The sequence below is a fragment of the Telopea speciosissima genome, chromosome 1 (genome assembly GCF_018873765.1).
Source record: "Telopea speciosissima isolate NSW1024214 ecotype Mountain lineage chromosome 1, Tspe_v1, whole genome shotgun sequence".
Lineage (NCBI taxonomy): Eukaryota > Viridiplantae > Streptophyta > Magnoliopsida > Proteales > Proteaceae > Telopea > Telopea speciosissima.
Genome location: NC_057916.1, coordinates 27226103 through 27333839, shown reverse-complemented (window position 1 = coordinate 27333839; position 107737 = coordinate 27226103). Strand labels below are relative to the sequence as shown.

Here is a 107737-nt window from a genome sequence, read left to right as displayed (position 1 = left end):
CTCCCTAGGTGTGATGGGCTTCCTGGAGAGGAACTCAATCTGGTTGGGGGTGGAACTCTTTACAATGTGTGCAATAGATTGTTCAACGAGGTCTTCCAAGACACACCACTCTCTTCACGGCCCAAAAGTGGTGGATTATCAAGAGAGCCTTCTCATGTCACGGTTGAAAAGTGGATATAAGATTTTTTTTTAAAAATGTCCTTGTATGTTGTATGTGGGGAGAGGGAGAGAGGGAGAGAGAGAGAGAGAGAGAGAGAGGAACTTTTAGGCGTTAAATGAGTATTAACCTTGGGACTTGGGATTAGGGGTGCAGGTTTAGTGTGGAGAGTCCGAGCCCACCCTAAGCCCAACAAGGATTGGGTTGTGCTTTTCAGCCCATAAATAGGGCCAGAACCCAGAGGTTGATTCAGGTCTGGGTCGGGGTGGGCTGGGCTGAGGCCTTGATCTGAACCCAGCCTGGCCTGTATGTATAAATATGGGTGTATCTTGTTTTTCGTCAAAATGGCGAAGTGAGAAATTGTAACTTTTTTCTTTATTTCTCATTCTTTTATATTTACTAGTAAAAATGCACATGCAAATGCACGTGTGACCATACGTGGATTATAAGTAAAGATATTAGAGAGTGGAACTAACAGAATCAGAATTTACTCGATAATATATGCACTTGTATACCTTTGTTACGTTGTAAACAGTGATAGAGAGATAGATAGAGATATATACAGATAGATATAGTTTTAGATATATTTTTTCTCCCATTTTTTTTTTCAATTTTGAAACCATGAATTTTAATTTTCTATATACAGTACAATGAATAATGTATAATCAAAATTAAATTGTTAACCTAAAAAAAACACAATTAAACAAGTTATATAGGGATCATGATATACTTGTCTTTACACTACCGTTGAAGTTTAAATTAAAATATAGTTGAGTTCTTGATGTATTGGTTGTTTTATCCTCTTTTGTTTTGTAGTAATTTCTATAATGCCATGTTTTTTTATAGTTGAGTTAATTAAGACCCATATTTAAATTCTAAATGTTGGTCTGAACCCAGCTTGGCCTGTATGTATAAATATGAGTGTATCTTGTTTTTCGTCAAAATGGCAAAGTAAGAAAATGTAACTTTTTTCTTTATTTCTCCTTCTTTTATACTTACAATCCTGAAAGTCGTTATTAAAAACTGCATTTTTTTTTTAATATTGCAATATAGGATTTACTTTATTTGGGAAAAAAATAAATAAATGTTAAACTAAAGGGCAAAAAAGTAAAATTAAGAATTTTTTTACCAACCTTGGTTACAACTAGATTTTCCCTTATAATAAATATATATAACACACCATCATTCATAATTACATCATAAGTAGAAGTTGTCAGTGCCAAGGCAGCCCAACCTGGCCCAACCAGGTCAATCAAGGCCAGGCTGGACTGGACTGAGATCGACAAGGCTGGGCTTGGGCTGTGATATCCCATCTCGCCTCTAGCCGTGGCTCATTGAATTAGATTTTGGGCAAACACGTTGAGATTTGATAATACAAAATGCAATTTGAGAAAAACTTCAGCAAAATTGTTTCCAAACTCAAACCCATGACTTCTTGGTCACAATGGAACAACCTTACCATTGCACCAAGGCTCACCCTCTTAATGAAACAAATCAGTTTATTCTCCTCAAATCTTGAATGGGATGAGAGAAAATGATGAAATAGAGAAGTTTGTGAAAGGAGTGGACAAAACATTTGCATGGTTGTTTCTTTTTCAAATAGGAAAGCAGTTAAGGAAACAACATAACATGCTTCATAAGTTCATGTTCTCTGATTCTCTCCCTCTTCCAAACCTTATATTATAAAGGGCTTTAAAAGTAGCTGGTGGGTCTTCTAATACATATAATATATAATAAACAGAATTCCACATTTTTTTTATTATGTTCTCTTTATTCATTAATGCTGCTTCTCGATCAATATATATTAAAAGTAAAGTGGAGTTTCCATCTGGAAAGTATACAACTGCAGCTTTATGAAATGGTAGTTGCATCCATAAGGTATTAATTACTTATTAGATAATGAAAATATATAATCTCTCACAACTTATGTTTATGGACGTCTCTGCTTCTTATTGGTTTTACAATGTTAATTATTCCAGAATCCAAAGAGAAGGAGCTGACCTTAAGTTTTTCAATCTATCTGATTCTTTATTTAAATCCAAACCTGAAATTATTGTCTGTGATTACGTACCCTCTGGACTTGGCATAACCGAGTCACCAATAACCTTATATCTTCATGCATTCATGAACATGTGGGTGTAGATCCATCAAAATTAAATCATTGTGAATGGAGGTTGGCTAGCTATCATATTAATATAACATTCGTTCAAAGGAGATGTGGAGACTTAAAATGTTTGTGCAGACATGAAATTAAGCCTTGGAGTGAAAACTTCTTCATTATATGGATGATTTAATGATTATATCCCAGTCGTACATTTCATTACAAGCATTTGATATTTTTAGCTATTGCACCATTCAATCTTCATTTGTTAGAATACTATTAAGTCTTGCAGATGCATGTGGAGATAAAATGTTAGGTTCTCCAACTGAAGAGAAATTGAAATTAAAACTAAAAAATAAAAACAGAAATCTATAGTCTATTATTAGACTAGAGAGTTTCTCATTAAAAGCACTAAGTTTTATCATGTGGAAGGGTGAAAGGGAAATTTTAACCATATAGATATCTAAGGAAGGGATTTTCTTATTGTCTTTTTTGTTTTAATGATTAAAAACTTCTATTAATTATATATAATAGGTACAGTAACAGAAAGTACATATGATGACAAACTTCTAAATCTAGCATAATAAGAGAGATTATGAGCTGGCCGGATATATAGCCTTGAATTTTTATGAATCACCACATAAGAAAAAAAAGACTGAAATTATATTCTACATCAAAAAGTAATTGAAAAAGAGTCCATGGCCAAGGGTGATCATCTGGATCTGATAACCACTGAGATATCTCTCCAATGAATCAATTCAAATTTCTAATTTCCTGCATCCCAAAAGATGTGCTTCTTTGATTCCTTGTAAAACTCCCTAGAGTTATGTTTCCTATGTTGTTCCTGCAGAGCCAAAGTTCATTGAGGCTGCAATAAATTATTATTAGAAATTAAAACTGAACCCCAACCTCCACTCTTAGTTCCTGGATCACAGCTAGGGATGTAAACGGATCGGATTTGGCTCGAATAGTGTTATATCCGCATCCGCATCCGATTAGTTTTTGGATGGATTTGGATAGTGGTAAATGGATACGGATCAGATATTTTATCCGTTTACATGTAAATATAGCTTTTTGGATAGCTATAGTCTATCCATATCTGCATCCGTTTAGCTTTCGGATGGATTCGGATAGTGCTGAACGGATACGAAAACGGATTTCGGCTATTCATTTACACCCCCAATCACAACTACAATAAAAATTAAGTATTGTAACTTCTTTTGTTTCCAAATTTAAGAAAAAAGAAGGGCGTAAGCGTTGGTGTTGTGAAGAGTAAAGGGGAGAAGATGAGGTAGAAATTGGATTCAAAACATGGATTTGAAGACCCCTTTCCCAATGAAGGATTAGTTGCAGAATTGCAAATGGATTCAAACTGTCTTTTTGGAAAACAACTTTATTCCTGTTTAGCTAGATTAAGAACATGGTTATAGCCATAGAGCAAAGGATTCTATTCCCATCAGTTTTAGAGAGGTTAGGATAAAAAATGAGTATGACAATAGCATCAACCAAGCCATCCCCATGAAGGAATTCAGTTTGCAGACCAAGAGAACCCGCAACCCAAATCCTTTAGAGAATGGACACAAAAAGAAAAGATGCCAAAGAGTTTCCAAGTAATCCTTACAAAAAGACAAAACCGAGAGAATGATTAAATCTTTGCAATTATCAGAAACACCATTGTTGAAAACTTTTCAAATGAAAATCTTAAATTTAGGATGAAGTTTCAACTTCCAGATTTTGTTCCAGATGTTGAGACTGGGAAGAGAATAATAATTTATAACCTTACTCTTTTGCTCTTATGATATGATATGATGCATAATTTTTTTTCAATGAGGGCAGTATTATTATTTCACATGTATATTCAAAAAATGTGCGTAAAAATGACACAATTTGATAATGATATAATTATATGTCATTCTCAAATTATTTTTAAAAACCTGCACCCATATCTTAAAGTATTTTTGGAATAAGTCAAAAGGGCAATTAAAAGAAGGTGTCAAATTATAAATACACCTATAGAGGTATCATTCAACACTCTAAGAAATGGTATAGATTAACTATAATTTATCTGCCTAATCCAAACCCAACAACAATACATCCTCCCATGTATTGACATATTCATTTGTATTTATAACTGTCAAATCCATTTCTTTTTAGAAAAGTTTATATCTTTATTGGATGTTCAGAGTTTTATTTTGCCACTTAACCAGTTCTGTTTTAACTGAAACTTGACACGTGGCAAGAGCCATTGAAATCTACTTGTTCACAAATTTTGAATTTTATTCAATTTGCCACTTGACAAGTATTGGTCCTCGACTAGAAAGCTTTTAGTCTTGCCAAACTAGACAAATGTTTGGATCCTAATGAATTTCTTATGTGGAGTTTCCATTCCCCAAGATTTCTAGCCAATGGAATGTAGCTTTTGTGCACTGAACAAAGTGAAAAGCGGGTTTGTTCTCATGTTTGTAGTACAAAAATTTTTTATGGACTTTGTTTAACTCCACCCACATGCCACAACTTCTTCACCCACTCTTATAGGGTTCACAAACCCATAGGATTTTAATAATTTTTCAGAACATTCTCACAATGCCCTCTCCCACTCATTTGACACTCTTGGCGAATGGATTCCCATTCACCAAACTCGGTCTATTTTTTATTGTTATATTATTAATGGGTTATGTGGGGAATGGAGTGCAACTTGGGTAGAATGGGCTCAGCTATAAACCATGACAGGGTAGGCACGCAAGTACAGTCCTGAGCTAAATTTCATTCAAACTTTATTAGTTCTCTGAAGAATTCAAGTTATTTGCTTTTTGTTTGGTTACTAAAATTTCATTCAAATAAAATGCATGAGATACACAAAGTTTGGGTACGATGTATCCAAAACCAATGAGTGAAAAATGACCAATCTATCGTACATGCAATTGACAGGGTCTCCACGCTATTTGCTTGATTGTCTTTAGAGAAAAGGTTGTACACGATATTGGTATCTATGGCCCTCTCACACTCTCTCCTCCCTGACATGTGGGCCCTTATGTATATAAATTGTGCAACACTTCTCCCATTTCCTGTAATTGGTTGATGTGGGAGATTCCATCCTAGACTACGATGTGTATATCGCCTGTTATTATCCTTAATTTAGGGTTCTCAATTGGTCGGTTCGATACGAGTTTGGTCTCATTGAACAAGTTAGAGATTGGCAATAAGCCAAACCTAAACCAAACCACGAAATTGGAAGTAGCTTTTGAATTAATTTATATTGGTTTTACTTAATAGGCTTTTATTGAGCCATTATCAGGCTACTATTAGTTCGGTTTTGATTTTTCATGTATATGTATTAAAAATACTACAAATAATGATTTTTTTTTTAATTTTGAATTTTGGTCCCATCTTTATATCAGTCTAGATCGATTCGTTTAGTCAGTTTGATTCGGTGTCTACCGATTGAAACTCAAAATGAAATCAAACCAATAAGAATTTGGTTCGGTTTGGGTTGATCCGATTTATTTATTTATTTATTTATTTATTTTTGGAAGTGCAATCCGATTGGTTTAGATCAGTGCCAGAAATTAACACTCCAAATTATCTTGCCTTAAAACACTCCTAGCAACTTGTATGATAGGAAAACGCTAATTATATGGCCTAACAACACTAACCTCACATTAAATAGCTTTCACAACACTGGTTTTTTGTATCTTTATTTTCATATCCAATTAAATTGGGTTAATTAGGTTGATGGTCAACATTTTGGGGGGAGGGAGTGTTAGTGAATTACCGAGTCCTACTTGACCTAGACGTACCTGGATCAAGCCGCTAATTGTAAGCAATAGCATGCCTAAATTGACCAGTAAGGATTAGAATTCAAAGAGGGCCAGCCATACAAGATGGAATAGTTTGTCCAGTCCTTCATCAGATTAGTATCAAATAGAAATCTCCTCATTGACGAGCACAACCATACAATTCTGATATCAAGTCAAATAAAGAAGGGGAAATGTTTTCTATCCCAATTTCCGACATATGGGGGGTGGCAAAATGATCGACCTGCCCCCCTGAATGATAAAAAATGACATGTCCGTTCCGTTCCATGTGTATGGGCACAGCCTATGACCCCTTGTGCTTCTGGGCAGAGAACATCACCCCAATAAGTAATTAATCTGATTTTGATATCATGTTAATTAAAGTAAGAAAACCCACAAAATATCACTTGAGAGTTTGAAATCTAACCCAAAAACTTTATTCAATTATACCTCTATAAATTCCAGCATCTCTATATTCTCTCATAGAATGAGTAATAGGATCCGCATGCCCTCTTGTTAGACAAAATGTAAATCCTTTGCAAAACTAATATGCCTCCTACTTTATCATTGGTGTGATTCTCATTTTCGTTTTATGGAAACCTCCATTTCCAAGTTTGGGGTGTCAAAACCTTGTCCAAACCAATGAAACCAACTCATATGAACGTAATATAGAAATCATGTTTTGGACTAAAGTTTTGTGACGTCGAAATCAAATTTGATCGCACCAAAACTGATAAAACACCAAACTAAATAAAAAAATTGGACAAAACTAAAACCAAACTGATATAAACCGATAAGAAACCAATACCAACTAGAAATTCATAGAAAAAACATTCATATTTTGAATATATTTACATGATAATAAATCAAAACCAAACCGGTAAGAGAAATTGATAATAAACTGAAACTAGTGCATTTTTACTAGATCAAATTTTTAAAAGGGAGAATGTTCTCTGTGCCGCAGCGCAAGTTGTGCCTAGGCACATGGGCCTGTCACTCAGGGGGCAGGATGGTTATTATGCCCACCCCCATATGCCTGGGCATAGCCTGCGCTGCGGCACCAAGAACAGCATCCCATTTTAGAATTACTCATTTTCATATCGGAACCGGTCCAAACTGACCGATTGACTCCTCTACCTTAGAATCTCATAACAATTTGTTTTGGGTAAGGAAATCTCAGATCAGTCCCGGACATATAACGCAGCAATTAATTTATTTTTTCCACTTAAAGCAATGTAAAGTTTAAACGGTTGGAGCGCTGGCACACCGGTATCTCGTGATGTTAGGTGGGGTACAGCTGGCTGAATCAACGGGTTGCTCGTGCTTCAGATTTGGAGAGAGAGAGTGTGTGTGTGAACCGTAGGATGTTAGGCACCGCTGTCTTGGCCCTCAAGTCATCGTGCCCGCTGACCAGAGTCCATTAATTGATTCGAATTTCCAACCAATCTTTAGTTCTTTACTTGGTCCTCAAGTCTCGACTGCCACCTATAGTTATATTACCATTATATCCTCGGAATTGCCTGAAAATCCAAACCACCCTGATATTAATATCCTTTATCAGATCAAATTAAAATCCTGTCCAATTCCTGACATGTGCAGGGTGGGATGTTGCAACCTGAAAGGCGCAACATCCAACAGTCCGAGCTCAATGCAGTTATTTTTTTTTTCTTCTCAAGGTCGGACCGTTGGATGTCGCACCTATTAGGTGGTGACATCCCAACCCTAAACTGCACTACATTGCATTGCACATTTAGGGAATTGGAGAGGATTTTTTTTTCTTGTCATATTTAAGGACAATGCTAATTAGTTGTGTAGCGACTAGCGCCTGCACTAGTGTGGGACCAATAAGAGTGAGTGTAGGGGCATTGAAATGAATGAGATTTTTTAATTCACTGCGGGTTGAGTAATAATTTTGTGCGATCCTATATCTAGGCACAAAAACCACACGACTGGTTGGCATTCTTTTTCCCCATATTTTATCAAGGTTCTTTATATGTTAATAGTCTTCTGATCTTCTTTTAATTTCAGTATTTTGAAGTTTGAACTGTACAAATTAAGAGAACTGTTCTTATAAGAATAAAAAAGGCAAGGGTCACTGACAGACTGTGTGGTCCTTGCACCAATGTGGTGGCCAATGGGAGTGCTTGCAAGGGCATCAATTAGGTGGATTTTTTCCATTTTGTAGGGGATGGAAAATTGTATCTGGGCACAAGCTGCACGTGATTAGTCAACATTCTTTCTCCCATAATAAAAGGGAAATTTTTTTCCAAGTGTGCAACTTAGAAAATAAATTCGAAATTAATTTTATTTTGTTATGTCAGTGAATGATATGATAATTCAAATTGGATATATAGAAAGTAGTTTCAATTAATCATTTGGCAAATTTCAAAATCTAATTCAATCAAATAATCTTTTATGCATTAACATGCATCGTTACCTTGAATAATCACATGATAAATTTTTAGTTGCCGTTTTCTTTACAATTTATTAGTTTAGAGAACCTTCGCATAAAATAAAATAAATTGAATTTTTTTTAATGGTAAAGTTCGAATTTCAAGTAAGTATATTTTCTAGGTTCATTTTTTGTATTAGTTTAATTGAATGATAAATTTAATAGATATTCACCTAAATTTATAAAATTGGGGTTTCTTATATACTTTTTCAAAACGTCTGGGATTATTCTAAAAAAAAATAATAGACAAGGTTTTTCAGATGGTCCAGTCCCTAGAGTATCTTCTTTTTTTTTTTTCTTCTGGGCAACTCTATAGAGTATCGATGTGTGATCCATTTAGTTGTGTCATTTGTATTGATGATGTGACAATTCTCACCATTAAATAAATAGTTAATAATTTGTTTTTTTTTTTTTTTGACATAGATAATAATTTATATTTATCATTTTCCAAATTTCATATTCAGAATCATATATCTCTTATTTTATTATCATGTGCCTTTTTTAGGTAATCCAAGAGAGCAGCATTGTTATGCACTCTCTTGAATCTAGATATTCTTAATTTTTAAAAAATTATATAAAAAAAAAAACTCTAAATGACAATGTGATTTATACATCGAAACACAGTTCAGGAAAAAATAACTGTCTTGTCCCCATAAAAGATAGAAATCTCATCCATATTGATGCTTTCAGACATACGGCCATTGGCCCTCATATTATCCTAGGGGCCACGCTGCCTTCTGAACCCTCTCCCATTTTATATACTGACAAGCTCTTATTAAGTGGAAATTTGACATGTGAATACAAGACCTTTGGGTCAACGGCTCTACAAATTTCAACTTCGTCACACATTCACACCAACTATGTGGTACAAACTACAAATAGGCCTTTTTGGGTTCATAAAACCTGAGCTCAAAATTATATACCAATCCTTTAGATTTAAGGGTACTAATGTAATTACACATCCATTTCTCGTCTATATAAATCCGACTTCCGTTGCTTCGCCTGTTTCATCCTTTGGGTTGCAGGCTTGTAGCATGCTCTATTTTCTTTCGTCTCGCACCCTCTGGATCATTGGGAAATCCCACCGACGACAATAAAAACGATTCAGCTAGGCGGTGAGAAAACAAGGGCTAAGAGTTCTGATTGCCCGTTGTGCTCCTGCTTGCAGAAATCCAATAGTTTTTTAGGATTTTTTTCCTTCGTGCTCGCAAGAGTGGATGGACCACGAAGAAATTCTCGATTTTTGGCTTGCTTCGCGAATTGTATCATCGTGTGTCCTTAGTTTTTTGTAATTAGGGTTTTTGAAATCCAGTGCAATCGTTCCTTTCAATCCTTTTGTCCATTTTGACATCCGCGGTAAATTCTTCATCTGAAAAAATCATTGTATTTTTAGCAAAACGATTTCTTGCCGCAAATTTTGAATTTCCATGCCTGATTCGAGGTAAATTAGGGTTTTAATCGAGGATTATTATCTTTGCCGTGACCTTCCGGTTCTTTTAAGCTGGGAACTTGGGGGGTTAATAATCAGGGTCCCACCGCCCCCGCCGGAGGAGATGCCCGTGATAGTGGTGGGATGGATTGCAGCATCTGTGCTGCGGCTGGAGATCTTTGGGTTAAACTGGCGGGTGTTGGTGTCGGACAGATCGGTGGTTTCAGTCATGAAAGTGAGCATGATTTGGCTGTAATGGTCAGCGATTTTTTGGAGAATGGAAGTGGTGGAACTGATTCGAGGTACAGCAGCGATAGCGACTCCAGCTTCTCCGATCTCGCTCATCTTGCTGAGAAGATTTCGGTTAGTCGTTTTACTTACATTTTCCAAGAAAAATTATTAGAAATAGTTTACCCCTCTAATTTCTAAACTATGGTGAGTTTGCATATGTGTAGGCATATTTTGTTACAATCCGTATGCTCTATGATGTTTCTTTGAGTTTTCTCTATATGATCCCCCCCCCCCCTCTCCTTGAAATGTGGCTTTTGTTTTAGGCTTTTATCCAATTCAGTTACTTTTAAGCTAATGTTTTTCAATTTCAAATTTGTGCACTGCAGCTAATCTACATTAATTGCCTGTGGTGATTTTTCAAATCTTCATCCTTTATGTGAAATTGCTACCTCTTCACCAGAATTTTTCTTCTGAATTTTGTGGTATTATTTTTTCTAATTTTGTTAAAGGCTAAAGCTTCTCGCCAATCATTACTCGTTCTAATCTATTTAAAGCTTTTGCCAGTTTCTCCCAAATTAGTTCTTCACTTATGTTCATACATATAACTCAATATATACAGGCTTCATCCAATCCGTTTGGATTGGCTAAACAATTATTGTTATAAATCTCTCTCTCTGCAAAATAGGGGGTCCCAGATTAAGGTTTGTCATGAATCCACAAGGTCAAAATAGTCTGCAAAATCTCAATCCCAAAAAGAAACCGATTAAGCTGAATTCTTTTGGTCCCAATCAAAACATAGGTTGGAGAAATGGAATTTTCTAAACCTGCCAAGACTAGGACTAATAGAAGAGAAGACTAGAAACTCTATATTAATAGATTTGTTGAGTGTGGACTCTAGAGTACTTGTTGTCAACAATCCCGAGTTTCTGATCCCTCCTGTTATTCTTCAAAATCGCTAAGGACAACAAGTTCCATAATGCCTCCCCCTTTCTACGCTTAACTAGACAAGAATCCAAGGTTGAAAGGATCAACCCAAGAGCTGCCAAGTATCAAGGTTTTAGATCTCGGTTTCGCCAGGCCACGAAACCGAGATCTCGGCCAGATCATGTATTTTTTTCCTGAACTCGATGGTAGGTTTTGGTGGCCATATGGCCAAGATAGGGGCTGAAACTTGACATTCCCCCTATTTTAGGCCTCCTAAACACAGTGGAACCCTTAGTTTTTACAAATTCAATCCCAAAATGTTACTTTGACTACGGACCCTAAGTTGGTAGTCTACAAGTTTAGATCATGTTTATATGAAAAATATAATTTTTGAGATGAATAGTTACCTTAGGTTCTTGAGATGCAGCTGGGAGGAGATTAGCAGCTTAGATCTTTAATGAATCAAGTTTTGTTGAGGTGTTGGAGGTGTGATTTGCCAATAGAAATGAAAAAAATGACCCAAAGATGAAGTTTCCCCTTCACAGAGGCGAGACAGGAGAGAGCGAGTTGGGATCTCATCGAGTTATGGTGTATTATGAGCTTTCTGGTTCTATCGAGTTGAACCGAAACGAGAAATAGCTCGAGATCTTGGCGAGATACTGAGATCTCGAGCGAGATAATGACATATTTGTGTATCACCTGGCGTTTGGTCTCGAGATCCTACGAGATCGAGTTAAAAGCGAGATCTTGAACTATGCCGAGTATCAGTATAAAGAATCCCTTACACCTGGATGGTGCAATTCATTTAAAGATGGCTGGTTATCTTAATGTGATTCTTTATAAGAAACCGGAATTTTGGCCTGAAACCCAAATTAGCATTTGAGATGAGCTTGTTTATTTTTCAGAGTTCTATTACTGACGCCCTTCTGAACAGCCTATTTTGAATGAAATGAGGAAGGATAGGGTATCTTGATTCAATCAATGTATGGAATAAGGAATGCATTGACTATGCATTATGTTTCGTACATCTCAAAATTATCATCTTAGCTCAGCTTGTTTGATGGGCGTGTTCCATACGTGCTCAAAATGTAGAAGTATGTTTTAGTAGAAGTCTCTTTTTGGTGAGTATGGATATTCCATACTGAGGAGGTTTGATAAACCCGGTTGTTGGAACGACGTGAGCCGGGCTGGGCCTCAATTCAGAAAGATGAAGGGACAGAGGTTACAAATTCCCCATGAGTAATTCCTCCCTGCAAAAGAAGTTTCTGCAGTTTGATGGTGGCAACCTTGTATGTTTAACGTATTAGTTTGGATGCTGAAAAGTTATTTCCTAGTTTCAAACATAACTTTGTCATGTAAGTGATAGAAAATGACCTGATAATGCTGAGGGTAGGGTTCTGGTGATGTCTATATTTGCATGGTGCATGTCCCATCCAGTGGTGGGACCTGAGTCACCCGACAGCTTTTTCAGGACATATTCAGATACGAAAAATATGCATAGTACATATTTGCAGGATGCTTCAATGAGGATAAAGTGTCATGGGACCTATGTTACTGTCATGATTGCTTTCCCAATGTTGTTTTTAGTCTTAACATGTCCAGATTACAATGTGTAATCCAGTATTCTACTTGCCAAGAAATTTCTTATGTGTAATGCAAATTAGTGTCAACACTATCAGGGTTTGTGATGATGCCACCATCTTTGAAGTGATCGCATCATCTTCACTACTGATGTGAAAGTGGGAAGAGCCCGATGTGCAGATTGATCCACTACCGGCCCATGACGGACAATTCAAATCCGTCAATATACTTGAAGAAGACCTTTGATCCTGTATGTCTTTCAGGGTAGTTAATGATTCCCAAAAGGGTGTATGTGTCTAAAACTGGTTGAAAATTTATTTACATGGTACGTTATAGTAACTTGGAGCATGTCTAATGTTTGATGGACTCAATTTTTTCTGCTCATTATGGATATGAGTAACAATTTCCATTTCGGCAAGTTCCAATTTGTCTTATTCCCTTTTGGTTTGGCCTTGCAATTGAATCTGATAATCTTTTTTACTGCTTAGTTGTCAATTTTCTCTTTCATGACCAAACTTTATGAACTATCTTAAATCTGCAGTTCCATAAGCATAAAGTGGATCAGTTTGAAAGTGACTTGTTGTCAAAAGTACAATCCCTTCTACTTTCCATCAACGAGATCGACCTTCGTTTTGTTAAGTCAGGCCAGTGCAATGCTAGCTGCATCAGATTTTCTCTGGTAAAGCTTCTCAGATTTTCGGGTTATGATGCTGCTGTTTGTGCATCCAAGTGGCAAGGTTGTGGGAAGGTCCCCGGAGGTAAGTTATTGCACATGTGATTCTGAACTGTTCCACTGTATTATTTTGGTTTCTATTTAGTACTACATTACCATATGCCATCTGTAAGAATCTGAATTGAAGGAATAAGAATCAGGTAAATTAATGTCTAAGAGTCTCTGAAACTTTAAGATCTGTAGGGTTGCTCTAACTACGTGATAGAATCCTGTATATATTTGGTAGGTAGTACACCCTACCCCTGTCCCGACCTGAGAATCCCTTATTGTAATCAATGAAGAGAAATTTGCTGTGATATATTCCATTTGTTTACCCTTTTTCCCCTCTTTAATTTTGAGGTTGCTGGATATTGTCACAGGTGATCATGAGTATATTGATGTTGTCATACATCATGATACAGGGCTCTCTGAACGCTTAATAATCGATGTTGATTTTCGGAGCCACTTTGAAATTGCAAGAGCAGTTGAATCTTATGATGTGGTATTGAATTCTCTTCCAGTAGTTTATGTGGGCTCTCTGTCCAGGCTGAAACAATTCCTTCAAGTTATGGTAGAAGCTGCAAGGTCTTCCCTCAATCAAAACTCGATGCCTTTTCCACCCTGGAGGTCATTTGCTTATTTGCAAGCCAAGTGGCATTCGGCCTACCAGAGAATGTTCAACCCGGATGAACAAAGTATCCAAGAGACTGGTTCTTCTGATCATAAGCAGTGCATGGGGCATTTGAGAAGGCTAAAATCTTCTCTCCAGTTGGAAGTTGAAGCAGAACGATTGTTGAAGCCCATGAACAATGATAATATCCGGAGGCTGAAGCTAGACAGGTTGCGGCCTTCCCCTTTCAGAACCATATGAAGATGTATAAATTTTGGCAGGAGAAAACCCAAAACCAGAAAAAAAAGAAAAAGGTTTTGTCAGAAAATGAGATAATACGCCTGAAGATCTTCAGGGGATAAAGAGGATATCAAATAAGTCGGAACCAGATAGAATGCTGGTCTATAGCGAACACCAATAACTGAAACGTCAATATGTAGCTGAGGACGTTTCATCTCATACTTGGGGAGTTACACATTTTCTTTTTGATTGGGTCATTTTTGTGCACCAGCATACAGCAAGGAAACTGTCTGTGGGAGGTCACTACTTCAGGAATTATTAGGACCAGTCGCTAATTCTGGTGCATTATTCTATAGAAAATTGTGTTTGTGCTTTGTTCTTTTATGTTTTTTAATTTTTGTAGACTGAATCCCTCGCCTCTTATTTTTCTGGCACAGGGAATTTTGATTTTACATCTATTTGGTTTTTATTCCCCTATAAATTTCAATTAGAATTTCTTTTTCCCAGTTGAAGTATTTTGTGTGTGTGTGTGTGTGCGTTCAGTGTTTTGGGGGGGGGGGGGGGTTGGTTGGGATTTTTATTTTGCAACTATTTGGTTTTTATTCCACTGCGTATTCTCTCTCTGTTGCATGCTGCTAGTTCGCGAAAAGCAAGTGGCATGCCCAACCCTTGCTCATATGTATTTCAAGTAGGATTTTTTTTCCCAGCCGAAGTCTTAAGGCCTGTGTGTGTGTGTGTGTGTGTGTGTGTGTTGGCAGGAGAAGATGGAGGAGATAGAATCAAAGGTGAGGGCCCTTAGGGAAGAGCAGAAAGCAACTCTGGATAGGATTGAAGTGGAATATAAGGAACAGTTAGCGGGTCTGAGGAGGGACGCTGAGGCCAAAGAGCAGAAGTTGGCTGAGCAGTGGGGTGCAAAGCACCTGCGGCTTATGAACTTCCTTGACAGATTGGATGCAGGTCCAGGCATGCTGACCCTAATGGCGGGTGAGGACTGATGATTCATTGGTTGTGGAGGTAGCAACAATCTGTATCTTGTACGGACACGGTGCTTATGAACCTTAATGATTCACATGTTTCTAGTGATGCTTGCTTGGTCTTGTGTGAATTCTTTCTGCCTAAGGCCTATGTTGCTCAAATGGGTCTCTTCCTTATTTTCATGCCCGCATTGAACAAAGGTACGAATTGATGGGACCGGAAAAATTCCTTGTCCATTGTAAAGTGGCATCATATTATGATATTACTCTTGACAATGTTTGTGTGTTTTTATTCATCTTAGGTAACAACTGTGCCAGGACATGTTTGTTTGCAACCTCTAGGTTGCAGAACACCCTTCCCTAGTTCCCTCATAGCAGTTACTACTCATGCATGATGATATGTCTACAAAGAGGCGATAGTGTGGGGAGCGGTGCTCTTATATATATGATAGAAAGTAAATAGAAACAAACATAAAGAGTGCCATGGAAGATATTACCAACAGTTAGATGTAAGCTAAATGAGAGAGAGAGAGAGAGAGAGAGAGAGAGAGACAACAATTTACAGTGGTTCCCTCGTGGACCAATTGTCCTATGTCCACTACCTTGATCACCGACTAAGGATTTCTCCATTATCAAGCCATTACACAACTCAATCACTACTGTAGGATTGAGCATCCGAACCACTCTTGGTTAGAGATTTTCACCCAAGCCACACATGCCAATGATTTCCTTCACAAAACCACACAGACTTTCTTTCAAGTATGAAATTGTAAACCTTTTAAGGACACTTTATCAACATAAGATGTTTTATTTTGATCTTGAACACGTTGTCGCACTTGTTTGCAGCCCTTTCTCATAATGATGTATGCACTGTAACTTGATTACAACAGTAGCAACAACTTCTCAGGTTGATGTAGACAATGAAGCTCAAACACAACTTTTCTCAATATGATGAAAATAAACTAAGATTGTATTTCTGTTGTTATATATTGTATTGATACATGACATCAAGTGACCCCACCTAATTATGGGCAAACGAACTAGTTGTTGGAGTCAAACTCAGTTTCTCCTTTGAACATTTGAATTATTTTTTCATTTCAAAGAGAAAACTAGTTTTTGGAGGTCCACTTGTAATTCAAAATGGTTGGAAATATTAATTCATTGTGGTCTCCAAATATTCAACTTATATTTTCCTAAAAAAACTAGTTGTTGGATTTCCTTAACATCAGTGAAGATGTTTAAAAGTTATACATAAGTGATTAGAGTCCAAATGGCTAACTAATGATGAGTCAAAACCATTCAATTTCATAACTACGCAGTAATAAATGTTATTGCACGAAATACTGCACAATAGTCACAGATGACTGTGGCTACAGAGACTTAAGATTGTCACTCTCGGACATGCATAGAAGTAAGTCACGCAAGACCTTGAAATCGTTTGTCCTGTTGTGACTTAGTCTCATAACTCTAGGACATGCACAAAAGATCGCATGGATGATCATGAGGATTGTTCGCAGACTTAGAACATTTAAGTTCGGTTGTACGTGAGTTTTGTGCAACAATAAGATTGCTCAATTATAATCAAGTGGTCATGGGTTTGAGTATGGAAACAATTCCTCTGCGAAAGCAGGGGTAAGGTTACTTACATGATGACATTCCCCAGACCCCGCAGTGGCGGGAGCCTCGTGCACTAGGTATGCCTTTTTTTGTCTTTGAGTTTGACTTAAAATATATATATTTTTTATTTTTCATTTAAGGTCGATCGTCCGTCTCTATTCACGGAATACCGTTGATAACAGACTTGGACATTTTTCTGAGTCAAACCACCTAGTTTCTTGGATGTCCATTTAATTAGGTCATTTCGACATCATATTTTTTGTGCTTTTTACATCTTGTTGATATTAGTATATTATGATTATAAATATATGCTAATGAATATAAAATCATAATTTTGTTATTGAAAGATTCCTTCAACATGATGCTGCTTTAAGCTTTTTGATCTTTCAATTCACGAAAGACCGTATCCCCATACGTAGAAATCCAGTTGTAACAATTTTTCATTCAATCAATATGCCTTCTTCTTTCTTCAAATATTCCTCATCAGTAGCTTAGTTAATCATCAAACTCATAGAACATTAGCGCACATGTTAGTATATCCAAACACACATTACACACTGATTCTCAATTTCTTATATCCAAAACACATAATATATAAATAAAAACTTTTATGTGCAACAATTCTCATGTGATCAAACTAAGTGTACACACAATATATACACTCACATTTGCGTCCCACAATTGACATTCATGAACACACACAATATGATGACTCTATAAACAAAATGCCCAATTCTATCCTTAGTCATGAAAAAATTTTTAAGGTAAAAACCTATGAACAATCTCATGCTGTTAATGTCATTCAATCATAATCATAAATTAATAAATTGCTAGACTTCCAACAAGAGGCTTGAGAGGGTTTGGTGGGAATAGAAGCGAGTTAGGGTTTTTTATTTAGTTATTTATTATTATTTTAAGAATTGCAGACCTTGTTGTAACTCAGAAGTTGCAAATCAATAGGCACTCGCTCATGACAATGGGGGCAATATTGGTAATTCAAACAAGCCCTAGTTAGTGTTAAGGGTTGGTGCAAGTAATTTCCTTTATATCCTTTAACCCAAGAGATCTTTAGTTGTGTTTAAAGTATAGTTGGAAAACTAGGTTTACTGACTTGACTCGTCTTTTAGTAAAACCTAGTGATTCGGCCTTATCAAACTCGATCAAAATGAGTCACCTTTTTTTTAAAAAAAGTTTAATGCAATAAATATGTATTAATTAGTAAAAAATCAGAAAAACATGGAAAACCAAGAAAAAAAAAAGAAGGAATCGCACATCAATGCATTTTGAGTTCATACCATTGAACAAGACAAGGGAGTTGAGGGTTTCTTATTTTTTAGAATATAGATTTACTATTTTATTCGACTCAATTTCTAAGTGAATTAGCATTATGGTTTTAAAAAAAACGACTATACTCATAGAGTTTGTCATGACTCGAGTAAAAATATTATGACCCCATCTCACCATTTTTTTACCTTGACCTAGTTTACACGATTCTTAACTAGATTTTCCAAATTTTTGACTTGACTCGCCGACCCGCCCCAATCAAAACCCAATTTTCAAACCGACTTTAAACCACTTGACACTATTGTATTGTGAACTTCCATCGTTTACCTATACGTTGATAATGAAAACCAGTTATATATACATATTGGATAATTAATGAACCAATTATACTAAGGAGCATATGAAGTCCAACTACAAATTCTTTTTGAAATCTTATTGGACCGTAATCACCCACACATGAAACTTTTTTATTTTTTTAATATTTTTATACGGCGATAAGTTCCAGAAGCTGGTTTGTAAAAGCGGTCCCAGAAGGATTCTTATCACCTCCAGTTTCCATCCCCCAGTTTTTTCCCCAGTTTCAGTCTCAAAAGATGACACGTGTCATATAAAAATCCAACCGTCCATTTTGAATTTTGGAAGTTAACCTTGGTTAACCCTAACCAAGGTCAAACCGAGAATGAGATTATGATGTTTCCCGCCCTTGTTTCGCAAAACTCATCCTCTGCCACTGATACCTCTCACGAATATTCACGGTGACCAGCGTCGGCGATAAAGAAGACAGGTTCTGTTCTCACGGCGTCGGCGTCGACAACGGCAACTGTTAGGGTTATCTTCTCCCTACCGCTCTCACAGACCATGCGATGGTGAGAGAAGGGACTGGGGATAAAAATCTTCTCGCTTCCCCTGCTCTGAATCCTTAGGCGACAAAGGAAGACAGACTCCTCCTCTGAGATCCCCTTGCACATCTGTGTCTCTGTTCCAGCCGACGGCGGAAGGAAATACTGTCGGTTCATGCTCTGCATCCTTAGGCGACGGCGACAAAGGAGAAACCACAGGAAATGACTCCCTTGAAGGTACTCCATCTGTATATTGTGTTTGAACTATGCCTAATATTGAAGGATAGTGGTAGTCCTTGGTCCTTTGATCAAAAACTGCAAAAGATTCTTTGTGCGGAAGTATTAAACTTTTGACACCATCTGTTCGTATAAAGTTGTGGTTGAATGAATCCAAACAAAAGTTCCAAACTACATAATTCATATAGAGTAGTAGTCCTCGATCCCCAACCCAATGACCTTTAATGGTCTTCCCACGGTTCCACCACCACCATTGTCATCTTCAATCATCTTCTACATATTGTGAGTTTGAGATGTATTTGGGCTAAGCTAATGGCTATAGCTTCTCCAAAATAGTCCCATGTACATAATATCATCATCCATTAATAGTGAGCATGGGCAGTACTGAGTAGTTTTGGTTATCCATCTGTGTCCTTGTGACCGAATCTGGCTAGATCTAATATACCTTAACTACAGATTAATGAGCATCAGATGAAAAAAAATTAAAAAAAAATTAAAACCAACTTAACTCATCAACTGATCTGATCATCAAATGCAGAGAGACCCCACAGCACATTTCAAGAATCAACACCTCTTTCTCCTCAACCTACCCCCAAAGTATACAAAAAAAGTCAGATGGGTTTATTGTTTATGGTCTATCTCAAATTTTCAATCATCATAGCGGGATTCTTGCTAATTGCCACTGCAATTTTAATGGGTCATGGCCTCTCATAGATGGGTGTCTGTCCTTGCCTTTGTTTAAAGGTTTTTAATTTACTGTCCTACAATGTCATTCCTCCTTAGGATCAGCAATCCAGCTCTCATCATCCATTGCTTAAGATTGAGTACTATGTCTCAATTGCTTTATAATTTGCTCTGTGAATGAATTCTCTGTAGCTAATAGCAAAGGCTAAAGGGGGAGGAGTGGATGGTTTTTTCAACTCTAAGTCCCTCAACTCTTACAACAAACTACTTGATTGCTTCAGTAGTGATGCATCTTTTGAATTAAAGATAACCCACTTCAAGACTCCATCCATCTGTCCATTGCTTTTAATTTCTTCCCAACTCTTCAGTCTTCACTTTAGTCTTCCCCACAACCTTTCTTTTCTCAGTGCTCAGTTATCATCACTCCCTTTTTCAGTTTCTCTATTAATCTTTGAGTTCATTAAAGGTTCTGATCTTTTGAAAGTAATTAAAATCCTTTAATTTTTTTGTTTGTTTTTCTTGCTTCTCAATGCTGAATCCTCTTGATTCTTCTTTCACAGGATTTCTTCAAAAATGTAACTTTGAAGATGGGCCAAAGCCAACGAACCTGAATATGGTGTTCATGCAGTAAGGCTTGGCAATGAGGACTTAGTGTTTTCTATTTGAAAGGCTTAGAATGGCCGAGAGCCAAATGGGGGAGAGGGGGTGGCGGTCATTTTTAGTGTTGCAAGGGCCCCGAGGACTTACTGTTTTATATTTGGGAGGCTTAGAATGCCTCTTCCAATTTAGCCATTGTATGATGCAACTGTTTTTTTACATTACAGTAAGGCTACGAAAGGAACTTTGAATGATACAGTTGTTATTTTTTAATTGATTTTTTTGGGTAGTGAAATCTTTGTCTTTTGGATAGAAATCAAAAGCATCAAATAGGAGATGAACCTGCAAGTTGCCAAAATACATTGAATGTTAGGAGCTCCAAATTTGAGCAGATATGTATAAGGTTATTATAAATCAAATTCTAGATCATACCCAGCTGAGTCATGAAAATCTAAGGTGTACCCAATCTTGTTCCATGACATGTAACAGTTTCTCACTTTCTCACTCTAAACAGAGTGCATTCAAGATGTTTACTTCTTAGAGTCCAAAATAAATATGATTATCAACTTTTTTGGAACGATTTAGAAGTTTCTCTTCACATGCAAAATACCATTTTTTATGACCAGGAAATTGTTGAAAGTGAAGCTTTGCTAATACCTCACCCAATTTAATCCCCCTTTTTAATCCTATTTTTTCATTTGCTTTTCATAGTGTCTATTGTTTATCCAGAGCAAATGACATATATGTGTACTTTTCTTATTGGAAAAAATGATCCATGAAACCTTGAGCTTGATACTTAAAACGAAAATCATTAAACCCTTTGATGCCTCTTCATCTTTAGAGTTTATATACTTTATACCCCAATAAAGGCAACCCCCCCCCCCCCTACAAACAAAAATCTCTTGGCTGACACATAATGGAATTTGCCCAATGAGATAAAAAAACATTTTAAAAATTCATGGAACACATGAGAGAGATTATAATAAATTTGACACATGATCAATCTAGGTCATTTCAAATATATTCATACATCTGAATTACCACATCATCCTTCAATGGGGGCACAACTAGGTGTAAAATTCAAGTATAATTATATTGTCTAAACAGATCAAAAAACCTTTTTACCAAAAAGGAAACTTGGGACCTAAACCCCTCCCCCCAAAGTGAATTTGGAATGTACCCACTTTTAATGTGGTAGAAATTATGTACAGTAAACAGATAAAAAAAAACCTTTTACCAAAAAGGAAACCTAGGACCTAAACCCCTCCTCCCAAAATGAACTGGGACCTCAACAAGGCCATTGATTTCCCATGATGGGTACTGAGTGTTTCTCCTTGATGACTGTTTTGTTCATGAGCCTGCTCATGAAGCAATTAAACACGAGATAAGAATGTCTCAAAATTAATACCCTATCTCAAGACATCATTAAACTAATAAAGCAATACCGAGTGTGGAGGTGCAGGAAGAACATATAGTATGCATAGACTGCTCAAGTGACCCCTGTGGATCGTAACATAGCAGACAAGAGATTAATCTTAAAAATGATTCAGAGATGCAAAAAATACAAGAACCAACATGAGTTGAAATTACCATAATGGGATCCATGTAACTGTGGTTGATTTCACTTTCTCGAGTTCCATCCAATTGATTCAAATGTACTACATTGCATGGTGTAAGGGCTGGTAGAGAGGTACTAGTTGTGTTTGGCTCATTTTTCTTTTTCTTATTCTTATTGCCTTTTGTTTCCAAACATGATTTTTTTCGTTTACTTGATCCACAACCCTTCTTCTTCTCTTTCTTTTTAAGCCCTTTTGCAATGTTCAGATTAGGCTCTTCAGTTGACTCATCTTGATGTGCCCTTGTGTCATGATTTTCAAGACTGTGTAATTGTTTACACAAATCACTAGCAACATTGTTCACCAATGCAAATCCCTCTTTTGAATTGGATGCTTGTGATGCAATCTTTACCAGTTTATGACAAAGAATTCTATATCTTTGTGCAGAGTTCAAATTTACATCTTCTTCAACTTGTGTTCCCTTGCTATCTTCCACTACAATGCTTCTTGCTGCACGTGTCCATCTACTCAAAATATATGCTTCAGGAATAGACTTCATATCCAACCTATCCATTATCTTCAAAGCATGACAACATAGGATGCCAAATGTCTCAAATTTCTTACAGCTACATTCAATAATGGACTTGGATGGATCACACTCAACCTTAAATGTCATATCTGAATCAAGAATACCAATAGCATATTTATGCAAGCTATTACTTTCATCCTTCTGTATTATGTAGCAAGAACCAACCCGTACATTCTCATTATGAAATAATCCAAAGATTAACGGAGTGTAGACTTCTGATGCATGTATCATAATGGGTGTTTGGGGAAAAGAGTTCCTTGGGAGCTTATTTCTTGCATCAAATTCAGCCTTCAATTCATTAGCACGCTTATCATTGACTACTCTTTCAAAATGCTTAAAAAACTGTATAATGTCTAAAGTAGACTTTGTATAATCCTTCAAGTCAGCATTTACACTTTCACTTAGCTGAGTACTCCGCATACCTCCTGTAAATGTATTCTTCATATAGCATTTGGCCCACTTGTGTTTAAGTACATAAATACGATCTAACCATGATCCATTTTCAACCCGATACTGACTCCTCAATTGTTCCCATGCAGTCTCAAATTGTACTTCTTCATCATAATGATATATACATCTCTTAAGATCTGATAGAAAGCTTGATCCGTCCTTCATTAAGTGACCTAGATGCTTAATCCCATTTTGCATTAAATGCCAAGTACACAAACCATGCCATGTTCCAGGAAAAACCTCCAAAATTGCCTTTGCCATGGCAAGATCTTGGTCCGTAAATAATGTTACCGGATGCTTTTGCCCATGACTTTCCAAGAAAGCATCAAACAACCATTTAAAGGATTCAGCCGTCTCATCATATAAAAGGGCTGCCCCAAATATAACAACTCCTCTATGATGGTTAAATCCAGAAAACATACCAAAAGGCCTATGCTCCTTGTTTGTACAAAATGTTGTATCAAAAGTCATAACATCACCAAAAAGTGCATAATCTATTAGCATTCTCGCATCAGCCCAAAAATATTTGCTATCTTCTCATCTATATCCAACAGCTGCTTTGTAGGTAAAAGAGGGATTCAGACGCTTTGTTTTTCAAAGATCTGTAACAAACTCCCGCTTCACCGGGACGTAGGTCACGCGACGTTTACTTCGGAGATAATTGTAATGATCCACTGGTGTATAACCAAGGTTCTGTCTACCACCTGCCTGTTTACTCATGTACTCAAACATAGCCTTAGTTTTAATTCCAGAATCATCTCCCAAGTCAATTTCAATGGCATGTATGTCTGAAACTTTCCGTTGTGACCGCATCATGTGAGTAGTAGATGATATATGAAGCTCATGATTATGATTTTCAATGAGATCATGGCATTGATACTTCCCATTTTCCAACATCTTTTTTCCCATACGAGCAGGACAATCGGATCTTGTTTCAGCTCGAAGAATATTTATTCTTACATGAGCACGATTGTCTACTTTCCGATTCCCTTGTTTATTACATACAAATCTCCTTGAAGTAATGATTGACCTATCTTTTTTACTCCTATTTGCATACTCTCTCCTGACACTAAAACCCAATACTCCTCCATAACTATTATAGAATTCAAATGCCTCATTCTCAGAATTAAACTGCATACCAATCTTAGGCTTATTCTCATCATCTAGACCTATGTCGTTATCCGGTGTATCTATTGGAATATCCATAGCCCACCTGAACAATATTTGGCCCAACAATAAAGTCAAAACTAAAGTATTATTGAACAACTATACAACTAAAAACAAAAAAACATACATTAAATAACTAACAACTTTGAAGCAGATAAAAAAAAAAATACAGTGGTTAATGAACTTCAATATATTTCTGCATGATTTTGATCTATAAACACATGCAAATATCTGTCCTAATTCAAAATACATGAAAAATAGATAGGTAGGAAGATGGCTGGTCCAATTTCAGGTTAATAATGAATCACTGTGATATGAACATAATAAATATTGCTCCAGTCCTGTGAACTGAGAGGATATAAAATCATTATCACTTTCCGAACTCTCCAATTAAGTTACACTACTCATAATTCCTTAAATTAGAGCTTGATGCTTTATTACTTCTGGTTTAAAGTTTTTTGCTTTAGTTAGAGAATAGAAAAGGCTTATACAAGAAGAAAAAAGAAAGAAAGTGAAAAGAAACTCAAAAGAAAAACACTAAGAAGAAGAAAGTCCATGAATTTTTCTCATTGCAGTAAAAATGTACTCATCACATTTGGCCAATAGTATAAGTAAAATCTCAAACTGAAAACCCCTGAATTTGTTCCAATAAAGCTCATAAAATGAAGGGACAAAGCATAATAACAAAATTGCTTACAGATTATAGTTCTATTGGGAACTATAACAATAACAATATGTACCAAACCAAAGTCTATCTTGGGTTAAGGTCTGAGATCAAACTTCACTAATAACAATATGTACCAAACCAAAGTTGGGAAAATACGGCCTTCTAACATTCATGATCAAGGTTAATGAAGACTTAAATTTCAAGAGTGGCATGTGTGTTGAGAGCTTGATCTCTTTTCACATGGACTCATCCATGTGCTGTTACATGGTAACATTCACTACCCTTCAGGAATCTTAGGTTTACCCTGTGGAATTATATCAAATCATAATTTCTGACCCCAACACCAACACCAACACAACTAGTGGCAGGGTTTCTTCTCCTGTAGGGTCAAGTTGATTGAAAAAATTAACAACATTATTCAAGACACGTATTTGGGTTTCTCCCAGAATTCGGTTTGTGTAATAGTAATAGCAAAAGAGAAAAGTTGAAGCTGTTTGGTTGAAGAAAATGATATCTTATCAAACAATGAGATGTAAAACCCACACGCTCTACAAGAAAAACTCATCCACTTTTTTCTACAGGCCCAGAGGAGATGGTATTTTTAATGAACAGAAGCAATCGATGATGGAAGAAAAACAAAACGAACCTCAGCTATTGGAGAAAACAATTAGAACAGGGCCACGACGGTGTTTCCTTTCCCAATCGATTAGAACAGAATTACAGAGGTGTGAAAGAGGCATCAGAAGTCTCTCTTCACTTCATTTGTTGTCGTCGTTCTGTGGGTATCTCCGATTTCACCGTCGCAGGGTCTCACAGAGTAGGAGTGGGTAGAAATAGCCTCCTTTGCAGTCGTCGCCGTGAACAGACCCTATCTTCTTCATCTCCCGACGCCGATCACCGTGGAGATTCGTGAGAGGGGATCACAAGTAAACCGAGACAGAGGCGGGAAACACTTATTTTTTGGGTAGAACAGGGAGTCCCTTCTCTCACCATCGCATGGTCTGTGAGAGCGGTAGGGAGAAGATAACCCTAACAGTTGCCGTTGTCGACGCCGACGCCGTGAGAACAGAACCTGTCTTCTTTATCGCCGACGCTGGTCACCGTGAATATTCGTGAGAGGTATCAGTGGCAGAGGATGAGTTTTGCGAAACAAGGGCGGGAAACATCATAATCTCATTCTCGGTTTGACCTTGGTTAGGGTTAACCAAGGTTAACTTCCAAAATTCAAAATGGACGGTTGGATTTTTATATGACACGTGTCATCTTTTGAGACTGAAACTGGGAAAAAACTGGGGGATGGAAACTGGAGGTGATAAGAATCCTAAAAACGGTCAAGTATGATTTGATTTCAAAAGAATATTTTTAGAGGGGTATGAATATGAATCGGGTTCAGTGCCCGGTCCGGTTTTATAAAACATGACAGCAATACAACAGCATAGGCGCATAGCAAATGTAGACCTTGACTTGACAATATGTTCACAATCTAGACTCTAAATTCTGACACGTGGCAGAGCCGTAAAGTAACGCTATAAGCTTTATCGTAACGGGTTCTTGGAAAAAAAAGAAAAAAAAAAAAGGGGGTTCTGGAAGCAGCAGGCCAAAACTATTTAAATACGAGCAGATTATTACGAGGAAGTAAGGAACCTCGGAGGTTAAATGGGTGATGGTTGTTTATGTTTTCGAGAGGAAAGGAGGGGTGAACCGTCAACTCTTTACACACTAAATGCTAGCAGAAAGAATCGGTGATCGGTGTTCTTGTAGGAGTCGACACTCGACGGTCCAGGCGGACACACAGACTGAATCCCACCGTGACATGGAGGGTTCAGAGCTGAGAAACCCTACAATCAGCTTGGGGTTCTAAGAATTGTTTCGGTTTTCTGATTTATATCATTCCTTTTTCATTATCTGCAACACTGGGGCGTGGAAGTTCAAGATCCAGATACTGGAGTTGCGCCGATTGGCTGCCTTTCTTGTCTGGAATGGAGGTCGATTCCCCGATCGAGCGGACTTCACTCTCGCCCCAAGATCAAATTGTGCAGGTGGAATGTTTTATCAGTTTTGTTTTTGAACATGTGTTTGGTTCTTTTCAAATTGTTGTTTACTCTCATTTTTCTTTTAAATCCGTCTGCAGCTAATTATTGCAAAACCTTTTAAATTGTATAGGTGGAGTGTTTTATCAGTTTTGTTTTTGATTTTTGAGTTGGAGTTTCTTACTTCTCTCGTATCTTGCCTTTTTATTGTATAGGTTTCGGCTTTAATTTGAAGTGTTTCGTTTCTCAATTTACAATTTTTTTGCTTTAAACTTTGCATTGGATACAGTTCTTGGTTTTCAAATATAATTTGAATATAAAAAGCGATCTTACGTTTATTTTCACTGAAAAAAAAAAGAAAAGAAACGCGTACGTTATGGTTAGATTTTCTCTTTTGAAGTGTTATCCATTATATTTTAGTTCAAGAACTATTACATTCTTTTTGAACTCCCCCTCCACCCTAGAGAAACTTAACTGCATAAAGTGCATCTTCATTGTAATATTTACGAGGAGTGAGAGTTTCACATTTTGCCTATTTGCGAAACTTAATTCCAGAGGCTTCTTCTATGCGGAGTTCCTGTTGAGATACTTGGTCGACTCCAGCCAGGGTTGGTTGCTTTTGTGAAGGAGAACAAGTCACAATTGCCTGAGTTTGTATCCGCAATCTTGCCTATAGATGAAGAGGTCCTGTATAAAACAGAGTCTGGAGGAGTCTCACAAGGATCAAGCTTAAGTGAAAGCCTTTTATGGCTAAAATGGTTAATGTTCGAGGATGAACCAACTGCTTTCCTGAAGAATCTAGCAAACGCAAGTGTTGGCCTGCGTGGAGTGTGTGGGGCTGTTTGGGGGCTTAATGACATAGCATATCGCTGCCGAACCTGTGAGCTTGATCAAACATGTGCAATATGTGTTCCCTGCTTCCAGAATGGGAACCACAAGGACCATGATTATTCTATAATGTATACAGGTGGTGGGTGCTGTGACTGTGGTGATGTGACTGCATGGAAGCGTGAGGGCTTCTGTTCAAAGCATAAAGGCACAGAGCAGATCCAACCTCTGCCGGAGAAGATTGCGAAATCTGTGGGGCTTGTTCTTGATGTCCTTTTCATTCACTGGAAGGATTCGTTATTCTTTGCAGAAACTAATAGTCGGAGAAATCCTAGAGAGGGTGATCATGTCAGTGGATATGGAAAGTTTGCAAATGAGTTGACATTAGCAGTTGTTGAAATGCTTCTTGAATTCTGCAAGCATAGTGAAAGCCTCCTCAGTTTTATTTCCAGAGGGGTATTCTTAGCGGTTGGTTTACTGGACATTTTGGTGAGGGCTGAGAGGTTTTTGGACACAATGGTTGTCAAGAAGCTCCATGAATTGCTCTTGAAATTGCTTGTTGATCCTATTTTCAAGTATGAGTTTGCCAAAGTAATTGTAAATTATTATCCAATTGTCATAAAAGAAGCCATTAAAGAGTGTAGTGATTCCATCATTGAGAATTATCCTCTGTTGAATATGTTCTCTGTGCAAATTTTTACAGTAGCAACTCTAACACCACGCCTTGTGAAAGAAATGAATCTACTGGGTGTACTGTTGGGATGCTTGGGAGACATATTTCTTTCTTGTGCTGGAGAAGGTGGCAATTTACAGGTACAGAATTAGCATTTCCTTTTTTCTCATGCTGCTTAATCATGAATTGTTTTGTTTTTGTCACAAGGAATCTTCAGTTGCTGAAATTTGGCTGTGCAAGGCACAGTCATTCACATTCATGACTCTGACATATGCTAAACACTTCTAGCCAAAAAGCTTAACCCCACAAATTTTCACATGCATCAGCTTATTTTGAATACATCCCATCTGAATTCTACGCCTATGTCTTGTGATATAGGAAACAACCATGTTGTTTTGGATTTTTGAACTCTTCAACTCGGGACTGAGAAATATTTCAGTTTCTTACCTCAATTATCCTTTTCCTTTCTACCATTCCCTTGAAGCAGTATCATGGTGGACCCTTAAAGGTTGCAAGGTATGATTGTGTAATTAAGTAAATAGGGGAAACTCTTAATGCTTGCTGCTGTAACGTTGTACTGTTGAACTTTAGGTGCACATCTTCTTCTAGGACCTAAAATATTGGTATATGATGAATAATCCAATAAAATAAACAAGCACAATCCCTATAACACGAGACCAGGCTTCACTCTTCACTCCCAGTCATTTATGCTATTTCTTATCTTGCTACGTATTTTTGATACAAGAATTCATGCTTTTTGAATCATCATGAGTGTGTAATTGCATCAGTATGCATATCTGGGAAGCAAGGTGTAATGGTGCATACAGATTTGGGTTGTTGCCTGTTGGTGATATGATGAGACAAGCTTGTTTCTTTCTATAATGTATTGTTGTCCTAGTAATGGTAGAAAAGCACACTGTGAGGTAATGCTTATTGTGCATCACAGGGTAGGCCGTGGGGACCTAATTTGGATGCTGAATTATTGCCTTAATGGTTGTCAAGGAAGACAAATAGAGTCTGACTAATTTTTGTTTAATGGCTACTGTTTAAGGTCAATGTATTGTACCTTCAGGTGAGGTGAGATAAGTAAAGATGTCCCCCCCTTTTATAAAATTTTTTCATGAAGTTTCCTACGAATGACATACATTGAACAAATAAAACTCCTTCACAAGTTGAACATAATCGACTCTTTAAGACCAGAAGATTCTAACCACTATAATCGTTTCAATAGTTCAATGTACTTCAATAACTAACTTCTGCAGGCATTCCTGCAAATGTAGGATTTTACACCCAAATTAGATCAATCTTGTCAACCTTAATCAATAAACATTGTGATTGTATGCCAATTTCTTAAACACTCCTTGATTTGGCAAGGTTAGAAAGTTTCCCTCTGCAGGCATTCCTGTGAATTTAGGATTTTTACAGCCATCCAATGTCAGTGTGACCTCAATTGCTGGATGCAATTTCTGATGATGAAAAACATATTTAATCTATGAACGAATAAAATTATATTCATTGTGACTTATCAAATTTAACCACTAGTTACCAGATTCCCATCTAACTTGCTTTATGGAGCAATCCCATGACTTGGGGTTGGCTCCGCAAAGCATGTGTGCATGGAGATACACTGTTCCATGAGTTGGCAATTACTGTGAAAAGTGGTTGAAAAACCAATTATTTTCTACCACCAGAATTACTGACAAACTTGGAGAGGAAAATATACTCTAATGTTACATGAGGAAGTCTTTGTGTTCGTAGGTTGGGTTAAGCTACTATTGTAATTCGTTGTGCCCTCAAACAGTTAGCTAGGATGTTGAATACAGTAGCCAACATGTAGCTGGGAAATTCAATTATAGATGTAATTAAGCCGTTATTATGATATCTACCTATTTGGCAAGATATAACCTTGTATAATGCATGGGAAATGACAAATCATTGATATATATAAAGTATAAGAACTGCCTAGGTTGATGTGAAGAAGAGAACTAAAAAGGTTTTGAAATCTAATTGTAAAATTTTCGCATGTTTAATTAATGTTAGCATCCGTAGGTTTGTGCTAGAATAGACCTAGGATCCACAGCCAAGACCTTTCAGGAGCCACTACTTGGGAACTTATTTTTGAAGATAAGGATTATGTAACCCGTCTAGATTCATTGTGTGTAGGCTAAGGACTTTTACTGTGTTATGACTCGGCCTTAGCTTGCATACCTTATTTGTAAGTCTTATCATCTCACTATAAATAATAAAGGCCTCTGTCATCTTTGACAAGCCAATACATTCTGAAATTCTTCTTCTCAATTCTTGTCCTTGTTCTTATTGAATCGTTTAATTAATGTTAGCAGATGTGCCGAAAATTTTTAAAATACATACCAAGTGGCTTATGTATTTTGCGAAGGTACAGAAATATTCACCTGTTTTATGACCAAGATGTATTATCCATGAAGTTTTGTTGCATTTACTCATTTTATATCTTTTGATATTTTGTATGTAAGTTATTATTTTATTCAATTAATATAAAGTATGTGACAAATGTATGCTGGTTTTTCACTTTATTTCCCTTGGCAACCGAATTATACCCAGATGTATCCTGAATCGAATTTTTCCCATCCCTGAATCTACTACTATGGTCTTGGGTTATTCATTTTAATTAGAGTGGAGATGCTGCTGTTTTAGGTCTAAGGAATTAAGTTATGACAGATTTTATGTAGTCTTCCTCGGTTCGTTTGAGTTTGTTCTCCACATTACATTTTAAGGTTCTCTTTCTCTTTTTTTATTTTTTTCACACTTCATTTTTTATTTGAGAGGGCAAAGCAACTGGTTGTAATCCTTCTGCAGGTCAGTAGATGGGCAAGTTTATATGACACAACAGTTCGTGTCATTGAAGATACACACTTTGTTATGAGCAATGTTGAAGTTCCGAAGTATATTACTCATGAGCAACCAGATATAGCAAGAACATGGATGAGGCTTTGGGCGTTTGTGCAAGGGATGAACCCCCTGAAGAGGGTTACAGGCCTTATTACAGAAGAAGAGAATGAAAATATGCATATGCCTTTTGTGTTGGGGCACTTTATTGGATTAATCCATTCTGTATTAGTAGCAGGAGTATTCCCTGTCAATTTTGCTGAAGAAATGGAAGATAATGCTCTTGTGGTTGTAGATAAACAAGATTCTGATTACACTGATGGTCTGGGGCACATGAAAGTAGGAAGGCTTTCCCAGGAGAGCTCTGTGTGTAGCACAACGGGAAGAAGTAGTACAGTGGATTGTACTTCTAAGGAGGTTGAAGGGAAGGTTGGTCGACTTCGTTCAGTTGCTCCTTCTGTGTGTTGGTTAACATTTGAGTGCCTGAGGGCCATTGATAATTGGTTGGCACTGAATCTTACATTTGGAGCTCCCTTTAATTTTTTATCTCCAGATACTAGTAGTGGCATTGGTAGTAGTTTCTCATTACTGAAGAGAACATTGTCAAAGATTAGAAGAGGTAAAGATACGTCAGTGTACCATGCACCCTCAGCCAGGGGTAGGTTAACCACCTCCATTGAACTTCATGGAGGGCATGGTTCATCATCTTCCTGTGGTGATGTTGGGATGAGCATTGATTTGGAGGATCACATGCTAGTTCAGGACAGTAGCACAACAGATCCTACTGAAGTGGATCTTGAATGTGCTAGTAGCACTGTAAATTCTGATGAAAATATTCTAGAATCAGACTGTGCTGCAGAAATGGAAGCCTTACGTGTGTTGAGTTTGTCAGATTGGCCTCATATAATTTATGATGTTAGTTCGCAGGATGTATCAGTTCATATTCCATTACATCGGTTGCTCTCGGTGCTGTTACAAAAAGCATTAAGTTGTTATTGTGAATCTGTAGCTACAGAGATAAATGATGCTAGTTCTACTTCTCTACTGCCTAGACCACGTTATGATTTTTTTAGGCAGGTTCTTGCTGGTTGCCAGCCTAATGGATTTTCTGCCTTCATAATGGAACATCCTCTACGAATAAGGGTATTTTGTGCTCAGGTGCATGCTGGCATGTGGCGGAAAAATGGGGATGCAGCTATATTAAGTTGTGAGTTGTATCGTTCAGTTCGTTGGTGAGTAATGCTTTCTGTGATGCATTTCTTCCATAAACTAGTACAATTGATGGAATTGGTTTGATGAATATCTATTTCGTTGGTTCTTTGTGCAGGTCAGAACAGTGTCTAGAGCTTGATCTATTTCTGATGCAGTGCTGTGCTGCATTAGCTCCGCCGGAACTATATGTTAAGAGAATTATAGAATGTTTTGGATTATCAAACTACCTTTCTCTGAATTTGGAACTACCAGATGAGTATGCATCTTATCAAGCTATAGCCTCTTCCTATTGTCATTGAATATTTTTGTCACATTCATATGTGCATATTTGGAGTAGATTAGACATGCATTGGAACTGGAAGTGTATCCATATCTAGTTTAAAGTATTATCTTCTTTACACCTTTTTTGGACTGTACTATTGTTGTTGAAGTTATGGTGATGTTGTAGTAGTCATGGTGACCTTTATAATTTGTGGAAGTGTGTAGATATGTGTTAATGAGTCTGAACCCCAAGGGTGTAGCTTAGTTGGCAAGGGAGCATGCTTAAATCGACATGCGTCCTGAGTTCAACTCCCCTTACCCCCTTGGGGTCAGCTCTATGGCTTCTATGGTTCTCATAGGATCCGGTGCTGACCCGGTGCACCAGGCATGTGTGTAGTGGCGTATGTGCGTGCCCGGGGGACTTGTCGGCCTGAAGATCTGGACACCCTCGTTAGCAAAAAAATATGTTAAATGAGTCTTGGTGGTGTTTAGCATATGTGGTGATGTTTAAGCTGTTAAGTAGCATTATCGTGAGGTGAAAAGGCAGGGGCGCGCCTGGTGGCACCATATATAAGATCACGGCTGCATTTAGGAGTGATCTTTCCCTCTTCAACAAGTCAGTAGTGATCTCACTTTCGAAAGTTCTTTGTTTCTATTTGTAATCTGTAATGACTCTTATGAGTCAAGATTATTATAAATAAACTATTATCCCACGGTTTGAGAGCCAGCCAAAACCTTGGGCTTGTTCTCTTCTTCCATATGTGAGCAAGCTTTCTCTTCTCTTCTAATCTGGTGCTGGTTATTCAAGTTTGATTTTGTCACATGGTATCAGAGTGATGAAGAAGAAAAAGAGGGAAAAAAAAAGGAAAAACCCTAGTTGGTTAAATAAAAAAGTCTAGGGTTTTCTTGTTGATGAAGGTCGACTATACCTTTTCTGCCAAGAAGATCGTTGTTGGAGTGACTAAAATGATTTTAATATCCTGCAGATGGTGCTGTTGCCGTGACTACAGCCTGTGACTATTTTTCTTGAAACTTTTCTTGAAGAACAGTCCTGCACGTATGTGATTCTTGTCTTGCGTATGATGGTTTTCTACTGTGGATCCTCTTTCTTCTTGCTGGATCTGCTTGCTGAATGAGATACGCCCTTCGGTTGCTGTTTTAATGCTCCTCAATCTACAGCTGGCCACCCTGTTTTGCAGGTGTTTCAACCAGATCTGGACATTTGTTGTCTCACAACATCCCGCTGTTGGATCATGGATGACTCTGATATTTTAAGGTCATATTCAGTCCTTTGGTTCACACCTTCGACCAGCAGCCTGATCTGAGTCCCTAATCTGAAGATCTGACGATTCCCAAAACAATAGGATCTTGAGTTCTATTTTCTGATGTGCATCATAACTCATGATCCCACTGTTGGATTTTTCTCATATTTTGTGTCTTTTTTAATTCATCTAAGGCCTACCTTCAACCTAAGTTGGGAATAGATCAAAGCTTTTGATCTTCCGTTACAGGAGTTCGTATATTTTGGAAGTTCTTACTCTGCAATAAGATTTTTTTTTGGCCTGCTGTTCTGCTTGATATGTTGTTGGTGACTGCTGTGTTGTTCTGGGACCTCTGTTGGTGCCTTTTGAAGGCGTTGGGGAGGATATATGCTGATTTTTTTTTGGGTGAATAAAAAATTCATTACCAAAGAGAGAGAGCGAAGAAAAATTACAAGGATCCCCTTTGGGGAGCAACCAAAAAAAGAAAACAACCAGCCAACCTCAGGGAAGAGGGGCAGAAGCTACAAGAGAGACAAAAGGGAGACCCCAGGATACAACAATGAGCCTGTTCCTTGGGGTGTCAGGACAAGAAGAAGGAGGAGCATACGACAACTTCGCTTTAAATTCTCAGGAAAAGGAATCCCAAATCTACTGATAGGACCGAGGGTTGGAGGTCCATTTCCTGATATTGCGCTCCATCCAAATATGGTTAAGAGTTGCACAAAAGCCATCTTTCCACCGTATCGTAGATAGAGGAGCCCGCAAAAGTCATATCAATCCAAATTCACTCTCTAGAGAAAGGAAGGATTCTTCTAAAGGCAGGCCAGCATTTGATCAAGATTCCTTTCCAAATGGAAGCCGAAGTAGGGCATCCAAAGAAGAGATGATCAGAGTCTTCAATATTGTTCCAACAAAGGCAGCAAGTAGGGGAGACAGATATCTGGCGATTGCGAAGAAAGGCCTGAGAAGGGAGACAGCTGGTGAAGATCCTCCAGGTCGTGAAGCAGTGGTGAGGGATGTGATGCTTGAACCAAAGGAGTTTCCTCCAAGGAACCAAAGGGCCTTTCTGATGGGCTAAATTTCAAGCTGCTTTAGAGGAGAAGGAGGTAGTATTGTTTGATGACCAAGAAACACAATCACCTCTGCCCGTTGGTCTTTTGGAGATGGAATGAAGGTCATTCCAAATAAGATTAAGCTCAGGGATAGAAGTAGGGGGGGGGGAGCCCAGCCAGTCTGATCAAGGATATCGGCCACCAAAGAGAGCCTAAGAAGGCCAGCAGCATAAATGATTCTAGGAGTGACTGAGTGAAGTAGGATCCCCTTTGGGTACCAGTGGTCCAGCCAAAGTAAAGAAGAGAGACCATCACCAATTTGAGAGCGAATGGATTGAAGCACCAATTGGCTCCTTGGCGGGTAGCAAGGATCTTGCTCCAACCCAAGAAGCATCTGACAAGGCTGAAGCAGTCCAAATAGAATCCTGATGGAGAGGGCCCGAGTAAATCCAATCAACCCAGATGCTTTTCTTTTTTGTAATAGTCTTCCAGAGTAGCTTGATGATGCCAACAGTGTTCACTTCTTTAATCCTTCTGATTCCCAAACCACCTTCCTTCTTAGGCTGGCACATAACAGCCCAACTTAGAGGATGTAGAAATCTAGAAGAATCACTTACCTTTCCAAAGGAATGAGGCCAGGAGAGATTCCAATGACTTGATAGTAGATTGCGGGAGACCATAAATGCCGGACTAGTAGATATAAGAAGCCTCCAGTACTGATTTGATAAGAACCAGTCTGCCTGCATAAGATAGTAACTTGCCTTTCCACAACTAAAGCCTTTTCTGAATAAGTATCTAAGATCCAACATCGGGGTGCAATGGTGAGCTGAGAGCCTGGCAAGAATCAGAGGAAGCCCCAAATATTTGACTGGCAGCCGCCCCTCATGGAAGCCCGATTTGTCATGAAAAGCAACTTTGTCCATCTTAGAGACCCCAGCAAAAAAATAAGAGAGAGTTGGATTGATGTGAAGGCTTGAAAGCTTATGGAAGTGCTGGAGACAAAGCAAAATGGACTCGAGCGAGGCAATGGAGGCCTTAGAAAAAATCATAAGGTCATCTGCAAAAGCTAAATGAGTCAGCTTGAGGGCTTTACACTTGGGCAAAGGGGAGATGAGTTGCTGATAAGTGCAAATTTGGATTTCCCTAGAGAGAACCTCCAAAGACAAAGCGAACAAATACGGGGAAAGAGGGCATCCTTGACGAATTCCCACCGAAGCACCAAAGTAACTTGCTGGGCTACCATTAACCAAAACAGAGAACATTGGGGAGGAAATGCAAGAGTGAATCCAGTTGACAAAGACCAAAGGAAACTCCATCTTGATCATCAATTGAATTATAAAATCCCATCTTAGGGAATCAAAAGCCTTATGGATATCAATCTTCAGAAGAACAGAGGGAGAATGATTTTTCCTGTCAAACCCTCTAACAATATCATTGCAAAGAAGAATGTTGTCCGATATGTTTTTGCCAGGAATGAAGGCTGATTGGTTGTCACTGACAAGAAGATCCACAACACTTTTAAGTCTTCGAGCAAGAATCTTGGCAATGAACTTATATAATAGGTTGCAAAGTGTTGGAATATGTACTCCAGAATACCGTGGGGGTATTCTGGTCTTTTTGGGGTAATTTTATTCTTCTTATATTATTAAGTTTATGTCGTCTATGTGGGTTTTAGTCCCACATCGCCTAGTTTAGTCTCTTTGTAATTTCCCCCCTATTATAAATAGAGGGGCTTACCTATCAATTAAATAATTCAAGTATTACAACTTCTATCTTCTATTCTCTCTTTTCTCCTCTCTAAAGTTACTGGTTACAGGTCCTAGGTTTTCTACATGGTATCAGAGCTAGGCAACCAGTGATAGATTCCCTCCAAGATTGCTGTTTTGAGAGTCATCTTGGGTTTCCCGTTTGAAGAAGGAAACCCTAGTTCATAGAAGAAGAAGAACTAGGGTTTCGTATGGGTTTTTTATGTTGGTGATCGAAACAGGGTTGTTCTCGATCGTATGCTGCCTCTGTTTGAGAGACATGGTCTCGCTGCCTCTGATTTGCTTTTATACCTTGGATGCTATTAATTTCTGTTGATCGAACCAAGTTTTTTTTTGGTTTGATCAAAGAACTTTTGCTGATCGATCTACAGTCAATCATGCTCTCCTTTTTGGACTTTCGATGATTTTTTTTCTGCTTGATGGTGTTTCGTTGAGTTCAGAGGTTGAAGACAATATTTCCGCCTCTGGTTATCGCCTCCTTTTTTCGAATTTGGTTTCTGGCTGGTTCACGCTGGAGTCGATTAATGTTGGAGCTTTTCTGTTATTGAAACCCTTTTTGTTTGATGTTGGATGGTTCATCGGTTTTTCAATTATTGCTGTTGCTGCTCTTTGGTTTTGGCCTGAGATCCTAATTGAGGGCAATACCCCACATAGGCGATCCTAATCCAAGGGTTTCATCACCCAAACCAACCTTTGTTTTGAAGATTAAGTTGAAACAGTGACCTGCTTCCCTGTTTTACCGCCAGATCTGATTTCAGGGCTCTAAATATTTGAGTGGAGCTTGCTGTTTGTAGGAACTACCACCTGGGTTTAACAGGGCCTGGGAGTGCGACTCTACCACTGAAATTTTAGGCCAAACAAAGATCTGTCGTGGATTTTCTCTTGATCTGAGTGTCTTCTTTCCGCTAGGTGTTTGTTCGTGACTGAAGGTTGAAGACAACCTTCCTAACGTGAGTGGCTTTCTTTTCTTTTATTCTGGTTTCCTATTTTACCCCTCCTTTCTCTTTTTATTTCACTTAGCCTATATTTTACATCTTGCCATTAAGAGTTTGCTCCTTCCAAGTATGTCCCCCATCTATAAATCTAATTCCTTACATGACCCATTACTTTCTTATTTACCAAGGCCCCCTTGCAAAATTCTGGTTATTTACGGAACTGCCATTATTTTTTAATACATTCTCCTATTTGACTACCCAATTGACCCTTGAAAATTCTGGTTTATTACCAGTTTGCCCTTTGACTTGGTTTATATTTAAAAAGTGGATTTTCACCAAATTACAGCCATGCCATCCTTTTTTTCAAACACCGTTCCCTTTCAATAAATCTAATGCCCTTCATATCCCATACCTTTGGCATGTACCCATAACCCCTTTGGAAGTTCATGGTATTTTCTAATTTGCCATTTCTTCCTTTTCCATTACCCTTAGCACCTCTTGGAAAATTCTGGAATATTATGTTTTTGCCCTATCTCTTACATCATATCTGTTATGTCTACGTGTACTACACACGTGAGGGGGGATTATGTACAGTACACCTGCAGACATTGTAGAAGCAGAATTTGCAGGAACATTTGGTGCAAAACATAGAAGATCAGAGTTTTCACCATTGCCAATGGGTATCTACTTTGTTATTGGGTTGAGTTTGCCTTAAGGGGGAGATTGAAGTATTGAAGAGTATTGAAGATATTTGGTTGTTGCCTATTTGAGGACTTTCAGTTGGGTTGATACAGTTTTTTTTCCACTGCCTGATTCAGTTTGTTTCCGCTGCTTGTTGCTTTAGTTATTTCACTTCAAGATTCTCTGTCACTATGATAATCTGAGATTCATCACTGGATAGCTATTGAAGATCGTTGAAAGCTGCCTTTTTTGGAAGACATTCCAGTCCCGGTTTGCTGATCATGTCTGTCCAAGTTTTGAAGATCTATTTTTTCAAGTTCTTGAAGGTTTATTTGGGAGCTGCATTCATCTAAAAGGCCGACCTTGTAGAAAAGGGAAGAAACAATATGTATATCAAACAAGAGCTTTAACACGGCGGACTATCCAAAGGGGGACACGGGTGGATAAATAATTCAACAACTTGAGGGGGAGTGTTAGCATTATTAGGAGTTCTTTTCTTCTTTAGTTTAAGCTATTTATTTGTATAATCCAGCTTGAGGGGAAGTGTTGGAATATGTACTCCAGAATACCGTGGGGGTATTTTGGTCTTTTTGGGGTAATTTTATTCTTCTTATATTATTATATATGTCGGCTATGTGGGTTTTAGTCCCACATCGCCTAGTTTAGTCTCTTTGTAATTTCCCCTCTATTATAAATAGAGGGGCTTACCTATCAATTAAATAATTCAAGTATTATAACTTCTATCTTCTATTCTCTCTTTTCTCCTCTCTAAGTTACTGGTTACAGGTCCTAGGTTTTCTACACAAAGAGTAATGGGCCTAAAATCCTTTATAGAAGAAGCACCTTCCTTTTTAGGAATGAGGTAAAGGAAGGTATGGTTGATGCCTTTGGTTTGACTTGGGTTAAGAAGAAACTCTCAATGGCAGCAATTAAATCCCACTTTGATAATATCCCAAGAAGCTAGGAAAAAACCCATACTAAAGCTGTCAGGGCTAGGGGCACCATTCACCTTGGGAGAATGAATAGCAGCCACAATTTCCTCTTCCTTAGGGATGGAGTGCAAAGAATCCAGGTATTCAGAGGGAATGAACTTGTTGAGTAAGTAATTCGGGATGGGGTTTGAATCCTCATGAGTACCACTGAAGATGTCCTTGAAGTGCTGAACCGCCAAGTCTTTGATGTCCTTTACTATAGTGGCAACAGAACCATCCTGGGAAGTAAGCTAAAGAATGGAGTTAGAATTAACTCTAGCTTTCATTGATCGATAGAAATAGGCAGTATTTGAATCACCCAAGTCCAACCATTTAATTCTGGATTTCTGCTTAAGAAAACTTTCTTCCCGAGTAAGGTGGAGAGTTCAAGGGAAGTCTCTTTCTCCTCTTCAGTAAGAAGGCCATTGAGGTTGTCTGTCTGCAGCCGAACTTGAATAGAGGCTAGCCTATCTTTACAATCCTTAACTTGTTCAGTGATGTTACCAAAGGTATTAGTGTTCCAATCTTTGAGGGCTGCCTTAACATTGAGAAGGCAATGAGGGGTAGAGAAAGCAAAAACAGGCTTGTCCTAAGCATCCTTAACCGTGGGAAGAAAGGAGGGATGGGATGACCACATGTCAAAATACTTGAAAGGTTTAGGACCAAAATAAGTGAAGGGTTGGATAGCAAGGGAGATGGGGTAGTAGTCAGAAATGTTTGGATTATCAAAAGATGCATGAGGAGTTGGAAAGGTTGAAAGCCAAGCTTGATTGACAATTACTCTGTCAAGCTTACAAGAAATGCGATGGGCACCAACTCTTTTATTGCTCCATGTTAGAGGAAATCGAGACCATCTAAGGTCATTCACTTCAATATCCTCAATACATTCATTGAAAGAATCCATGGCTTCCCTGTCAAAGTGATCCCCTCCTTGTTTTTCATAACTGTATTTGTTGACATTAAAGTCTCCACCCAAGCCCCAAGGATGTGACCCAATTTGGCTAGCAATGGAACGAAGATCATCCCATAAGGAAATCCTTTGAGAAGGGCAATTATGGGCATAGACCATAGTGAAAAAGAAGGAGAGATTACCCAGGCTGTCCGAGAAACTAAGATGGAGGAACTGGGAGGACGAGGATAAAAGGGAAACAGAAACTTTAGAGGGATCCCAAAAAATCCAAATTCGACCGTTAGGATGGTGAGGATTCAGGGTGTCAAAGCCTAGCCCGAACTGTTAAAACCGACCTACAAAACCTGGACCGAACCGAACCGAACCGATCCTTATTGGATTGGTTTTGGACTGGGGTATAACGGGACTGACTAAAAATTGGACTGTACCGGACTGACCGATAACAAACCGAAAACCGAACCGAATGAAACCGATAAAAAAATCATTGAGTTTAAGGTTATGAATAATTGAATTGATTTCAATATTAGTGAGCAAATTTATGGTTGTAAGGGGAATTGTTACAAATCAACGAGTATGACGTTATGAAAATAGGGAAATTGATTTGTAACAATGCTTCTTCCATCGATCTCCTTTTTAAGTATGGGGGTAATGAAATATTTTATGTAGTTGAAAAGAGAAAGAGAAGAAAATAGGCACAAACCGAACCTAACCCGTTTTAAAAAAACTCGGGAATGAACCAAATCCAAACCGTTATCAACCCATTATCATAAACCGAAACCGACATGAAACCAAACCACACCGAAACGAAAATTTCTTAATGGTTCGGTTTTGGTTTCCCTAAAATCCACACCGAAACCAAAAAAAGGGGCCAGAACCCGGACAACCCATAGTGAGGATAATTGAAGAGGAAAGCCCAGCTAGGGGCAATAGAATTTAGAATTTTTGCAGAATTGGACTCTTTAATGTGAGTCTCTAAGAGACAGCAGAAACTGGAACGAGAGGAGCGAAGGTGAGAGCGAACTGCAACATGCTTAGAGGGGGAGTTCAGACCCCTAGTATTCCAAATGAGACCTTGGTTCATTTGGAAAAAGATGGAGTGGGCAGCAAAGGCTCAAAGAGCGTGGAAATAATAGACCGGGAGCGAGGTGCACTGGGATGTCGCCTATGGTAAGAGCAGTCAAAAGGAGGGGCAAGGTTGGCAGAAGAGGGGAGGGACTTGCGTTGAACCAACGGGGAGGAAGAAGTAGAATTATTGGGCATAGAAGAAGGGTCATTCGGGTTAAGAGGAGAGAGTGGGGTAAGATTTGAGCCGCTAGGGAGGCTTACCCAAGAACCCGAAGAAATAAAAGGCGGGGATGAACTAGGAAATGGAGGAACCAATGCAGGGACAGAAGAGTCCACAAAAGTGGAGGAAGCTGGGGGGTCCACGGCATCAGGGATAAAAACACTTTTACCTCTCACAGACAAAGCCTGGGGAAGAGGCGAAGCAAAGTCGCAAGAGGCCAAATCGCAGTTTTCTTGGGCAGCCTTCGACAACGAAACGACTGGAGTATGAGCATCACCAAGAGAGCTAAGAATGGAAGGATCAGTAGCTGGATTTTTAGACATCCGAGACTTGCTACGAGGAATAGCCTCAAAGTGAAGCTTCTCGGGGCATGGGCTAAGGTCAGTGTCCTCTGTAGGAGCTAGGAGACTGAACTTGTTCTGGACGTCAGGAAAAAGTTATTGATTCGACTGCAGCAGGTCCGATTTGGTTGAAGCAGGTTGAGCTTTATTCTGGCGATGGTTCTGGTGACAGAATCTGGTTTGTGGCCTACCTCAAGACTGAGAGCGATTGATCTGGTGATGCACATGCAAAACTTCTTCACGACTTGAAGCTAGGTCTTCTCCAGTAGGTAGAATTTACACAACATTGGATTGGTCCAAGGGCTTGCAGAGGCTAGGGTTATGGCCGAAAGTTTTGCACACTAAACAGTGTGGAGGCATCCATTCATAGTGCACGTCTTGCTCGAAGGAGAAGTCATCCCCTTCCTTCACTGTGATAAAGGAAGGAAGAGGGTCTTGTGTAGAAACTTCGACGCAGATCCTAGCATAATCCAATCTGTCCTTTCTCATGGTTCTCACATAAAAAAATAGAGGTTAACCAAGAACTGAGCCATCAGAACTAAGACCTTCAGTACACCAATAATGTAGCGGCAATCCGGGGAGAGATATCTAGAGGGGAATGGAGGAAGGATCCACTCGTCGGAGCTGCAGCTGACGGTGCCACTGTCGCAGGAATATGGGCTTTTCCCCTAGAAGCCAAGGTCCACCCTCAAGAGCACAAACCTTATCAGGAGCAGAGGAGGACTTGAAAATGAAAAACCCATTATCGAGCAAGTAGATATCCAGACTTCCCTGAGCATGCCATTGCTAGGAAAAGGAAAGTTTGATAGTATGAAAGGGAGGTCGGGAACCAAGGAAATGACCGCCAAGGCAATTCTCCCACATCTTGGCTTCTGATTCAAGGATATCCGGGTGGCAGAGAGCCACCTTGGTTGAACCTACAGAAGCAGGGGTGACAAAATGGAGGGAAAGACCATCAGAACGAGAACCAGGGGCCAGAGTGAAAAGAGAGTTCCAACTAGGGACAGCCGGACAGGATGAGCAACAGGGTTAGGGGAGGAAGGCAGAGGAGAAGGCGGAGGAGAGGGTCTAGGGGGTGTCGACATATCTCAAAGAGGGGAGCACGGAAGGGGGAAGAAGGTCAGACCGGCCAGAGAGTCCGGTGCCGAAGAAGACTAGAGAGCAGCATCATCGTCCTAGGCAATTCTTACTAAGGAGACTCATGGAAAGATATGCCCTCCTCCCCTAACTCTGCTGCTCATCCTGTCCCTGCTTGAAACTCTCTTTCCACTCCGGCCTCTGGTTCTCGTTCTGATGGTCTTCCCCTCCATTTTGTCGCCCCTGCTTCTGTAGGTTCAACCAAGGTGGCTCTCTGCCCCCCCGGATATCCTTGAATCAGAAGCCAAGTTGTGGGAGAATTGCCTTGTCAGTCATTTCCTTGGTTCCCGACCTCCCTTTCATACTGTAAAAATTTCCCTTTCCAAGCAATGGCGTGCTCAGGCAATTCTTATATATGCTGATTTATTTGGTTACTGGTATAATTGGATTTTATCCTGTGGTCGATGGACTATTAGGCTTTATCCTTAGTTCGTAAGAGGTAAGTGAAATTTATCTACTTGAATTTCTTTTTGAGCCCCTTGTTATAGGTGTGGTGGTTAGGGCTTCAGCCCCTTCCGTGATCTGGTTATTGTTTCTGCCTTGTAGATTCTATCCTTCATCTGTTTTGCATGTCTGCTTGGACTTTTGTCCTCTTGCTGGTTATAGTTGCCGAGATTTTATTTGATTTCTGTCCTGTGGATGGTTATAGTGCACTCGATCAGGTTTTCACTCAATTCAGAGTATGGATCTTGAATCTTGATATATGGAATTTTCTTTCGTTTCTGCCCTATCTTAGGCTTGTGGTTGCTGATTGTGATCTGAGATTACTATTGCCCTGTGGTTAGAGATCTGTGCCTTGCCATTGGGATTTTCTTTGTTGATGCTGATTGTGATCTGTATTCTTGCTAATTTCCATGGCCTGCAAGTTGAAGATTTCCTCTCTATTATGTTAATGATGGCTGCTGGATTCTGCAATATGGTGCTGGGATTGCAGTCTGCCTCTAGTAGATGCTGCGATAATGGATTGTTTTGTGATTTCTGGTCGTTGCTGTGATATCAGGAATATCACCATGATTTACAGTATTGGTATCGGTTGGTACCGATGCGATTTTTTTATCATAGAAAATGGTGTCTTGGTTTTTGGTATCGTATTGTATCGGCAGATACGCTCTGATACGATACGATACAGACTGATACGTACCAATACTTATGATACGTATGTTAAAGTATTCTGTGAGAGTATCGATCCATTTTGCTATGTATTGGCTGATACGGCTCGATACAGACTGATATGGTTGATACCAACCGATACACGTTGATACGGCCATTAAAGGCCCACGTGGTTATCAGACTATGATTTTGTTTTTGAGATCAGGGATTGAAGGAGATTTCACAGAAAGATGAGATTTTACATGAAAAGGTAGGTTTCAGAAAAACTTGATCTTTGTGTTTAAATCATGGTTTTTAATCATATTTTTTGCTATAAATCGATAGATTTACGTAAAACTAAGTTAGTTGAAGCATCAAACTTGATCATCTGCAAGGATTTGTACTCAAATCAATGAAAGTTTCTTGTCTCGTTATACGTTGTCCTCCATTTTAGTGCTTATTTATATTGTTTTTTTTGCTCCATAAGTGTATTTTGATGTGTATCTTGACCATTTCCATGTGATTCTGTAGCGTACGATACATATCTCCAATATGATACGGTACATCTCTTAAAATCACCGTTCCGATACGATACCCGATACCGATACTGATACTAATACTTTAAACCTTGAATATCGGCCTCTACATTGTTTGTCAACGTGTAATGCTACATATGAGGGGGAGAATGAAGTATTGTTATGATGGGATGGAGATTTCTCCGTTCTCCCTTTGCTTGTCTTCTTGTGAAGATTATTTATCCTGCCTCTGTCTTCCTCATGAAGATTATTTATATCTTCCTCGTGAAGATTATTATTTGCCTGTCTCCTTATTGAAGATTTGTTATTGTCTTCTTGTTGAAGATTTGTTATCGTGGATTTCTTCCTGTTGAAGATTACTCCCTATTGTTTGTCTGAAGATCTTCTAGATTTCAGATTTCTGGCCCATGGCGATGATTTATTCATTTTCCACTGCTGCTATTTTCTGGCCTGTTGATGATATTTTCAACCGCTTATATTAGTTATCTGGATTTCTTCTTCACGACGAATTTCTCTGTTCCGCTTATATGCTCCAGCTTGAGGAGGAGTGTTGAAGTTATGGCGATGTTTTAGTAGTCATAGTGACATTTATAATTTGTGGTAGTGTTTAGCTATTTGTTAGTGAGTCTTTGTTTCTATTTGTAATCTGTAATGACTCTTATGAGTCGAGATAATTAAAAATAAACTATTACCCCATGGTTTGAGTGCCAGCCAAAACCATGGGCTTGTTCTCTTCTTCCATACATGAGCAAGCTTTTCTTCTTCGTTCGAAATTGCTCAGCTGCTTAGTCACCTCCCCTGGTCGAATTTTTCTTGATAAATAATGTCACTTATTTGGAAAAGGAAGAAGGGGTAAAACTCTTATGAAATACAAATCAGGGCCTTGTTGACACAATAACCTGACCTGGTTCAATGTGAACTTTAGCTTGAGTTGCATGATCCAATTCTAATCATATTGGTGCTCAAGTCAAGCTTGGTATAGTTGTTTTAAGAACTTTAGTCTTGTGAGAGCTAAACTCTAACTTCACTTATTGAATGCAAGCCCCTTCTACCATCAAGCCAAGTTTGTCTTCTAGATTTTCATACAGTAAATTCTTGCATAAAGCTTAGAAAAGGACAAATACTAGGGTTTGAGTTGACTCAGCTTGCTGATGGCCTGAGCATTAATCCTATACAATTGTTGTTGGATTGATTTCTGCTAACCATATAGGGCACTTCCATGTGTTAGACCGTTTGTATTGACACAGACAGAGGCATAGTTTTAGAACTCAGTTTCGCCCCCGGTTTTGTGCCAGGCCACGAAACCGAGTTCTGCCGAGATCTCGGTGAGATGATGTATTTTTCCCCGTCTCAAATCGGTGGTGGGTTTCGGTGGCCATATGGCCAAGATAGGTCCTGAAACTTGACATCAGCCCTATTTTAGGCCTTCTAATTAGTTTTTACAAATTCAAACTCAAAATGGTACTTTGTCTTCGGACACTAGATTGGTAGTCTACGGTGTACGTGAGGTCTACCCTAGGCTATTCCACACAATATTTAGAACTCACATAATTAAAGTAAAGGTGTAAAACATCTTAAATAAGCATTAGGAATTAAAATAAATCAAACCATAAACAAGTATTGATCATGTTTCTATGAAAAAAAACAGAGAAAAAGTGTTGGCCATTGTATCTCATATAATAATGTTGGATATATAGGGCCAGAATACCGTGGGGGTATTCTGGACTTTTCCCTCTTTCTATTATGTTTCTATTTTGTGTAAAGCCATCTTGGCTCGATTAGGGGCAATTCTGTCCATGTATTGTTTCACTCTTATTATAAATAAAGGCTTGGGGTCTACCTTAGACTATCTAAGCATTAAGTCCTAATTCTGATCCTCTCAACATGGCATCAGAGCAGGTTATGAAGTAGGGCTCCACCTCTCCCATTCTCGATCTCCTCTTTCTCTTCTCTTCTCTCCTTTCTCGATCTCACTCTCCTCTCCTTTGTTTGTTCTCTCTTCTTCCATAGGGCAGCACTGATGAGGTGATCCATAGATCCAGTTGCTGCCCTCTCTCTCACCTCATTACATGATATCAAATTCTGATCGATAGGAGCTTGTTCTTTGCTGCGAAATTTGAAGACTTCAAACTTTTATTGGACTGATTCAATCTACACTACAAGGGATCTGTTCACCTTATTGAAGCTCAAGAACTGCAGCAGAATTAGTGTACAAGCATCTACCTCCGGTTGAAGACCCCTTAAGATCGATATTGCTTCTCATTCTCACGGTTTTTCAAAACCCTGACAATAGTCGATCTTGAGGTTCCACCTGTCACTCCTGTCAGTTACTGCTGATTTTTTGAGGGGTGATTCTCCCCTACTCAAGCCACATTTGACTGCAATTTCAGCTTCATCCATTCAGTTTTTGGGCCCATTCTCCCCTTTATCAATTTCAGCCGCAACAGGGTTTTTTTCAAAACCTTGACAATATCGATTTGGGGGATTTACTGGTCTGCTGCTGCTGATTTTTGGAGGGCTCTTTCTTCATCTTCAAAGGCTTTTTTCCTCCAATTTCTGAAGTTTATATTGGCCTATGTATTTGGTTTCTTATTACAACAGCCCTTCTCTGTGATTTGGGTTCTTCTCTGCTGCAAGTATGGGTGGCTGACAATTCTACAACTACTTCTGATCACAATGGCCAAGGCAAAACAGAATATCACAATTTTCCACCCAATCCCATCAAACTGGATGGCTCAAACTACCTTCTATGGTCTCGATCTGCCTCCTTTTCCATTGCTGGCCGTTGCCTTACCAACCATATTAATGGCACCAATGTTATGCCGGATGCACCAGGACCTCTTCAGGAAAGGTGGCTTGCCAACAATGGTGTTCTCATGTCCTACCTGATTGGTTCTATGATTTCAGATATGACACATAGTTTTCTTCTCCTTGATACAGCCTCTCAGATTTGGGTTGCTTGCAAGGAAACTACGGGCAGCTTGGCAATGATGCCCAAGTATATGAACTCAGGAAGAAGGTCCTCCACACTACTTAGGGAGAATTATCAGTTTCCAAATACTATGCTACTCTACGCAGTCTGTGGCAACAATTGGACCACTTCTCTAATTTCCACCCTACTACAGCTGTTGACATTGCTTCATATAAGAAGCATGTGGACAAGATCAGGGTGTATGATTTTTTGGCTGGTTTGAATGTGGAGTATGACCAGATTCGTGTTCAAGTGTTGGGTCATAAGCCTCTTCCCACACTTGAACAATCCTATGCCTTGGTCTCCTCTGAGGAAAATCGTAGGGCTGCTATGTTGCACCCACCTATTACTGATAGATCAGCCCTCAAGGCTGCTGCCCCGGCTACTCTTGCACCTGTTGGCACTGCTTCTCTTGGTGATTCTACTACAGAGATTGTTGTTTGTGAGCACTGTCACAAACCCTACCACACCAAAGAGAAGTGCTGGAAACTTCATGAGAAACCAGCTGACTTTGAAGCTAAAAGGGCTGCCAAGACAAAGACAAAGCCAAAGCCAAAGAATAAGGCTCATCACACTGAGACTGTTACTACAGCCCCTGCTACTGACATTGGTCTATCCCAGGATGATTTACAGGCATTCCTACGTGTACTAAAGTCTTCCGCTGCTGCCTCTACTACATTAGCTACTGCCAATTCTTCTACTCCTTCAGGTTCAAACTTTGCCTGGTCAGGTATTTCATTTGTTGGTCATTGTGCCTCCGTAGCCTCCCATCCTTGGATAATAGATTCTGGAGCTACAAATTACATGACTGGTTCCTCTAGTCTCTTTCATCGTTATTCTCCCACTTCTAGGAGAGACAAAGTTAAGGTAGCTGATGGTTCCCTTTGCTCCATCTCTGGCAAGGGGATCATCAACTGCACTGCTTCTCTTACTTTGTCTTCTGTTTTGCACCTTCCTAATTTTACTACTAACCTTCTTTCTATTACTAGTCTTACTCGTAATCTTAATTGCAAAGTAATTTTTTTTTTCCTTCCATTGTGTTTTTCAGGATCTGGTGTCTGGGAAGACGATTGGATGGGGTAAAATTAGGTGGATTGTACCTGCTTGATGATGGTCGTCCTTCTCCACCAACAACATCTCCTTCACTCCATTAGAACTCCTACGTCTCTTCGGAACTTTACCAATGGCACTCTAGATTAGGTCACCCCCCATTAGGCATTGTATCTCATTTATTTCATGCTTTAGTTAAAGGTTGTGATAAAACAGAACATTTTTTGTGAGGCTTGTGTTTTGGCCAAACAGACACGTTCAACCTATTCTATTTCAAATAAAAGGAGTTCTTGTTTTCAATTGGTGCATTCTAATGTTTGGGGACCTACTCGTAAGACCTCTCTTTCTGGTCATCGTTGGTTTGTTTCTTTTATTGACTGTCACTCTAGACACATATGGGTATATCTTATGCACACAAAGAGTCAAGTTTTTTCATGTTTTCAGCATTTTCACAAAATGGTCCAAACTCAGTTCCAGGCTACTCTCAAAATTTTGAGAAGTGATTATGGAGCTGAGTATAAAGAATCTCACTTTTAAAACTACTTGGCTGATCATGGAATTATTCATCAGACTAGTTGTGTTGATACCCCAGCCCAGAATGGTGTGGCTGAAAGGAAGAACTGCCAATAATTAGAGGTGGCCAGAGCATTGATGTTTGCTCAACGTGTTCCCTCCCAATATTGGGGGGATGCCATTATTACTGCTGCCTATCTTATTAATAGGCTACCCTCTAGGGTTCTTGACTCTCGTAGTCCAGCTGAGATTTTACTTGGGGATTCCTCCTTTATGGTTTCCCCCAAAGCGTTTGGTTGTGTGTGGTATGCTAGAAATACAAAATCTCCTGGCAAGCTTGAACCTAGAGGGTTACGATGTATTTTTTGGGGTTATTCTCCGACTTAGAAAGGTTATAAGTGTTACCATCCCCCTTCTCTCCGTACTTTTGTCAGTATGGTTGTTATTTTCCATGAGACCCTTTCTTATTATTCTTCACCACCTCTTCAGGGGGAGAGCTCTAGTGAAGATGTGTTGGCCTTTGAGGTTTCTTCTCTTTTATCCCCTGTGGCTGCTGCCCAGCCTATTATGACTGCTGCCCAGCCTATTATGACTGCTGCCTAGCCTATTATGACTGCTGCCCAACCCCTTATGACTGCTACCCCATCATCCGAGGGAAATCCTTTACAGGGGGAGACCTTGGGAAAGAGTGGTGGTAATATTTCTATTTAGGGGGAGTTGACTCCAGTCCAGAGAACTATTGGTGAATTTCAGATGAGAATTGACAACTCCAACATGATCACCTATACAAAGAGATGTTCCAAAAAAGGGCAGCTTTAATCCACTGTAGTACCAATACCCATCCAGTTGCCGAATCAAGATCCAGATCCTTCTCCAGCTCCGTCTCCTTCTGGTAAGACCTCTTCTTCCGACCTACCTATTGCTCATCGCAAAGGTACTAGGACTTGTACTCAACATCCCATATCTCGTTTTGTTTCTTATAGTTCTCTTTCACCTTCCTTTCATGCATTTGTATATTTTCTTTCTTCTGTTTCCATTCCTAAAAATTGGCAGGAAGCATTTACAGATGGAAAGTGGAAGGCAGCAATGCTGGAAGAGATGAGAGCATTGAAAAAAAATGATACGTGGGAGCTTGTGGCTCTTCCTCCTGGGAAAAAGCTAGTGGGATGTAAATGGGTGTTCGTGGTCAAACAGAAGGCAGATGGAACAGTGGATCGATACAAGGCACGTCTGGTTGCGAAGGGTTTTACTCAGATATATGGAGTTGACTACCAAGAGACCTTTGCACCAGTGGCAAAACTCAACATTGTAAGAGTGTTGTTATCTTGTGCTGTGAATCTTGGATGGGGCCTTCAACAGTTGGATGTGAAGAATGCCTTCCTCCATGGAGAGCTAGAGGAAGCAGTATATATGGATATTCCACCGGGCTTCTTTGATGACACTACCAGGGGAAAGGTGTGTAAATTGAAGCGTGCTCTCTATGGGTTGAAGCAATCACCTAGAGTTTGGTTTGGTAGATTCCATAAGGCTATGGTTTCTGTGGGGTACAAGCAAAGCAATGCTGATCATGCCTTGTTCATCAAAAAGATTGGTGATAAGGTGACTCTCCTCATAGTCTATGTTGATGATATTGTATTGACCGGAAATGTTGGTGATGAGATCAACAAATTGAAGCACTTCCTTGGCCGTGAGTTTGAGATAAAGGATCTGGGAAAACTCAAATATTTTCTAGGGATTGAAGTTGCCCGTTCTTCAAAGGGCATCTTTCTTTCTCAAAGGAAATATGTCATAGATCTATTGTTGGAGACAAAAATGTTAGGGTGTCATCCTGCAAACACTCCCATGGAAGCTACTGCAAGGCTCAAGGAGAAAGAAGGTGAATCAGTTGACAAAGGTTGCTATCAGCAATTGGTTGGCAAGAAAATCTACCTCTTTCATACACGGCCAGACATAGCTATTGCAGTGAGTCTAGTAAGCCAGTTCATGCATGATCCTTATTCCTCTCATATGGAGGCAGTCATTCGCATACTACGTTACTTGAAGTCTGCTTCGGGAATAGAAATACTTTTATCTCCCAATGGTCATCTGAAGGTTGAAGCTTTCATTGATGCTGAAGGGGTTGGCTCTACAGACCGAAAATCCATCTTTGAATATTGTTCTTTTGTGGGTGGGAATCTTGTCACATGGCGTAGCAAGAAACAAAATATTGTGGCAAGATCCAGTGCTGAGGCTGAGTTCCATGCGATGGCTCACGGAATATGTGAATTGTTGTGGCTCAAAGGATTGTTACAAGACATTGGCGTTACTGTCCATCTTCCCATGCTGCTGTATTGTGATAATAAGGCTGCCATTAGCATTGCTCATAACCCTGTCCAGCATGATCGCACCAAGCATGTTGAAGTTGATCGATATTTCATCAAGGAGAAGATTGAAGGTGGTCTTATCTGTGTTCCTTTTGTGAAGTCTGTTGATCAGATAGCCGACATGTTCACTAAAGGGTTGAGTAACAAGTTGTTTCATCCTATTCTAGTCAAGTTGGGCATGTGTGACATTTATGTACCAACCAGAGGGGGAGTGTTGGATATATAGGACCAGAATACCGTGGGGGTATTCTGGACTTTTTCCTCTTTCTATTATGTTTCTATTTTGTGTAAAGCCATCTTGGCTCGATTAGGGGCAATTCTGTCCATGTATTGTTTCACTCTTATTATAAATAAAGGCTTGGGGTCTACCTTAGACTATCTAAGCATTAAGTCCTAATTCTGATCCTCTCAACAAATAAGTACATAATCAACAAACAAGTATTGATTATGTTTCTATGAAAAAAGTTGTTTTGAGATGAATAGTTATCTAACAGTGTTCTTGAGATGCAAACCAACTCCCTCTCTTGATGTTGAAGCTTGAATGTTGAATTTACAGGCTTTAATCTTCACTTGGAGATGAGATTTGCCAAAAAAATCCACCAAAGTTGGGTTTTCCCTTCACAACAGACCGAGACTGGCGAGATTTTGATTTTGGGGTCGAAATCTAACCAAGAGGAGCATTTTATATCACTTCAGTTGGGTCTAGTTCAACTGAGTCGAACCAAGACCGAGTTATGTGCCGAGATCTTGGTCGATTTTTTGTTGGTTTTATGTATCGTCAGTGGTCTCGTCTTGAGTCCCGGCGAAACCGAGATATTATCGAGATCTCACCCGAGATCTCGGTGAGATCTCGCTGAGATCTTGTACCATGGACAGAGGACATGGGTGGAAATGGGGAAGAAAAGACTGCTACAAGAAGAGGAAAGGAAAGACAAATAAAATGACTACTAAAGCAATTATAGAAAAAGGAAGAAGATAAAGAGGAGAGAAAAGCAGAATAGAGAAACTCCAGAGGGATTTCTTGTTGGGGTGTGTAACAGAATGCACTTTTAGAAACCAGAACCGAGAAAGGAAGAGAAGAGAAGAAGTGGAAGAAGAGAGGAGTGCTGTCAAGAATGATCGAACTTTACAGCCTCCCTCACCCAGCCTTTATTTATATAAAAAGATTACAGCCAAAGGGGAATTCCTAATCATATTAGGAATCCTAGTTACAATCAGAAAATAGAAACTAAACAGAAATTAGAAACTAGGACAAGGTAATCCTAATTATAAAACACAAATAGAAGAGACACATAGGAGGGAATCTTGATCAGAATAATGGAATATTCTAATCGAGATTGCCCTTCTTGCTATGTGCTCAATATACTTCAACGGGGTGCAAAGGAGATCAGGAGATATTTCACTTTGTTTATTGGAAGACAATGAAACTTCCTCTTTTCATTGTTGGGTTTTGTTGGGAATAAGGAGTGAGGAGAAAATATTGCCTTGGGAAATGGCTTTGGTAATTTGAGAAGCAGCAGAAACTCTATTGGGGGAACTCATAATTGTTAAATATGGTGTGGACACTGGAAGATTGGAACCTGAGGAGGTTAGTTCCACCTATGGCACTTGCATTCAGAAGGGAAATATTTTAAGAGCATAATTGGAGCTTTTAGAGAAGTTTTGGGGGGTGTGTGTTATTTGGGTCCTTTAGGTGCAAGGATGTTTTGCCAAGATCAGGCTCTTGTTTTTGGTTTTAAAATGGCCCCTGCTTTATGGATTTACAGGTTGATGGTCAATGGGGATTGGGGAGTTGGGAAAGCTGTTGTCAGATGCAGTGGTCTAGGGAGGTTATTCTTTTGTTGGGTGTATTCTATTGCTTTGGTTCTGAACTTCTCATTCCATTGGATACTGAGATTGACGAGTACCTTGGTGAGTTAGCCAAGTCGGAGGTTGATTGGAGCTGACACATGTGTGAATGCTTTTAGTGCCCTTAAGTCCTTTCAACTGTCTTTCTTTCCTGCTGAGTTCTTTGTTAATCTGTTGTCCATAAAAAAGAGAGAGATAAGGTTAAGTTGTTGTTGTTCTGTTCTCTCGGTCGGTTTCCATCTTTTCCTTGATTGGGAAGAGTTAGAATCAGTTTTTTTGTTTGGTTTTCTTCTTTCCTTCTCTGATCAGATTTGATTTTTATATTATTTTAATCAATTCTAGTTGGATTAAAGGGCAAAGAGCTAAGCTATAAATTAGTGTACTGGCCTACAGGTCATCCCCACGGTTTGAAGAAATAAAGACATTCAGTTTTCTGAATTTGTGCTGTGGATTCAGTGCTTTCTTCTGTGAATTCTAGAGTGATTACCTGGTGGATCTGGGTGAGGCTTTGGTGGATTCTTAGCCTAGGGTTTAGGTAGATTCTTAACTTGTTTATCTTTCTACCTTCTCTATATTATCTGTCAGAAACTGAAAGGTCAGATCTGTTCAACTTAAGTTCCTGCGGCTGTACTGTTCTTGCTTACGGTTTCAGATTCTGTTACCATGTTACTGATTACTTATTCTGCTATCTTTGATTTCAGTTGTTTTATTTTTTTCTGGTTTAGTTCTTTCTAATATTCTGTTTTGAATTCTGATTTTTCTAGTCGGTTTCAGAACTAATCATCTATTCTGTTGCCTGCGATATCTCTGCTGGCTAATCTGATTATGTTTATAATTAAACCTCACATCTACACATCTGTTGATCTATTTTGCTTCCAAATTGATACATCAGTTTCTGTTTATTTGATCTCTGAATTTCTGAACTCTGATGTGGAAATTCCTGATCAATTGGTGCAGTTTTAATTCTTCTGTTTACTTTCCTAACTGAACAAGTGTTCTCCTGTTAATCCCAATCCTACCATCATAATTTCTTCAAATTCTGCAAGACTGTTCTAAACATCAGAATAGACCCCTCAACCTGACTTTTGGGCCAACCTGGGTTTTCTTTACTGAGTTATAATTTTTCTCCTTTGACTGTTTTAATTTGATTTTGTTCAAGTTAATTTCCTGCTGGATTATTCCTGGCTCGAATTTAGTGGTCATTATGGACCAGCAGTCACTGCTGCTACAGCCATGGCCACCATCAAGAAAAAGAAGAAGAAGAAGAATACAGAGGAAGGAGGAGGAGGGTTACCTACTGTTTCTATCGTCTGACTCATGCCCTTTAACTGTCTCGGTTATCGGAGAAAGGAAGAAGCCCATGTAAACTCAGCTTTCTCTTCCAACAGAAACTTGGCCACTTACTAAAAAATACTTTATACATTTGTACTTTTGTTTTATTTTACACGTAAGTCCTTTAAAATTAAAGCTAAGGAGCAAAAAATCTAATACTTTACACCAACCTCCCCCTTTACATGGTATGCCTCCTTCAACTAGGTGCCTGACCACTGCCTCGCGTCGTCAGTGCCATGACAACCATGGACACATGATATGACTAACGTGAATATGGCATGGTGTCTGGTGTGAGATAACCTAGAGGGGGGGTGAATAGGTTATCACTAGTGAAATATTAACCTTCTTAAATTTTCTTTGATAGAAACAGAGTAAATGTAAATAAATGCTCAAGAAGAAGAACATACAGGATTTATAGTGGTTCAGCTAACCCAGCCTACATCTACTCCTCTCTACCTTAAGAGAATTTCACTAGTATCTTCCTTTCAGTACAATAGGTGAGAAGAACACCTTTACTATGTTTTTCACAGGATAAGAGGATCCTAATTTTTTTCACAGGATAAGAGAATCTTAATCTTTTTCACAGGATAAGAGAATCCAAATCTTTTAAGAATAAGAGGATCCTTGTACTAATCTAAGTACATTCTGGATTAATACATCAATGCTTTCTCAAGTCAAAAGCATAAACAGATACAATAAAGAAGGGTAAGAGTTACCTAGGAAAGGAGTGTGACATGTACTCCTTGCAAGTGTCAAATAATATGGAATGAATGCAAATGGACTTTGACCTTCTTTAGAAGTTCTCTTTAGAATAAAAGCTTGTGAAGGTCTTGAGTGTTGAAGTCAACCTTGAATGATCTTGATGGAGATAAGTAGACTTCAATCAATAGAGCTCTAAAAAGACTTTTCACCTCTCACAAAAGTAGTATTTTGAACTGTAATGGATGGGTGAAAAGGTCTGACATGTTCTCTATTTATAGGCTCATTAAAGGCTCTAAAGGCATATGCAAAATGTACTCTAACGGATCTATTTTTGGTCCATCCGGTCGACCTGAAGAATGATTCGGTCGACTGGATAAAATAGCCATTGGAGAAACTAGCCTTTAGAGAGCCGTTGGAGAGTTGCTGGCCTATTTGGTTGATCTCCGGTCGACCGGATGATCGTCCCACTTGATCCGGTCGACCGGATCAAGTCACGGGAACGTTCCCGTGATGCTGCTGCCAGCATCCAGACGAAATGGCCCAGAGATCTGGTCGATCGGATCTCAATCCAGTTGCCCAGTTTAGCTTGTTTTCGTCGGTTTGACTGAGGGGTTTTTGCTCCAATTTTTTCCAACCTATACTAAGGTCATGAGAGGTTCTTTAACAACCTCCTAAGGTCTCTACATGATGCTAATGCAGTTTCATTTATATGTATGCAAATGTGATTACACGTATGCAAGTGAGATGTGTGCTTTTAATAAGTCTTCAGTCTTGAGCTTCTTCAAGTGATGTTCTTCAATCTTCAAAAGATCTTTTCTTCAAGGTCTTCTTTACTTGAGAGGTTTGGCATGACTTCGAAGTCTTGATTTTCCAAGCTTTGTCTTGAACATCTTTGTGCTTTATGTCTTTTAATTCTTAGCTTGATCTTTTTTATTTAATCATCAAACCTGTTGACGTAGTAACACACAAGGACTTGTGCTAACACGTTTGTTATCATCAAAACAATCATGGAGGTGGGGAAGGTTTTCCCAACATCTAGTGCCCTGGTCACTGCCTTCTTGTGGTAAATCTAGTATCATATTTGAATTTTGATAGATTATATTTAACATTTGTCCGGTGGATGGGTAACTATATTACTATTCTCCTCTAGAACATCTTTTTGAAGAAAAAATGAAACAAGAATAGAAAAAGAGTGTTCCAATGCATGAGGTTCCCGCTACTGTAGAGTCTGGGAGGGGCAATTGTACGCAGCCTTATCCTCGCTTTGCGGAGAGGCTGTTTCCATGTTTCGAACCAGCAATCTGATGGTTGCAATAGTGCAACTATTATGCACTAGTTGAGCTACTACATACCTAAGTGAGCGGACAAACGATAGTTCCCAATTCATTGCGAGAACAAAGGACCTCAAAAATGGAACCGGAATACAAGACTTAAATTAGTAAGCTTCTCTTGTGCCTTATTCATGTGATCACTTTTTTTTCACTGAGCAAATACACTAAAGGTAATGTAACGCGTTTGTTATAATACCAGAAACTGAACAACCAGATTAGAGAGAAGAGAAGAGAAGAAAGAAGAAGGAGAAAGAGGAGGAGAAGAAGAAGAGAGTGCAAATCCCAAGAGAGAGGGGACCTGCGGTAGAACAGAATGTTCTATCGCAGGTCACTTAATGTATTATTTATAATAAAAAGAGTTTAGGACAAAACTGCCCTTACATCAACGAAACACTAAAAAGCAGAAATAAAACAAGGAAAAGCCACAACAACCTATCTGCCCTTACAACTATCGACTTCAACAGCGTTAAATCACTTTCTTTTGATATCTTGATATTTTTTATAATATTTATACTTTGGGGTTTTGAGGATCTTTGTTGTTGCAATGATTTGAGAACTATGTCCGCTCACTTTGGTCTGTAGTAGCTTGATCCTTATTTTGTACCTCATTGCCTTAATGTTGTTTTCAATTCAGATTAACTTTAGAGTTACTGTATGAACTAGAATTGAAGAAATTGTAGAAATTATGTCATTTGGAGGATCCTATTGTGGAAAATGAATGCTTTGAAAATGAACATTGTGTTTCAGGTATGAACCAGTTTTGGTCCAGGAAATGCTTACCCTTATTATACAGATAGTCAAAGAACGACGCTTCTGTGGGTTGTCCACAGCTGAGATCTTGCAAAGAGAGTTGGTTTATAAACTTACTATTGGAGATGCTACTCATAGTCAGCTGGTGAAATCTCTGCCTCCTGATCTTTCTAAGAGTGATCAGATTCAGAAGATTTTGGATGTTATTGCTGTGTACTCGACTCCATCTGGCATGAAGCAGGTTTGGTTTTTGGTCTTAAATATATCTTCGTGTCTAAATGGACTGATATTGAGTCAGATCAGACATCCTGATATTCTCTTCATTTCAGGGAAAGTATTCACTGCGGAAGACATATTGGAAAGAATTGGATTTGTATCATCCTCGGTGGAACTCAAGGGAGTTGCAAATTGCAGAAGAAAGATACGTGCGTTTCTGTAATTCTTCCGCTTTGACTAATCAGTTGCCTCGGTGGACAAAGATTTTTTATCCTCTACAAGGAATTGCTAGAATCGCAACTTCCAAGCCAGTCCTACAAATTGTCCGCGCAGTTCTATTCTACGCTGTTTTCACGGAGAAAACTTCTGCATCACGTGCTCCTGATGGGGCAATTCTTACAGCTTTGCACTTACTTTCACTGGCGTTAGACATATGCTACTTGCAGAAACAATCTGGTGACAACTCAAGCATGAATACTTCATTCCTTGAGGAAGATTCGATGCCAGTGCTAGCTTTTGCTGGTGAGGAGATAGATGTTGGAGTCACTGCAGGAATGAATGCATGGAGTCATCAAAGTATGCTATCGCTGCTTGTTTCATTGATGAGGATGCATCATAAAGAAAGTCTAGACAGCTTTGTTGAAGCAGGAAATTGCAACCTTTCCTCTTTGATTGAAGGATTATTGAAGAAGTTAGCTGAGCTTGATTCTGGCTGTATGACTGAATTGCAAAGAATTGCACCTGAAGTGGTGTGTCATTTGACAAAGTCCATTCTGGTTACTGATTCTCATATCTCGGGATCGGCTTCTGAGGCTGAGGAGCGCAAGGCAAAAGCTCGAGAGCGGCAGGCTGCCATATTGGTGAGACATGAATATTGATTTTTTGCTTTTCAGTAGATGTTCAGAAAATGTTTTTCTTGCTGAGAAGAAAGTGGTGTTTTGCTGCAGATGATTTTCTTTTAGAATAATGAGTTCTGTACAGTGAAATTCCATTAGCACTTTCGGTTAGTTTACCATAAGGGCAATGCTTGCAAATGCTCAATGAAATAATTATGTCAAACTTGAATGAGGGCATGCAATCCTGAGGATTGGTTTTAAATTTTGATCTTGATTCAGGAGCAATGTAGATGTCAAACTTTTGTCATCGAGAATTTTGTGGATGTTCACAAATAATCATTATATTTAACACCATGGTGGTTCATATGCTGAATATGGACCCATTGGTCTTTCTCATTTTGTTTCTATTTCATAAATCATTACTTGTCTAGTACTTAGGTTTATTTGTTGTACTGTTGGGCTGTTGGCTCACCTGAGTTTGGCATGTAGGAAAAAATGAGAGCTTCTCAGACCAAATTTATGGCAAACCTCAACTCCACTGCAAATGATTTATTGGATGATTCAAAATTCAAACAAGAAGTATTTGTCCCTGATGATATTCATGTCGAAGATCCGGCCCCAGTTATATGTTCTCTTTGTCGTGATCCAGATTCTAAGAGTCCTGTGTCTTTTCTGATTCTTCTCCAGGTAAGATGTTTGTTGGTGCAATTTTGTTTCCCCATGTTGCCAAATTCAAAGAAAGTTCTTCTTTGAATTGTTATACTTGCATAATACTATTTTCTTATTTGCCAAATGAATGGTCTTATCCGTCTAATCTTTTAACCCTGTCATTGTGACTAGAAATCTCAACTTGTGAGTTTTGTTGAGAGAGGCCCCCTATCATGGGAACAAGTTAATCAGTCGGGCAAGGAACATCCTTCGATCACAACAAACCAGGTAACTCATCTGCAATGAAGGAGCATTGTCTCATCCAGTTTGAAAATGATTTCATCTTCTCACTTATTGTGATTGGTTCAGGATGCAGTTAATGACTTCAGGCACGATGGGCTACCTGGTGAAGTTGATGCTATTCTGGACTTTCTGAAGGCCCAACTTCCTGCTGTGAAGGATATTCATCTTCTGAGTACATCAACTGATAAATATCCGAATACTTCTTCCTTAGAGATGATGGAAGAAGGAATCTACCAGTCTATTCAGAGAAATTTGCGTGATGGCTTGTTGCATATAAGTGTTCTGGATGACAACCGGAAATCTCCAACTCCATATGCTGATGAACAGTCAACGGGAAGTAGTAATGCTGAATCTGCTTTGCTTGGAAAATATATTGCATCTCTTTCAAGAGAGACATTAGAACACCCTTCGGGTTCCAAGATTTCTCTTTCACATAGTGAGAATGCATCTTCAAAGCCCAGTATTTTGTTTGCACCATTCGATGGACTTGGTCCCTTGGATTGCGATGGAATTCATATTTCTTCATGTGGGCATGCTGTGCATCAGGAATGTTGTGATCGTTATTTATTATCTCTAAAGGAAAGGTAACTTGTTCCTGTAAATCCTTTGTTATTTCCCTCATTCATTAGGAGGCATTATGGTTAATTACTCTTTGTCACTGCAATTGCAACTGAGTGCCAAGGCTGTGCGTGTCCGTGCGTTGCATGCGGGGGCGCCCTAGCTAACCCTTGCTTACTATTCACTACACCCAAGTCATAGTGCAACACGTTGCTTCCAGGGGATGCCCTAGCATAAGGTCGAAAATATAAAATTCTAGGATCCATGCAAAAGGGTTTGGATAAAGTCTTTACAATGCCAGCTGTCAACCTGACACACCAACCCTCCTTTATCTGGGTTTGGGACCGACATCACAAGACTCTAGCAAAATTGCTCTTTATAAAGGATAATTTTGATGGAGTGTAAGCTTGATTGGAGCCATAAGATTAGGAACAAGGGAAAGAAGAAAGGGGTTTTTTTTTTGGGGGGGGGGGGGGAGTCACCAGAGTTAAATTCAGATCTTGTAAGGGTAAATTATAGCCTGAGATTAAAAGTAATAATGCCAAAAATGGAAAATGTCAAAATGAAACTCATGGATTTAAATGTGGAACTTTAGCATTCAATGGTAATTAACATAGATTTCCAAATACGTCTGTTGGTAGAAATAGAACCATAGAAGAACAAAGTTTATTGGAGTATATTACTTGAGAAAGAAAAAGGTGTTGATACCTGTAAAATGCAAAATAATAGGCTTATTTTACTTTCTATGAGCCTTGGATTGGGTATATGTAGGTCCACTGTGTTTTTTTTGTAGTGGGCTACTCTAATGGGCCTGCAATATGGGTAATAAGTTGGAGCAAGAATTTGCGTTTTAGTTTCCCAGTGGATGTAGGATACTTTATTTGTTTCCAGCTTTTAGTTTCTACTCAGAAGCCCTATTTACGTTAGCATTATGCTTTTTAGCTTTAGTAAGGAGTTGTACTTGTATAGGGCTTTCCCATTCTGGAGCAGCCTCGTGGAAGCTGGGGATGGGAGAATCGAGAACGCCTTAATTCATCATGGACTTGATCAATCGAACAAGCACTAACAGTTGCAGGGGAGGGGATACTCTTCTTGAGATCCAAGACTAATGTCTTAATTTTATTCAACCTTCACTACCTTCTTCCATTCATGGAGGATTACATACAGGCTTAGAGCTAAGTACATGTAAGGAAGAAAAGAAAAATAGGAATCCAATCTTCAATCAGCCCAATATACTCTCAATCAGAAAATAAGAATCCAATCTTCTCTTCAATCAGTCCAATATACTCTCAATCAGAAAATAAGAATCCAATCTTCTCTTCAATCAACCCAATATACTCTCAATCAAAAAATAAGAATCCAATCTTCTCTTAAATAGAAATTCCCCGATCGGCAAGTTTGACACACTGTTGGAAATTTCAGATTCAAATCTTCCATGTATAGATCATCATCCAATAGGAAATAATTCTATAGAAGATTCAATGCTTCAATGTTTCCATAATAAGAACCGCTTTAGTTAGGAAACTATGTGAACCAAGGTTTCCATTAAAATCCCGTTCCAATTAGGAAAGTGTATCTCCATAGCAGATCCCGTACTTTCCATAATAGGAACCTTCCAATTAATGTAGGGTATTGCTGAGATGGCTGATAGGAACTTCCAACAATAGAAGATGCAAAGCTGGCCTGCATCACATTCCAACAAGATTCTTAATTTTGTAGTTCTATAAATAGATTTATTAGCAGCCCACAAGGGATGTGAATTTTGTGATTCAAGTTATGGAACTCTCCCTTCTTTTGAGCCTTGTGGATTCTGTTGGAATACTTGTTTGTTATGAGGTATTTTGGGAACTATACATATTAGTGTCTTATGGGGAATACATTTGTAAGGGCACTTCAGGAACTTTACTTTTAATTGCTAATACAATATGTGGAGATAGGGTCAAAGGTGAATCCATATTTCATTTTTCTCCCATAACTAGTGATGCAGATACACTGCCTTGGACCGACCCAAACCCAGTTGGGTATCCAAACCAAGATGAACTGGTTCCCAACCATCTTCTGGTTCAGTAGGATATTTAGAATTTGTTTTCTTTGGGAAAGATATGTAATCTTTTATTTTTGGGGTAGCTATTAGACTTACAGGGAAATTTACAATATGAGTTTTATTGAGTTTCTATTTTAGTTAGTCTAAGTTTTAGGAAGTAATTAGGAGTCTTTTATTTCTCTTTATATATTATGTAATTCCCTATCATTGGAGACAGATTTGAAGAATGAATTGAGTTTATGGTTTGAGTAGCCTGAGGGCTGTGTGCGTGTGCACTCTTCTTCCCCCCCCCCCCTCTTCTTCTAATGCGATTTTTTCTCTCCCCCTGCAACTCTAATTCTTCTATTGCTCTCTCTGTGAAGCCCACCATAGCAGACCACCACCTTGGTCTGCATTATTTGGTATCAGAGCCAAAGGATCCCCATCTCCTTCCTTGTCCATCTCTCATCTCATTCTCCTTCACTAATCTTCCTTCCTATTGATGTTCAGCTGATCCCAGAAAAAAAAGATAAAAATAAAAAAACACTTCGATTCCACAGCAGCCCCTCCCTCTATATTCCTAGTTTTCTTCCCATTCCATTTCATCCCACAGAAAACCCAACCCCTCCCCTTTGATTCCACCCTTAGAAAAAAAAAAACCAACCCACTTTCTTTTTCCTTTTCCCTTCTTCGTCGCTGTAATAGTGAACAAAAAAAAGAAAAAAAAAGAAAAATGAAAATCCTGCGTATCACTGTGAACCCCAACCCGCAACAAACCCCACTGTTCCTTTCCAGCGACAGCCCCCACCACCCCTTTCCCTCTGAAATCTAGGGTTCGACCCAGTAAGGAAAAAAAAAAAGAGCAGAGAAGATAGAGAGAGAGAGAGAGAGAGTCAGAAGAAGAGAGACAGAACATCCAAAAAAAAAAGAAAGGAGATAAAACTCCTACCTGGTTCAAAGCTGCCGCTGCCTTCTTCTATTAGTCGGACTCAATGGAAGGATTCCCGTTCGCTCCAAGCCTTCCATATTCATTACCATTTTTGTATCACACATTCATATCACATGTGATAATAGACTTATGGAAACTATATCACATGCGATATGAATGGATTCTCTTTGTCTAGAGTCCCATATTTCTTTCTTCATTGTAATCTTGTATATAATGCTATTGCAGTCTAATAAGATATTTTCATTGAGAATTCAACTCAACCTCCCATATTTTACATGGCATTTTTCTTTCGGCCAGCAGTTCTCTTCAATTAGCGGCATTCTCGAACTCTGACTGGGCTGCATGTCCCACTAGCTGCCGCTCTGTCACTGGTTACATCACCTTTCTTGGTGACAGCCCGCTCTCTTGGAAGTCGAAGAAGCAAAGCACAGTCTCCTGTTCTTCGGCAGAGGCCGAATACCGTTCCATGGCAACTGCGACCTGTGAGTTGGTATGGCTTCGTTTGCTCCTCCAAGATTTTGGTGTTACTCTTTCTTCTCCAATGCGACTCTTTTGTGATAATCAGGCTGCTTTACACATAGCAGCTAATCCGGTTTATCATGAGCGCACCAAGCATATAGAAATCGATTGTCACGTGGTTCGCGAGCGCATTCAATCCGGCTGTCTCACCACTGCTCACGTCCCATCTCGCATGCAACTTGCAGATATTTTTACAAAAGCCTTGGGTCGTGACACAGATCATGCATTAATGTCCAAGTTGGGTGTTCGTGATCTCCACGCTCCAACTTCAGGGGGAATATTAGTTGGACTCAATGGAAGGAGTCCTGTTCGCACCAAGCCTTCCATATTCATTACCATTTTTGTATTACACATTCATATCACATGTGATAATAGACTTATGGAAACTATATTACATGCGATATGAATGGATTCTCTTTGTCTAGAGTCTCATATTTCTTTCTATATTTCTTTGTTCATTGTAATCTTGTATATAATGCTATTGCAGTCTAAGAAGATATTTACACTAAGAATTCAACTCAACCTCTCATATTTTACATCTTCCGTCAAAGTCTCCGTCCTTTGCTGAAGTCCAAGTGTGGGCTGTTCGATTCTCCTTGTCGAAGTTGAAGTTCCAGTCGAACTCCCCAAGCTTCAGCCATTTTTTCTCGTGGGCATCCTCTCTGGTTACCAGCAGTAGAAGCCAAGTCCACGTCTTCCAGATTCTCACCCTCCCACATGATAAGCTATTCCTTTTAATCCCATTTTTTCCAATATTGCCCCTCCCTTTTAACGTGGCACTCTCCCTTTTTATCTTTTTCTAGATTCCCATCATACCCCTGTTATTCTCTCTTATTACCTTTTCTCCTTTAATTTTATTTTGTTTTAAGTAGATCCCTAGTCTTTAATTTTTATTACCCATCATACCCTTTCTCTAGTCTACCTTAGTAACCCTTTAAGATTCTTTTAATTACAAACCTGCCCATGGACCCTTTTGTGTTCAAATTTAGAGTGCGTTTGCCCAATGGAAAGCTTGCTATGTTATTTATTGATGAAGGGCAAAGCACCAATGTTGTCTCACGATCTGTGGTAGAGATGCTATCAAAGAACGACTAGATCACTATTCACTATGAGGATTATGTATTCGTCGAATTCTTCGTTTCTTATTATTGTGGTGGTGCTCATTGTGAAGTATTTGATTCTCCTTGGCGTGTTATTAAATTGGGTCGTGAATGGCTAGAAGAACGAAAAGGCATCATTGATCGTGACGGAAACTTGTGCACCCTACATCCTTTTTACATGCCCCAGACATTCATTCTTCATGGGTTAGTTATGATTTTTATTCCAAGCCAAAAGAGGCAGCACCTGAGTGATACAGCCTCAACCAGAGCAGCCAAAAGTGGTGGCAACGAAGATGTGCAGATCGTGGATCAAGTAACGAAGGACTCCAATGCAGTGAAGGCCATTCCCCATCACGAGTTCGTTCTTCCTCATGATTTCTCTGACACAGATGCACCCCCAAAGCTTCGTATTTTGGATTTTCTTCAAGTTGCAGGCATAGAACTGATAACACCTGTTCGTGAGCTTTTATTTCTACCATTCTACAAAACTCGAGGTCGAGTTTTTCTCAACACCGGGGGAATTGATGCAGATACACTACCTTGGACCGACCCAAACTCAGTTGGGTATCCAAACCAAGATGAACCGGTTCCCAACCATGTTTTGGTTCAGTAGGATATTTAGAATTTATTTTATTTGGGAAAGATATGTAATCTTTTATTTTTGGGGTAGCTATTAGACTTATAGGGAAATTTCCAATATGAGTTTTATTGAGTTTCTATTTTAGTTAGTCTAAGTTTTAGGAAGTAATTAGGAGTCTTTATTTTTAGGAGCCTTTTATTTCTCTTTATTAACGATGTAATTCCCCGTCATTGGAGACAGATTTGAAGAATGAATTGAGTAGCCTGAGGGCTGTGTGCGTGTTGTCACGGCCCGCCCAACAAAGGCCCACGGGCCTAACTTGCAAGCCCATGGACTTAGACATTGGGCTAAGACCTAGTCCATGGCCTAGAACTCTCTACACTAGAAGAGAATCTAGATATGTTCTAGAACCTCTAGAAACAAAGATGGTCAAGGAAGTTTCTAGAGAAGCTTCTAGAAAAGCTTTGTAAATATCTAAGGAAGGAGGACAATTCTAGAGTTCTCCAAAGAGCTAGAATCCTCCACAAAGGAGGTGGGAAAATTCTAGTTCCTTAGGCTAGAAAGTTCTCCACCATTGGATGGAGAACACTTGTACAAATCCTAACCATACATTGTAAGTTGGGGTGCCTATAAATAGAGGTGGCCTCATTTGGCTAAGGCACAACCAATCAACCAACCAACCACCCGATGAATCAAGCAAGCAAGCTATCAAGTCTTGTACTAAAAGCTTTCAAGCAATTCAAGTGCATTCTTTCAAAGTCTCTCTAGTGTTCTCTAAGTTCTCTTCTCAAGTCCCTTGCTAGAGTTGGTGAAAGGTTGACTTAGTGCTAGAGTGAGTGCTAAGTGCCGGCGCGGTTGCTTAGTAAGATCTAGGGCCGTGACAAGTGTGGTATCAGAGCTTCGGTTGCGAGGGAAGATACTTGTAGATTCGACATCATGGCTAACGAATCGGAAGTGCTAGACATGATGGTGAGTGAGCAAGCCCGTGGGAGGGAGGCCATTCCCACCAAGGAGAGGCGAAGAGGCAAGGACAAGTCTGTGGACGTTAGTGGAGCTATGGAGCCACGCCTAGCTCGGGTGGAGCTAGCAACGGCCGAGGTGAAGGAGCGCCTCGATGTTGTGGAGCAAAGTGGGGAGGAGCTCGAAGGCCACATGATGGAGCTCAAGGAGGAGCTAGTGGGCCAAATGGGGGAGCTCAAGGAGTCCCTACAAACCACTCTCAACACCATAATGCACGCCCAACAGGAAGAGTTTGCCGGCTTCAGGCTCAAGTATGGGAAGCATTGGCAAGATGGACGCTCGCATCGATGAGGTACAAGCGGATTGGGCAATGTGTAGGAGGGCAGCGGCCGGGGGAGCCACTACCTCGCGTGAGGTACCTAGGGTGGAGGTACCAAAGCCCAAGCCATTCGATGGGAAGAGAGATGCGCGGGAAGTCGACAACTTTGTGTGGCACATGGAGAGGTACTTCGAGGCGATGGCACTCGAGGACGAGCCGACTAAGGTGCGGACCGCAACACTTTACCTCACCGACACAGCAACTCTATGGTGGCGAAGGAGACATGCCGACATAGAAAGAGGTACGTGCACAATAGACTCCTGGGATGAGTTCAAGAAGGAATTAAAGAAGCAGTTCTACCCAGAAAATGCTGCTTACTTGGCTAGAAAGAGCCTTAAAAGGCTGAAACACACTGGGTCTATTAGGGATTATGTCAAGGAATTCTCAACACTTATGCTCGAGGTCCCTAGTATGACCGATGAAGAACTTCTCTTCAACTTCATGGATGGTCTCCAAGGTTGGGCCGCGCAAGAACTACAACGCCGAGGCGTGCAAGATCTTGCTTCGGCCATAGCAGCAGCGGAGTCATTGGTGGAGTTCAGGAGAGAAGATACTGCTAAGGCCAAGAAGAGCAATGGAGGAAATGGTGGGGGAGAGAAAGGTCCCAAGAAATACCCTCCCAAGGAAGGAAGTAGTAAGGCTACCACAAGCAAGGAGGGTAAGGCCAAGTTTGACAAGAAGGATAAGTTCACTCCAAGGGACAAGTGCTTCTTGTGTGATGGGCCACATTGGGCTAGGGACTGCCCAAAGAGGAAGGCCTTAAGTGCTCTACTCGAGGAGAAGAGTCAAGAAGAAGAGCCGATTCGTATGGGTTCCCTAATGCAGCTTGGTGCTATCAAGGCCAAGACGGAGGTCAAGGTCACTACTCCACAGAAGGGGTTGATGTACGTGGAGGCGCAGATGAACGGGAAGCCTACACGTGTCATGGTCGACACAGGTGCTACCCACAACTTTGTCTCAACGGAGGAGGCAAAGAGGCTTGGACTAAAGGTCTCCAAGGAGGGAGGATGGCTTAAGGCGGTTAACTCCCAAGCTCGTCCCATACAAGGCATAGCTCGAGGGGTCGAGATGCGGATGGGGACGTGGAGCGGCACCTTGGATCTGTCGGTGGTGCCCATGGACGACTATCTAGTGGTGCTTGGCATGGATTTTCTTAGAAGGGTTAAGGCTATACCCATGCCATTCATCAACACGGTGTGCATCATGGAGGAAGGTGCTCCATGCATGGTCCCCACGGTGTCAGGGACTAAGGAGGGTGCCAAGCTCTTGACCGCGATTCGACTCGAGAAAGAGGGAAAGAAGCTCCAAGACTCCACTCTCGACGTATCGGTTGGAGCTAAGGAAGGCGGCCTTGTAGATGCAGAAGCAAGGCCTACTAAGAAGACTCTTGATGGATGTAAGGACATCAGGCCATCAGGGATCCACAAACAATCACCACCTAAGGGGAAGGTGGATGTGGCCCGGTCTTGCAAAGATAAGACCAAGAAGAAGAGAAAGAGGAGGGCTAGCAAAAGAAGGCGACCGACAAGCTTCAAAGACGGGGAGTTAGTGCTCGACAAGTCCCTAAAGGAGGTGTCTAAGGAGAAGGCTCGCCAACACACTGGCCCATACGAGGAGAGACATGGAAGACTCAAGTTGTGGCACAATGGACGTTGTTACTTCACACGGGAGGAGGCTATACAGCGTTCATGTAGGCCATATACGAAGTTCTCCAAGAAGGTTGCGACGAGGGCGTCGCCAACTCAGGGGGGGAGAGTGTCACGGCCCGCCAACAAAGGCCCACGGGCCTAACTTGCAAGCCCATGGACTTAGACATTGGGCTAAGACCTAGTCCATGGCCTAGAACTCTCTACACTAGAAGAGAATCTAGATATGTTCTAGAACCTCTAGAAACAAAGATGGTCAAGGAAGTTTCTAGAGAAGCTTCTAGAAAAGCTTTGTAAATATCTAAGGAAGGAGGACAATTCTAGAGTTCTCCAAAGAGCTAGAATCCTCCACAAAGGAGGTGGGAAAATTCTAGTTCCTTAGGCTAGAAAGTTCTCCACCATTGGATGGAGAACACTTGTACAAATCCTAACCATACGTTGTAAGTTGGGGTGCCTATAAATAGAGGTGGCCTCATTTGGCTAAGGCACAACCAATCAACCAACCAACCACTCGATGAATCAAGCAAGCAAGCTATCAAGTCTTGTACTAAAAGCTTTCAAGCAATTCAAGTGCATTCTTTCAAAGTCTCTAGTGTTCTCTAAGTTCTCTTCTCAAGTCCCTTGCTAGAGTTGGTGAAAGGCTGACTTAGTGCTAGAGTGAGTGCTAAGTGCCGGCGCGGTTGCTTAGTAAGATCTAGGGCCGTGACAGTGTGCACTCTTCTTCCCCCCCCCTCTTCTTCTAATGAGATTTCTTCTTTATCCTTGCAACTCTAATTCTTCTATTGCTCTCTCTGTGAAGCCGACCATTAGCAGTTCACCACCTTGGTCTGCATTAACTGGTTCTTTCTATCTTCCTTTTTCTTCTTCTTCCCTCTTGTGACTTGGAGTTTCAAGTATTCCAGAACAACTGGATTTGAAAATTGGTATCAGAGCACAACTGGTTAGAGAGTCAATTAGAGGAAGTTTCCATCTTCTTTCAAGCCTTTGAGCCCTAGAGTTACAGAGGGGTCCAAAGTCTGCAACAACATGAAAGGTTCTATTTTGGATTCAAGAACTTCACCAGAAACAACCGGAGATGGAGTTAAAAGCTGTCAGTGTCAAATCGATGGAGGATTTGGGATGAGTAGCATTACCAATAGGTCTCAAAACAGCCTGGTTTCTCTCTCTGATCTGAGATTTGTTGAGTTGCATACCAGGTCTCCCTATGTCGCCGAGAGGTCCTCTCTCAAAGACATACAACCTCAGTGTGAGACGCTTGGTTGTAAGCTGTTGCAACCTCTAACCTACATGCTGTTTTCTCGCCCGTATGGAGACTCTGTCTTGTTTATGCTCTGTTTTTTTTTGTTTTTTTGTATGGATATTTAACTATTGATTCTGTTCATTGTTGCATGATGTTTGAAGCCTAAGTTTCTTTATGATTGTAATTGTTGTGATTTAGGGAATGATGGCTTGTCAATGTGGCAGAGGCCAAGCTTTATTTATAATAAAATAAAATGAGTACAAGTACAGTAATGCCCTTAGGACAATTCTATCCTTATACCTACATTACAACACTCCCTCTCAAGTTGGTGCGAAGATATCAAACATGCCCAACTTGCACACAATTGGATGAAAACTCAACTACTCAGACCTTTGGTGAAAACATCAGCTAACTGATCACCAAACTTAACAACAGGAACGCAAATAACACCCTGCTCAAACTTTTCTTTGATAAAATGACGGTCAATCTCCACATGCTTCGTCCTATCATGCGGAATAGGATTATGAGCGATACTAATGGCTGATTTACTATGACAATATAGCATCATAGGCAGTTGAACTACGACACTGAGATCCTGGAGAAGACTCTGAAGCCACAACAGTTCACAAATTTCATGGACCATAGCACGAAACTCTGCCTCAGAACTAGATCAAGCAACCACAGCTTGCTTCTTGCTCTGCCAAGTGACAAGATTGCCACCAACAAGTGTACAATAACCAGATGTAGACTTGCGATCATCGGAAGAACCAGCCCAATTTGCATTTGTAAAAACTTCTACATGCATGTGACCATGGGAAGAAAAGAGCACACCTTTCCCTAGAGCTGACTTCAGATATCGAAGGATCCGAAACACAACTTCTAAATGTGTAGGATAGGGGTCATGCATGTATTGGCTGATCAAACTCATAGCATAAGAAATGTCTGGCCGAGTACGTGGAAGGTATATCAATCTCCCAACCTATCTCTGATATCGGCCTTTATCAAATGGTTCACCGTCCTTACTCTTGAGATGAGCATCAGCCTCAAGAGTTATATTTGTAGGTTCGCAGCGTAACATCCCGGTATCTAATAAGAGATCAAGGGTATACTTCCGTTGGGACAGGAAGATACCTCATGTGGAGCGAGCAACCTCAATACCGAGGAAATACTGAAGCTTTCCCAAATCCTTAATCTCAAATTCTTTTCCCAAATAGGCCTTCAAGCGAGATATTTTAGTAGGATCACTTCCAGTGACAACAATGTCATCGTCACATACAATAAGAATAGTAATGTGATCACCTAATTTCTTGATGAACAGTGTATGATCATCATTGCTTTGTCTATATTCAACTGAGACGATAGCTTTGTGGAAACGACCAAACCAAGCCCTATGTGATTGCTTCAGCCCATACAATGTCCGTTTCAATGTGCAAACTTTTCTTTGAGTTTCCTTGGAAGAAAAACCAGGGGGAATCTCAATGTAGACTTCCTCCTCAAGCTCACCATGAAGAAATGCATTCTTAACATCCAATTGTTGCAGTTCCCATTCAAAGTTGACCGCACTCTGATAGTATTCATCTTCACAACCGGAGCAAAAATCTCCTGGTAATCTATCCCCCAAGTCTGGGTGAAGCCTTTGGCAGCAAATTGTTTACCTGTCCGTTGTTCCATCCACCTTCTGTTTAACTATGAAAACCCACTTACACCCCACAAGTTTCTTTGTTGGAGGAAGAGAAACCAGCTCCCAAGTGTCATTCTTCCCAAGTGCCCTCATCTCTTCAAGCATAACATTTTGCATCGAGAATTTGCTAGTGCCTCCTGCCAATTCTGAGGAAGGGAAACAGAAGACAAGGAAGAGACAAAAGCATAGTAGGAAGGTGAAAGAGAATTGTATAAAACAACGTTACAAATAGGATGTTGAGTGCAAGGCCTGATTCCTTTTCGAACAACAATAGGTAAGTAAAGAGAAGAATCAGTATCACTAGGAGGAAAGAGGTTACTAGAAGGTGGAGTGGAACCTGGATTAGAGGCTGGTGGTTGGCATGACACAATGATGATGATATCTACTTGCTTTCTTCGAGGACGAATAGGTGAACAAACTTACACCTGTAGTGGTCTAGTCTTCCCCTGAACAGGAAGATTCTCCTTCTCAACCACAGTATCATTTTCCACAGCAGCAGTATCATCAGCCTTATCCTCAGCTTGAAAGATTGGACTATCAAGAGGAACATTAAGAGGAGCAACATCAACAGGAGCAACAAGCGGCATATCTTCCCCATGGTTAACGCTCTCCCCCTGAAGTAGTGTCAATAAAGAATAATAGCCTTTGGACTCATAAAAAACAACATCCATGGTTACCAAAGCACGGCGAGGAGGAGGATGTTAACACTTATAACCTTTCTAGGTAACAGAATAGCTAATGAAAATACAGTTGAGATCCCGTGGATCAAATTTCCCAAAAAGGTGATGATTTCTGGCAAAGCAAAAACAGCCAAAGGTTTTTGGAGGAATAATGAAGGAGTCGTGTAAAAGCATATCAAGAGGACAATGAGATTTCAGAACTCGGGTAGGCATCCTATTAATAAGGTAAGCAGCAGTGAGAACAGCCTCACTCTAAAATCGAGTAGGGACATGCATAGCAAACATGAGGGACCATGCGACTTCCAACAGATGCCATTCTTGCATTCGGCAACACCATTCTGAGCAGGGTATCAACACAACTTGTTTGATGGATGCCCTGATCAGCAAGATACTATTGGAAGGGTCCTTCCATAAATTCCTTTCCATTATCAGTGTAAAGGATTTTAATCTTAGCATCAAATTAGGTTTGAACCATACTGTGAAACAATTGAAAACTGCGGAAACTTCATTTTTATGGTGTAGTAAGTAGACCCAAGTACTATGAATATGGCAGTCAATAAAGTGACAAACCAACGATAACCATAGTTGTCACGGCGTCTAGGCAACCCAAGGCGTTGGAGAGGGTCCAAAATCAAGCGACACCAACTAGGCGACCAAGGTATCCAAGGCACCTGGACGCCTAAGTGATGCCTAGACAACTATGATGATAACTGAAATAGAAAGACAATGGGCAGGGGCCTACACATCTGAATATATTAAAGGAAAAGGAGTAGGACTTTTACTATGAGAAATAGGATAAACATGACAAGTTTGCTTGGCAAAAACACAAGCATCACAAAGAAATTATTCGGATTACAATGCTGAACTAAACTAGGAAAGACTTTAACTAAGGTACCAAGAGGAGAGAGGGACGATTCTAAGAGGGAGGCTGCACTTCGGTATTAGGTTTTGGATCCTAAGGTGGATCCTTGCTCTGATACCATGGTATGATTTGGGAAATGATGACAGAGGCCAGACTTTATTTATAATATAATCACGGTTCGAGTACTCGGTTTCGCTACTGGTTTCGCCCAGCCAATAAATCGAGTTGGGCCGAGATCTTAGCGAGTAAGTGCACTTTTTTGTTTTTGAACTCCTTTGATGGTTTCGGTGGGTTTTTGACCTAGTTTGGTCATGAAACTTGGTATACAGCCTATTTTGGGCTATTTAAACACAATGGCACTATCAGATTTTCCAAAATCAAAGTCCAAATAGGAGTTTGACTTAGTGGGAAAGTAGGACAAACAGTTATTTATGCCAGAAACCAAGACAAACACTTATTTATGCCTAATATCATTTAAGTAAATGAAATAACATTTACCTAAGATATTATTCATAAATAAGCAAATACCCCCTTATTTGAATCCAATAAAAATAGTTAAAAAATAAAATTCCATAAGGATAAAAAGTCAACCCCCCAGTTCAAGACCAAAAAACTGAAGTTTTCGGTGGTAGGTGCAATTTTTAACTTTTAAATGCTGGGGGGTTTTTCTCAAATCTATAAATTCCATAAATCTTAATATGACAAAACATTGCTAAACCAAAAGTGCAGTAAAACATTCATTTGTTTTGATGTCTAAAAAATATTTTCATTCATTGCGATTTTGACAGCATTCACGCACACCAAATTAAGTTTGACTGAAACCTAACTCCTTCAATGTAAATCAGATGTAAACAATCTTGGATTTGTTGGAAAACAAGTTTTTAGCGAGATCTCGTCGAGTTCTTGTTCCATGCCCTTGACCGATCCCTGGATTTTGAACCTTGTCGGGAAGTGCAACGGGGTTCTCCGACACATTCTCCCTTCAGTGCCATGTGATGGTGGTTCTGCTTGAGTGCATGTCATGTGGAAGGCCGTGTGTATAACTGCTTATCTCAAAAGCTTGAGTTATTAAATAAGGGATACAACAATGTATATCAACATCCTCTGCATCTGGAGGCCTGTATACACACAGCCCTGCACATGACACACACTTGCGCTGAAATACCATCATGTAGCACCAAGGGGAGAATGTGTAGGGGAACTCTTTTCACTTCCCAAGGATTGAACACTCGGCCTCCCTGCTCTGATACCATGTTACAACCGCTGATCCCAAAAGCTTGACCAAGGTAGGCTCCACAGGCTGATAGGGTAGTGCTTTAAGTAGTATTAGTTGTGCGCTCACTATCACCTTAAGGTTTTAGTGCAGTGGTTGTGCCTGTACTTGCTATCAAGCTTTTGGGATAAGCAGTTGTAACTTGGTATCAGAGCAGGGAGGCCAAGGGGGTTTCCCAACACATTCTTCCCTCGGTGCTACGTGATGGTGTTTCCGCATGAGTGTGTGTCACGTGCAGGCCCGTGTGTGTACAGTCCTGCACGTGCGGGGGGGGGGGGGGTTGTTGATATACATTGTTGTTGCCCTTACTTGACAGCTTGGGCGTTTGGGATAAGTGGTTGTAACCGTCTTCTCAGTATTGCGGGCCTGCGGCTTTAGTAGGGCTTAGTGTGGTCCCTTGTTGTCCCCTCCAGCACAGTAATTATGTTAACTTTTCTTGTACCCATGTATTTGCTAGGAACATCAAATTAGTTATTCATTAACATTTAATTTTTACCAGTAATGAGAACTAGACAACGACATATTGCTCAGAGGCGTAGAACAAAAGTTCGTTTATTCGCATCAATCTTTCAAGTGGCATCCAAGACAGACTTGAACAAATTCCTGGATTTGTGTTGATATTGGTTCGGCAACATGGTTTATGCTGTTTTCCCAACTGACACAATCCTTGTCTTTTTTCCTGTCTAGGGAGTTAAAGCTGGCAGTCATAAAGGTGGGGCCCATTCATTCTCATTTAGAGATTGAATATATATATTTTCTTAAAGTTTTTTAGGAGACCAATAGGGTCTCTTCATGATGTGTTCTTTAAGTCCAAGCAAAACTGTCTGGATGTTCAGTTATCTTGGTTTTGGGAAATTTTCATGGATGAACCTATCTTCTTTCAAAGGGATTGGCTTTCTGGTTAATTGGTCCAATCGGCTGGTTGGTATGGTTTAAGGCCTTGTTTAGTAACCATATAGAATGGCATATTCTTTAGATGTTTAGACAGACATTTAAATATCCAAAAATCTTATGAATTATGAAATTTGTAAGGGCAAAATTTTGTTAATGATCAAGTGATTGTTTCTCATATGTTTTTTACTTTCTTTTAGCTGACAAAGAAAGATCCATTTATATAAATGTAGATGTTGTTTATAAAAATTCTAGTATATTGTATTCATATGGGGTGTGAGGTCTGTTGATTATAGTTTTTACTGTTTATGCAGATATACTAGGAGAATTGTTTTTGAAGGAGGTCACATCGTGGACCCAGATCAGGTGAATTTTCTCCTCTGTTTTTGGGTTCAATTTTTTATCACTTGATTATTCCTGGTAGTAAGTGAAATACAATTGCCTATCCTATTTGTCATCTTCTATTTTCTTTTCAGGGGGAGTTCCTTTGTCCAGTGTGCCGCAGGCTTGCAAATTCAGCCCTGCCTGCTTTCCCTGATTGGTCTGGTAATGTTAGGAAACAGATAATGCCTGCAGACCTTTGTTCAACTCTAACTTTTGGTTCTTCAAGCATGTCAAATTCAGAAGTTACTGTGCTTCGTCTTCGCCATGCCCTAGCTCTCCTTCAAAGTACTGCTAATATGGTTGGGAATGGTGGGCTTCTGAAAGCCTTCTCTTTGCAGCGTAACAAGAGAATGAGACATACTTTTGAACCTGTCTTTCGTACACTTTCTAAATTGTACTTTGCAGATACACATGAGAAGTTTGCAGCGTCGGGGAGGCTAAGCCATTCTATGGTTCTCTGGGATACCCTTAGGTATTCCCTCATATCAACAGAAATTGCTGCACGTGGTCGAAGATCTTATATCTGCAGAGGAGATTCGATCTCTGGTTTATATAAGGAGCTTGAATCTTCCAATGGATTTATTTTGTCATTGTTGCTCCAAGTTGTCCAGAGTACACAAAGTGAAAATTCTGTTCAGGTGCTGACTAGGTTTAGAGGCATTCAGCTTTTGGCACAGTCTATTTGTTCTGGCGTTTCTATGGATGAAGTTTCCTCTGGCACCGGTAGTCAAAGAGGTTAGCTATCTTCTAATTGTCTCTTTAACTTCACTGCTTTATTTAGGAGGTGACATTTAAACTTCTGCTCCTCTGATCCATACATCATATGCATTTGCACTTTAGATTCTATAGGGATGTATTTTAGATAAATATTGTGTAATACTGTATCCAGTGGCAATCTCAGTGTGTAGCCCTTGAACTTTCTCCAGCAAATGCTCAAAGTAGCATAAATAACCAGGTTGTGAAATTCATAGTTATCAAGGTGATGCCATGGCGTCCAGGCGGAAATATGGGAGCAAGGCGGTGGAGCGCCTTATGATATGTAACATAGTTGTCATGGCGTCGCCATGGCGTCCTGGCGCTGGAGAAGGTTGCATGGCGACCTACGCCATGGCGTCCCTCTTTGATTTCTTTTTCCTGTCTCTTTTTCCCTCTTCGATTTCTTCTTCCCTCTTCGATTTCTTCTTTTCCTCTTTGATTTCTTTCGATTTCTTCTTTCCCTCTTCGATTTCTTCTTCGATTTCTTCTTCCTGTCTTCTTTCCCTCTTCGATTTCTTTCGATTTCTTCTTTCCCTCTTCGATTTCTTCTTCGATTTCTGAATTTTCTTCTTAAAACTTGAGAAACAATAGAGAAAAAATAAAACATGGCTCGAGTATACATCTATTAAAACATTAAAAATAGAGAAAATAAAAAATAAAACATGGTCGATATGCTCGCCATGGCAACGCCATGGTGGGCGACATGTCGATATATCGACGTGACACCCCTCCACCGACTTGGATCGCCGTGACGCCGTGACAACTATGGTATGTAAGAAAGGCGACCGCCTTGGTCTTAGGACGCCTTGTGACCAAGGCGGTCGCTTTTTGTTGTTAAATTTATTTTATGTATTTACTTTTTTATTCTATTTCCTAACTTATTATTTGAAAGTGTATATGGAGTATCTACACTGAGATACATTGGATCAATACTATAAAAACCCCATTTATTTATTTTTATTGTTTTATTCTATTTACTAACTTTTCATTGCCTGGTGTATGTATTATCTAAACTGAGATACATGTTATCAAGGGTATAAAAGATTTTTTCTTCTTCTTTTTCAACTAAAGTCCAAAACTGAAACCCTCGACTTTTCATCTTCGTTATTTGGGTTTGGGAGAAAAAACCTGCGGTGAAGGAACAACTCCAAGTCTCCATCAATTCCGGTATTGGTCTTCTCTTGCCAGCTGCTTTGATTCCGACGGAGCTTCCTCCGACTACCACATTTCCAGCAAGGTAAGTAACCTTCTACTCTTCTTATTCTTCTCTTCTACTTTTCTTATTCTTCTGCTGCGCCTCCATGTCCCATTGTCCCCTTGATTTTTCGTTTTTTTTTTCTTATGCTGCTGCTGCTGCTCCTCCAGCCTCCACCCCCATCGGCGATTCCTTAGTCGAGGACTCTAGAATCTCCCTCCATGTCCCATTGTCCTATTGTTTTAATATGCTATTTGTACCAAATAAAATGGTTATATAAGAAAAAGAATACTAGAACGCCTTGTTCGCCAAGGCGACGCCTTGTGGCGGCCCTATCGCCAAGGCGCTTAGAAAGGCCCTCAAACGCCGTGGTCGCCTTGCCACCTTGATAACTATGGTGAAATTAGAAGTAGGCGTTTTGTTTATATTCTATTATAAATAGAAGCAATTATATAGCTGCTTCTTGGGTTTGGACAGTCTCAGCCTCTTCAGATGCTTCTTGGGTTTGGCGCAAGATCCTATCTAATCGCTCTTCTGTTCAAGGAGCTATCCAATCTTGCATTGGCGATGGAGCACCCACCTTGCTTTGGCTTGATCACTGGCACCCTTTGGGAATTCTTCTTCATCAAGTCAGCTTTAGAATTATCTATGGCTCTGGTCTCTCTCGTACATCTTTGGTGGCTGATATTCTTGATCCGAGTGGCTGGTCTCCCCCGTCCTCCTCCAGCCCTGCGCTCAATAACATTTGGAATATATTGCCTCCTATCTCTAGGAGACCCCATAATAGAGGTGATTGTGTTACTTGGCCGCCGAACTCTTCGGGCTCCTTCAGTTCCAAAGCCGCTTGGGATCATATCCGCTCTCGCAACCCTCTGCCCCTTGGAGGAATCTGGTCTGGTTCAAGTACCACATCCCCCGCCATTGCTTTACAACATGGAGAGTTTTTTCAGATTGTCTTCCAACGCAGGCCTTTCTTCGGCACCGGCATATTGCGGTCTCCCCAAGCTGTGATCTTTGTTGGAATGCGGTCGAGGACTCAAATCATCTCTTCTTTGCTTGTCCTTTCTCTTCCTCTATATGGAAAAGCATCCTCGCTAAATGCTGGCCAAGAAACCGTAGGATTCTTCTTTTTGACAGAGAATGGGTTTGGGCTGATATGACTTATGGTGGCCACTCCCTTTGTGACATGGTCGGAAAGCTGGCTTTTTGTGTTGTCATCAATCATATTTGGATGGAATGCAACCTCAGGAAATGGACGACCAAATCCCGCTCACTTTAGCAGATTTGGGATTCCATTTTCTTTGAGATTAAAACTAAACTTAGCTCGTCCCCCTCCACTTGTATTGATACCCCAAGGAACAGACTCATTGTTGTATTCTGGGGGCTTACCCAAGGTATTAAATTTCGCGATATATCGGTATCTCGGGCCTACCGAGATATCCGAAATATGGCGAAATTTCGCCGAAATATTGCATTTTTTTCTGTAATATTTTGGGAGTCCATCTCGGTGGGTTTTTGGCCATATCTAGGCGTGATACTTCATGGACACCCTTATTTAAGCTAAATAAACACATTTAAACCTTCATATTGCAAAAAAATGAACTCAAAGTGGTGTTTTGGGCTTTCACCCTTGATTGATAGTATACGGTTACCGACCTTAATGTATATAAATAGTTAAATACACATTGATTAGGCAGTTAAAGACATAAAAGAAAATTAAACAAAGTAATTAAAACTCATAAGACATAATTCATAAATCATATTCTCATAATCTCCATAATAGTCAATGACTTAATGGTCAATAGGCAATACTTTAATAGGCAATACACAAAGTCACAACTCACAATTTCACAAATCGGTGAAATCACAACTTACAACTTACAAGAGACAAGACTCACAAGACTCACAAGTCACAACTCACAAGTGCTAATAATAGTTGTTGTGCCTTCCTGGCTCAACCCCACTCATGGCCCGCTGGAGTCGACGTCCATTGCTCTCTGTTTGAAGGACATATGTGGACCACGGTATAGTTTCAAAGAAGAAACGAGTGTAGCTGGCCAAAAATAGCTTCTGCCCAGCTCTCGGTCGATATTTCGACTGTTAGCTGGCGAAATATGGTATTTATAACCATGGTTTAATGAGTCACGTGAGGTCTTTTGTAACATTTCGGCGATATTTCGGTATATCGTCGAAATGTTACGAAATATCGTCGAAATTTTGTCTTTTTTGGTTTCGCCTTCACATCTCGTCTCGGCCCTACCGAAATTACCGAAATTTCACGCTATATTGGCGATATATCGCGGAATTTTGTACCATGGGCTTACCTCTATCTCTCGTCGGGTTTCTGACTCCTCTCTCTGAGTCTTTGCCTTTTTGTATTTTCCTCTTTTTCTTCTCCCCTCCCTCCTAATTTGAGGGCTGCTGTATTTCTCTTTCTCTTTGGTAATGAATTTTTTATTCACCCAAAAAAAATTATATAGCTGCCAGAAGTGACTGGTAATCTGGAAGTGCTTTGATGTACAACATACCAGTACCTGACTATTGCCTTGTTCTGATTAGAGCACCCATCCTGAGCTATTTTAGATATGCAGTTCAACGATGCATAGTGATTTATGTTTTTAGCTAGATATACAGTTAAACCATGTCTGGTGATTTGTGTGTTAATTACTATCCATAACACTCCCCCCCCTCCCCCCCCCCCCCTAAAAAAAAGGGTGGGGGGGTTCCATTGACTTTGGGGTGGGGCATTTGTCCCTTTAACAAAGAAAAGAATATAAAGATGAAGAAGAAAAAGAACGGCAGGATCAGGAGAGGTGTGGGAACATTATCTATCCATTTTCTCCATCTCCAACGGAGCATTGAGGAAGAGGAGGTCTTGAAGTGTACCTGTTATGCTGTTATTTAGTCTGACATCCCACATCCTTCTTGTTAGAATAGTAGTATGTAAGGGTATTAGAGTATACATGGAACTTCGTGTTTATTTCTTTAGTTGTAATATCCAGCATTGTAAGTGCCATACTTGTAATTTCTTACTCACATATATAAATAGTGATACTGTGTGGGTCACTAATAAACTGTCTTTCCCTCTGTATCTCCTTTTTCTCTCTTCCTCCAACTGGAACTAATTCTCCATCTTACCAGTTCTGGCCCTTCCCTAACAGATTTACTGTAACAACTCTTAACTCTTGTTGGATTCTGATTCTGGCACGCACATCCATGTAACCTAGGGTTTGAAGAGGGCACTTGTAAAAATGTATTTCTATTTTCCTGGATAGCAATTCGGTTTTTAGTATGGATGTCATTTACTCATTTGCTGATTTTGTTACAGTGACCTGGGTCAGATGTTTAGTTGTGTCATCTTTGCTGTTTCAGTTTGAGAAGTCAATAAATAAATCTGGATTGTGGAAGAAGTTAAGTTTCGTACATCTCTAAATGAGTTTTTTTTTTTATTTGTAAAATTTCAAGTTGATCTTGTGAGAGATGATTTGGTCATTCACAATTCCACATAAGTGAGATGCAGAGTGTTTGTTGGCTTGTAATATAGAGAAGCGTCTACTTTCATATAGTTGCATAAGTCAATGATGCTGACATTTTGGTGAATAAGAGGTTTTTAATTTATCCTTGATGTTGGATTAGGCCAGTTTGTTGGAACATTTTTTGGTATGATACTATGATGTGATTACATTGAAGGTTTCCCGCAAGTTTCCCACATTGTGAACTCAGGTTGTATGATAGAGAAGTCTAGTGAGATTATTCAGTGATACAAAATTGATGTTAAAGCGCATCAATGTAAAAACATTCAAGAAGAGTAAGGAGAATAATACATATGCCGAGAAAATCTGTTTAACTTGCTTATTGTGACAATAACAGAACCTGAATCAATACCCGGACATAAGAAAGAGAGAAGAGAAGAGAAAAGAGAAGTTGAGGAGAAGAAGAGAAGATGATAGAAGACGAGAACATGGCCCATGTTTTGATTTGTGAGCAGAATGTTCAAACCGTGGGCGGGGGATCTATATATATTAAATATAAAAGCAATTACAACTTAAGACTAGACTGGGTCCACAACTAAGAACCAACTCAAGAGAAAACAGAAATAAGAAATCAAAGAAAATACCTTTGGCCACAGTTAACAATTCATAAACGATCAAACCATTAGAAATTCTACTTTTATTCCAATCCACTTATATGGCTTGAGGGCAGGGTTACTTCCAGGGTATATATGCTTATATAGGACTCTTAAGAATCTGACTCCTGCTATGAGTCTATGACTAGAACTCGCTAAATCCTAGAACAACTCAAAGCACAATTACTTGACTATTAATAGACTGAAAGAGCATAAATGGACTCAAAAACTGAGTAGGAAAACTGCAACTCTATAGTCCTACTCCCATAGTTCAAGAACTCGCGAGATCTCGGCAAGTTTCTCAGTTTTCTGAGAAACCAAGACGAAATGGCATACGGTACCTAAAAGTGCAATATCTCGCCGAGATCTCGGATCTCGGGTTGACCCATGGAAATGACCCATCTACTATGTATTTACTTACCTAACTCGACAGAACTCTTATATGCTTGATGTGGAGCACTATATGCAACATTACAGCAACACTATGTCATGGGAAGACTATGTGACACTAGCGGGGACTGAATACTTGATTCAAAGTCATTTTATGTGATGATAGTTGTAACACTGTTAAACAGTTTGATGTATCACTTTAACATTTCTAATTCTTATTTAAGTTGTTTAGCTATTAATAGAATGTTTTGCTTGCTTTCTATTACTAAATTATGTGTGGAGTAGGGTATTTTATTACGTCATCGCCTACCAATCTATGGTCCGAATTGAAACTCATATTTGAACTTTGTTTTTGCAAAATCTGATAGTGTCATTGTGTTTAAATAGCCTAAAATAGGCTGAATACCAAGTTTCAGACCCAAACTAGGTCTAAAACCCACCGAGTTAAGGCTTCGAATCGAAAAAAAAATGCACCAACTCGGCAACATCTCGACTCGACTCGACTCGGTTTTTCCAAGGGCCGAGTTGGTACTGAGACCCGAGTTTTAGTATTATGCCTACTCCCTCTGTCCCATAATGACTGTCCCCTTTGGAATAGAACAGAGTTTAAGGTGGGACAGTCAAAGCATCTATTTTGCATGTCTTTTTATTTTCACCATCCAAATTTTTTCCTCTCCATCTTTTAGATTTGTTTTACAAGTGAACTGTTGTAATCAATGCAAGGGTAGAATGGCAAAATTGATATAAAAATTAGAGCAAATTACATGTACCACCCCTATGGTTTGGTCCAATTACATGTACCTCCCCTGGACTATGGTGGGGCTTACAAAATAAACCCAGTCCGTTAAGTTGAAACTGTTAGTTGAAGCAAAAAATAAAAAAATGGCCATATCACCCTTCATTATGTAACCCAAACCTAGGGATGTAAATGAATAGTCGAAATCCGTTTTCGTATCCATGTCCGTATCCGTTTAGCACTATCCGGTTCCGTCCGATAGCTAAACGGATGCGGATACGGATAGGCTATAGCTATCCGAAAAGTTATATTTACATGTAAACAGATAAAATATCAGATCCGTATCCGTGTCCGTATCCGTTTAGCACTATCTGAATCCGTCCGAAAGCTAATCGGATGCGGATGTGGATATAGCACTATCCGAGCCGAATCTGATCCGTTTACATTCCTACCCAAACCCTTCTTCCCTTGCTTCCATCGTTGCAACCTCATCTTCCTCCATCTCAACTCTTTCTTCTCCTTCAACTTGTTCCTGTCATCTTCGGCCTTTTGCGAGGAGCTGCACTCTCCAATAGCACTGTTCACCCACTGTTCAAAGATCCAGCACCAATTGAAATTTCTCTCGCAATTTCAATTTCTATATGAGTCGTCGTTGTAGATTTGTCCTTCACTGTTGTCTCACTCTCTCCCTCCAACTCCCAAGTCCAACAACAACTATTTTCCAATCAATTTGCAGCTTTTGTTCCTCCTTCCACAATAAGACAAACAGGAAAGGGTAAAAGAAACTTACACTTTTCCAATTCCCTCTCTCTCTCTTAATGGTTTAGGTTCGCTTTTGTCTTCCAGTGAGGTGCCCGTTTCTTGTTATAAACTCTCTAACATTTGTTAGGTTGCGCCATTGAGGTGATGGGCCCTATACTTCACCGAAAATTTATGCAAGCAATGCAATGTCTCTATCTCTCTCTCTCTCTCTCTCTCTCTCTCACACACACACACACACACACACACACAACCTCTATCTCTGCACCTTTTTAGTGCCCTCCCCTGTTTAGCATTTCTGTTCTGGGTTCCTCTGGAGCAGAGAATTTGGGAGTTTACGTTTTGATATCTGAAGTAAAACTCCCAACTTTCTTTCGGTATTTTGGATATGGGTTTCGAAAGATGGGAGGATGGGGGTTTTTGGGGTAACTCTTGCAGCATTGCTCTCTAGGGAACGCTGGTCTGCAGAGAACAGCAGTTGAACTGCAACAGCCCATGTGTTTTCATCAAATAAAATTTTGCAGGGAAGGGGTTGCAGCCTAGCAGGAGGAGGAAGAAGAAGAAAGGGGTTTCAGTTGGAGTTTAATAATGGTGGAACCAGCAACAGGAGGTGGGGGCAGGGATGGGAGGTGGGCGCCGCAGCAGGGGTTGGGGGGGTGGAGTTGCAGGAAAGGGGTTGTAGGAGGAGGAAGAAGAAGAAGAAAGAAGTGGCAAACCTAGCAGGAGGAGGAAGAAGAAGAAAGGGTTGCAGTTGGGAGTTTAATAATGGTGGAACCAGCAACAGGAGGTGGGGGCAGGGATGGGAGGTGGGAGCCGCAGCAGGGTTAGGGGGGTGGAGTTGCAGGAAAGGGGTTGTAGGAGGAGGAAGAAGAAGAAGAGAGAAGAAGAAAGAAGAAAGAAGTGGCAAAACTGTCTTTTACATCTCAAAACTAACACCTCACTAACACCGCCAACCTTAATGGGTATGGATGTAATTGTTCAAACAACGGGGGGTTACTTGTAATTGGACCAAACCACAGGGGTGGTACATGTAATTTGCTCTAAAAATAATTACCCAATTTGTGAGGTGGGAAAACCTTTTGGGACATCCAAAAAAGGAAGGAGGATTATCTTGCGGATGGTGGGAGTAAATAAAACTAGGACCAAACAATCTAATTGACTTTCAACTCCTAATACCAGTATGAAATGATTTAAATCCAAATAAATTTTTGTACACTCCCGCTCTTGGACTTAATTATGAAGACTATACTCAAACTGGGGAAATCCAGTTGGAATTTAACTCAAACAAGATCTCAAGGTGGGTTAGGAAAACAGAGAAGCAAAAACTTAAGGCAAATCAGATAGGTCTGACATTGTGGTCGATGGGTAAATTTAGTAAGCAGAATGTGCCTGCAAAGTTCGATCATACTCTGATGGTCGGATTATGAGATCTGGAACAATCCTACTGCAAGTAGGAAATTTAAAAACAAGAACAGAACAGAAGAATCATTTAGAGTTTTCAGGAGTTCAAAACAGATCTCAGAAAGGAATCAAACGGAGATAATGAAGGTGGAGTCATAACCAGCAGCATATATCAGAAACCAGTATAGCCGCAGGGTATGAAATATTCATATATGAATTCAGGAATTCAGAAACCAACAATCAGAAAACTAATGTATCAAATTTGGAAGTGAAACAGAACAGCAAATATAGAAATATCAGAAATAGAATCAGCTTAATCATAGATTCCACAAACAACAGAAAAGGGTGACAGACATGACCTGAGTTCTTGATAGATAAAAGATAAAACAAATTGAATGATAAAATGGGTTAGGAATCCACCAAAACCTGCAAAGGGAATCCGCCCTTCCACTAAGAAATCCACCTTAGTACACCTAGAATCCATGAGAGAGTAAATGCCACCGAATCCACGGAACCAAAATTTTGAAAAACGGAACATCTTTATTTCTTCAATCTATGTGAGGGCCTGTTGGCCAGTACATGTATTTATAGCTACTTTAAAAGCCTGTGAATGTCTTAGGAGAGCTTACATCATCCAACTAATAGAAAGCTCATATTTAACCCATTACATCATTTAACCAATAGAATATCTCTAAACCGACCTAAAGGCTTAACAACCAATAAGAAAAAGATAGTCAACTCAGACTGGAATAAAATATTCTTAAGGGGAAAGGTTTCGTACACGGTCGTGTAAACCGTGGACGAAACCTTTCCCCTTAATTTAATACCCGTAATATTCTTAAAGAAGGTATTTTTTCCTATTTACCCCCATTTTATGACAATTTTACCCCCACTAAACCTCTTCTTCCTGTTTAACAGTTGACTCACCAACGACTCCAACCCCTTTTTTTCTGAGAACAAAACCAAACCCCTGAAACCCTCTTCTTCTCCAAAATATATCTCTCCACACCCCCCTTTTTCTTTTTTGATTCTCCTGAATCTCTCTCCTCTCACGGCTTCACTCTTCCTTTCCTATCCATCTATCTATTCATTCTGCAACCTTAAGAAAATAGAATCCTAATACCAAAAACCAAGAACCAAGAATGAAAAACCAAAAAAAATAAAAAAAATGAAGATGGGAGTTGCAGAAAATCTTGTTAATAGAAATTGATTTACCAAGAAATTTGATCAAATTCTAGACAAATCACATCATGTGTAATTAGAATCCTTTTTTTCTAATGCATTCACTGCTATATGCCGTCTGGGTTGAGTTGGAACTTCATGTGTTCATACAGTTCAATGTGAGCGCCAGCATGTGGCTTCTCTTGTATTGCCTCCATTTCATTTGTGTAGAGAGAGTCTTGACTATCTGATGTTGTGTGTGCGTAGGTGTGATTTTGCTGGGTCGTCGCCATTTATTTGTGAGAGACCCCACAAATATAGAAACAGAGCTTGATTTTTTTTTTCTGACTTTCTCTGTCTGTGTATTGTGTAAGAATGAAGGAATTTCAGGTCAGTAAAGGTGAAAATGATCTTCTTCTAATGTCGGGATGCGTTATCCGTATATTTGTAGGTATATAATAAGTGGGACAGGAGAATTTGCGGCGTCGGAGTCGGCGACAGAGGCTGGCTGCGGGCACCGTAATCATAGAGGACGAACAGTAAACAGAGGAGAAGAGTCGTTTTTACTCAATCTGTACAATATTATTTGGGGATATAATGGGGAAAGGTTTTGTACACGGTTTACACGACCGTGTACGAAACCTTTCCCCTATTCTTAATTAAGAAGTTTTACAATATAAAAACAAAAAGAAAATAACTAATAGAAGATCCCTTAACAAATTAATAAATCCAGTATTCCTACCTTTTACCAATATTTTAGGCCCGTTAAAGTGGCTTATTACAATGAAAACCCCTTGGACGAAAGCCCCGACACACATGTAACCCAACTCAAGGCTTATTTCCCCTAAGATAACTCCATTGTTCTGATTTATCTGCATCACAAAATTTTTAGATTTCATAATCGAGTCCAATACAACCCCCCAAAAAAAAAATGGAAACAAAAACCCGTAAGCATAAAATATCGAAACAACATTATTGATATAATTGCAGTAGGTCGAGCCGTTGAGGACATGTGCTTCATATACTTAGATTGTGCTTCTACATTGCAATTCCATCACTGAATAAAGTTAGATTGTTCATGTTAACTATCAAAGGCAGTCAATAACCCCCACTGCGCCCCCTCCACCAAAAAAAGCACCTTATTTACATCTCATTGGTGCCATGCTTGACAGGTGACATGTTTTCTATCCTGAAACATGTTGAAAAGAGAGTAGTATATCCTGACATCCAGTTCTGGAAACGAGCTGCTGATCCAATCATTGCTCATGATCCTTTTTCTTCATTGATGTGGGTGCTGTTTTGTCTTCCACGTCCATTTCTATCATCCGTGGAGTCTTTTTTACCTCTTGTGCAGCTCTTCTATAGCGTGTGTGTCATTCAGGTACTTACTAGAATTCAGAATTCATTCTTTGAAGGAATTTATTGGGGAAAAAAAATCGAGTTTTGCTTAAATTTTCTTCTCTTGCCCGATTCTCCTTCTATTGGTGGATCGCATTGCAGGCAGTAATTACATCCTGTGGGAGACATGAACTGGATCTCACCAAATTACAGTTTGGTGACTGCCCAATTATTGACATATGCAAGATTATTGGAGAATCTGTAGTTACTCAGGAGTATTTTGTTACCAACTATGTTGATTCTTCATGCCATCCAAAAGATATGATTCGTAGATTTACTTTTCCTTATTTACGAAGGTGTGCGTTATTGTGGAAATTGCTGAGTTCTTCAATGTCAACGCCATTTGGTAAATCTCGTGTTTGGGATAGATCATCTCCTCATACAGAAAATGATATATGGGAAAACACCTGTGATTTATCAATAGAGCTTATAGAAATTGAACAACTAGAGAACATGTTCAAGATCCCCTCTCTGGATGTTGTTCTCAAGGATGGGTTGTTGCATACTTTAGTATTAAGATGGTTCAATCATTTCTTCAAGGTGTTTGAGGTTCGGAGTTATGGACGTGCTTTGCACTCCACTCCTGCAGTTCCATTCAAATTGATGCGTCTGCCCCATCTTTACCAGGATCTTTTGCAGAGGTATGTTTTCTACTTTCCCTCCACAAATTTGGATTTTGGAGGACTCCCTTCTCCATTTATTTTTGGGTTGGGGGAATGAGCATAGAAACCCTCTCCACTGTTTTCTTTGAAGTTTAAAGTCTTCCAATAAATTATTTGCTTCATCAGGTATATAAAACAGCAGTGCCCTGACTGCAAAGCTGTTCAGGATGTGCCAGCGTTATGCTTGCTTTGTGGTAGATTATGCTCTCCAACTTGGAAATCATGCTGCAGGTTCCACATACACCTCATTGTTCTTGTTGACTATTCCTTTTCTATTTCCCAATGCTGTATTTTAGTTGTTGGTTTTCTATGGCTGGTTTATGTTTGCCACTCTTGAGCCAAACATGCAGCTTTGACATTTGTTGCTAACATGTTTTTTACTAACACTTTTAAAGGGCAGGCAGCTGCCAAACTCATGCAATGGCCTGTGGTGCTGGTATTGGAGTGTTCCTATTGATCAGGGTATGGTTGATGCTCCTCAATATTATTTTGGTTTTTTGGCACAATTTTTTTTTTCCGTTTCTTCATTTCTTTTTCCCTTGAAGGGGGCCGTTCTGGAGTCTGGAAGTTTTTACTACCCACTAGTCAAAATTTTGAACTGCCCTGAAAGTCTCTTTCTTTCTCCCTCCCCCTTGCCTTGAAAAATGATGATTTTCTCATTGTGACAGAGAATCACAATCTTGTTACAAAGATCAGCGCGTCAGTCACCTTGGCCTTCTCCCTACTTGGATGCCTTCGGTGAAGAGGTATATATAGATATTTATTTTTTTGGCATTGCTCAAACATTAGTTTAGTATTATCTCCTATTATCAAAATGGTAGAAATGCTCGCTACCAATCGTATTCAGCTATTATCAAAATGGTAGAATCAAGCTCTCTTGATTCCTGTGATGTTTTCAGCCAGACGCAGTTTCAGTCCTTTAGTGGTATTTTATCTCTTGTTATTTCGAGTGACCGTTAGTTGGGTTCAATAGGGCAGGAGATTGCGAATCATACCCTACAGTTTCATGGGATTTGGACTCAAGAGAGAGTCCGATTGGGTATTGTATTTCTGGTTCTACTGCTGGCTTTATTCCCTTTTTGGAATCGTGAGATTGAAGAAGACATCAAGTCTTCTAATTTGCTTTTGCGGATGGTCTTACAAATTACAATAAAACCCTTGCCTTTTAAGTTTCCTTCTATTTTAATCTATCTGTCTTAATTCCAGAATCATCCATCCTCATGCAAGTCCCCTCCACCCCCATATGGTTCCTTTTCTCTTGTTAATTTTAGTTGCATTAAATTACGAAATTGCCATACACGTTGTTAATTGAGTTGTTTAATATCCGGTGGGCCCATAGCAAACCCAATAGGGTTTTTGGCCCGGATTCCGCATAAAAAATTCATGACAAAATGACACCTCCAGACATAGTATTGATATCAATATGTTCTGTCACATGTTTGCAGTCAAAAGCTTTTTCCTACTTAAAAATGTACCAAAATATGAGTTGTTTTGTTAGCTCCGTTTCCTGACTTCTTGGCTGTAACATGTTTTAAATTCTAAAATTACAGGATACTGAAATGCAAAGAGGGAAGCCGTTGTATTTGAATGAGGAACGCTATGCTGCTCTTACTCATATGGTGAGTAATTGGCCCTTTCACCTTATACATTTGTGTGTTTAATTTAATGAGTGCAAGTTGAGAACATCATTTAATCTTGGCTTACTAGAAATCTCTTTTGCTTATATAGTTTCTATTGATCGATTTTCTTCAATTATATATCCATGATCTTTTAACTTATATGACAGGTGGCATCTCATGGCCTTGATCGAAGTTCTGAAGTTCTTCGTCAAACAACTATCGACTCCTTCCTGATTTAGATTATAGCTTATATTTACGGTTGTGAAGGCAAGTCTTCTGCTTCTTTCTCTCTCTCTCTCTCAATGTGCCTACTGCTGTTTGACGTTTTACAATCTGCCAACATTGTGGGATTTGTATTTGGCCAATGTGATAGAGGAAGTGTCGGGTCCCAAATCTTTGGTAAAATTTCAGACCAAAATGAGCAGAGAAAGTGCCTGAAATTACTAAGATGTCTCTTAATATTTTTATATCCTTTACTCATTTTGGGCTGAAATTTATGTGACTCAGAAGGGTGAAAGGTCCTCTACCCCGTGGACCCACCAAACACTAAATATCAAGGAGCTTCCATATGTTAACTTGCTCCCTGTCCCACTCATAGTTTTTAGTGTCTAGGCGACCCAAGGCATTTGAGGGGGCCTGGACGCAAGGCAACGCCTTGACAACTATGGTCCCACCTCCCCCCTCCCCCCTCCCCCAAAAAAATAAAAATAAAACCACAGTTGATGAGTTAATCTGAATGTTTCAGATAATGGAACCTCCTGTTTCAAATTGATGTCAGAAGAATGAAAAATAATCTATTGGTGCAAAACCATCTACTTGTCCTTATGTATTTGAAAAGTGTTTCCTTTATTGAGGTGGGAACATATTGAAGTTTTGTGGTGCTTATTGTGCATTTTATTCAGGTTAGTATGCTAGCCTAGTAATTTGTGTTTTCCTCACATCTGGCTTTTTGTTGGTTTATTATTGTTGCTCAGATGCTGTGTATTTACTCTTTGCCAATTCCTCCTGAGAAGATTGGGGGTACTTTTTTTTCCTCATAGAAGAGTGTTGAATAATGTACACCAGAATACCGTGGGGGTATTTTGATCCTTTTACTGCTTTATATTTGAGTTTATGTACTGCCTAGTTAAGTCGGCTATTGCTAGGGGTATTTTTGTCTCTATGATGTAATCTTTCATATTTTAAATACGTGGCTTGTTTGATCAATTCGATCATTCAAGCATTCTCTCATATTTTGTTTTGTTAACATGGTATCAGAGCCAAATTCTCTAATCTAGGATTTCAAAACTTCCCCTTCATTGTTCTTCTCTTCTCTTTCCTTCTATTTTTTCTCCATGCTTCTCTCCATCCCTTTTAGGGCTGCTCTAATGAGGTGATCTTCTGATCTAGATGCTGCCCTTCACCAAACCTCATTCATCAATGTTCTAAACAATACTTGAGATCTATAGCTGCTGATTTCCACTTTTGTGATTTTTTGGATTTCTCCCCTTCTTGGAGATCGAGCCTCTATTACCTTGAGGATTGTTTTCCCCCTCTTGGAGATCCATATTAGCAACCTTGGACAGCAACTATCAAAGGTCTACACCAACAATTGAAGACAATTCCCTAAATCGATCTCTCTTTCAGGGTTTTTCAAAACCCTGACTCCAATCGATTTTAGGGTTATAGGTTTCAAAACTTGCTGATTTTTGGAGGGTGTGTTTCTTCAACTTCAAAGAGCACTCGACATCAATATCAGCCACTTTCAGATTTTTTTTAAGACCCCTAACCTCAATTGATCTCCTCTTTCAGGGTTTTTACAAAACCCTGAGCCTTATCGATTTTTGGGATCAGGGCCGTTTACTGCTGCTATTTCTTCAAGCAAGTTGCTGCTGCCAAGAGGGTTGCTAGACCTGATATTCAGCTTTTACTTCTGATTTTTCTGCCAAGGATTTACCTTCATCATGCCAGACTCTAATGTTACAACGGCTACTTCTGGAGGAGATGGTCAGTCCAAGACTGAATTCCTCCCTTATACTGCTGCCATTAAACTTGATGGCACCAATTATCTAATGTGGGCCATCTCTCTCTTTGACTGTAGCTGGAAGAGGACTCAGTGGCCATCTTAATGGTACCTCTAAACAGCCTACTGAAGAGGACCCCTCTCAAGCTCGATGGAATGCTAATGATGCTATAGTTATGTCCTTTGTTCTGAACTCCATGCCACAAGAACTCTCAAGTCAGTACCTTCTCCTTGAAACAGCCGCACAGATATGGGCTGCTGCCAAGGAAGCTTATGGACAATTGGGGAATGATGCACAAGTTTATGACATCCGGAAGACACTCCATACCATTACTCAGAAGGAGTTGTCAGTTACCAAATACTATGTTGTCCTCAAGAGCTTATGGCAACAATTGGATCACTATGCTCGATTTCAGCCCTCTACAACTGCCGACATTATTGCCTATTCCAAGTATGTGGATCAGTTTCGAGTTTATGATTTTTGGCTAGTCTTAATGCTGAATATGATCCAATTCGAGTGCAAGTTCTTGGTAGGGTCCCTTTTCCAACATTGGAGCAGGCCTTTTCTTATGTTCTTATTGAAGAGACACGTCGGGCTGTTGTGATGTTGACTCCTACAGTTGAGAGATCAGCCCTACAAGCTGCTGGTTCCAAATCTTCTACTAATTTTGAAAGTAGTGCTTCTGCTGCTATTGCTACGCAAAGGAGCCTATAAAGTGTGAACATTGCAACAAACCCTATCACACTAAGGCTCAATGCTGGAAATTACATGGGAAGCCCTCTAATTTTGAGGCCAAACGAGGTCATGGTAAACCTAAAAGCAAGGCTAATCACACTGAAAGTGTAACTACAACCCCCACCACTGAACAAGTTTTCTCCCAAGAAGAATTTCAGGCTCTCAGGCATATGTTACAGTCTTCCACTGCCTCTACTACATCTACTGCCAGTTATTCCACACCATCAGGTTCTCATTTTGCCCGTTCAGGTATTTCCTTTGTTGGTCATTGTGCATCGGTTGTCTCCACTCCATAGATCATAGACTCCGGTGCCACTGATCACATGACAGGTTCTTCTAGCCTCTTTCATACCTATTCCCCTACTGCTGGCAAGGATAAAGTTAAAATAGCTGATGGTACTCTAGCCCAGAATGGTCTGGCTGAGAGGAAAAACTGCCATTTCTTGGAGGTGGCTAGAGCACTTATGTTTGCTTGACATGTTCCTTCTTTTCATTGGGGAGATGCTGTCCTCACTGCAGCCTATTTGATTAATAGGCTGCCCAGCCGGGTTCTTGACTCCAAGTCCCCTGTCGAGCTATTACTTGGCTCTTCTTCTTTTATTGTTCCCCCTAGGGTGTTTGGCTACGTTTGTTATGCCAGGGACACTAGCTCCTCTGGTAAACTTGAACCCCGTAGTCTCAGCAGCATTTTCTTAGGGTACTCTGCCACCCAGAAGGGATACAAGTGCTATTATCCTCCTGCCAGACATACATTGGTTAGTATGCATGTTGTTTTTCATGAGATTGTTTCTTATTATTTGTCCCCATCTCTTCAGGGGGAGAGTGTTAGTGAAGATGTGCTGACCATAGAACTTTTCCTACAGTCTGTTTACAATGAGTTTGTTCCTGTTCCTTCTACTCGTAGTCCTCCCTCTACCTCAGGGGGAGAGGTTCCTATACAGGAGGAAACCATCTCAGTTGATGTTGTCGACGTTCCTATTCAAGGGGAGCAAACTCCAGTCCAGAAAACCATTAGTGAAGTTCAGAGGGAGATTAAAGAATCTAATGTGCAGACTTATACAAGGAAACATAAGCAGCTTCAACCAACCATAGCACCAGTACCCATCCAATTGCCGAACTTGGTTCCAGAAGCTGTCCCTCCACCTGGTAATACTTCTTCTCCTGATTTACCTATTGCTGTTCACAAAGGTGTCAGGGCTTGCACTAAGCATCCTATATCCCATGTTGTTTCTTACAACTCCCTTTCTCCATCTTTTCGTGCTTTTGTTTCTTCTCTTTCTTCTGTTCGTATTCCTAACAATTGGCAGGAAGCTCTATCAGATGGAAAGGGGAAGGCAACAATGATGGAAGAAATGGAAGCCCTAAAAAAAAATAACACATGGGAGCTTGTGGTTCTTCCACCTGGGAAGAGAACTGTTGGATGCAAGTGGGTGTTTGTAGTGAAACAGAAGGTGGATGGCACCGTGGATAGGTATTAGGCACGACTCGTGGCAAAGGGGTTCACCCAGACATACGACATTGATTACCAGGAGACCTTTGCCCCTATTGCAAAGCTGAATACTGTTTGAGTTTTGCTATCCTATGCAGTCAATCTTGGGTGGAAATTGCAATAGTTGGATGTGAAGAATGCTTTCCTAAATGGAGAACTGGATGAGGAGGTGTACATGGACATTCCACCATGTTCTCTTGTGACAAAAACCAAGGTAAGGTGTATAAATTGAAGCGTGCACTTTATGGGCTGAAGCAGTCAGCTCGAGCATGGTTTGGCTGGTTTCACAAGGCCATGATTTCTGTGGGCTATAAGCAGAGTAATGCTGATCACACTCTCTTTATAAAGAGGGTTGGTGAAAAACTCACTGTTCTTATAGTCTACATTGATAACATAGTAGGTATTGGCAATGATGGTGATCAAATCAGCCGGTTGAAGACCTTTCTTGGGCAGGAGTTTGAGATTAAAGATCTAGGAAAGCTACGGTACTTTCTTGGGGTTGAGGTTGCCAGATCTTCTAAAGGCATCTTTCTCTCCCAAAGGAAGTATTTCCTAGATTATTGGCTGAAACTGGTTTATTAGGATGTCACCCTTCAGATACTCCAATGGATGCTACTATTTGTCTCAAGGAAAAAGAGGGTGAACCTGTTGATAAAGGCCGGTACCAAAGACTAATAGGGAATTTGATTTATCTCTCACACACACGTCCTGATATTGCTGTTGTTGTGAGTACTGTGAGTCAGTTTATACATGATCCCTACTCTTCTCATAGAGAGGTTGTTCTTCGCATCCTTCACTACCTGAAGTCAGCTCCTGGAAAAGGAATTCTCCTGCCTCCTCATGGTCAGCTACGGATAGAAGCATACATGGCTGCTGATTGGGTTGGTTCTACAGATCGCAAGTCTATCTCTGGGTATTGCTCTTTTGAAGGTGGCAATCTTGTCACTTGGCGTAGCAAGAAGCAGAATATGGTTGATCGTTCTAGTGCCGAAGCAGAATTTCGTACTATGGCACAAGGCATTTGTGAGTTACTCTGGCTCAAAGGCTTGCTACAAGATCTTGGTGTCCCTATTCGTCTTCCTATGATGTACTATGATAACAAGGCTGCAATCAGCATTGCACATAACTGGGTACAGCATGATCTCACAAAGCATGTTGAAGTGGATATGCATTTCATCAAGGAGAAATTGGAAGAAGGGCTGATTTGTGTTCCCTTTGTGAAGTTTGCTGATCAGCTTGGTAATATTTTCACCAAGGGATTATCTAGAAAGCTATTTCATCCGAATTTAGTCAAGTTGGGCATGATTGACATATTTGCTCCAACTTGAGGGGGAGTGTTGAATAATGTACACCAAAATACCGTGGGGGTATTCTGGTCCTTTTACTGCTTTATATTTGAGTTTATGTACTGCCTAGTTAAGTCGGCTATTGCTAGGGGTATTTTTGTCTCTATGATGTAATCTTTCATATTTTAAATATGTGGCTTGTTTGATCAATTCGATCATTCAAGCATTCTCTCATATTTTATTTTGTTAACAAAGAGAGATATTGTTAACAAAACAGAAATAGTGAATGGTTTGAATGATCAATGTGATCACCAAGCAACATATTTATAACTTTCAAGTAGAGAACAGAATTACAAATAAACCCCCCACATAGCCGACTCCACTGGCTATGGGGGAAAACGCCCAAAATACCCTCTCGGGTTACATAACTCAACAGATATCAATAAAGAAACAAATCTTTGCAAATGCCAATCAGAAGTCTATTACCCAAAGGGAGATTGTTGTAAAAATTTGACTTGTTCAAAACAAAAGGATGACACTTCTGTTCCTTATTTTGGTCAAAGTACAGAAACTATCTTTAGACAACATCATATAGATACGCTGAAGTGCCAAAATTGGTAGTCCCATTGAAAATTACTAGCTTCAAATTCTTGGCTTTTACTTTCTAAATATATAGACGAAGAGGATTGTTAGCAGAACCGTGGGTTAGAAAGAGAGAATTAGAGAATAGAATGTGTTATTATCATTGATAGGTAAGCCCCTGTATTTATAATAAAGGGGAAAGTTACAAAGGGACTGAAATAGACATAATTACTCCTAACTAGCTGACTCAATAAGAACAGCAATCTAATCCTAATAACTTAACAACTAAGTAAGCCCAAAAGTACCAGAATACCCCCACGGTACTCTGGATTACATATTCCAATACTCCCCCTCAAGCTGGATTATACATATAAGTAAAAAAGAAGCTCCAGCTTGAACTAATAAGAAAAAACTTCAACATTCTAACACTCCCCCTCAAGTTGGCACATATAAGGCACTAATGCCCAACTTGAACAAAATAGGAAGAAATAGAGTTGCAGCAGAGTCCAGCTTGACAGATGAATGCAGCTCCCAAATAAACCTTCAAGAACTTGAAATAATCGATCTTCAAAACCAGGACTGACATGATCAGCACACCTGGACTGGAATATCTTCCAAAAAGGCAGCTTTCAGACCTTCAATAGCTATCTAGTGATGAATCTCAGATTGTCATAGTGACATAAAAACTTGAAGATAAACAATTAGGGCAGGTAAGCAGCGGAAACAACTGAATCAGGCAGCGGAAAAAACTAAATCAACCTAACTGTAAGTCCTCAATTAGACAGGCAACAACCAAATATCTTCAATACTCTTCAATCTTTCAATCTCCCCCTTACGGCAAACTCAACCTAATAACGAAAGATACCCAATGGCAAACGTGGAAAAAACTGATCTTCTATGTTTTGCACATACGTTCGTGCAAGTTCTGCTTTCTGCAATGTCTGCAAGTGTACTGTACATAATCTCCCCCTCACGTGTAGTAGCACACGTAGACATAACAGAAATGATGTAAGAGATAATGGCAAAAGTATAATGTTCCAGAATTTTCCAAAGGTGTTATGGGTAATGGAAAAAGAAGGAATGGCAAAAATTAGAATTTATCATAAACTTCCAAAGTTGTTATGGGTAAATGCCAAAGGTATGGTATGGGATATGGGTAATTGAAGAAGTAGTGGGATAAAGAATAATGGAGTAATGCAACATAAATTTTCAATACACCTGTAGGGGAGAAACACCAAACTCCAATATTCAGATCTGATCTAAAGAAGAAGACAGATCTGATTTGAAGCAAGGAAAGGCTCCAATCTTCAATGCTTGATCAATCTTCAAACAAGGAAGAACTAGTGTGCAAAACTCCAATTTATAAACGCCCATATGCTGAATAGAACTGATGAAGATATCTGGGCAGAATTGATGTAACAAACTGCTCAAAAACTTGGATCAAATCTGAATTAGAGAACACTAATGCTTGAAGCAATCTCCCATAGTTAGCTGAATATAAACATGTAGAAAAGCTTCACACAACTGAATATGTTTAGTCCCAACCAATAACCATGGAACAACTATTGTAATCCCAAATAGAAACTGATCTCCAAGGTAGTAGATTCAATTCTTCAATAAGGTGAAAGAACTTCGATCTCCAATATTAGGCAGACACAGTCTCAAGAACAGGGCAGCAGTAGTCCTTATGAAGGCAGCATTAACATGTTAACCAGTCATGCTTACAGAAGCCAATCAACAGAACTATAAGGAAGAAACCTGAATTTTGTCAAAAGTATTCCAAGAATGATGCTGATATTTGGGTCAGGTACTCCTCTGATGTTGATAAAAGTCCCCTCAAAAAATCAGCAAGATAGGGCATCCCTTCCCCTAAGATCGATTAGAGTCCGGGTTTTGTAAAAAACCTTACAAAACCTTGAAAGTTGAGATCGATTGTAGTGAAGGGGGCTTCAAAAAATTGATGATGACTTGTCAAAGATTGATGATGTCTTGGAATAGATGTTGTCCTCAGCTGCTTGAATGGATCTCCAATACGAATAACCAATCTCTTTTTGTGTTTGAGACTTGATCTTTAAGAGGGAGAAACACCAAAAGTTGCAAAAAGAAAATAGGGCAGCAGCTACCACATGAAATAGAACTTCTTCAAGCCATGTATTGATGAAGTAAATTATCCCTCTTGATGGTAGAAACTCCTCCAAAAAACCACGGCAGCAGCAAACATCCCAAAAATTGATATGTATCAGGGTTTTGGAAAACCCTGAAAAGTAGAGATCGATTGGATTGGGGTAGGGGTCTTCAAAAAACTTGGAATAGAGGCTAATATTGAGGTCGAGTGGAGCTTATAAGAGTGGAGAATCACCCTTCAAAAATCAGCAGGAACAGCGAACTGGACCCCTAAAAATCGATTGGAGTTAGGGTTTTGTCAGGGTTTTAGCAGGCAACCAAATTAGAAGGTTAAGGAAGCCTTGCTGTAGAAACTAATCCAGCCAACAGAAAGGGTCTAAACTCAGGTCGAGTAGGGCTTCTATAGGGAGTAACCCTTGCAAGAAATCCCAACCTGATCTGATGGTGTGATTGTGAGAACCAGGGGTTGATCCAACAATAGAAGGTGGGAGATCCATAAATAGAAGGTTAATGGTTTGGCCAGATCTAGCCATTGGAAAGGAGTAAAAGTGGGGTTGATGGATGCTGGTTAAGGTTGCAGATGAAGCTCCAACAATGAACAATTAGCCTTCAATAGTGGTAGAGATCTGATCTTCAAAAAAATCTGGAAAACTCCAATATCGTAGAGATGGTTCCAGCAACCATCGATCTGCAAAAAAGGTAATGAAATTAGGTAGGATGGAGGGGGAGGGCAGCAACTAAATCATTGGTTTAGGTTTTACCTCATTAGTGTTGCCCCCTTACAAGGATGAGAAGAAGAAAACCAGAAGAAGGTGAAACCGAGAAAGAGAGAAAGGAGGGAGAAGTCAATTGAAGAAGAAAAGGAGGGTTTTTTCTTTCTTTCTAACCTAGATCAGACTTGGTTCTGATACCATGTTAGTAGAACAGTGGGTTAGAAAGAGAGAATTAGAGAATAGAATGTGTTATTATCATTGATAGGTAAGCCCCAATAGAGGGGAAAGTTACAAAGGGACTGAAATAGACGTAATTATCCTTAACTAGCTGACTCAATAAGAGCAGCAATCTAATCCTAATAACTTAACAACTAAGTAAGCCCAAAAGGACCAGAATACCCCCACGATATTCTGGATTACATATTCCAACAAGGATCTTGATCAAAGTTGACACCAACCAAGATTTCAAGACTTCCATACCTAAGCTATATAAAACACGACTGAGATTCTGTTTCTTGGACCCCCATCTCTTCAGGTCTCTTCAACTCCAAATCTGCCTGGGACCTTATGAGATCTAGGGGTCTAGTTGTCCCTTGGCATAGACTTGTTTGGTTCAAGGGCCACATCCCTCATCATAGCTTTTGCACCTAGAGAGCCTTCTCTAAAATGCCTTCCAACGCAGTCGTTTCTCCTTCGCCATCAGATCTCAATCTCCCCTACCTGCTACCTTTGCTAGAATGCAATAGAAGATGATGATCACCTCATCTTTGCATGCCCCTTCTCCTCCTTTATTTGGTCTGGTATTCTTGACAAATGTTGGCCAAGAAGTAGAAGGATTCTTCCCTTCCATCGAGAGTGGCTATGGGTTGATTCGACGTTTGCAGGGACCACTGTAAAAAAAAAAGGGGGTACCCAGTGCATGAGGCTCTCGCCAGTCGCCACTGTGGGGTCCGGGGAGGGTCATAATGTACGTAGCCTTACCCCTGCTTTCACAAAGAGGCTGTTTCCAGACTCGAGCCCATGACCACTTGCTCATAATGGAGCAACCTTTACCGTTGCAGGGAACAATGTTTGTGATATAATTGGGAAACTTGCCTTTGGAGCAGCAATCTCTCACATTTGGATGGAGCGCAACCTTCGGAGATGGACATCCAACCTTAGATCTTTCCGACAGATTTGAGATTCCATCTCCTTTGAAGTTTTGACCAAAGTTTCTGAGTTCCCTCTTCTTGTACCCCCTCCCCTAGGAACAAACATATTGTTGTCTCCTGGGGCCTCCCCCCCCCCCCCTCCCCTTCCCCCCCGTCCTCCTAAAAGGTTTCCCCCTTTATATTCTCTCATTGTTTTCCCCTACCCCTTCTGGGGTTTTTCTTGTCTTCTCTCTTTTGGTAATTTATATTTGTGTTCACCCAAAAAAAAAAACACGACGAAGAGCCTGCATATTCCTCCTAGATTAGTTGCTCTATTGATGAAGGGAAATCAGCTGGCCCCTGTTCTGTTTTCTCCATAATTTCCTTCCACCACCTCACTTTTACATAGTTCCCTGTTTCTCTAGATTTAAATCAAACTTTTATTCAACAACAACAACGACTCAGCCTTATCCCAACTAAATGGGGTCGGCTACGTGAATCCTTGCCCTCCAATCAGCTCTATTCGAGGCCATACTTGATACAAGGCCTAAGCTATGCATGTATTTCCTCACCCCATCTCCTAAGGTCATTTTAGGTCTGCCCCTAGCTCTTTTAGTTCCTTCAATCAATATCAAAAATCACTCCTCTGTATTAGAGAATCCAAAGGCTTCCGTTGAACATGGCCATGCCACCTCAAACAACTTTCTCGTAGCTTATCATGTATCGGAGCTACTCCCAAATCAGCTCTAATATGATCATTCCTTACTTTATTTTTCCTAGTTTTCCACTCATCCATCTCAACATCCTCATCTCCGCTACACTGAGTTTATCTATATGATGTTTCTTAACTACCCAACATTCTGCACCATACATCTAATGCAGTAGAAGGATGGATGAGCTAGATATCGTTCTAGCACAAACGGATCTCGAATCCACAAGGTAGAAGATAGGGACGAAAATTGAAAATTTCAATAGATTTCAAGATAATCCATCACAAAGCCCAAAGAGACCTTATATAATAGGTCAAGATACATTTCAAACTAATAAAAGTGACCCAAAATTCAAAATTTACGTCAAAACTTTGAAGCCCTGGACGGCCTTGAAAACAAAGGTTTTTTGGGCGGATGCCTTAGTTGAACCCGGCGCAGCCCCATGCACATGTAGATCTTTGCACGCTATTTCTAAAAAGATATTTTAATAACGAATCAGACGAGAAATGATAAAGTTACGCTGTCCGGAAGTTGGCCCTGGGAGTTTTAGTATTTTCTGCCAGATTGGATCACTTTCTGTCGGTCCAGAGAATCCAAGAATTGGGCCGATACTTCCTCTACATCAACATCATAGCCAGTCGTATGACTGTCTTTAAATTTTCCTTTAAAGAATACATTGATCACACAACACTCCAGACGTACCTCTCCACTTCATCCATCATATTTTAATTCTCTGTGAAACATTATCCTCTATATCACTCTCTTTATTTATGATTGAGGCCACCAAAACAATATCATCAACAAAAACATACACCAAAACAATATCATCAACAAAAACATACACCAAGGAACCTCATCTTGAATGTCTCTAGTTAAATCATCCATGATAAGCACAAACAAACAAGAGCTTAAAGTCGATCCTTAATGTAACCCAATTGTAATTGAGAATTCACTACCTTGCCCCCCCCCCCCCCAAACTGTTCTTACACTTGTCACCGCACCATCATACAAATCTTTAATTATGTCCACATATTTACTTACAACACTTTTCTTCTCTAATACTTGCTAGATTAACTCTTAGGGACTATGTCATAAGATTTTTAGGTCAATAAAGACCATATGGAGATCTTTTTTGCAATCTTTAATCTTTCCATGAGTATCGTAAGTAAGTAATAGCTTTTGTCGTGGATCTTCCTGGCATAAATCCAAATTGGTTCTCCGTAATAGTAGTTTTTTGTCTCAAGTAATAACCCTCTCTCATAATTTCATATTTTGACTCATTAGTTTTATGCCTCTCTAGTTATTGCAGTATTGAATATCACCTTTATTTTTGTAAATCGGAACCACAATGCTTCTCCTCCTTTCATCTAGCATTTTCCTTGTGCTCATAATCTTATTGAACACCTTGGTTAGCCAAGATAAACCATATATTCCTAAGCTCTTTCACACTTCTATTGGGACTTTATCTGTGCCTTATGCCTTACCTACTTTCATCCTCCTTAAAGCTTTTTTTACTTCAGACACCCTAATCTTTCGTATATATCTATGACATCTAGTATCTTGATGGGTAATATACTCTTCCGGAATACTATTACGTGAAGTATCTTCATTTAGTAGGCCGCAAAATAACCTCCCAATCTCTTCTTAATGTCCTCATCCCTTATTAGTACTTTACCATCTTCACTTTTAATGCATCTAACATAGTCGAGATCTCTACTCTTCCTTTCCCTCATTTTATCTATTTTATAGATAGCCTTTTCCCCCTCCTTTTGGCTTAGATTGTTATAAAGATCTTCATATTTCTTTGCCCTTGTTTTTCCCACAATTTTCTTAGGTTCATTTTTGGCAAATCTACACCTTTGTAGATCCTCTACATCCTAAATCATTTTTCATGTCTTAAAACTAGCTTTCTTTCATCATCCCATCACCAAGTCTCTTTAGAGGAATGGCGTTTTCCTTTTGATACGTCTGGACATCTTTAGCAACCTTCTTAATACAAGTAGTCGTCTCATTCCACATCGTATTAGTGTCTCCCTCAAAGTCCCACTCTCCTTGTTTGACCACTTCATCCGTAAAAGATTTCAAAGTATCTCCTTTTAGGATCCACCACCTTATCCTAGAGCAAATAAGCTCACCTTTCTTACGATTCTGTTTAATGACCCACATATCCCTGACCACTAATCTATGTTGTGTGGTTAGGCTCTCCTCCGGTATAACCTTACAGTCTAGTTAGGAAGAAATCTATTTGGCTACTATGATGCCCACTTTTGAAGAAAACTAAATGCTCCTCTTTCTTTGCAAAGTAAGTGTTTACAATGGATAAATTATGAGCCACAGGAAAATCTAAAACTGAAATCTTCTCCTCATTCCTCTCTCCAAAACCATATCCTCCATGTACACCTTTATAGCCTCTACGATTTTTCCCAACATGTCCATTCAGATCACCCCCTATAATAATATTTTCTCCTTGAATTAAGCCTTGCACTAATCCATCCATGTGTTCCCAAAATTGTACTTGCTATCATCCAATCCTCCTTGAGGTGTGTAAGCGCTAATGATATTGACAACCTCTTTCTCCAACATAAGTTTGATGGATATAATTCTATCTCCGAATCTTTTAACATCCACCACATCATTCTTTAAATCTTTATCCACTACTATGCCCACTCAAATTGTATTACTTTTATCCCCCGTATACCAAAGTTTAAAGTCATCCAACTCCTTAGATTTTTTACCCTTCCATCTCTAGTCTATTAAATACAAGCTATGTTAATTCTTCTTTTCATAACATCTATCAATTCTAGACTCTTACCTGTTCAAGATCCAATGTTTCAAGATGCTAATCTAATCCTACGCTTTTGGACTAGCTTCTTTACCCGCACTTGTATACGGTGCGAGAACGCTTGCCTACTTGTCATGCATCCGGGCACCGACGTGACATGTCGCTTAGAGGGGACATCTTAGCTAACCCTTGCTCATTTTTCACTACACTCGGGTCATAGTGTAGTGCGTCGCTTATTTTGTCGGGGAATGCCCTAGCATAACATTTATAATATAAGGTCTAAATTGGCCATTTGTCGAATTTCAGCCTCGTCCCTCCATCTAATGGTCAATCCTCCTGTGTATGTTCATGCACTCCCTTGTACTCCCGTGCACCTCTTGGTAGTCCTGAATTTTTTCCATTTTTTTTTTCTGTTGAGTGGCCTACTCCGATTGAGCTGAGACTTTTTGTATGAGCAAGGAGCCTTGGTGTCTACTTGTCCATAAAATTTCAACTCCACCTAATTTGCCATGTGGCATATCTAAGTGTCCCCAGCTGTTTTTTCTCGTGGGTTGCCATCCAACAAAATTGCTTTAGTAAGTAAATTATATATGGAAAAAGATCTCCATGTTGTTCACTTAAGGTACGACCCTCTCACTTGGATTTTTTAACTCATTTTCTCCTCTTACCATTGTGAGCCCCCTACTGAAGATATTATCCTGCTCACTACCACTGATGTGGCATGGGAGATTCGTCCTATACTGGCAGCATGGGAAACCCTCCCCCATAAATAAATAAAGGTAAAAGTTTTTCTAGTCCGGAAAGAGTAGAGTGTATCTCTAGATTGACACCATGTTTTGCTATGTGGAAAGGTGATATGACGATCTTAGTTTAGGGATAGGTAGAAAATGGTCTAGATTAGCTTCATTTCAAATTTCACACATACTTAATTCAAATATTTACTGTCACATGGATTGACATATTCCTTCGGATATTCATCCATCCATTTCTTTTTAGGAAAGTTTCATTTTTCACTGGATTTTCAAAACCTTATTTGGCCACTTGGCCAATTCTGTTTGGTTAAACCTTAACCAGAGATTCAAAAATCACAATCAGATCAGAATTGGCCAAGGCCGATTCAAAATGGCTGGATCCATATACAAATTCTAGGGTTAAGGCAGATTATGGCCGCCAACCGATTCACCCCGGTTCGGAATCGGCTGGAAATGATTCTGATCCCTATTCTGTGTTTACAAACCCTGACCATGACATGTCAACTGTCGACAAAATTTCATCTCTATCCAATCCGCTGTGTGGTAAATATTTGTGATAGTATAAAGAAACTCTTTGGACCTGCTGGATAAGAAAAACTTTGTCCATACAACCTGAATGCAAGCTTATCTCATTCCTCACCCATAAAGAACCAAAGACGTTTCTTGCCTTACCTGTACTGTGGATGATATTCAGCCCAGCCAGAAATTTGACTCATCACAAGTATTGTCCCAACTAGTTTTGGTTGGTTACAAGAATCTCTTTTGGGCATCCAGGATCTGTACTGAAGGTCTGGCTTGAAGTTTCCAAAATGCCAACTACCAACATGACACATCCATCCTTCTCTCGTTATCTGGTTTTGAACCAGCAACAATGATAGTCCAATCAGAAATTGCCAACCCTTCCTAGCCATGAAGAAACAGTTGCCAAGTTTTTCGCCAACCTATTTGTTGCTACCATTATCACAGCTGTTGATTTACACCCCTATTCCACATCCATAACAAAAATTGCTTGGTTTCATGTACCTTATCTTGTAGCTGGTAGCAGCTCCAGGTGGTTGGTTTTAATTCACATGTTTGACCTTGTTAAGCTATATTTCTGATGAGTACTCGGTCCATGATATTGATGAATTTGTTGTCAAATCTGGTTACAGAGCCAGGAGAAACATCGGCACTAGTAATTTTTTCCTTGCCTTTTGGACCTGTGTCTTGTTTTAATGCCTTATTCCCACTCATCTGAGTATAATCCTTCTGCTCCGAAGAAACTAAGGTTTTGATTTCACCCTTCAGTTTGAATCTGGCCAAGTAGCGTAATACTTGGCTAGTTTGGTTTCTATATCACTTCTGTGAGCTGCATTCAATTGCATATGGTTTGCTTCATGTTTTTTGGGCCATTCATTATTTTTATGAATGTGATAAAGTGAGGAACAACAACTCGACTTATCCCAACTAAATGTGATAAAGTGACCATGAAAAGAGATTGCAATGGAAACTGCTGTTGGGTCTAATGATCAAGTAATCTTTGCTTCTTAGTGAATGCGTTTCACGTGTATGGCTTGAATTGCATGTTATCCTAACAATTTCTATTGACTTCCAGCTATTATTGCCTGTGATGAAGTTGGAATTGAGACTTAAAATGGAGGGACCGTTTTGCTAGCTAACTGTGATCTCATTCAGATGTTCCAATTGTACAGTTTCACATTTGTGGTAGATACAGAAAGAACTATTGCTGCAGTGTAGCTTATAGTTGTCAGTCTATCCTGAATCGTGTTCCAGGATATGTAATTATCTATATAGTTCCATTGTTTTTGGCATTTTAAAGCTGCCAATGATTTAGTGAGCTTCTTGTCATTGATTTGTAGTTGCAAGAGTAAGCTATGTATGCCATGCAATCTACTGGTGTTGGGGAATGAGCTGATTGTTCCCAGGCATCCAGTATGGGCTTCATTTTCTTTCTATTTGATTGGCCAAACCCAATGACATCAGCAATAATGTGATCTAAACCATGAAAATGGGTTGGGTTGGGGCTATCCTACCTACAGGGTCTGAACTCAATAGGGAGGAGAGGAGGGGGGGAGGGGACGCAGCTGATAGCATCATCCCCAAATTTTTTTGATGGATAGACATGGAGACTGTTTCAACATAGACATGGAGACTATGTTGCTTTGTGGGCTTTCAACCGAGTACAAGCTTAATCCTTTTTTTTCATTAAAAGTACATGCTAATCTATTGAAAGATTTCTGAAACCCCATCTATTTAAGTTCTGGAAAAACAGTGAAACTGTGTGTGTTTCACTGTTTCTTGCTACAATGTATTTTTGGACTTGAATGTATGTTGGCTGAAATAGACATGAAGACTCCGTAAATGCTTCCAGGGATTTTGTTGCTTTGTTGGCTTTTTACAGAGTACAAGCCAACTCTGGGCTCCTTGGACAATTTGCCAGATTTCATTTCACATCTGAATTCTCTAACGGTACCACAACAGTTTGGATTTCTTGCTACTGTACCATTGGATTTGGAAGTCCGTTGGCTGAAGAACTTTTCAAACGACCTGCATAGACATCTCTGGTGAGACATAAACTAATTATCAAAAAAAATATATGTAATAATTACTCTAGGACAGTTTTTTGTGAAAATGAATGTATAATCCAAAAAAGGACCGCATCTAAAATCTGGCCATGTTTTAATTGTTCATGTTGATTCGTTAGTAATAAGATCAGCCAAGTCCTATTTGACCACTCCATGAGCAAACGTTCATGGCCATTATGGAGAAATCTTTTACAAAGGAGATACATTAGTTACATTTATATATGAAAAATCGAGATCTGGTGATATAATGTAGGGTTTTCTTGGCCCCTATAGTGGGTTGTCTTGTATGGCTTTTTGGCCCTTGAACTTGTGCCCGGGAAAAAAACCACTAGTAGACGGGTTGGTATTTCGATTTGCACACTAGTTCATTTGTAGAACTTCCGATACCTGCTGAAAACCTGTTCCAAACATCCATTGGTCTTCTTATTGGAGGTATTTATATGGTATTTATTGAAGGTGTTTTAACATCGAGTGGTGAAGGAGGAATCCCCTCAACTAGGCCATCAGTATCGATTTGCATAAGAAGGGGTAGTTTGGATCTGAATGATAGGGGGTAAGAGTCAATGATGACACGAATTAAAGTCACATCATCACACATCTTCCTTCTCTACAGGTGCCATTTTGCATGGTAATGATCTTGATTTACAATATAAAATTATCACAGTTCTAAAGCATGAGTCACACTAAGGATTTTAAACTCGGAATTGGTTGAATTGGTCGCTGCTAATGATATCGGAATTGGTCCCAAAATCCCTAGAATAGGCCCTTCAAAGCTGAAAATCTAGCAATCCGGTCCCAAAAACCCTACAACCAGCTGCTCCAAGAATGTGTAGAATTGGGATCAATCACAATCAAATCCTATTTCAATTGGCCGATTCAATTGATTCGAATCAACTGATTTGCTTGATCTGATTTTTGAAAGCCCCACACAAAATAACCCAACCCACCTATTTTTTAGAGGAATAGGAAAGAAAGATTACAATTGTACAGCCTTTAAACCCTTCCATGTGGCACCCAAGTCTGTACCTTGTACAATAACCATTCGAGATTCGACTAACTACATCTGTTAATGATCACTTGATCTTGTTGAACAACGTTGAAGAATTGCTGCTCGTCTGTGGTTACAATTGGAATCTCTTACTTGGGTTTTGCTTATGTCGACTCAACTAAAGTTTTCTTCCACCATGGGTGAAGGAAAAATAACATACCTCCTATGAAACCTCAGTGAAGTTACAGGAGTTCGATGGACTTGTGAGGGCTGCAAAAAGAGAGAAACTGTATCTTGACTTTGAATTAAGCTTTTTGATCAGCCGACCTTCCTTGGTAGCA

The 107737-nt window shown here is 39.7% G+C and overlaps 4 protein-coding genes across 4 annotated transcripts; 2 read left to right on the top strand and 2 right to left on the bottom strand.

Moving 5' to 3' along the window:
* Positions 1-9511: 9511 nt before the first annotated feature.
* Positions 9512-14280, top strand: LOC122648558. Its single transcript, XM_043841771.1, has 3 exons — positions 9512-10296; positions 13211-13427; positions 13762-14280. Exons 1-3 carry the CDS (start codon positions 10078-10080, stop codon positions 14250-14252), a joined length of 927 nt encoding a protein of 308 aa, XP_043697706.1. The 5' UTR covers positions 9512-10077; the 3' UTR covers positions 14253-14280.
* A 4566-nt stretch (positions 14281-18846) lies between these two features.
* Positions 18847-23562, bottom strand: LOC122640509 (protein FAR1-RELATED SEQUENCE 5-like). Its single transcript, XM_043833758.1, has 2 exons — positions 22054-23562; positions 18847-19191 (listed from the first exon to the last, which is right to left on the bottom strand). The coding sequence occupies exons 1-2, from the start codon at positions 23560-23562 to the stop codon at positions 18847-18849; spliced, it is 1854 nt and encodes a 617-aa protein (XP_043689693.1).
* Positions 23563-23652: 90 nt separating this feature from the next.
* Positions 23653-24264, bottom strand: LOC122640422 (protein FAR1-RELATED SEQUENCE 5-like). Its single transcript, XM_043833649.1, has one exon. The coding sequence runs from the start codon at positions 24262-24264 to the stop codon at positions 23653-23655; it is 612 nt and encodes a 203-aa protein (XP_043689584.1).
* Positions 24265-26543: 2279 nt separating this feature from the next.
* On the top strand, positions 26544-105658 carry LOC122660555 (E3 ubiquitin-protein ligase PRT6-like). Its single transcript, XM_043855920.1, has 21 exons — positions 26544-26760; positions 26798-26931; positions 27478-28563; positions 31259-32520; positions 32616-32756; positions 57584-57827; positions 57916-58662; positions 59128-59325; positions 59479-59574; positions 59656-60173; positions 75245-75296; positions 75407-76049; positions 87011-87219; positions 87339-87877; positions 88025-88129; positions 88294-88360; positions 88567-88644; positions 89449-89517; positions 89685-89784; positions 90285-90419; positions 105418-105658. Exons 2-19 carry the CDS (start codon positions 26872-26874, stop codon positions 89754-89756), a joined length of 6186 nt encoding a protein of 2061 aa, XP_043711855.1. The 5' UTR covers positions 26544-26760; positions 26798-26871; the 3' UTR covers positions 89757-89784; positions 90285-90419; positions 105418-105658.
* The last annotated feature ends 2079 nt before the right edge of the window (positions 105659-107737 follow it).

What these genes read in the sequence shown, in the direction of transcription:
- LOC122648558 (XM_043841771.1), top strand. Translation starts at nt 10,078, where the DNA reads ATGGATTGCAGCATCTGTGCTGCGGCTGGAGATCTTTGGGTTAAACTG. An exon ending in ATCTTGCTGAGAAGATTTCG is followed by an intron (nt 10,297 to 13,210) that starts GTTAGTCGTTTT and finishes TTAAATCTGCAG; the next exon opens with TTCCATAAGCATAAAGTGGA. An exon ending in TTGTGGGAAGGTCCCCGGAG is followed by an intron (nt 13,428 to 13,761) that starts GTAAGTTATTGC and finishes ATATTGTCACAG; the next exon opens with GTGATCATGAGTATATTGAT.
- LOC122640509 (XM_043833758.1), bottom strand. Translation starts at nt 23,562, where the DNA reads ATGCTAATAGATTATGCACTTTTTGGTGATGTTATGACTTTTGATACA. An exon ending in GTTACATGGATCCCATTATG is followed by an intron (nt 19,192 to 22,053) that starts GTAATTTCAACT and finishes CACAATATACAG; the next exon opens with ATGGAGTACCTTCAAGGGAG.
- LOC122640422 (XM_043833649.1), bottom strand. Translation starts at nt 24,264, where the DNA reads ATGGATATTCCAATAGATACACCGGATAACGACATAGGTCTAGATGAT.
- LOC122660555 (XM_043855920.1), top strand. Translation starts at nt 26,872, where the DNA reads ATGGAGGTCGATTCCCCGATCGAGCGGACTTCACTCTCGCCCCAAGAT. An exon ending in TGGCACCGGTAGTCAAAGAG is followed by an intron (nt 76,050 to 87,010) that starts GTTAGCTATCTT and finishes CATGCTTGACAG; the next exon opens with GTGACATGTTTTCTATCCTG. An exon ending in ATAGCGTGTGTGTCATTCAG is followed by an intron (nt 87,220 to 87,338) that starts GTACTTACTAGA and finishes ATCGCATTGCAG; the next exon opens with GCAGTAATTACATCCTGTGG.